This window comes from Dermacentor variabilis, chromosome 1 (assembly GCF_050947875.1).
Source record: "Dermacentor variabilis isolate Ectoservices chromosome 1, ASM5094787v1, whole genome shotgun sequence".
Lineage (NCBI taxonomy): Eukaryota > Metazoa > Arthropoda > Arachnida > Ixodida > Ixodidae > Dermacentor > Dermacentor variabilis.
This window is the reverse complement of record NC_134568.1, coordinates 115,116,807-115,227,665: the sequence shown is the minus strand read 5'-3', so window position 1 is coordinate 115,227,665 and position 110,859 is coordinate 115,116,807. Positions and strand designations below refer to the sequence as shown.

General features: G+C 44.1%; 1 protein-coding gene across 1 annotated transcript; it reads left to right on the top strand.

The window, feature by feature from the left end:
* The first annotated feature begins 30,095 nt into the window (after positions 1-30,095).
* Positions 30,096-92,418, top strand: LOC142582086 (cytochrome P450 4V2-like). Its single transcript, XM_075691515.1, has 12 exons — positions 30,096-30,465; positions 46,500-46,612; positions 49,062-49,147; positions 49,234-49,421; positions 50,484-50,553; positions 50,622-50,748; positions 50,899-51,051; positions 51,196-51,369; positions 54,540-54,606; positions 66,631-66,804; positions 70,771-70,929; positions 92,348-92,418. Exons 1-12 carry the CDS (start codon positions 30,255-30,257, stop codon positions 92,416-92,418), a joined length of 1,593 nt encoding a protein of 530 aa, XP_075547630.1. The 5' UTR covers positions 30,096-30,254.
* The last annotated feature ends 18,441 nt before the right edge of the window (positions 92,419-110,859 follow it).

The following is a 110,859-nucleotide window of genomic DNA, read 5'->3' as shown; positions in this document are numbered from 1 at the left end:
GCCTCCCAACGACAGTCAGTTTTGACTCACCAAAACTGCAGAATTGTTATCGCTTAGATATGTTTGTACAAAGAAATCAAGTACATCCTTCTGAATAAAATATATAATGAAGTCAATCCTTGTTAAAAAATAATAACAAGTAATTTTGGGTGGCTCTCTCGGCTGTGGTTAATGTCTCTTAAATAAATGAAAATGTGAATGTACCTGCGTCATTGAAAAAAGTAGATCTTTAGTAGGCTTATAAAGGTGTGTATGGGGGAGGTGAAAGGGAGGGGGGAGCTCATGGTAGATTTGGCACTACTAAAGGGATCACGGATTGGAAAAAATTGACAAACATTGTATAGAGTGTACGGTTTCTGTGCTTGATGTATATATATCTTGGACCAATCACGGGAACCGCGAAAATTCTCTCGGAGTGCCTATATGATTTCTATCGTACTAAAGGTTAGGTTAGACCGACCGCTTGCAACTAATTACTCTACAACTGCGTGACTCAGCAGTAGAAAACAACGCCAAAGTTTGGTAAACTACATGTACCGGGACATAATAAGCGGACCATATTGATGTATTATACACTTTTATGTTATGTGAGGCTAGTTTCTGAGAATGACGTTTGCAAAACTCGCGTGAAAATGCAATCAAATAAACGTAGGCTGAACAATGACACAATATATTCGACCCCTTTAGGCAATCTAACACGCACACTTTTGATAATTGTGCTGTCTGTTTCAGGTAAGGAGCTACTGAGTCAAAGAACTTGTACATCAGTTTGTGTAACTCAACAATTTTCGGCAATTTTGCAAAAATATTTCAGCCTCTAAATCAAAATTATGCTCCCAACCATCGGTAGGCTGAAGCTTTTATTGTTATCTTAAATGCATCAACTTTTATTCCATTCGGTTGAGGTCGAATGGGAGAATTTGTGAGTTTACTATGTGTTTGAATAAGGCAGTTGCAGTTGATCCCAAACTAGACTTCCTCTTACACATTCTGCCGCTTTTCGTGGGAGACCCGACATCACTTTGAGGGCCAGTTACACGTCTTCTGATTACATGTGTGTTCGTCTCTCGGCCCTACAAGTAGCGGGCTCCGCATTTGAAATGTTCCTCAATATTGAAGGCCTCCGTTATGGTGATAAGTCTTTTTTGGGCACAAATTCATATTGTCAACAAATAGCGGCAAACTTAAGGTACTTTGTCGCCTATTCAATCACAAAAGTTGCTTGCCTCATATGATATGGCATTTGCACGTTGTGCAAACCACGTATTTGTATCAGTATAGTGTGCAGAATCTTACGAGTATATGCAGAATTCCGAGTTACGCCAATTGTAAAAGATGCATTTAGGAAAGTTTTAAAACGCAGCTGCCTACTGGCCGATATACGTGCACTGCTTGGGCACAAACAAGGAAAAAAAAAGGAAGTCCGAGTAGATACGATCCGTTACACGCTCCAAATGTCGGAAAAGAGATGTATTACAATCGTCCTTTTTATATGCACCATCCCCTGTACCTCGAACAAGAGCCTTCTTTTTTTCTGCTTTTCCTCATTATTCTCAACATGATTTATAACTGCTGCTTCGAGACACTTAGAAACTTAGGTATGCAAAATGGCAGGAGCCTGAAAGGCAGTATATATGTGTAAAGCGTCACTGTGGCGCCATCTGTCTTTTGTTACTGTAACTCTCTCTTTTATCTCGCCATCAGTACAAATGCAAATGCTGCACAGAGAATTATCCCGGAGTAACAATTATGATTGGTTTATTCGGAATGAGATTTCGCAATTTGTGTTCGGTAGATGTATCTCGGAAAAAGCATGAGTCCTAAAATATTGGTCAGAAGCTGTCATTGGTGCGTTTAGTATGCAACTCATCTAATTTTGCCGATCGTATTTGTTGGAGGGTAGGGGGCAGAAAGGCGCTCCATGACTGTTCTTTAGCAACACAAAAGCGGCATGGCTGCAGCAAAATAAAAAAAAAGAACTTCCAGAGAAAAATACTATTTTTTGTTAACACATGTTATAGCAATACCTATATTTTGATACTACAACCAACTTGCATTGTATCTTATCTCCTTCTCATTTTCCGTATCTTTCTAGATACTTAAGCCTTACACAGTAATATTTCCAAAAACTTCTGTTGCTCATTTTTTGGTGTTTGCACGCCAAACTGCCGCGCGACTGGCCGCTCGAGGCACTTTGCGTGTATTTGCGGGCTACTTTCACGCTCTGAAAACACTTTTATGTAGCACGTATTGAGCAACAAAAAGCTGTATCAGGAGTTTTTCATGTTGCTCTACAATTTTCTCATTGACACTTTTGATGTAATTATAATACTTGAGAAGTTGAATAATTAATTACGACTAATTATGTAATTAGGTAGAATAAAAAAATAATCTGAGTATCTCCAAGCGATGACAAACAACATGACCTTGGTTCTGGCCAGCTACTTGGCATTCCCGTATTTTTAAACTCTGGTTACGGTTCTCTGGGACACCCTGTATATTTCCATGTTTATTGGTATAAACAGCCGTTAATATGTCTGCATGTCATGTATGCATAGTTTCTTGTGTAATTCGCTTAAAAGTTTACTTGTAAAACACTTTATTTCCTAGGACTACCATCGAGAGGCCACGTACCATTAAAAAAAAAAACGGTGGCTGCGCAACTGTACTCTACTCGGTTAAGCGACCTGCGGGGTTGGGGGGTATTCTGTAAGAGTCCACCTAGTGGACTGTCCATTTCGGCCGCTGCTGATTGGCTAGGGCCGCTCGTCTCCTCCTCGCTCGTACAGCTGCATCCAATCAGCAGCGGCCGAATTCCACCAGGCGGACTCTTACATAATCCTCCCCACCCCCTCATGGTGAGGCACTACTTCCGTCAGGCACGTGTGTGCCTGACTGCGCATGACAAGACTTGCATCACCCTAATGAATAGGTCAAACAGTATATCTTCATCTCCTTCAGACTAAAGTTAGCAAAGCTAGCACTCCCAAGATATTGTCACCTGTAAGCCGCTACGTGACTGCGCAGGAAAAAAAAAGAATTGGCGCTTTCGGTTTAAGTGTGACGGTCGTCATAAAGTGCGGCTTTGGTCACACATTACCTTCCTCTTGTTGTGCCTGCCATCATGAAAGGGTGCAGTCCTCAAGTTGACTCACTGGTTCACAGAGCCCATGAAATATTTCCAACAACGTGCAGAAGTAGTGCTACAGGCGTTTGTTAAATTCTCTGTTCTACGGTCACCCTCGTCGCCACTGACAAAGAGTGCTTACGAGGGGCACAAAAGACACGTTGCCGCGTTGCGATTACAAAACAGCGCGCCTTGCTCAAAATTTGCATGACTCGCTGTGCAGACAACCTTGAACTTGTTTTTGCCGAAGGTCAGCAGACTGTTGCCCGCACGACCGCACCGATCTCTCCACCGCGCTCACAGGCAAATGCTATTACTGGAAACCACTCTACGCAAGAGGAGACCGAGTCGTGATGCCCCATCTTATTTGTTGTTCATGTGAAAGAGGAACGATTGGAATTCAACCACCTGGAAGTTTCACTGGTAACCGTGCGACGCCAAGAAATAAAACAAGACAATCGCGGTACCTGGAAGCGCAAGGTTATCGCGCTACAACACCGGCCCTCTCCATTTTCGCATCTTAAGCCACTCACCCGTGCATGGCCACCTCATTTTTGTTTTCTATTCTTAGCTTTCATCTCTGGATGAGAGGTTACACTTTTTGGTGCGCATGCTTTCTGGTGCATCGGCACGAATGGTGGCGTCGAACTGCTGCAATAGTGTTGCTCCATCATTTGTTTAATCTGCATTCACGGCCTGTCCGGCTCGGTCAAGTTCTTGTTTAGCTAGCAAAGCGCCACAGGAAAAGGAACCAGTTTCCCGCTTCGAAAGCTTTGGCAGAATTTGACCCTGGCGAGCATCGTTAGACGGGCACTGTCTGCGACACAGGCGGCGCGAAACCCAGCCCAGGTTTTTCATTTCATCCAACACAGTCTAGTTCCGTTTAGCGCAATCGCTAAGCAGCACAAGTGTTGGCTTTAAATATCTCCCTCGTATGCGCCATTTGCATTAGGTCAGCTTATGCAGTTACTTTTGAGAAGTGTGACATGAAACGATCGCACGTGCTTGCTTGTGTCTTTTGAGCGCTAGCACTGAGGGATTTTTTGCGATGGAGAACTACTACAGCCTTTCTAAAGTAGACCGCGCCTTCAAACCCATAGCATCTTTTCAAATAATCGCTGTAGTTGCGACAGTGGGCTTGGCAATCGTAATATTGAGATGTCTTAGAGTTCTATACCAGTTGATTCGGATGTACTGGTACCTCCGAAAGCTTCCGAGGCCAAAGCGAGTTTGCCAGGGACCATGGTATATGCCGGAAGCTATCGTGTGCAGATACTGGATGGATTCACATCTCAGCATAACAGCAAGTAAGTATTTTATGTGTTTAAACGCTACGGGCGAATACTATAACATAATTACCTCAAGACTTGCAGGATTTTTGCACCAGTGATTACCACGGTATTTCGTAGGAACAAAACAATAATTCTTCTTACCGATTCCCTGCCAAGCTGCTGCCGATCTCATTATGTTTTTCTGCTACCCTATTTAGTTATGCAGTACAGTAGTGTAATTAATTACCGTTATTAGAATTTACAGGACTATCCCAGCAGTGTATTCGAAGCACGTGAAATCGATTCTCTTTGGCGTTTACTACCTCAGCACTAGTTTTCTTCAAGTACTGTCCAGCGTATTACAGTCTATAATTGTAAACAGGTACGTCTATACACACAGCACTGCTTGGTTGACATCTTAGTTGGAAAAAGGAAACACCTTCGCACTTGGGACTGCTAGTCCCACCTGTGCGCCGACTAGTACTTGTAAAATTGCTGCCTACTTGTGTTACCGTCTTATTCGATGTTTCATATGTGACAATAAGAAGACGACTTCTTGAGCTGCAGCGAAGTGAATTGAATAAACTTACTTTTCGGGATGAAGCAATACACGGGCAGTACGAGATTTATTAAACAAACGACGGATGTTTTATTGATGATGGCTGGATAATCTCAAATCAACTGGCATGTCAGCACTGAATGATGTCACTTGTCTACAGAATTGTGGTTGGCATTACTATATTAGTTTTGTTAGTTTTTGCTTCACAAATAATAATGAACCGAATAATGAACCCGAATATCGTCAGTTTAAGCCACCTCAATGGAGGAACCTTTCTTATAAGCACCACCAGCTATATTAATTCGCACGGCAAGCCACCCCCCTAAACAAAGATATTCTACAATTTGCCAAACGTCGAAGGCCAGCACGGTATTCTCTTGCTTATAGGTACTCAAGTGGCATTTGAGAAGATGATGTACATTGAGAAAATTCATTCCTTACTCATTTCAGGGCTCTTTAACTTCTTCAAAGACTCTGTGGCGACATACCTCAACGAAGATTTGACAGTGTATTTTTATGGGCCGCAAGCAATAGTACTCGTGAATACGCCTACGACAATGAAGGTGAGATATATCAATGATAGATATGTTCTCTTAACGTGGCTAAATTGGCAAACGTCTATAAATGCATAGCGTTCCACAAGCAGAGTCCAGGCCACGACGTAAGAAAAACAGGAGCGCCGAACCGGGCACCTGGCCAAGTATTTTCTTTCGGACCTACAGAAGGAAATCTGATATCACGCACGTAGCCTTCAATCTGTTGGTTCTCTTCTGAGTCTCCTCCACACCTTCCTGCAACGTTCGAGGTTTTGCCAGCGCTTCCATTTCGCTCACACTACTCCCGACAATTGGAACATCTCTGGAGGGCCATTTCTCCACACTGACGAAAAGTGCTCGAACAGCGATGCTGACGCAGAGACACTTAAGACGAGAGACATGAGCGTTGACTCTTCGCACATCCTTTATCACGAAAAAAAAGAAGAAAATGGAGAGAGTGAGAGAAAAAGGGGGGTCGGCAGCGGTGCACTGCCGCAGGAATCTGGTGTCGGATCCATTATGCAAACATGATCGCCATTCCTCCAGCAAGCAGCATCATACGTTGCCTTCGTCCATGTGATGTCGCTGTGTAGTCGTCTCACACACGGTGCATCCGCCTGATTTGGTGGTTGCGATTTGGCATGGCTTATGATGGGTGCTGCGCATAAATATAAGATTCGCACATAGAATAAAGTTGTGACCTTCGTCGTGGATAAACATGCACCTCGCACGAGGTTGCACACTGCATACGGGGATGAAAAGCACAATTGTACCCATCACCATTACTTGTAAAAAATGTAATACACACCATTTGATTAAAGCTTCGCTTAACATAGATCACAACATGTGCGTTCGATCTGCGTATTTTTAATTTTTTTTAGTTTTCTGTCTCGCTAAAAAGCATGTGTTGTTTCGCGGTTTCGATACGAGCTTGACTTTAATCATTCAGCTACCGAAGGGGACGTAGCCATTCCTTGTTCTTCCACAAAGGTGCATGGATGGAGCCACATTGCAATTACCTTTGCCATGCGACTCCAGCAATATGATGTGCTTTAAGCGGTGTTGCACTTCGTGAACTTATCTTCTGGCGTTTGCACGCGGCAACCATTACTTCATAGATGTCCAAGACGATCAGGCCTACTTGGTAGCTCTTAGCACGAAAAGGCTTGTTCAAACAGTAATGTTACGTTCAATCCAAGTGATGTGGTGTTCTACAGCTATACAACAGAGATATCACCTCTCGTGAAAAAGGCTCATTCATCAATGCCGGCCAAAAAATTGTGATGTTCCTGCGAAGTATGATCGAAAACGAAGTTATATACGGTAAGGCAAGTATCGTTAAACTTGTTAGAACAAAACACAAGTCACTCCTCACGCAGTTGTTATACGGGTGTTCGTAAACTGGGAAAACTGTTTACAGCAAAGGCGAATAAATCTGGCGTGGCGCAAACTCTTGTTGAAGCTCACACGATCTGCTGCGCTGTGGTGAGCCGGGAACGCACGCAAAGAGTGCGCCATTCTCTCGTTGGCTTATGAACAAAATGTTGGTCAGCTGAGCAAGCGCTCCTGTTGGTCTTACTTACATGTTCCTGGCACAACAAATTATAAATGTGAAACAGCCTCCAATATCTAACTGATGCCGCTTGTTTCTGTGACAATAGGCAATTGTCCGCTGCGAAAGCAACCTTACTAAGCCATTTGTGTATGGCTTGTTGAAAACACTGATGGGGACCAGCTTATTAACATGGTAAGTATGAAAAATCCCCGCTGTAGTTTCTGCTTAGATATTTGTGTTGTCTTAATTGTACTTAATTTTGTGCGTCTAAACAGAATGCATGATTAGGAGTACTGATGTACAAGTTTGCGTAAGGAACTTAAATACACCCTTTCTCGTGCTATTTTAAACGCTTAGGTAGCCTCTGCTCTGGTACGAGTTCTTATGCTTAGAAATTAGGGGCATTATATCAAATTTTGCCTATCTCCACCACCATGCAGTGCACAGTGACCTTAACATTCAATGTTCTTGAGATGACGCAGGCAGTTACATTTTCACCGCATAGGCTGATCAGTGAATTCATCAATATCACCACAAAAAAAAATTGACTTGCACGTGCGCCCGAGTCAAAACCGCGAGCTCAAGATCACTTTCACAGAGAGTTTCATCTCTAGCTGTTCAATCTCCACGGTCATGGCACATTTCATGAACGGGCGCCTCAACTTATTAGCCTAGTTACAGGTATACTTTTGTGTTTTCTTTTATTGATAAGATTTTAGCGCAAGCAGTCAAGAACAAGAGTAGACGCAGACCCCACGGTGAGCTAACCTCAACAATTTATTCTCGGAACCTTCAGACACTTATACATCATGCGCCACCGCTCCACTCCTGGTGAAATTGTCATACCGATTCATCGAAAAAGGCCTTCTCTTTATCAAGCAGGACAAGAGACGCAGCGCTAGCGGACGTTTCACCATTCCGCCTGGTAGCATGTGCTTCTATAATTCCACGAACGTCCTGATCTCTGCGTCTAGCAAGAACAGCGCAATCATTAACAAACCGTCAGGTCGGCATCTCCCTTCTGGTCATTGTTTGCTTCCGCTAAAATGTTATCCAAGTTTACATACCAACACGCCCAACATACATCAGTGCTACGATTTATTTTTTCTCAGACAAGGGAAAACGACAAGTGTGAAAAAAGAAAAACATTAGGCATCTTCGAGACCGACTGCCACAGTGAGCTGAGAGGAGACCATTTAAACATTGTAAACCCTGAGACATTCCAATCGGTAACATATAGTTTCTGAGCAAATCGGTTTTCTGTGTGAGAAAAATGCCTTGAAATCTACGTTATTTCCATAGAACCGCCTTATTCATATTTTAAATACAATTTCGAGAATAGTACCCCTCCTGCCTGACACCCCAACTACGCGAGTAGAACGTATTTCCACCAAACTTACAGGTACTATTTGCGCAGTGTTGTATGTTTGCCATTTATTTTTAAATAAAAATGTTCGTTTGCCTAGATATATTATCCTGTAAATGCTCATGTGTGTACGAACCTTATAGGCTTCCTCAGTATGCCTGTTACAGCATTTCTCGCCTGTGGGGTACGCAACAATCTGTTTGCAAATGAACGAACGAACAAACGAACGTGTTATTTACGTGAAAAGGTGCTAGCTCCAGTAGAAACCCCGCTTGTTGCCAGCTCACTGGAAGCAAGCGTGGTTGTCTCTATTTCTTGACGTTGTTCATTTAAAACCTTAATCGGTGACACGTGTTGTGCAACTGGCAGCAAGTGTCGTTTATAGTATTGGACTCCGTTTTCGCATGCAGCTTAGGCGTGTATAGTTGCTTTATCTACTGCTAATTGTATTGTGTTGCACTTTATGGCAGCTTTTTCATTTAATTTCGCAAGATGTTTCCATAATTACTTTCTTATTGCAGGAGAAGACATGTAGTGTAAACATTTTGTTTTCTCCTTTTCATTACAATACAGTCACAAAGGCATCTGGCGGCAACGCAGGCGTACTCTTAATCCTGCGTTCAGCACTCGGAATGTGTGGTCATTCGTCCCTGTTATCAGCCGGAGATCAGAATCGCTTGTGTTGGAAATTCAGAAAAACAAAGCCGTTTACTGTGATGATTACTTTGATGTTCTGGGCCTACTGACGTCGATAACATGTGGCGTATTGCTAGGTGAGTTGGCTTGCTTTGCCCATTCGATCCTGTGAAGTATATAGTGGCCTAGTTGCACAGGATCTGCTTTAATTTAGACTGGTACAAAGGGGTAACATTACCGTAGCAGTTGAAAACATAAAACTGAGATCGAGAGGCAAAGAAAGAGAGGACAAGCAGGAAAGTTAAGCAGACGCACGTCCGGTTCGCTACCCTGCTCTGGAAGCAGGTGAAACGGGTTAAAAAGTAAGGAAAGAAGAAAGAGAGAGCACCACTTTCGCGCACTCTCGAAGGAGCACACCAAGTCTACAACCGCTATAGCAGAGACCTGTCGACTACAGATAATGTGACAACGCCTTTGTAGCTCTCTGCGCAAGCGACGTGCATGGCCATGGTACTAGAATCTTGGCTTCTGAAAATGGTATTGAGTCTGGTCGTTTCAATGGCATTTCGGAGAGGGCGGCGCTGGGCGTCATAACGAGAACGAAAGCACAAGCGGTTTTCAATATTTTCTCCGATACCGCAGGAGTCACACTTAGGTGCGCTTCCAATGCGAAACGAACATGCTTTTGTGAATAATCTAACCCCGATACAGACTCGGCATAACACGTAGCATTGGAGCAGGACGTTCTTGATGGAAGTTGTAGCTTTAACGAGGGATCAAGCTTATGTAGGCGACACTTCAAGGGCAAGGATACGACCGAAAATTCGGCAGAGACACTTAATACTGCTTACGTGGGAGAATGCGAAAGCGTTATAGTTGCTTTGGTGAAATGTTTCCTTTTTTTTTCTGCGCGTTCCTTGTCCGTACAAGCCGTACATGTTCTGGCTTGCGTTTCAAGTGCAACTCGGTAAGCTAGGCCATATGAAAACCCTCCAAACATCTCAACGCGCCCGCTTGCCCGCGAGGACTTCATATCTCGAAGGAGCGCTCAGCGGCATTGAATTGGACATAAATGCTCTTTATTTTATACACTCGCTTTATACACTCATGACGTGGCACCACCTTCTACCCATTGGCATCGGCGTCACGTGCCCAACGACTCTCGCACTAAGCCACACGTTTAGTCAGTCAGATGGCTGCGATCTGACGTGACCAATGACGCACCCACTAGGCACACGTTTAGTCAATCAGAGCCATGGAGTCGCCGTTGGGTCGGGGAAGCGTGCTCGTCTCGCACCCCAGAGGCCCGGATTCGATTCCCAGCCAGACCGAAATTAATCTAATTTTCTTTTCAAATGCATTAATTTAGTTCGTTTGCAGGAACCTCCCTGAGAAATTTGACGTGAACTCGAGTATTTCTTTATGTTTTCTTACTCTTTTCCATTGGTCATTTTTAGCACCATCATTCGGTCACGCCGCCGACTACAATGCCAGATTTTCGCGTAATGGGGCTCATAATGCTTTCCCATTAATGAGCGCACGTGACAGTCAGAGCCAGGAAGTAAAACGTCCTTGCAGCGTCCGCTCATGATAGTGGGCTCGGACCCCCATGTGTTCCCTCATGGGCTAACCGAGCAGTCTCATCTGCGAAGTCATTACCAGTAATACCGGTATCCTCCCCCTCCCCTCGGCAGCCACTGAAATACTATATCGTGTCCTTTCTCACGAGCTTCATGGGGTTATTACCTTTTGTACCCGTTGCTCATGACTGCGAACTCTGAAGCAAACTGAAAAACGCTGCCTTTCAGTCGCAAAATATCAGTCGCAAGTCAGATGACGCTCGAGACACTTGAAGCAAGTGGAAGATCTTGCTGTTGGTGTATACCCTTATGAAATATTGTCTTGGTGAATAGCAACAACTTCGGAACAAGTCGCTCAAGGGATTTGTAAGGGCAAGAGGGCCAAGTGGTGATCGTTAATGCAAGAAACATGTAGAATATGCGCCCTGAGACAATAAATAGTGATATATGTTGTGATTGGATTGTGTCTGGCAAGCCCGAATGTTTCAGAAGTTGAAGCCCTTCGAGGTAGTCCCAGACAGGTGCGCTGTGCCTGGTCATGTAAGCTCTCCAATGAGCGAACATTGGACTCGCACACATCGGACATCACTGGCAAGCTGCGACAAAATAATCCTAGCAATAAAGGCGCGTATAACTGTAGCATGGAACGTACAGATGTAGCCCATGATTTCCCACGCAGCGGGGCTCAGTGAAATGCTCATATCGATTATAATGACTAAAAGTTAATGAGTCCCTTCATAAATGGCAGTCTGTTCGTTAATCTATAGACCAAATGTCGCCTCATGAGTGAGCGTAAATGCAATCAGTGCACTGTTCTCGGTGGATATCGCCAAGCCTTGTGTTTGAAATTAGGCTGATGCCATGGTTGCTACACAATGAAGTCGCGCACGCACTTGAATACGAGCAACTACTAATCTCCAAAGGCAAATGTAACCTGCATATATTGACAGGCACACATACTTTGATAAACTTCAGGGAAATCAATGAGGGTAACATTGAACAAAATGGGGCTCTATACTCCTCCCTGAGGCGCGCCGCAGTACGTGTAATGTTCAGCTGTCGGGCCCTATTTGGTTTGCACGTAAAAAGACGGGCGGGTTATATAGTCCTTTATCCATCCAACCATTCGGTCGCGAATTCCGATTGTCTCCAGAGAGTTGAGGATGGCGTCATGGGCAGCATTGTGAAAGGTACCCGTTACATTGAGAAAGATCACAACTGCTACTCGCTTGTAACTTTTCTCGTATTGAACAAACGTTGCAGGATCGATACCACTGTCGATAGAGGAACGGCCCCGACGAAAGCCTGCCATAGAGTCAGGGTAGGCATTGTATCGTTCGAGGTACCATTCCAAGTGTTTGAGAACCATGATTTCCCTCACTTTTCCGATGAAGCTTGCCATAAAAGGGCGATATGCCCTAAAGTACAGCGGAGATTTACTCGTAAAAGCAGTTGGGTGCATGCTCTAAGCACAAATATATATACATGCCGGAGAATTGGGGAATTTAGCAGCCCGTTTCCTAAAACTGTCGACTAATGGTGAGTGCAGAAATTTACATCGACCCTATCGATGCTCTGTAAAAGCTGAATTATACGATTACTCTCTACCTGATCCAGGTTTTACATCGAAAAAAGCGCGTTGAAGGAATGCATGTGGGAACAATACAAAATGGAGATTATGTAAAAGACAATGGTTCGTCTAATTGATAGTAACTTTGCAGCCATTGATGCGCCACGGCAAGCGCACATGAATAGCGTCACTATGGAAGTTCCTTAGTCACAAGGGTAATTGTGCCATATATATTAAGATCGGGCCACAGGTGAAAAGCCTGTGCCTGAAGAGCCATGTGTGGCTTTATCGAAATTCAAATCAGTCGGGGGCTGACTTGAGAAACATTTTGGTTCGTAAGTGTTGTCCGCTATTGGCCAGCCACCTTCGGTAATAACATTGGATTGGCTGGCGTCCTCTTTTACTTTATTTTAAGTATCATGGGCCCAGAATTACTTGTACATTTTATAATTGTTTTACCGTTGTACTGGATTCGATATTCAGTGCACAATGTGTACCAGCAGATCTTTTGATACTCTATTTCACCGTTTAGGGTAGCTACAATCTTTATCATCACTGTATATGCACCCAACCGGATCAAAAAACTTAAATCTGCCACCACATGTTTCTGCTTCACGCGTGCTTGAATCTGGCATGTCAACAGCTCACCGGTCATCGCTGTTTTCTCGCTTCAAATACATCTTATGCTATGGACTCGAGCTTCCATTACTCCACCTCTTCGGAAACCCAATTGACAAAACAGTTCGTGCGCAAAAGCGCCTTGTAAAAACAACATTGGCCAATAATAATAGCTCACGCATTATTAGTGAATGGGGTACGCCAATCAGAAACCAGTTCTTAGGAACGAAAATTGCGCGAATCCGGCCTCTGGTGCTCCTCGCCAGGCAAGTGACGTAAAATAAACGCAATGAGTTCTTCTCTGTTCCTTACCCTGAATAATGTCGCTGTCTGTGCGTTTTCTACAATCATGAGGCATTTCCTTGCAGCGCTGTGAGACATATATAGGCTCCTTGTTGCGCCATTTATGATCCACTTTATCTGCAGAGATCTTACAGTGTGAGGCTGCTTGCACTGGCATTATCATCACTGCGAGCACGCGCCTCCTTGAGTTGAGTTGAGTGGTTGTAGGCTACTGGTGGGATTAGTCTTGCAGTTGCGGCCGGCAATGGCTCCACCGTAGCGACACTTAAAATACATAAATCACATTAATCAGACACAGACCTCACAACTACAAATAGTTATTCCTAAGGTCACCATGCGCCTCCTCTCACGAACAATCTGCGCTTTCCATTAAAGCCTGCTGCGAGCCGCCTCGTTGTGGTTTGGTGCAACTGCTGAGCGCCTATAGAATATTATCATGGAGTCTTAGGCGAGTGCAAGATTCTTTTATCAGCAAATTACTGCTGCACATCGAAACTTGAACGCTGGAACGCGATCTCCTGTGAAACTTCTCTTTCCCCATCTGACAATATGACCGGCGACCCTTGAACAAACCGAACGTTGCCATGGAACACCGTAGTAAGGGCCAGTATTCACTAAAACGCCCTCATGCGCTAAGTCAGTTTGTAAGAACACATACTAGCTAATAGGGCCAGTGAGCATATTAGAGAGGCCAACCGGCCAGTAAAAAAAGCTTTTACGAAAGTAAACCTTTGTAAATATGGCACAAGTTTGCTAAACCGGAATCACTTCGCAGGCTCAACAACTAGTTTGTTTTCTCGGTTAGGGTGGGGCAATAAGTGCGTTTCTTGATGAACAGGAGCCCATATCGACAGGAGGACAAACGGTATACGAACGGTATAGACAGGCCAATCACTCTCTCTCCTTTTTTTTATAGACTAAAGTTTTTTTTCGCCCACCGCTCATGTAATATCCCTCCGGGATCTTTGAAGTATGAATAAATAAATAAATAATATCTATGTATGTCAGGTTTGCTGCGTTGCACTGGCGGAGGCAGGAAGAAAATGCATCATTTTAAAGGGAAGTGGCATTCACAGTGAGAGCAGCATTCCGGGCAAGTTGGTAATCCATTGCTTAAATGATATTGCGCGACATAAAAACGACACGGTGTGTCGTCTTCTTTCAAGTCCGTGTCGTTTTTATGTCGCGCAATATCATTTAAGCAAGGCATTCACAGAACGAGGGAAAACACGGGCAAAGCGGGAGATGGAAATTCAAGACGATGGGCAAAACGAGAACAAGATTCTAGCGGGAGCCAACGTCTCGTCAAGTGGACTGGTCTTTTTCAAGGCCTTGAAAAAGGCAAGTCCACTTGTCGAAACGTTGGCTCCCGCTTTTACCTTGTTCTCGTTTTGCTCATTCACATAATGAGGCACTCGCACGTCCGCATTCTTATGCCACGAAAGAGCAAGGCAATACATAATTATTATTATATTTATATTTTTTTATGCTTGCAGAAACTGTTCTGGGAGTAAGGGTAGACGACCTGAATGTCCAACAAACGGGACTAATGGAAGCACTGAAAGGGTAGCAATCTTCTTTTAACATATTCAGTATAGTTACCCTTGCTTTACATTGCATATGAGTGTTCCAAGTATCATGAACAGCTATATGATGTCTTTTTGTGCGAAAGGTTCTGCGAAGGATTCATGTCTCGGCTGGTCAACGCGCTTTATTGGTGGGACTCCATATATGAGCTCACTACGGAAGGCAAATATTACAGAAGATGTTGCGACATGCTACGAGTCTATAGCAGGCAGGTAAGTATTGCTTTAGTCATTTCCTTCTCCCCATGTTATTCATTAGCTTCAGTGAAATAAATCTATTGCGTGTACATCAACGTATTTATTTATTTATTTCAAAATTATAAATGTCGGTTACAAATAACTTACCAGTCACTCCAGTAAGTTTTATTGTTGAATGAAGTAAAGCATGTGTTGAAGTGAAATGAATCCTCATAGAAATTGAGCCGTTCACAACTGCAAGCGGAGCATTTATTTGTATAAAAGAGAGAGCATAACGGTGCAAAGAAAACAGAGTGCATCATAATTTTGTGCTTATATATACGGCTAAAATAGCTCATGCAAAAAGCAACTAGCTTGTATTAGAGTAAATAAAGGCGGAAAAAATAAATGCTGCAAGTATGACTCCTTCAGTAGAGATGTAAACGATGGGGGGAAAAAAAGAGGCTTTTTGTTCCGTACTTTTTTCAGCAAAGTAAAAACAGGAAAATGACATTCAAAGCTCTTGAAACAATTTTAAAGTAATATAGGCAGGTAGTGTCGAAATTTCATGATCTCAGCAACTGTTCGTTCACAGTGATGGGAGCCAAGGCCGCATTACACTAAAGACATGAAACAAAAATGCACGGCTCTTATGGCGTGCCAACTGCTCATAGTAAGAACGTGGCTCGGGAACCATTGTGCAGGAATTGCTATAAAATGCTATACCGCCACCGTGAGTCTCTGCATGTGTAACAGTTGCACATGACCTCCGTAATCGAGGTGTTCGACCTTTACTACAGCGCCGCGAACCGCAATCTGAGACACTAGATTTTTTTTTTCAGTTAAGTGGTTGCCATGTTATCAGAAAAGCTGAACGCGACGCGCACTAGCCTGAATACCCGGCAATATCTGAGTACGTTCTACTGCAATAAATTCAGAGCGTGAGAGTTTGGAGTCGTAAAGGGCTAACTCCAAGACACCAGCTCATTTTAGGGTCGCTACAAGCTTAAGGGCAATGGTGAGGGACAACGGGTGTGGACACAACTGGTGGCGGAACATTCGGTGTTTTTTGATCTCCACGAATTCCTGTATTAATTTGCGTCCCACATTTCCAGTCCGGGACCAAATTCAGTGTCACTTGGCTCAAGATTGACATTTGGGATTTGACAAAGCATGTAATATGTCGCCCTACTTGCAAGGCCCTTCGATCAAGTGGCGAGGCCAATCAAGTGCTCGCGCCTATGGCATGTCGGCTGCTGCCAAAACCACCATCGTCTGCCAGCTGCAAACAAAATTGTTCTCAATTCAGAAATCTTCATTGAGAAATTCACAGTAGGCTCTGCTGTGAAAGAGACCATCAAACCATGCAATGCCGCTAATTCAATGCATTACAACCTAAATGTCGAGAATTTCCACTAATAGATAGAGTGCCGCATTCAGCGACCGTTACTCCTGATACAGAGCGAATTCTTTCTCAGTTCTCGCACTTAATATGATTTCTACAAGAACAAGTACGTTCCACCATAACAGAACATTTATCTTTTTTTTTATTGCGATAAAGACTTGCCCTTAAGTCTTTATCGCAATAAAAAAAAGATAAATGTTCTGTTATGGTGGTGCATATAATCATGGTTAATATTGTCCCCATTGATCAAATACCTGCATCCAGGCCGATATGATGTAAGGATTCCTTTCGCTGGGTTTTATTTTAATGTTACCATCCACCTTTCACAGCCAGGCGATCCGGGGGATAACTTGAGCGGAGCACCGCTCAAACTAGTGACTAAACGCGAGAAGGAACACCATTGGAGTAGTTTCGCTACATTAATCCGGCCAAATTTCTAACACTGTTTAAATATTTCACAAGATGTTTATTCTTTTTATCCGAAAATTATGTTTCTCAGAAATGCCCCCCCCCCCCCAATCTCCCACTTCTCATGTCAAGTTTCAATAAATCTGAAATCTGTGAAACTGTCAATCAAATACTAATTCTGCTTGAGCGAAAAGCGCTCAACAATTTATAGTAACACTTCTACTAAGGGAACACGAAAGAGGCAAAAAAATATTTCACGACGCCGCAGGAAAGGAGGAATCTTCGAAGGATCCGTCTCTCTATAGCTAGAGCTCTAGTCCTTGTTCTAGGGAGACTAAGATTGTATGGAGATTTGTTGAACAGTCAACTTACGCAATACTAGATTTAGCGGGCAAACTATGAAATGACAGACATTCTAGATTTTCTTTTCTGCTTCAGTTTGCGTGACGGCAATTAAAGAATATATATTGGCTGCATTTTGCGGAGAATGCGACAGAAAGACAACGCAAGTGTTGGGACAAATACAATTTTACACCTTCCGGCTGCACAAGCACTAAATTAATCGCACAATGGAAACACAAAACACATTAAAAAGAAAACAGTAAGCCCTAAAATCATGGTGGTGTCATAAAATCATTTATATAATGAAGGGGGTCCGGAAATATAGGCTATCGAAGGGCATATTTCTCGCAAGAAGAAAAAAATAATCAGGAGTGGACCCACTCAACGGGAATCTAGATGCATAATTTCTGCAGTGTGCAAAGCAACAGAATGGTGACTTGCACAAGAGGGCCGGCGTTTACAAAAACCACTAAACTAAAATAGTTCGTAAGAGAAAATTCCAGTCAAGCCTGGCCTTGGACATGATATTAGCGAATGCGACTGGCCGATGGCAACGATCACTGAAAACATAAAAGCTTTGCGAAATGGACCCGATGTTCCCGCTCTTATGGCAGGCTGCGCTCACTATTAGCTGTGTTGGACCATTGTATGTAAATTGTGTTGCGATAATTTCTCGTGCTTGATCCTTTGTCGCGTTGTGTTTATGAAATAGCGCTGCTAATTGATAACAATACATGCAGTCAAGTGAAAGTCGCAAGCTACTTATAGTATAACCATACGAGTGTGTGTTATGCCCTTTTTTTTTCCTGTCATAAGTGCGTATATGTGACCTGCCCTTATGTTTTAGTCTTCTTTACGTGACATTTTTATTCCTGTTACCTTTCCTTTGTCCAGTGCCTCCTTGTTCTTGTACTTTTATGCGTTTTAATTCTACGTGAAAATCAGCTGGCGGCACTACATAAAGGCACCAACATCTTCTAAATATCTTACATTGAAAAACAAAGCCGCAAGCGCGCTACGAAATCCTGGAATATCGATTTTACAGGCCTCACAGACTGTAATTGAGCATGCAGGAATAAAAAGACGTACAGCGTTCTTGTTGCTGACGCATAAATGAGACCTTTGTCTAAGATAAGCCACGTGACACGCATGACTTCGCTGTTGTTACAGATAATGCGGAAAAGAAAGGAGGCACTGAAGGCCAAAGGCGCCGAGAAGGACTACACAGGGTCTTTCTTGGATATCCTTCTTCAAATGCATTTGGAGGACGGATCAATCACGGAGGAGGAAGTCCTCGATGAAACAGTCACAATATTTGCCGCGGTAAGTAGCCTTCCATTTAATAGTGAAAGGTTTGTAATGCCATTTTTCACACGCCTGCGCGACTTCTGGACATCACCTTTAATCTGCTGAAGTCGTTGACAGACAGTTGAGCTTAAAATGAACAAAACATTCAAATCGCATATCTGGACATGTACTAAGAATGTCCTATACGTACGAACTTCGTGTCAGTGTATTATACGCTGAGATTATACGTATTATACGTATTATACGCTGAAGAAGTCAACAAAACCTGTATATTTTTTAATAATATCAAATAAATAAAACAAATCGAACAAAACGATTGACTCTGTGTTCACAGCTAAATTGGACTTCATGGCCTACTAGCACAAGCTTAATCAAATAACGAAAATGAGCAGTACACTGAAAGCTATTTCACTGTCAAGTGCAAAACCATCACCACAAGCAAATGTGCTTTAATTTTCAACGATCGTTCAATAATCTCCAACACATAAAGTAAAGCAGGCACCGAGATCGTTCTTTAGCCCATTTACTTATAAAGCACCAAGTAATCACCTATCAAAAACATTTTCGAAACTTATACGTATATCCATTTAGACGTGGGCGAAATCAATCAGTCTAAATTATGTATAAGCAATATATACTTAATATACTTAATGTATACTTAAGCAATATATATATGCCTAAGCACGCTTATAAGAATGGTTATTGAGGTCTGGTTATACGATTATATGTGTTGAGGCATTACTATCCCTGGTTTACCGATCTTCTGGTTTCACTGTGCAATCGGTGAGCGGTCACGAATGATGCGTAAATTCTAACTAATCAACAGGAAACATTCGTGCAACAGCCGCCTTCACCTCATTTTCTCTCTTTCCTTCCTTTTCCTGTTTCAGTACTGGAAAAGAGGACTCTCGTTTTTTCACGGCCTGGTGGTAGAGGAGCAAGACGGTCTCCATGCGGAAAACCTTATATTGCCCAAATTGGTCGTCGTATCAACGCTAGTATTAAAGACCGCGTTAACTAATTAGTTAAGAGACACACCGAGTCTCTATTTAGCCAACAACAGTCGAATCTTCTAAAGTGAACATCTGTCTTTCGCGCTTTCTCCCGATCTAGTGGTCGGTGGTTGGAATTTCCCGGTCGATACACGTTCGCCGTAGCACAGGCCACGTGCTGCCGGGCAACAGGCCGGCGTCAGTCGCCCCGAGCGCCATCAGCAAACACAACAAATTTGAAAAAAAAAATCGCAAACGTGAACGTAGTTCTCCCCACCATGCGCGTTCGCGATGTGGTATTTGAAATGGCAAAATCAATATTTTGTCAAGTTTCATTAAACATTCAGGGCCGCTGCGGAGACTGGGAAGAGGGCTAATCATGCGGCAATGTGAAAGTAGAACTAAGCTCCGTAGTAGAAAGGCCTTCATAACAAGGCCGTCTAAGTTGTGGGTGTAAACGAACAGCCACGTGCCGTCGTGCCGGAGTTTTGGGTCGTCTAAATGCTTTGGTGGAGAGCACTCCATAAGGACAGCGCTCCTCTATCGCGACCCTCTGCCCCTGCGGCTGCTGCGGCACCGCTACAGGTGTGCTGGCTAAGAGTTAATGGCGAAATGTCCACACTGCGAGAAACATAAGCCTTTAATCGCGTCAGTCCTTTAATGAAGCGAACGAATTTCTAATGAAGCGTTATAGCTATTTGCTTACATTGACAATCATCGTCGATAGTGCCTGCGCAATTATTCCTTAAATATAAAGAAGCACACGGGTCAACTCTCGCGCAAAGTTATACAAGCCTACTGCACAGAAATGCGAGCGACAGTATTTGTAATCGATGCGTCTATCGCAACAGCGAGACGTGAGCTGGCGTTCCTAGATATTTTTTTTTAACGACAGCAGTTCACGCGCATATCTGCTTAACCACAAGTGTTCGTTTGCATATCTGCCACTTCAGTTCTTATTTATCACTTTTGGTTCACTGCGGTTCTTTGCCTATATCTTTAGCAATAACCCCCCCTCCCCTTTCACATTATATGATCCCGTCTTCCTAATAAGCATTCAGTTAAAAAGTAAAGTTACAGTGCTAGGCTATGAATCTTTTCTTAGTGTTTTCGGGCTCTAACACCAAGAACGCTTTCCAACTCCCTTAGTCCATGATTATTAGACGACCTTATAACCACACACGCATACACACACACACACACACACATATATATATATATATATATATATATATATATATATATATATATATATATATATATATATACCGGGTGTTTAAGCGAACATTCAAAATTTTTTAAAGGTTGCCTGTGGCAGATAGCTGAATTCTAGTTTATGAGCTGGTGTACTCGAAGCGGCGGACACTACTTGAAGAAAAAATTCAAACCCAAAATTCACTAATGAACAAGAATTCACTAATTAACTATTCAGCTAATTATCTTATAACTCATATTGCAATTTACAAATTCTAGCACTGGAATTCGCAAGGCGGATCCACTTCGAACGAATTTTCAAGATGACACCAGTTTCGAGATATAAATTCCCGAACTTTGCGGAGAAATGCATTGGTGTTCCAGTTACATGTGTGCTTCAGTGCATGAAACGACGTTTTGTTAACAAATTAACTGGAACGCAAACGCATTTCTCCGCAAAGTTCGGGAATTTATATCTCGAAACTGGTGTCATCTTGAAAATTCGTTTCATGTGAATCCCCCTTGCGAACTTCACGGCTATAACTTGTAAATTGCAATATGGGCCATAATGTGATTAGCTATAAACTTAATTAGTGTTTCTTTATTAATTAGTCGATTTTGTGCCTCAATTTTTTGTGCAAGTACTGTCCGCCGCTTCGAGTAGACCAGCTCATGAACTAGAATTGTGATATATTCCGCAGGCAACATTTAAAGATTTTTGAAATTGTTTGCTGAAACACCCTTCCCCCGACGAGGGAAGCGTTCCCTCGTCGTCGTGTCGTCTTGTCACCGTGTGCTCGCCCCTTTTAGCGCTACCATCAGTTTTAAAGAATGCATCACCAACTAGCCCAGCACCAAGTTTTACTGGACCCTGTATATATGTGCGTGTGTGTCTTTCAAGTGACATCTGTATTATTCTTATATGCTTTTTTACGCAATTAGTTTATATACATTAAAATATTATCTGTATGACATATTATATTGTGTTATTTATTCTTGCAGCGTTTATTACTTTGTTACCTAATGCTATGTTTATGCTCAAGTTTTACACTGATATGATGCACATCGATGTTTGGCACCCTGTGTGCCATGATGTCATGGCCTCCTTCGTGTCTGACTTCCGGGCCTCTGCACTAGTTGCAGACCCCAACTTTTAGCTCCAAAACCGCTACTATGCTTGTAATAAAAAATATTTGAATACTTTTCCATTGATTCATTTATAAGTACATTTGAAGTATCAGTTATTTCTGTCCAACTGCGTCGACTGTAGGCAAATGCAGAGGATACTATGCTTGTACCACAAAGCATTAAGCAGCGCTGCAGGTATTTCAGCGATAGCTCAGCGGTTGTCAGCGGTGAATTGCCAACGGGCTGTCAGCTCTGTTTAGCCTTTGTGGCCTCGGTTCTATACCAGCTGCTTTTCCTAAGCAATGCTATGCTTGTCGAGAGGGCTTGTCCTCTGGATTAGAGGAAGCAATCAAGTCTGCAATGCTACACGCCGCGCGCACGGTCACGGTTTCGTCGAAGCACACGGAATTGGATATAGAGTTGGAGCGACTTCGCGCACTCCGTCGTCGTGCGGAGCGGCGTTACCGGCGTACAAAATCCATCGAAGACCTTAGGACAGCCAGACGACTACAAAAGAAACTTCAACGTCGCATGGATAGATTGGCATCTCGACGTTGGGCAAGATTTTGCCAGTCACTAGACCCCCGAAAACCACTTTCCCACATCTGGAGAACCATACGTGCTCTACGTTCCTTCCCTGAACAACGCTTCCCATTCAAAGCGCTGGCGCTCTTCCAGGGGCGGCTAGAGGCTGATGTTGCAGAAGACTTTTGTGCAAGGATCGCTGGCCAAGCAACCGGTCCAGGCTTTCGAGCCCCCAGTCGCATCCCTCTTTCACGTGACGGCCGCATGGATCTTCCTTTCATAATGGAGGAACTAGAAGCGGCTCTTGCTCTATGCAGGCGTTCTTCATCCGCGGGACCAGATGGAATATCCTACCGCGCCTTGAACAACCTGAGTGATGGCGCACGGAGAGAACTGTTACATCTCTACAACTTATCTTGGCAGGATGGCATGGTTCCCGAAGAATGGAAGATAAGCCGCTTGGTCCCTCTCCTGAAGCAAGGCAAGTCCCCACTTGAACCCACCTCATACCGCCCAATAGCGCTGGCCAGCTGTGTGGGAAAGATAATGGAAAAGATGATCCTTGCCCGCTTGGATTGGTACTTGGAGCACTACAACATGTTACCGAATTGCATGGCTGGTTTTCGTCGAGATCGCTCTTCAGTAGACAGTGTTGTCGATCTCGCTACGTACGTCCAGCTTCAAAAGTCACGCAAAAGATTATGTGCAGCTTTGTTCTTGGATGTCAAGGGGGCATACGATAACGTATCTCACGAGGCTATCCTCGATGCTCTTGAGATGGTTGGTCTAGGTGGTCGAGTTTTCCAATGGATCTCTCATTACCTTTTTATGAGATCGTTCTTTGTCTGTACCGGTGATGGTAAAACCGCACTACACTACACGTACCGAGGTGTTCCTCAAGGCGGTGTACTAAGCCCTACCCTATTCAACCTCACACTCATTGGTCTCGTTGATCATCTGCCAGCAGCGATCAAGATATCAATGTACGCCGACGACATATGTATATGGACCTCAGGTGTGACACGTCCTCAGATACGTGCAAGACTTCAAAAAGCTGCTACCCTAATAGCTATATACCTCCGCAACCAAGGTCTTGAAATCTCGTCAGACAAATGTGCACTGATGGCGTTCACTCGCAAACCAATGACACCCTACGCCATATCAATAAATGGCCAGATAATTTCTTATGAGAAGACTCACAAATTTCTTGGCATAATCATTGATAGAGATCTCTCATGGAGCCCGCACGTGACCTACTTGAAAAAGCGTCTGACAGCAATCTCCCAACTTTTCAAGTTTCTGGGAGGAAAGACTTGGGGAATGTCAGTGCATGCAATGTTGGAATTGTACAGGGCTCTTTTTCTGGGCTTCTTGAGATACAGTTTGCCCGTACTGACCAACACCTGCCAGACAAATCTTCGTGCTCTACAGGCTATTCAAGCTCGGGCTCTCAGGGTTTGTCTTGGTTTGCCAAAATGCACATCGATAGCAGCGACTATTGCGCTTGCTCGGGACCAACCTATACAAACACACATTGCGGTAGAAGTGTTGAGAGTGCACATTAGGCACGTTGCCCGTGCCTGTTCCCACCATCTGGCAACACTACCGTCAGAAAGGCCGCAGGCAGCATTTTGTACTACGCTTTCGGAGTATTACACCTGCCTCCCGTCAGGCTTCACCCCCGCAACTAAGCCATCGATTCCTCCATGGTGTTTGGCTCGACCCGCAGTGCACCTCACCGTACCAGGAATCAGGAAAAAATCTGAGCTGTCATCACCTGCTCTTCAACAACTAACTCTGCTCCTTTTACACGAGAGGTACGCCGAACACGTACATATTTATACTGATGGATCGGCAACTCTCCACTGTTCCTCTGGAGCCGTGGTCTTCCCAGCGAAAGCCACCACCATCAGTTTCAAGACATGTCACCCAACGACACCGATGGCCGCGGAACTTGCAGCCCTTCGCGCTGCACTTCGTCTCGTCAGCCAAGAGCAACCTCGAAGATGGTCAATATTCAGTGACTCGAAGGCTGCACTGCAATCTTTGCTATCGGCCCTGCGGCGCGGACCAAACGAACAACTGGTATTTGAGATTAGAGAACTCATTCATACCTTAACTGAGAAAGGACACCACGTGACATTTCAGTGGCTTCCAAGTCACTGCGGAGTCATAGGGAACGAACACGCTGACAACGCTGCTCGGTCGGCTCTTCAAGGGGACAAAGAGGAGCCGATACCGTTATCAAGGACAGATGCCGCTCGAAAACTTCGAATTATCAGCCGTGACATCACGTTCTCCTTGTGGAACGCTGGAAGTTTTCACGACTACCGACGCCAGAATCTTGACTACCCTCTACGCCTTTGTATTCCAGCTGGACTCTGCCGTCGCGAAGCTACCCTGCTTTGTCGACTATGGCTAGGGGTGGCTTTCACCAAGTCTTTCGCTTACCGAATTGGATGGGCCGACGACGCCAAGTGTGAGGACTGTGGTAACGAGGAGACTTTTCAACACCTTCTTTGTGACTGTCCTCGATATAATTTGCAGAGACAATCACTCGCAACCGCGATAGCGCACTTTGACCAAAGACCTCTCACAGAGGAACTTATTTTAAAATACCGCCATCACAAGCCATCGCAGCAGAGGGCGACGAGGGCACTGTTGCGGTTTTTGAGGGCGACAGAATTGGACAGGCGGCTGTAGCCTGAACAGATGTTGATAGTGCGGCAAGTGTCACTGTGCTGTGCGATGACAGTATTCGGTGCCAGTGACCGATTGTGATTGTGTGTCTACGCTCCTTCCTTTCCTTATCTCTACTTTGTTACCACTTTACCTCCCCCTCCCCTCTCTCCCCAGTGTAGGGTAGCCAACCGGATCTTTTTCTCTGGTTAACCTCCTTGCCTTCCCCTTTCCTCTCTCTCTCTATAACTTCGATGTTTTCTTCGGTGGAAAGTATTTTCGTAATAGCAAGAACAAAATAAGTTTTTCCGGTTCGGCTGAAACTGCAATTTATTCACTTTCAAGCGACTATCATTCAATGGCCGGGCATTTGAAACCTCGGTGACAACGAATGACCTTCGTTGAATATCGGTGGATAGGTGAATTGCCCCTGCAGAGCCGCTAGTCAATCAGCGAGCCGAAGAATCAGCGTGAATTTCTTGCTTAAAATTGTTTGACTAAGTTTACATAAAGTTCTTGTCTTTCCTCTTTCTTTAACAGGGCTATGATACCACCGCTGCACTAGCCTCTTACTGCCTTTACCTGCTGGGAAATTATCGAGATGTTCAAGTTGCGTTACACGATGAGATCGACAGAATTTTCGGAGAAGACGTACACCGGCCTGTAACTACCGACGATTTGAGGAGTATGAGGTATCTGAGCTGCATCATAAAGGTATGGAAGCTGCGCTCTTAGCTTGCACTTGTTTTGTTTGTTTTGTTCGTGTTATTTCGTATCCATAAAACACTTCATGGTTTGCAAGAACATGTTCTCTCGATGATAATTTCCAGAACCCTCGAGATTCAAGTGCGCCTCTTAATATCGATTTCTTTCATTTCTAACAAATGAAGGTGGTTAATGAAGGACCATTTCTTTTCCTTTTCTTCCAGGAAACATTGCGGCTTTATCCATCGGTCCCTATCATGGGACGTTACATAGAAGAGGATATGAAAATTGGTAAGAACTAATACAGTCACGTGAGAGTCACGTCAGACTGCCGCATGCACATTTCACTACATTTTGTTCCAAATACGAGACGAGATACGCGTGGTGAATACTGCTGCGGTGTTACTCAGTTGAGCCCTGGCTACAGAGAGAGCGCAGCTCCATTACAGCTTTAGCGATGTGCTTAAGGGACGATGCATGTTTAACGTTATTGCGGGAATGCACTTCTTTTCAGTTCTCACCTTTTCGCCGTTGTCAAACAAGAGTCGAGCCACTCACTTTAGCTTTTTTTATACACCTCGTATAGTCCCTGACATTAAATGTTGGCTATGTAATCTTTATTACGGCTCATAAGACAGTGACGCGGGGCAATATGTTTAATAAACTTAAATACAGATGCAGATATAGATTTATTTATTTCCCTTGAAGGTACGGAGCCCCAGTATCAGAAAAGGCAGGCGCTGAGGAAAGAGCCTACTTTCTGCACAATGAAAACCACCCTGTGCCCGTGGCTCGCATGTCATCTTAGGACAAGTGCATTGTGCACGCAAATGATAATATGGCAGCAGTGACGTTTGGTTGAACACAGTGGTTGAAGTTCATCGGATGAAGCTTACTTTTACAGGTATAAAAATAAGCAGCGATAGGGTAGTTGGAGGTCTACTTGAAGACCATTGAGAAAGTTGGATAGGTATAAGAGTGTCCCATTCTGGAAGCGTCGCATGTCAAGCTGTTTTATACGTAAATTTGTGTTAGTAAATGCAAAAATCAAGGACCGATATCGATAAATCATGCACACTGATGCCATGCATCTCTAAGATCAGCTCATTATTGGCCGCTGTATTTCTTTGCATTGAGAAGTCGATATTTTAAAGGAAAGTAGCGTGCGCGTTCACATATATATGCGCATATGCATAGCTGAGAGCGTATACGTAGGCCTACAACAATATTGGGGTTGGGGGAAAGAAAAAGTAATCAACGTAATCTGCAGTCGGAAAAAAAGAATCACAAATATGCAAAGAAAAAAGTGTGGTTTAGAAAGAATTACTACAAACACATTGGCCGCTATCTTACAATATGTATGCTTAGGAATATTCACTGAGTCCACACTGGGGAAACTTTGAACGTGCCTTCGTGAGTGGCGCGACCGTGGCACCTGAAATTTTGCACATATTAAATTGCGGTGCAGTGACAGCACACAATGTAGAGAACGACGACAAACCCTGTTGGCTGAGTAAATACAGCAGCGCGGTTTATTCTTTTTTTCCGCATTCGACGAGGCACCTGCACTTGGAACCACCCCGTCAGCGCCTTGCAGCATGCATCAACACAATCAATAAAAGAAAATGGTTTCCTAGTTTGATTAGCCTGGTTAAAATATCGAGGTCCAGTAATGTTAGCCGTTTCCCTGTGAAGTTCCAGGTATGTGTTATTTCCCAGAACTCTAGGCTCACGTGAGAAATATCAGAACGTTGCTGTTGTTCTTAATTCATTGTAAGGAGATGATGGCACCAAAGGCGCCTGCTACTCTTCTCTACTCTGGCTGTAAATTGAAAACCATAACCAGTCAACAAAGATCAACGCCAGAGTGGCATGCAGAAAATATTTGAGAAATAGTTCATGAGCTAAAGTAACAAGCCTTTACGTGATGGTCATAAAGTGCCCTTCGACATAGTTCCCACACTGGAGCACACACCTTGTAATCAGCGCGACAAAATAAGAACAGAAAAACAGTGTACGAGCCGATCAGGTGAGATGCCTACAAAACGAAAAAATTTTTTTTTCGATGTTTGTCAACCAGGTTTGTTTCTGTCCGCGGTGCGATTTCCAAAAGGAATCACACTCTGAGCAGCAAACTTACCTGTTTGGAGTCTATTGATTTCATAATTACAGGTCCACGTTATCGGCAACGGCCGGCTGTTAACGCATATGTTTTTTGTGTTATTATTTTTTTTGACAGGGAGTTACGTTTTACTGGTACTGCGCAAGCATAAAAAAACTACTGTCGAAGCAAGTAGCTATAGTCGGGTACATCGTTTTCACCCAGAACTTTGCATTACCCTTTCACAGGAACCCAACTGATACCGAAGGGAACAATGGCCTTGGTTCTCATCTATTTCTTGCACCGCCACCCCCGTTTCCACAAGAATCCAAGCTGTTTCACACCCGAGAGGTTCCTAAGTGACGTTTCACGTCCTCCACAGTACGCCTACATGCCTTTCTTTGGTGGACCAAGGAACTGCATAGGTATTAGCGCTCTTTTTCATCTCGCGGCCTTGGAAACTAACAATGGTTTGAGAAGACTACGCCGTACTTCCAACCAAAGCGCTGACAGCAAGAAAAGAAAAAGAGACAATCACCGCGAGAGCAATTTGAACCCCCTTTACTAAAAAAAAAGCCTTGAGTATAAAATTTAATTGAGAAACTTTATTCTAAAATGGAAAGGATTGGGAAAGCAGGTGGGTGGGGCCCCTAGTTCCGGGCTCCACTGGCCTCAGCAGCTCACCGTGCTTGGTAGAGGAGCGCCAGTTGGGCCTCCTTTTCCCCGGTGGCTTTGTCGCTCTGCCCCCTCTGTCCGCTCTGTCCTCTCTGTCGGGACACATCACAGCCACGGCGTTAAGTGTTGTGATTATGGACCATTAGTAGCTACACGTCATTAGGCTCTTTATCTTGACTCATAAAAACGTATTGAAAGCTTGCTCTGTTATTTTAGATATGAAACAATAAGGCTAAGGAAAGGCTTTTTTTTTTCTCTAGAACGGCGTTATTTTGCGCACGCTATGGCTCTTATCAGCTACTGAAGGGGCTTAGGAGGGGAGTCACTGGCACAAGCTCTCGTTTATCCAATGCTGCATTTAGAGCGAGACGTAGAATAGAAAAAATCAGCAGCTGAGCATGAAACAAATTGAAGTCACGCTGTCGACTTATTTCATCGATGGACTAAAAATATATGTCGGGCAACACCGGCTACTCAGCATGATATTCAAATGCTGGAGAGGTCTTTTTTTATATATAAAATAAAAAACATGTACATGTTACTTTTCTTATTCGTAATTACCTATAAGCCGATGATTTAGCTTCGTTTATACTGCCACGCGAAGATGGCTGACTAATTTGCGCTCCATGTCCCACCGGAATCGCTATGTGCTGATTGCGTCAAACTATTTCCAGGTCAGCGTTTTGCCGTGCAAGAAGCGAAGGTTGTCGTCGCTCAACTTATGCGTCATTTCGAGGTTCACTCGAAGCTTCGCGAAGAGGAGTTACAACTGGAACTTGGCATAGTTCTCAGACCATCCCAGGGACTTGAAATAAAGCTCACCCCAAGAAAACCTCAATATTCGCAAGAACACGCTCAGTGACAGTTTGCGGTGACTTCCTGTCAACCAATAAAATTAGAATAAGTGTGGCAGCCTCCTTATTTCTTTACATTTCTCTACACCGATAATAGGAATGTCAGAAACGTGAGGCAACTGTAGCCACAAAATAATAGCCCCTTTGAAAGTGGTGTCTGTCAGTGCAAGACATGCAGGAAAGATTGCAGGGACACACATCCTATATATACTCGAGACAAATAACCATTATTGTTAGCGTAAAAGAACAGGTAACAAACACACACAAAGAAAAATAATAATCAGGACGCACAATTGATATTCCTCTCTTTTTATCTTGTTTTATTCCAGAGGTAAATTTTTGTTCAATCTCTTCTAATTGTGATAAAGCGAAGTCTTAGCACTACACTTTGATGATACAACCTCAAATGTCTTCGCGATGGGTAAAGCTATTCACGTGTGAAAGAATGTTAGACCGTGATATCATGGTATAAGAGGGGAGGGGGTGAATTCTTCCCTCATCGCAATGCAACCGCCGCAACAGGGATTCGAACGCGTGACCTCGTGTTCCCCGCAGACCTCCGTATCCACTCAAACACTGCGATTGGTAGTCGACGCTATCATCTTAGTCGTCACTTTCCACTAAACACAAGACAAGCGAGCAAACTAAGCGTCTTCAACAAGTTGCCTTGGTCTACCGGCGGAAGAAACTCGGAAAATCCCAAAAGCGGCGGTCATGACGGCGAGGCGGAAGCTGGGGTGGGGGGGGGGGTGCAGCGCTGTGACGCAGATATGGGACATTCACGGACGAATGAACACTCGAGCGGGATCAATTGTGTGGCAAATGAGAGAGGCGCTGGCTTCCAATCCAATATGCGGCGACAAGGAAACCGTCCTTGCATCATACGTTCCGTTCTCCGCAGTGCACCCGGCTGTCCGCTAGCGGAATTTGCGGGCCTCTGAGGAAGCCATCCATTGCTCAGGTGGGCTTCAAAGAGCGTCCAAGCCGTTACTTTTCAGACTCCTCTCTGACAGAATTGTGAACCACTTATAAGGAGTGGGCCTGCCTGCTCAGCATGCAATACTTTCTCGCTATCGGAAAAATCGCAGCCACCATTGCATTAGTGATAATCTTGTTCTTGTGCGGAAGACTTGCGCTGCAATGGATTCGTATGTATTACTACCTGCGAAAAGTGCCACACGTGGAGGAAAGATGGCCTTTCTCTCTGCTGCTCGATACTTGGATCGCGTTGCGCCAAATGGACAGGAATCTTCCCATCACAGCGAGTGAGTATCTTGTCATTCAAGTGCGAAGAAATTCCAAAAGGATCCATTACGAAAGGTTTTTAAGATGATAGGTTAGCATGGCGTCTGTACCCAAAGAGTGGTGGGCAAATAAGAAACACCAATTCCGGTACTGTATACGGGCTATAGTTTATGCTAAGTTCTTTTTCTGCCACAAGGGGCTTTCTGAGTGTGTGTGTGTGTGTGTGTGTGTGTGTGTGTGTGTGTGTGTGTGTGTGTGTGTGTGTGTGTGTGTGTGTGTGTGTGTGTGTGTGTGTGTGTGTGTGTGTGTGTGTGTGTGTGTGTGTGTGTGTGTGTGTGTGTGTGTGTGTGTGTGTGTGTGTGTGTGTGTGTGTGTGTGTGTGTGTGTGTGTGTGTGTGTGTGTGTGTGTGTGTGTGTGTGTGTGTGTGTGTGTGTGTGTGTGTGTGTGTGTGTGTGTGTGTGTGTGTGTGTGTTTCGCCTATATTTACATTACCAGTTGATGATTATCTTTCTGTACTCGAATTCAATAGACGAACCAGTAAATCTCCAATATCTGTCTTTTTCTCTGTTCACATTGCCCGATTTCTTTGTTTGGACATCTGTGGTCTACTGCTGTAGCGTTTCTCAGTGATGTTGCGAATTTTGTTCTTTTGTAGGTGTCGAGCAATATGGTGACGAAAGGGGCACTTAATTTTTACAGCGAAGCTGTATACCTCTACCGTTCAAGGAAATTTTCGTGTCGTACGAAAAAAACTCCCCAAACATGAGCCGATCACTGAGATGGAGCAATACCGGCCCGACCCGCGGCGGAGGTAAAGCAGGCTTAAGCACTCCCCATACGGGGGCCGATCCCGAATATAGTACAATGCCGGGCCGACCCGCGACGGAGGTGCAGTTCGCCATTAAGGGGCCCACATGTTTAATCTAGGACTTTCGTTATTCTGCTCGTGTCACCGCCAACAGTTTGCACGTGCCTATTGTAGCGCGTGCAATTACCAAAATAGAAGCTTGGCCAGGTGCAAATGCCTCTAGTAATATCAGTTTCATTAAGCTGCTTGCTAAATATTCTTTTTCTATTCGATGATAGTGCACCATTGGGCGTCAAAGAATGATCGTTTTCTTCTCAACTATTGAAACGTTGACACTAAATTTTGAAGTTGTGCGCTACCGCCTCATGATTCACGCGTAAAATAATATTCGTGGACACAAAAAATATTTGTTGATAACTTTAGGTTCAACCGCGGGAAATGCGGAACACAATGACAGAGAACGAAACACGGAGGCTTCTTTTCTGTCTTGGTTTTCCGTGTTTCGCGCTATGCCATTTAAGATTCAGTTACACTTAAGGTCACTGCAGTTTTCTTTTTATCCGCGTGTTAATCAGATCAAGCAGCAACAGATATCTAGGTATTAAGAGAGGAAGCTTAACGCTAACTGGAGAGGTCAGCCTTAGTTGCAGTAATAGCATGCATTACCGGGTACGATATATGATAAGGGATGAAAAAACAGCCACATGAAACTCTCTAGCGCTATAACTCGAAAAAATTTAGTCTCATCCAGGCCTGGGCATCCTGGAGGACTATAGGCCTCAGTAAAGCTCCCAGCATTCATGGGTGCGTGTAATACTATCGCTAAGGTCTCTTCTCCGCCCCGACGCGCTAGTTCAGTCTTGCTTCTAGGAAGGCGTTGGGATCTGGCAGGCACGTTTATAGCTTGTGCTAGCATACTCCGCACACTTTCAAGACAATCACAACCTTCTTTGAAAATAGTCCTCGTAGCTTTACTACCGGCCCCTACTTCGCAAAGCCGCCAGCACATGTGTAACACAACAGCCCATGGCAGCCGGCATTCACAGCAGATTTCCTTTACCGCATCGAAGAGTTCGCTCGTGCGCAGTATAAGGCCCCGTGCATAGTGGGGCGTCCCATTAAGCGAGCCATGTCACAGAAAGGATCATTTAGTGCGAGAGCAGTCAAAAGCACGAAACTGGGTTTCCTGACTGCATCCGTCCGTCCTTTCCGATAGTCCCGTTCTCAGGCCACCTCCTCAATCTCCATCGGCCCATATAGCTAAGATAAGCAAAACTCATCCCCCAGCGGCAATGTGCGGTTGGGAGCCACGTTTAGCGCAACATTCGCTCTCGATGCTGTAAGTTCTCTCGCTCTTTCTTTTTTCTTTTTGCCGCATGTATATTCCGAGAGTGGTTTGTCAATTTATTTCGGAGGGCGCAACAAACAGCTATGTGGCTGATGAGGACGCCCTTGTGACCATCAAAAAGGAGAAGTTGATTTTGTGAAAATAGAGCCATCATTTGAGGAGCAGGCTGGCAATCAAGCAAGCATACATGCTAGAAGGCGGTGAGCGCTGTGAGAGCCTCTGTCGCAGTAAACGTGTTCCTAGCCGCAGGAAATGCTGAAGTCTATTGACATTTTTTTAGAAGGCTTTGCTATGAAACGCCTCCTCCCATTGACTTTTCAGTTGAACTAGTTTATGTACAAAGGCGCGTCATCGCAGTTTAATCGAGTGCGCCGTATTGAGACAACAAACGCCAACAAACGCCAACAAACGCCAACTGAGTCCAGTGACATCTGCACGAAAAAAGAAAGAGAAAACCTGGCTGCGTTTTTGCACCAACAAAAAAAAACTGTATATTTGTTATATAAGCAGCGTCGTTGTTCTCCCGTGTATTGAATTTCTTGGTGCATCACTGTACCCGCACGTAATCATTTTTCTAGATTTGTGTGAAAACAGGCCCAGTTTAAGCGTTCTTACCGCGTACAGCGCCACTTCTGTATATATCGATCCAAAGAACTCGCGAAAACATAGCAGCATGCATATCTCACAAATCAAATAAAAGGTATTTGTACTTCTATACAGAGGCTGCCCAGAGGATACGCGAGCATTCAAAGAATGGCGTACTTCGAGAAACTGAGTCTGGGTGCAACCACAAAGACCTACAAGTCAGTCAAGGAATGTACATATAAAGCATTTCAGCACCGACAACGTTACATTTTACGCTCGCCAGAGCAATTCGAGGCCCATTAAAAGACAACAAGAAAGGATGCCGGCGCGCCCACATGGAAAGCGTTTGTTTCTACACACGGAATGTACATGCGCGAAAGTTTCTCAGAAGCGTCGCTAAGCAGTACTGGTTGTATTCGCAGACTTTTGCTCCCGCGTTTAAGCTAACCAGGCTCACGTTTGCACAACTGCACAAAAACAAGCGATGTATAGATGAAGTAAAAGTTTCTGTAATTGAACCACTTCTTTAAGTTCACTTGCCGCCAAGTTATTGCATAATCAGTTGAAACATGGCTTCACGCTGTATGCGTCATTATCATCTTCCCGTTGTCGCCGCACGGCTGTGGCTTGTGCGGCTTGTTCGTTTAGTGCCTTCACTTACCTACTTATTACTGACGCCATTGTTATTAACCATACAGAACACAAAGAAAGGACAGGAACAAATGAGCGCAGATTTCCAACTCAGTTTATTTTGTAGCGATAAGAGTTATTTCTATGAACTACCAAGTCTTTCAATAGTGATGTCTATTTTCGCCGGTGACTGTTTGCTGCTGGTACCTAATTCGGGCACAGCCGCCCTTTCTCGAGCTTGAATTCACGCTGGTCATAGAATCTTGCCTATTGTGGTCTTCGTAAGTCTCTGTATGACTTTGTTGTGTCCTTATGGCACAACACCAGTGCCCCACTTGCCCCATGAAATCCATATCAGTACTGCAGGATCGATTAATGAACGATCGATGCGTCGATACGCATCTTCTAGTCTTGCCAATCTTCAAACGAGACTGAGCAACATGCCCGCATCATCAGGCGTTTTCTCATCAGCTGTTGTTGTTCCACGAAAGACAAACAGTCGTTAAACGTGCGAGTATTATTTGTATTTGTATCTTCAACCCCTCGTTTCAAAGGCCTCAATGCTGGGCTTCAAGGGGGGTGTAACGCGACAACCAGGATTTATATTAATCGACTGAGATGTTGTATACAGTGGATTCTCCAGTGTGTATATCAAAGGCTAGCTCTCATTATTATAGTTGCTTGAGTCTCAAAGTGCAGCTTGAACGCTATCTGGCGGGGTTTTGTAGCACTTCTAGAGCGCTCAAAAATACATTCAGTCGAAGTATTTATGAGTTTTCGTGCCTCAGTGAAGTGTACTTTCTTCAATGAGGAACATTCTTGAGGCATCAAGCATCCTCGACGCCGTCAAGGTTACTTCTCCGCTTGCATAAAGGTGCAGAGTCACTCGCTTTTATTTGATTGTCTTATATTCCCCATATGCCTCGCTGCAAATCCTCTCGAAATAAAGAAAATTCACCGATTACGATACTCCCTAATGCGAAATTTGAGCGCAGCTGTATACGTGTTTTTATTTCGCGATATATTGGGCTGGCGCCGACTATCTGTCTCGTGCGGCACGTTGCAAACAGAGCGAGGTATGGCGCGACTGCCTCGCTAATCTGGAGATCGCCAGACGCAGCGCGTGCCTGACGCGTGGACGCGATTCACAGCAGCCGCCGCTGACAGACCACCCAGACGACGCCATGTGGCGCCATCTCCTAGCCATCGTCGCCGCACTACGTTTTTCTTCTCACGCTTTCACTATGCCCTCCTACCTCCGTTTTCCGCCTTATGGTTGCGCTGCACATTTCTCCTCCGCTTTCCTCCTCGCGCCTTTCATCCCTCGCTGCGTTCTATATTCACTTTTCTTCCTTCGCTGTGTTCGTTCACTCGGCCCGGTGCCCAAGCTCGCTGCGTGAACGGGCGTGCAACAGCTGCAGTGTAAAAATAAATCGATAAAGGTGCAGCGATCAGCAGTTGGTGATTTTTAAGTGGCTATAGTGTGTCCCATGCAGCGTCAGTAGGCATCACCAGGCCACGTCACACTAGTCTTGCTGTCTGTCATACAAGCAAGTTATATGACACAAGTGTCCGACAAAATTTATTTTGTATTTGAATCAATAGAGCGGGGCGCCAGGATTTCCTTCTTTTTTTATTGTTTTTTAGGGGTAGGGGGGCAAGGGGAAGCATATGATTAAGATTATAACTGCTTGATCAAATTTAACTTAGAACGATCTTACCTGCTCTCCAACAGTAATTTAGAGCGACGTATTTCTTTTTCACTTGCCTATAGAAACGGAGTGAAAATTCTTCCGGACCTCAATAAAGTTTAATACCTACCTACCTACTTGGTTGTTGATGCTCATTGCTTCCCTTTCCAGTGCTTCTATTCAACTCAAAAAAGCAAAGTGAGAGTCGTAGCGCTTCGTCTTCCCAGGATAATGAACATTCATGGCTGCTATGACCGTTATAACCTCTTGGCCCATTCCACAATGAGTGAAGTAGCAGAAAAAAAAGTAATATAAAGTAGTACATGCATGTTCTTTATCCCGAAACATCAGATATGTTCGCGTCGTTTACTAACGGCTGAAAAGACGAAAGGGGAGTAACCGGCCAGAAACGATAGACTCTATCGAAAATGAATTTCATTCTCGCTGCTCAGCACCGGCCGTTAACTAATCAGATTTATGTTAGCAAGGTTTTGTGATAGTACGGAAATATTTGCAAATATCTTCGTGTTTGTGATCTGTCTGTAATAAATCCATAAAGAACATGCCCGTGCAAGACAAGTGTCGGTGTTCAAGACTGTGCCCTCCTTCGTTATTCTCTAGCAAGGTGCGTATCGTTTAAGAAATAGCGTGCCTAGGATATTGCGCAAAGACTAACTGCGTCATTCCCCACTGACAGCCAGGAGTCCTTGGAAAGCAGCGTATATCCCTATTTTCTGAGTCTGAATAAAAACAGTGACTGATTCTATTTCCGTTTCCAAACCTTTTCCAAATTGTTCTTTTGAACATCTGTCATTCATTAGGCACTCGTAGAAAAGGAGGCACCATAAATTTTACAGCGACAGCTAGATATACGCACGTGATATGCTTGTAGCAATCGGCACCGGCGGTCGTATCACGAATCGACTAGTGCGATCCTAGCACTAGTGAAGAAACGGTATTCTTTGAAGCGCGTGTTTTATACTGCGAGGAAAATTTGGCACTGCAAGTATTGAGCCACTGTGGCAAATTAATGTTTTGACAATTTGGCATGGATTCGTTGAGAAAGCATACTGCAGCTTCTAATGCTGTTTATTTTAATGACTTAGTAGCGTTACGGTCCGGCCTCATAGCGCTTAGTATTTCTTTTCGAAGCAGTTAAATATTTACGTTCAATATTAATCAAATTCGTCGCATAATTTTTACCATATGGATAAACAAAACATCATTTAGCATGCTTACTGCTAAATGTATAGGCTATGTATTGTAAGCAAAATCCATCACCCTGTTCCAAGCCAAGACGTTTGAAGTTTAAGAAACTGCATGTATTGCCCAACCCTTTCGATGCTAGCTGAGCAGTCATGATGCTGGGGGCGCACGCGGACACTAGCGCCAGATTTCGTTCAATATTCGCATTATGACACTCTACGGTACGTGGGTGTTATGGGCGCTGGGAAGTAGATTCATTTTATGAATCTACAAATATCGAATTTTTTTACAGAATTTTTACAGAATGTACAGATCTATAGATTTTATTAATCTACAAACCTACATCGTCACACATGTCGCTGCATCGGGGTGTTAGCTGACAAAACCATGGACGCACCAAACAAAATCTTCCGACTTCGAGGACTGTCCAACAAGCTCGGCGTGGGAGGTGCTAGCGCGCTACGATGCACTGTGCCGGGTGCTAAACGCCCACATGCGATGTCCTGCTGCAAACCGCAATGCGGTGATCGCTGTGTAAGAAGAGCGGCGTGAGCTCCCTCGCGTGCCACAGACGCGCGTGCACATTGGAAAGGATGGCGAGTTGACGCAGCGGCGAGCCCAAATGAGTTCACGCACGCATACGCAAGGAACGAAAAAAGTCTTGGTTAGGACGAAGCGTAAACAAGCTGTAGCTGCTTGGATACGCCACACTGACTGGACTTCTGCAGGCCACACCCGGCTACTTCTTTTCATCGTCTTCTTTTAAATCGTCTAGGAACGCATACATAATGTCATCGCAGTGGAGATCTCTGTAATATTTTTTTTTGTTTATCTCTCTTTCTGTACGTAAAGGAGCGTACCGTGTATGCTCGAGAAATGCCTCATTGTATCTGGACGATTTCATCGCGTGCCAACCTTCTTTATTCACTCAGCACCCCGTTGCATTGAAAAGGCCAGACACACTAAGTGCCAATAATTTCCTCCAATTTCATCTAAATAAACCAAGAGGCTCTTGCGGTGTGTCAGAAATGCGCATGAACGGAACCCAAACCTCGGCCTCAGGTTTCGGTTCACGTTCAACTTCACAGCTTGTTGGCCTAGTTAGTGCTTGCTGAAAGACATGTTTTTTTGTCTCAAGTTTTTACCACCCGCATTTTCTTCCGTGTCTTCCTATTGTGTGTATTTGAACTTGTGGCAAAAAAAACGTGACTTTTAGCGTTCAACTTCACTGGGTCACCGCTTGTGACTGGCTGAACGATGAACTCCTCTGCATGTGTGTACGTGCAGGCCCTGACTTTTGCTTCCCTCCTTCTTTTTCTTTCCTCCTCTTCTCCTTGCCAAGTGCATGGCAGTCAGGGAAACTTGGGCTGATTAACCTCCCTATCTTTTCATTTCCAATCTTTTTTTTTCTTTCATGAAAGAGGTTATTAAAAATCAGTAGACCTAATAATAAGAATGAGGTGCAAATAATTCATGTGGCTCTGAATTATAAGAAGCCAACAAACACTGACACCAAGGACAACGTACTTGTGCTTAATATATGAAATAAAGAATGATAAATTAATGGAAATGAAAGTGGATGGAAAAACAATTTGCCGTAGGTGGGGAACGATCCCATAACCTTCGCATTTCGCGTGTGATGCTCTACCAATTGCGCTACCGCGGCGCCGTTTCCCCATCCACTTCCTTGGGTATTTAAGTTACCTAGTAGAACCCTGGGAGTGTTAACCAGCGCCACCACTCACAGACCTTGGCGGCGGATGTGGAACATCCTTTCTGCAGCAGGCATCACGAGAACGTGATCTTTTTGGGTGAAGGCAGCCGGTCAATAAACCCACACATGCTATCTGAGGGCATCAATGTTACCGGATTCGAGACCCTCGTCATGTAATAAACGAGAAGAGAGGGGGTTAACCGAGGGGCCCGATATTTATTAGTCATATCATGAGAAGCCAACCAACACTGACACCAAGGACAACATAGGGAAAAATTACTTGAGCGCAAGTAATTTCCCCTATGTTGTCCTTGGTGTCAGTGTTTATGATATGACTAATAAATATCGGGCCCCTCGGTTAACCCCTTTCTTCTCGTTTATGTGGCTCTGAACTAATTTACTGCGACAGCAGCAACAGCAGGGTCTCACACCAGGACACTTTTACTGCGCGATTTTGTTCTCAAGCCATGGCCCATATTTCATGGGGAGATTGGCCTGACACAAAAATGACCTACAAGAGTAAAAGGATCCGACGCTCTCTGCGTCACGTGAGCGGAACGAGTTTTAGTAGAAGGTTTAGCTGTCGCTCTTTGCGCCGTGCACTCGCAGTGCTTCGACGAGCGAAAAAAGTATGCTTTAACAAAAAGTAATCTAAAGCACAGCAAAATAATTGTTCTTTCAATGCGTGTTTCATCACTAACAAGTATGAGAACTACGGTACAGTGTTTATAATCAATTTTGTCACGTTAAGCTCCAAATTCAATCGTCTCGCCGACCTAGCAACGAGACGGGCCTCTGCCTTGCAACTAGATGCGTTTGTGTTAGCTCTGGCGCCCTACAAGTTTGGCTATCGATCTAAGAAATAGCAATAATTTCCCGCTGAACCCCTTTTTTTATTGCGATAGCAATTATATGGACACTCACGGTGCATTTCTGCCGTCGCCGTCGTCGTGATGTTCTGTATAAGGTCCAAAGGCGATAACATTGTCGCCGCGCGTCGTATGCATTATGCGCGAGTGAAAGTGTGCGCGGGTGAGCCGACGATGGAGGCTGAAACTTGCGCGCGCAATGCAGGAAACCGGAAAGGAAGCGCACCTCTTCCATCGTGCGTAAGGCACCGGGGAAGTGGAGGAAGGGGGAGGGGGTCGTTCTTCTTCCACGGCTGCTGAGTATGGCACGATCGCGCAGGTCCTAACTTGAAAGCGATCTGCGATAGGGACAGGGTACTCCGAGGGCTGATAGCTTAGGGTGCGCTGTGTTTTCGTCGCTTATTTATTTATTTATTTATTTATTTATTTATTTATTTGTGATACTCTCTAGGTACATGATTGTACATTTCAGAGGGTAGGGGCGAGACTACATTCCAATAGTAAGAAATACAGGATTATTTCAAATAATTCACATTGCAGGGAACAGAAGCGATATGAAAAAACTAGTAATGCGTTCATAACAACCACAACAGAGATTTTCTGTATGAAAATACAGAAAGAGTGCACTTTAGCAAGCAGACAATACAGAGGTTTAGCAGTGCCGTATTACGGTACGGTAAGTGCTGTATACGGTACGGTATTGCCGTTCCGTACTAACATACCGCGATGACCGAATATGTTTTAGCTGCGTGTGCCGCTCGATTCGTACGGTAATGTGATAATGATGATAGCGGCTAACATTGGCGCTTTGCAGACTACAATGACTATGTGCTGATCGCGAAATATTAATTTTGGCTAATATCAGAAAGCTTTAGCTTGTCCACGCAGGTATTATACTTTACAGAAGTACCCGGCTACGACTAACCTAGACGCCACTCACAAGCCCGGTAGCGACATCTTGTGACACTTTTCAAGTTCAAGTTCAAGTTTATTCATCATCAACGATGTCAGTTTTACAAGAATTGTATGCAAAATTAGCACTACACAGGGAGTCCCAAAGTTACAAACTGTCAGGGGGACTCCCATACATGAACAAAATGAAAAAAAAACGATACAAATCAAGCATTGGTTACGGTGGCATCACAGACAATTTGAAAAAATGAGAAACAGTGCGAAAAAGCAAGAATATAAAACTGTTTAGTAAGACAAAAAATGCGAAGAAGACTTCAGTAGTGAACAAGCAATGCAAATGTACAATACAATAAAAATAGGAGTAATATAACATGTAGTATAATAGCTAAGTCAATTAGGATTACAATCGCGAAAGCAGTGGTTAGGATTAAGAGAGTTGCTGCATAAAGTATTCCTTAACTTGATTCTTGAATATATGCTCTGTGGGGGATGATTGAATGGTATGTGGAATAGAATTCCATAGCTTTATTCCCACAAATGTGGTAGTGGAACTTACCATAGTTTGGGCGCACTTTAGGCAAAAGACGATTATCGAGTTCAGAGAACCTAGTAGTGTTAGTATTTACAAAAGTTTCAATAACAAAGCCATCTATGTGTGCAATATTACGAAATAACTTTTAGATCACGATCGCTAACTTTAATTGAAAGAGCTGATAAAGAGGATTAACGTTTAAACTGCAATAAAGTGGCGTTGCATTCGATAGGAAATGGCTGAAAGTCATGAGGCGAATCGCCTGATTCTGCAGGCGTTGAAGTTGGCTGAGGTGAGCGAGGTATGTGTTTCCCCAGGCTGATATGCAGTAAGATAAATGGCTGTGAATGTGGGCATGATAAAGGGAATGGATAATGTGTGGCTGAAAATATGAGCGGGTTTTGATTATGGCTCGTATTCTAAACGATATCTTACGCACAAGTGACTGCGCATGAAGATTGAATTTCAGATGCCTGTCTAAAACTACGCCAAGAAACTTAGTGCTATCAGATATTGGTATTAAGTTGTTTTCAAGACACTCCGATATAGACTTCGAAATTAGTGTCGGGAAGGAATGAAAAACCATAAAGACCGTTTTTAGCGGATTGATGCGCAACATGTTCTTTTGACACCAGGAAGTTATGTTATGCAGATCAACGTTAACATTTCGCTGTAGCTCGTCGACATTGTTAGCCCAAGTAAAAATAGTCGTGCCATCTGCATATAATTGGTCAGAACATTAGGTAGGTCGTTAATAAATAGCAGAAATAGCAGCGGGCCAAGAATCGAGCCCTGAGGAACGCCTTGATATATGCTCTTAGCAGACTTTGTCCTGGAACACGTGCAACCTTTTTTGTTACATAGGTGTTCCTATCTAATCAATACATAAAATAGGGTTTGTCTGCTGTAAATTGCACCACTGCCGACACTTTACACCAGCAGATAAGCAGAATATAGTTAGACACTACAATAAAAACTCTGCGTCCCCTCTAAGTAAACTCCGCATCACTAGATGGCGCCACCTATCTGAAGTGTTTTTTTTTAATGTTACTTTTTACTATCTGTTATTCTTTCGGACGATTTCTTCTTCTTTTAATATTTCTTTCTCATTCAGCCAGAGTACATTAATCGCCTGTTACGAAGCGTACGTACGGCCACAAGTTCAGTTCAGTTAAGCCCAAGTTTACATTCCGGTTAGATGGGCTGTCATACTTGCTGTCGCTTCGTCGCGCCGCAGAAGGTGAATTGAAGTGAACTCTTGCCTTGGTTCTATCATGGTGAAAAAGCAAGCGAGACGGGGCCATGCACAACACCAGTTTCTCACTGTTTTGGCTAGCTGCGGCTCGGCTCGCAAAGCACGGTGCGAGCCGAGCCTTACCGCCTCCTTACCGTCCAGCATGCCGTACGGAAAGTCTTTCCGTACGGTAAAGTGTGCGCATGCGCAGTCCTCGACCGGTACGGTATTGCCGCAGTTACCGTACGGTAGCATGGCACTGCTAAATGTCCCTAATGTTCACGAAAAATACGTGATTATGCCATTTGCCACCATACATTATTTTATGTTGATTAGTGCATTCTTAAAAAGAGTGGGGTCACTTATGCTTACTAATGATGTAGGTAGATTATTCCAGTCGACCGAAGTCCTACGAAGGAATGATTGTGAGCCCGCAATGGTGTTATGACGGGGTACGTTAACTTTATGTACCTGACGTAGGCGCAGGGTGGATCCAAAGAGAGCGAAGAGATGCGTTGTGGTAGTAGATTTTATGAAAAAGGGAAAGTTCGCGTTGGGGCGAGAGGTAGTACGAAGGTCAATTCGCTCGCTGCTGCTGCCGCGCTTCCTCACTCCAGCGTTTTGACAGCGAGTTTCGGCGATCATTGAGTGAGATGTGTTCATGTTTGCTTGTGCTTGCGTGACACCATGCTTGTTCATTTAGTTGGTAAGCAAATTTTACAAGTTTATACGGCCGATAAAGCTACTATCCTTACTTCGTATAGCTTTCTACTAATTTGCTAGCGCAATCGATACTTCGCCTTTTTAGCGAAACAGTTCCTTTTTTTACAGTGAAGCTGTTAGCTTCTAGTTGATCAGGATTTTTCGTCGTCTGGTGCTCATCCAAAAACAGTACCACCACCTGGCGGCCGCGGTCACTCAGACAGACTTGAAACGGCAGGTGAGAAATGGATTTGTCTTTGAGTTCCCGTGTAACATAGTTATGTTCTCTCTTATATTCGAATTGCAATCTGAAGCTATCATGTCTGCAACTTGTAAGTCGTTCTTTAGCAATTTTTTGACGCAATTCATTTTCAAAATATTCAGTTAGTTCAATGAGGCACTAGCGCTAGGGGTGGGGCCTAGAATAATGAGGACGTATGCTGCACTTCCGCACACGTGCGTGCGCGGCAGACGTACGTGTGCATGCAATGTATCTTTCCTTGATGTGTGGGCGCTCTGTCCATTGCATCTGTTGCAAAGCGTCTACTGCGACCGTAGTCGACATTATGGCAAACACTGTCCAAAAACAGTACCGCCACCTAGCGGCCACGGCCTCTGACATAGCTACCTCAAACGGCAGCTGGAAAAGGGGGCATATGAGCTAACGCCACTATACAGAGCGCACCTGCAGTTGGCGGCGTGTGGATTGACGTCAATCGGCGCAACCCAATGGCAGATGGCGGGGAGCCTTTTCAAGGAGAAGTAGCCTAGCAACGGATTTCAGTGTCGTTGCGGCTGCGCTGTGGATAGGCCACGTATACGTAGGTCTGCCGAGGAGCAACGTGAGCACCAACAATGGCAGAGGGAAAAGAAACGGCAATACGACCATAAGCGGCGTGCGGCCAAACTCTCGGCACTTCTTACGCAAGGGGTCCAGCTTCAACGACACAACGCAACAAACAACGCAGCGCAGATCGTGCCTGTATTTGGTCTTGGCTGCAAACATGTCCAATGTGGTCGGCGAACCCATCGCCGTGCATCACAGGGACCACAAGGCCATTGTTATAACTATAACGAAATAAATGTATTACATCGGCAGCTCGTGGTTGTCTAACGTTATCTAACGTCAGTTGGGGCGGTGGTATTTGTCTAATGTCGGCAATAGCTTCGCTGTACATCCACTTTCATAGGGTAGAATGGAGACGGATTTTTACGTGAAATGACTGAAAGCGAAAGCCTATGACATCGTTCATTGCTTTTGATGAATGCATGTTGACGAGGAGTGGGGTCGAATGTGAAACGAGGCGAGAGCCATCGCTTCGATGGATGCCGTCCGGTTCGTTGACGCAAAACGCTTGCATAAAATTTGGGTCAGTGCGATATTTCCGTGAAATAGCGACGCCGACGCAAAAGCTAGACTTTCATTGCGTCGCGAGCATGCCCAGTGACGCTGACGCTATTCCTTTGGGTCCGCAAAGCCTTTGGGCCTCGCATCCTAAAGCTATCTATGATGAGTATAGAACGGGATTTTGTAGTGCAAGCAGAGCGTGCCGCTATTGGCACTCCCAGCAGTGCAACATTCCGGACGCATGGATGAACTTTCGAAGAGTGTAGGGAACAGAAGCGGCGGCAGGAACGCCGGGAATGATCGATTCATTTCAAGCATAACTTCTTAACGTTGCTTTCGTCCACTACAGTATTGCCTGCACTGCGTCTGAAAATACAAGCGCAGGCGGCATCGCTGTCAATGTCTGTGTCGATCGCAATATCACTCACAAATTGTCAAACGACAGTGTATAAGAAGTGTGTAAGCTGAGCAGGAATTTTCGCCGAACTGGATGCACTCGTTGGACGCATGTGTGTACTTATAGAAGTCTTGACTGAGTCTGTAGCCATGTGCTATAATATTGTCAGTTTTGTGTTCCATGCATGAAAAGGGGAAAAGCTGCGTGATAGCGTTATGGTTTTAGCATTCTGGCCTGCAACCGCACATTGCCGCAGCAGCACGAGCTCGAACCTCAGTGATAGTGGTGAACTTTTTTTTTTGTTGTTGTTGTTGTTGTTTGATGAGCGCAGCTCTTAGGTATCCATTCCTGCGTTGAGCGTCGGCGTGCCTCGGCGTCTTTCCTTGGCGTAACCGAGTGAACGAGCACAGCGACAGATCAAAGTGAACGTGGAACGCAGCGGGAGATGAAAGAAGAGAGCGCGAGAAGGAAAGTGGAATTAGGAGGCTACAGTGGAAGCCTGAGGCTGGAAGCGGAGGAAAAGAGTATGGCTTGAGGGTGAGGAGAAAAGCAGAGTACCGCACGAGACTACGAGATTGCGCCATAGTATTTGTAATCTGTTTGTATACGCGACGCGAATTGTGTAGTACTTTTTGGAAGCCACGTGCGCACCAGCGATTACACTAGAACCTTCGACGACTCATGTATAAAAGTCGACGCGCTTGAACCACAGATCAGATTTTCGACGATCGCCGACTATGCTCACCGCTATCGTTGTGCTTGGGTGTTCCTTGGTTTGCAACGCTTCGCTCCGTTTGCAACGTGCCACACGAGACAGATTGTCTACGCCAGTCAATACATCGCGAATTGAAACCACGTATAGAGCTGGGCTCAAATTTCATTATTGGGTATCGTAATCGTTGGTGAATTATTTTGTCATATCTTTACGCGTATAACAATATGGCGAGGGTGAAGCTGAGCATGAGTAGGTGGCTTGACGACGACGGTGTAGTAGAAAGCGCGGGAACAGTCAACTCAATTTCGTATTTTAACCGCTGTCGGAATAGAAACGTGTACCTCCACACTGGATAAAGGCGGGAAATATCGCGGGCCTGTTGAAGTGACAGTAGCTTGCGTCTTAAAGAATATATCGCCACTAAGTGTGTGCAGTGGAGGAACACTAAGGAACTTGCGCGCCGTGGAGGCTTGCTTACCCAAGGGGTGCGTCGAGGGAGCGTTTGTTGTCAAAAGGGCATGGACAAGATATGAACAAGTACTCAAAGGGTGTGATTGTCATCAACTGCGGAGGGCGTTGGAGGACGAAGGTGGCACAGTAGTCGTGTAAGATATACAGGGTGTCCCAGCTAACTTTAGCCAGAGTTAAAAAATATGTGAATGCCACGCAGCTGGACAAAACCAAGGTAATGTTGTTTGCCGTTGCTTGCAGATACTATAATTATTGTTTCTCATTCCGCCTAATTAGATAACTAGTCCTACATAATTAATCAATTTCTCAAATATTATAATTCGATGGAAAGTGCCGATGAGAAAATTGTAGAGCGACATCAAAAACTCCCGACACGGCTTTCTGTTGCTCAATACGTGTTACATAAAAGTGTTTTTCCGAGTGTGAAAGAAGCCCGCAAATACACGCAAAATTGCCGCGCGACTGGCCGCTCGAGGCACTTTGCGTGTATTCGGGGCCGTGAGCTCACTCTGTTTTCCGTTCCCTTTCATTACCCCTACCTCCTTCCTTTTTTGCTCTTTCTGAGCTGCGCAACAAGCCTAAAAAATTCATGACATACCATCTCGCCCAAACTGCCACGCTTTCGACCCTGTATACACATGCTTGAGCTGCTTGTTTAAAATCAGTTCTTTGGCGCACTATTTGACACGGGTTTGTCACTCTTTTCCCTTTGTTACTGAATAATAACTTCAGTAATTTCTAAGCATTATGAGTGGCATTTGCGGCCACCAAACTATTACGACGTTAATGCAAGATACGTCAAATTCCCAAAATAAGTGATATATGGAACATCCTACATTTGAAACGATACATTACGGTGCAGCCACCTATTGTTCCTTTTTCCTCTTACAGAATTTTTCAACTATATTGGAGATGTCATTTCCAAGATACACGAGGAAGAAGTAACTATTGCATATTACGGTCCTCAGCCATTTCTCCTCGGTATTTCTCCGACAGTGTTCGAGGTGAGTAGAAACGTTCTCGCGGAATGGAGCTATAGGGCCAGTGTTCACGAAAGTTTCTTTTCCGTTGGCACCGTGCGGCCATCACCGCAGCTATCGTATCATTACATTAGGTAAAAACAAGTTTTGCAAATATGATTTCAAATTCTTAATACCGGCTTGTTCTTTATTTCAAAATACATTGCACAAAAGTAGCTGTGAATGACTTATGGCTCGTCATATAGGCTGAGATTACACTAATACAACTGAGCGCAGGTCAGACGAAAAGTACAGTCTCGGGCTGGCTGGCATCACATTCTTGATAATTATCGTAAGGGGATGCACAACTGAGAAAGCTACTCGTTACCGTTGCCATAAAGTGGTCAAAGGAACAAATAATGTAATAAAGAAACGACAGATCATGAAATTCATAACGCCCGATATCACGTGTAATTGCAATGAACTGTTGAGACTGATATACAAGCGGAAAATAAGTGGCGTTTCATGTTATAACACTAGAAAAAATGCGGCAGCACTAAAAAAGGCGGGTACATAATGATAAAATAAACAAACCATGACAAAAACATAACAAGACAAAACCGGTAAATTTGATTACTAACTTTTTTTTAAATAATTGGGTTTTACATGCCAAAAAATGGTCTCATTATGAGGCACGCTGTAGTGGGGGACTCCGAATTAATTTTGACTATCTGGGCTTCTTTAACGTGCGCCAAAGTTGAACTAAAAGGGTGTTTTTGCATTTCGCCCCCATCGAAATGCGCCCGCCATGGCCGGTAATTCACCTCGTGACCTCGTTTTAGTAGCGCAACACCAAATCCACAACTACGGTGGGTGATTAGTAATTTCGAGCATCCCTATTGCAAAACCCAGTTCCCTGTGGCCAATTCCATGCCGGATTATGGGCCCCGTGTCACGCGTTCGATGCTTGAGCGCTGGATGCATACATAAACGGAGCAGCTCACGCACCGTTAATCCAAGCTGCGACACGCTACAGACATTTATGACTTCAAACTCTAGCGTTGTTTAGGACAGGAGCCGAGTATCTCCCGATAAAATTGTATCAAGCATTTCATATTCAACAGCGCCTATACTCCTGACATACGGGAACCAGTGCGGCACAAACGCAACCAGCGAACAACTGACGCAGGGCTTGCCGACACAGAGCCGCATTAAATCACCGTAAAGCCTAGGCGACACTACGGAATCATCCGCTCGTCAAATCAACCCTTCTGTACCCGCTGTGGTGTCGTTATCTTTTACGTGTCCTGTGTGTGTGTTTTTTTTTTCTTAATGGGAGGGGGCATGGGGCTCTCAGAAAACTGCGCAAAGTTTAAGAAATGACGTAACTGTGCTTTGCATTGTCTAGGGAGCCTACATGTAAGTCTTATCAATAGAGTTTGGAAATAACGAAGTCCAACATGCATATCGAAAAAAAGGAAAACACCCCGGCCACTGTGTCCAGGTACATGAGCATCATTCGCTATGAAGATCGACATCCGCGATGGTTCCAAATGATAAGAGATAGGCAAGCGCTGAACGCGAATGCAAACACACTCGCGGTGTTTTTTTTTCTCGTTTTTATTATTTCTTTTTCAACGACATGCGTGCGGACTTCGCTTTATTTTTTAACACAATTGAGAGTGGTGCCATCCAGATGTGCAAAAGCGCTGTTTTTTTTTTCGTATTACTTTTTAGACATGCAAATAAGACTCACATGTATGCTCTCTAGACACCTAAATACGCACATACGTCTTTTTTTCTTTTTCATAGATCGTGCGCTTTCATAAGAGCCAGAAAGAAAGACTACGTAAAAGATCCGACTACGTAAAAGACTACGTAACGACTTGGAAACAACTTCGTTGGGCATTCTGAGCACGCTCTACAACTTTTCAAATACGTGAGCTATAAAACAGATATTTAATATTTGCGTAATCAACGTTAACCTTTTGACTGACTGTAGTCGCACGTCAAACAATAGTATGAGTAACTCAAGACAGCTGCGAACAATATGCCGTTGGTCTCTTTCGTCTAAGGTGTTCCACTCTATCTTTAAGGTTTGGTTGGCTCCACTTACCTGAAACGCCCGGCACAAGGAATTCGGAAATGATTTTCCGAAGCACTCTGCATAATGAGCAGATCAGAGGAACGGGCATTTATCAGAGTATCAGAGTGGACGCCAAGGGTACATAAACGCTGTTGATGGCGGCACAGAATATGGTCACACGATGTTACTTTCACTGCGCTAGCTCGGCCTCACCGAATCCCTTTCTATTTCTACGTGCTCTTCGCCTTTTATCAGCCAGATAAATAAGAAAAACCTGTCAAACAGATTGGAATAGTCTTACTTTACAGGCCCCCTGCCTGACACTCTTGTGCGTGTGTGTTTGCAGAAGCCCGAATGCGGAAAAGCTTCTTTGTAGTAATTTCGCTACAAATGCAATCTTTCTTCCAGGCAATTCTGTCAAGCAATGTGAACCTTAATAAGTCCTTCATATATCGCATGATGAAACCATGGATGGGAAATGGCATCCTGACAAGGTGAATAAGTACATCTGTCGTAAATAATAGGAGTTCTGATATCAACATTGTGTGTTCTGCCTACAGACGGTTCTTTTTCATTACAGTAACAAGGAAATTTGGAGTACACGTAGGAAAATACTTACGCCCGCTTTTCATTTCAAGATATTGGACAATTACGTGCACATAATGAACCGACGAACGAGAGAGCTCGTTGACAACCTGATGCAACTGGGGATGAAGCCTTTCGACATACTTCCTGTCTTGCGGCTTGCGGCTTTTGGGATGTTCTATGGTTAGTAAAAAATTAGATAGGACTTCCACCAGCAGTGTGCATGACTGCGCCCACACAAGTTTTCTAACTACTACAAAGACGGATATACAGTAAACCAAACATGTCAACGTATTGTCAGATTTTTCTTGATCACAGGTAATTGGTGGTTATTTGAGCTGCATCGCAAAAATGTATCTGGATATGGGAGACTATCACCCGCGTTCTACATCTTGTTTGTTTATCAATATAACAAGCTTTCGAGTGTAATATTGGCACAGAAATGGTACCCAGAAATTACACCCAAGGCCAGTAGACAACTTGTAGTGTGACGGTTACGTCTGACGTCGTCTCCTAACGCTGCTGATAAAGTTGTGCCCGATGTAGCCATCACACCCGCGCTGATTCGCTTTCTTAGCAAAGGAGAAAAACCATGTACGCCTTTTCACTCCGTCTTTCCTTTTCCCTCCTTTTGCTGCTTTTTTCTTTCCTTTCCTTTTGGTGGGGAGGCGAGTAACGCTTACTTTCATATTACTTTTCCTTTTTTACTTATTATTCGCTTAGCAACACGCTTTTGTGGAAGAGACTGCAAAACAGGGCACTAAGATAGCAGGTATGTTTCGTATTGCGCGAGCTGTTCCACATGTATCTGCCAACTGCGGCGACTCGAAATTGTCGTCGTGATGGTGGAACGTTTCTGGTTAGCAAGTCTAGCTCAACCTCCTGAAGTTCCACTTAACGGTATATCTAACCCTTACAGAACAACATCGTAAATTGATTCCATAACCATATCAGAACTGTGCTTCTTTTTCAGAGGTTTAGTTCCATTCTATGCAGTGCAAGAAAAAAAATACATTTTTGGTGCATAGCATTTTCCAATGACGCCTCCGAAGCAGTTTTTTTTTCCTCTAAAAGATTGTTGTCTTTTTTTCTTTGTGCTCATTTCTCTACAACATATCTATCTAGTCATTCATGACATTCTCGATGCTGTTTATATTGCTAATGCAATATATGTTGCCTCTGAATAACAATGAGACGAATCATTGTCTTGTCTTTCGTGCCCTCTGTCGTGTTTATATTGGGCAGAAACTGCAATGGGCGTCAATATCAACGAAGAAGAAGGCACAAACAAGAAACTACTTCAAACAACTGACGAGTAAGTTTTCGTTTACACAGTTAAAGGACCCTACATATATTACAATCATGTTGTTACCGATTCTCTAGCCTGGCAGCCAGCATCATATCCCGTGTTCTCAAGGTTTTTTACTGGCCTGATACGGTGTACTATATGAGCAAAGAAGGAAGGATATTCTTGAAGAAGGTGCGCTATATTCGAGACTACAACAAGACGGTACGTAAACTGACTTTTCTAACATGTTTAATGTAGTACATGCATGTGAAGATCATTCGCATGCATAAACATGTGCATTAGTTGTCCCCACTGCGGCATAATAGAAAACTAGATATAAGAAGCACGTTTTACTTCCTCTTGTTCTTGTAGATTATTCAAAAGCGGAAAGCACAATACATTTCAGGAGAAGCCGGCTGTGCACCGAGAAAAAGCTTCCTGGATATTCTACTTCATATGCATGTCGATGAAGGAGCCTTAACAGAGCACGAAGTCGCCGAGGAAGTTGCCACATTTTTCATCGGAGTAAGCAGCAATATTTCCCTAGAAAAACTTTCCATTTCATCGTTTACGGCGAGTGCCGAAACCTAAACTTCCTTGTGAAATCATAAAGCTCTTATGAGAAAGGGTGAAAGGGTGAATGTGGAATGTTCTTTCCATGGTTTTCAGGGCTTTGATACTACGGCCACAGCGGCATCGTATACCTTGTATTTGCTGGGACATCATTCAGACATACAAGACAAAGTTCACGCTGAAATCGATGCTGTTTTCGCTGACGACAAGCAGAGGAGCGTAACGATTGAGGACATTAAGAAACTGAAATATTTAGACTGCGTAATAAAGGCAAGTATGTTGTTCTGGTGAGTCCACTGAGGACGTTTTGCTTTCTGTAAGGACCTTCGCACTGAATTACAGACAAGTTCAAATCAAACGAAGCATGTAACGAATACGTAGGGACTAGACGTCACATACCACAGTGAAATTATAGAAGCACAAGTTGACTGATTATTGAGGCGGCCATTACACCATTCAGAATCCAGGAGTCGAATACGCGAAGCTTATCCTTCGTAAGTGCTCTTTGTCGTTAGCCGGTCGTCTTCACTATTAATATGTCGAGCATCAGGATTGGCTGCAATTTGCTCTTACGAACTCTTCTAGCGTAAGAGTTTTTGTGAATACGGGCCCAGACTTTGAAATTTTATAAGAACGCTCGTCCTAATGCCTCAAAGCTTTGGAGCTTCGACAAGTGCTGGCAGCCTCTCCATGTGTCTCAGCTGTAACTATACATAGCCACAAGTGCTACAACCTGTGTATCAGGATAGCCTGCTCCTTTGCGACGCGCATTTCCACAAAAGAAACTAAGCTGTTTCGAACATACGCCAGCAAACAATCTTAGGAAGTACGAGTAGTTTTCCTGTCAAATGCGCAGCAGTTCGTAAAGTACGTGTTATTCTGGTGACACTGTACATTGCGCAATCTGTTCAGCTGTTCTACGTTGCAATGATCGCTAACATTTGGGTACCTTCATATGTTTTCAATATCATAATACTGGGAAGTCAGAGCCAAATTTTCGCCCTATTATAATTTTCGCACTATATTTCGTCAACGTCAATGAAAAAGGAACTAACACTATATACAAAGTTAATTTTTCTTTTATTGGCATAATGAAATTTGCCATTTCGATGGGCAAGCAGCCCCATTTCTGAGTACTCGAAAATTGCTGCACCGTTTTTAGAGGTAAAGCGGAGGCCGGCGCAAACCGTTGCAAGAACACTTTTAGAGCAGGTAAAGCGCCCTCGCTTGCGTATAGGAACCCGCATTAAAAACAAGCTGTAGCATGTCTTTCTGCGAAACAAAGATATTGCTCTTAATCTTACGTCACTTTCAGCCCTGATTTGTGTGCCTGATTCAATACGGCCCCAAATATTATAAAACTTCAACATGGCTAGGCTCTTTAAAAGGTGTATTTTGCAAATTATTCCCAGACTGAGTGACGACACACCCAGGTTAACCAACTTGCTCATGTATTGCTACATATACTACCGAAAAAATAAGGAGATCCTAGTCGCCCGATATTTTGTTAGTCACAACTACGAATATGACACACAATAAATGTGCTCTTTCTCCCACAAAACTATATGAAAAATTACACGACGATGTACATGTTACTGTAACCCCTGTTCAAGAGCCAAGAAGTCACCGGCGCGGTATTTTTGCGCTAGCAACTCATTCTATCATGTCAGGAAAGAAACAGCCAGAGAAAGTATAGAGGAAGTTCATTGTTATGTTGAATGGAAATGTAGAAATAATAGGGTAGAGGGAAATTAAAGTGGACAGAAGGACAACCTGCCGCAGGTGGGAACCAAACCTAGATCCTCCAAATTACGTGTGTAGTGTTTTACCAATTATGAATTAGGCTACCGCTGCAGCCATCTGATAAAACTCTTGCCAAAGTCTAACAGGCACAGGCACCTTCGCACATTACATTTCGTCGTCCTAACTACATTGCATAGCGGCTAGCACAGCGCAACATGTTAGCAGTGAAATTGGTTTGCTTTTACGCAGTTCAAGAATTTTCTCCGCTATAGTGGCAGTAATAGTTTCGTGTCTGTTTTGTTTTTCTTTTTTGGCCCAGCAGCAACCTTGACCTATAACTCGAAAAACACGTATTCTTCACCTCAACCACACTTTGGCACGAACGGTGTCCATGTATCTCGTAACATATGATTGTGCCTTCAAGACTATAGTAATTTAAGCGGTCCTTGGGAAGTTCCACGCAACTCATATTGAAAAACTGCTTCTACGATTGAAAAAAAAAGGGAAACGTAGAAACACTTGCGCAAGAAGAACGTTACTCTTTGCGTGGTCAGCAGATCTCCGATGAAGCATAAGAAAATTTTCGTTTTCGGCCTGCATTCGAAGTTCACGTAAAAAAAAAGAAGATGAATAGACGGAAACCGCGTTGCTGGGGAATTATTTTAGGCTACTCACGCGTGACAGCCTTGAGGTTAGGCAGCGATCGGCACATATTTCCTATATTTTTCTCTTCGCTCGCTGCTTGCCCCTTAAGAGTTGAGAAACCGGAGGGAAGACATGCGTGCATGCGATGGGGCACTTCACAAAGGAAGCAACAGTTTATCTTTTCGTGTGAGGACAGAGTTCTCGGCCAGGCGGCCGAGACGGTGAGGCCACACGCAAAAGTGACGCGCCAGGCGGCCTTACGCACCACTGAAGTGTGACGCGCCTACCACACGGCTGCACATGCAAATGGCACGAACCTTTGGAGAGACAAAGGGAAATAAGAACAAAAGAAAACAGACTTGGAGACGTGGCAGTTAGGCATCGGTGACAACGTATTGTAGAGAGGGAAGACGTGTCAAAGGTACCGAAGAAAAAGCTACATTTACAGGAAGCACGCGATAGGAGAAATAGCAAGACCCTCTAACGTCAGGCTTAAATACAACCGCAGCAGGGGTCCAGGTCTGAAACCTTCCGCTGCGACGGACGTGCGCTTTGGCCCGGCGGATGCAAGTGCTTGCGTCAGAACCTTGCTTGTAGCGCAGAAATTGTGACAGCACGCAGTTCAGGGCCAGGTGACAGCTATTGCGAAACAGTGTGACACGAACCTTCCTTAAGGCGAATAGAAGGCCGCCAACACGATGCTGTATTTGCGTGAAAAGAGCTCTTCAAGCTGAAAAGAGCGTGTTAGCGCGCCTACTTAAGATAAAGCTTGCAACATCAATGCGATTCGTTTAGGCAGCGCAATAAGGATGGTTCGTGGTCAGCTTGCGTTTAGGCAAGTTGAAGTTCATGGAGACCATGTCCAGGGGATTTCAATCTGCAAGACACCCCGCTGTCTCCACCACGTCGCCTTGTTTTCTTTCAAATTGTTTGACACAGTCACAAAGAAAACCAAGTATCATAGAATGAGGTGCAGCCATGTTTCATTATGTAATGGGTTTAGTGTTTATTTGGTTAACCTAGTAGCTGTTTTCTTTTATTCGCTTCTGCAGGAGTCCCTACGCCTGTACCCACCAGTTCCTCTCATCGCTCGGAACATAGATGAAGACGTGCACATCGGTGAGCAATAGTGGAGGACACCTAAGCAATTAATATTTTTCTCAGTGTGTGTGTGTGTGTGTGTGTGTGTGTGTGTGTGTGTGTGTGTGTGTGTGTGTGTGTGTGTGTGTGTGTGTGTGTGTGTGTGTGTGTGTGTGTGTGTGTGTGTGTGTGTGTGTGTGTGTGCGTGCGTGCGTGCGTGCGTGCGTGCGTGCGTGTGTTTCCATTTGTGTGACACCAACCACTGACACCCATTTGCAGGTGAAGCGTGCAGTTATAGTACACTACACGCAATAGCTTGCACGAATGTTATGTTTACACAGGTAACTCCCACATAAAATATTACGCGATAGAGCTAAATGCAGTAACAAAACAGGACACAGCATTAGGGAGAAGAATGGCAAACTGAGTGCTCTTTGTTCGTCTTCTTTTCGGCATGCACTGCTACACTATTATTAGAGCGTAAGCTGTTATCGGCTAATTCAATAGCCGTTTCTGCTGGCGATAGCCGTTTCTATTTTAGTTTCTGTCTGCAGCCGCCGCCGCTGCCGGTGTCCAACGTAGCTATCGCCAGGAATTAGAAAAAAAAATGGTCCATTCCTGCTGGGATCGAACGCGTGCAGTGGGCGGGGCAGTAAGCTATTTTGCCACTGCGTCACGCCAGCGCAAGCTAGCCGCTGCGGGAACATGCCCTTGCACGCGTAAGAGCACGCAAGAAGTCACGCGATTAACATGCCATTAAAGCCCCTTAATAATTTGAAAGTAGCGACACTCTCCTCCACTCCCGCGCTTTCCTCCTCGATTCTCCTCGCCCGTGATCGCACCTAACTTCGGGATTTTTTTCTCGCTCTATTATTAAACGAAAGCACTAGATAGGGATGCCATGTGCTTGACTCTACCATGACCCACATTTATCATCTTCTCGTTTGAGCAATGAAAGCGCTAAACGTGCGCGTTTGCGGCATGAATTAACAATCGCAGCGTATTGTATATAGCCCACATTGGCTTTGATATTTTTATACTGGTCACTTCAACAGGGCAGAGCTTTAATTAGCGCAGTATTTAATTTAAATTTGTACATTCTTTAATATTTTTCGACACAGTGACGCTCCGTTAAATGCAATTTCAACTAGTGCTGCATTTTCGCGGAAGTACTTTTTATGACACTATATTTTTGCAGTCGAGCCAGGCAGAGATTGCGGTAATTTAGTTGGACGTCATTGCGTGCGTGAAGCTTCAGAAGCAGGACAGTGGCCGCAAAAATGATGCGAAATTTGCTATAACGTGATTATGGATTTTTTTTTTGGGGGGGGGAGGGGCAGGGTGGGAGGGGTTCAGTTCTAAAAGGCTTGGGGCCTCGGTGTAATGCATATGCCGCGCATTTAATACCTGGGCTATAGAAATTTCATTCCTGCTTGAAAGAGAACAATTTTTTTCTAGTTTTTCGTGCTCTCAAGAGAGATATATTTTTATTGACTACTGTAGAAGTGAGCGTAGCCAAGGGTTGGCTTGAAATTTATGAATGATTGCTGACGGCAACGGACGACTAGATTAAGAGATGGGAAGGGGATGCTGTCTCTGTGACTTATTCAGTGTAGCCCATCGAATGCATTCAATTAGTGCCTCAGACGCCCGTGGTGATGCAATATTCAGCGCTGTAAAGGACGATAAGATAGGATTTAGCCCTTCTGTGACTGGGTCGGTTTCAAGGAAACAATTCGTACTATTTTAGAAACACAGAGCTTAAGAATCTGACGTTATTTTGATAGCATAACTAAATATAAATTGTAAAGATTTCACCTATGGCGAATGAAAGTCAGCCTTAAAAGGCATCTCTGCTGACTCGCTCCTCACGTGCCGCTAGACCTCGGAATCGCGGTAGACTTTCACAGTCGCGGCGGTCACACAAAGGCCTTCATCGCTCTAAAGATCCATAGCAGGCAAGAAGATGCTCAAAGCTTATTTGCGCGAAGTTTTGGTCCTCCTTTGCACATTATTCTTCCAATCTGTGGCATTAATGACTCTCCCAGATGTCATTCCTTTTGCAATTTGCCAATAAAGCTGTTTCGTAAGAGCTGGAAAAGCTGCCAGCCGCAGCCATTACCATAGATCTGAGAGGGCGGCATGCAGGGTTTTGCCAGTTTTTTCAGCTACTTACTGAAAACTTCGTGCCACCCCAACACAAATTTCAGACGCAGAGTACAGGTCTGGAGCATAGAATACACAGCCACTGTGACACACCAGCACATATCTGGCCAGGTGCAATTTTTATTGCAGGTGACTCCTGAAACGTTACACGGAAAACACACAAAACATCCAGGATGGCACACACTTCGGAAAATAAAAATATTTATATAAACCGCCGGTTAGAAGTAGCATAAGCTCGAACCCAGTAACATGAAACATTGCATGGTGTTATTCTCCAGACGATATGCGTCCGATGTTGTGAATCCACTTTATTCTGCGGCTGATGTCGTTCTTCCCTCGAGGAATCGTGAAAAGCATGAAGCTATTTTTTCACGCCGGCTTGTGCACTGAAATGCGCAGCAACCCGGCATAAAGCGGTGCGAAATGCAGAGTTCGAATTAGCTGAATAAAGGAACACGGCCTGCCCATGGCGCCGAAGAAAAACAACAACACAAGCAAAGCGACGCTTTCGCGCGCGTTTCCAAGGCGACGGCTGGGGCCGGCCGGAGCGGCCAATCATCGGTCAGAAAAGCGCCGAGTGGAGAGGCGGGCGAGGAGGATGTGCGAGGGTTGGCGGCGCGGCGGCAAAGTTCACAGAATGGCGCTACTTTCAGTATCAAGGGGCTTTACATGCCATGAGAGACGCGCGCCACATAGCGTCAATACGTGCACACTTTCCATTGTAGCTGCATGTTATTGCACCAGGTGGCACGCCATGTAGCGGTTGCATAGGTAGCGGTACAAGGAAGATAGAGAAGTTTTGAGGGAGCAAAAGAAGATTAAGGAGATGTATACAAACATACTATAGAATTAAGTATCTGTAAAGCATTCCTAATAAAGTTAAGCAGGCTAAGTAACCATTTGTCGCCACCCATTTTCATAAGGAATGCCAGTAAATCATCATCATCAGCAGCAGCATCGTATTCATAGAGTTACTATACTGACTCTAGAGGACAAGCTACCCATAGGGCCCATGCATTGAAATCGGGAACCGCAAGAGCGCCGCCATGTTGCTACGCGCCGAGGTTGCCAGCTCCTGAGACGCTTGCTAGACTTGGTGACAGTAGTCAGTTTTAATCCGGCAACAGTAGCAGCGTAGCAGCATGGCGTCTCGCTTGTACTGTCGTGATGTGTGCGCACGTGCAGCCGTGTGTTTGGGCTTTATAAGTTGGTTCTTTATTCTATGTTGCGGGACGGTGCGGGTGTGGTCCATGTTGGCCGTACAGGTGGCAGTTATGCAACCGAGGGATGATCCTGTTGAAGTTTCCGGTGGTATGCGGTTTTCAGCGGTCACGCCTGTTGCAGGAGTGTCACTCGACGATGTTACGAGCTCGAAGCTGTGGTCAGATTCCTCGTTGGCGTTCCGTAATTCTCTTCGCACGGGCGCGGTATGTTGCAAAAGCCGCTTTCGCGATCTATTGTTGCGACGATAGATCGGGCTTTTTTATTATTATAAGCACTGATCCAGTTGGGGTAGGGTACATGTAACCTACAAACGGAAGTCTCAGGAGAGCACCTGAGATTATAATAAAGCAGGCGGCGCAGGAACTCCAGGGCACCCAAGGGACAGTGGGGGGATCAAAGCTCGAAGCAGAACGGTACGTAGGTTGGGGCCGCCGAGGCAGGTGTGTGCCAGGGAGTGTTCGCACGGACAGCTCCCCTGGTACGCGCAGCAGAGCCTCGCAAGGTCGAGATACCTTAAAGGCACTTGCGCCCATGATCTTTCTTTTTCCTCGGTGCAGTGTGCACGATTAAAGAGCATAATATGGAGGGCATCCGGTGCAGTCGCGAATGCGTCATGACAAATGTAGCTCGCGTCGCCTGGCGTGTGCAGTAATATCAGAGTTGGTTGTATGAACTTTATGCATAATACGCTTTGTTACGTTACCTTAACGGAATGGGTCTAGAGGACGGTGTTCGTACATTTTTTCGTACCGCCCTAATCCTATACCCCCTACTACAAACACACACACATACCCCCCTCTTTTTATGTATACATACAATTCCTTGCCATGACGGATCCATAGCCTCCTTTATCTTTGAAAAATAGAGGAGGCTATGGACCGATTGACCAGTTCAAGTTGTCAACTTGTCAGTAACTGTCATAGGAATCACTGTATTAAACACAATTCCACGATCGGATTGTTTACTTTCATTTTTTGTTGTAACACTGAGGACTACATAGAACTGTATTTTGTATATGTGAGAGAAGTATGTGGATATCACGAGCTTAAGCCAATGTGCGATACACAGACAAAGCAGCTGCTACAACATGAACTGCATTGAGGGCCACACAACACATACGTAATTAAAGGTGCAAAATATAGGGGGAAGCTTCAAAATACGCTCTGTAGCACTGCAAAGTGTAACATATATTGTATGTGTACAATAAATGTTCAAAAATACAATGCATCAATGTCCCATTTGCCTTCAAGTTTATTATCAAGTTCAAGTTTACTGAAGATTATTATGAGCATATGTGCAACAGGAATCTACTGACACACCCGCAGTCAAGGTGGCTGTTCGAGGTGTGCTGGCTGCCTCAGTGTAAGAAAAAGAAATTGGGTGAATGTCGACACCAGTGCCACTGCTTCTTGCCTCTGACCTGCACGTGCCTCCACGGCATCTTTGTGCATAAGTGTGCTGGCGTGGCGAGGCGTAGGAGTCATCCGAGAGAAAGAGTATCGTTTACATGGAGAAGTGGCTGTTCACATTGCCTGCCGCTTTCCCTCAAATGTTTCCTTGGCGACTAGGCTGACACACCCGCAGTCAAGGTGGCTGTTCGAGGTGTGCTGGCTGCCTAAACGAAAGAAAAAGAAAGAAATTAGATGAATGTCGATACCAGTGCTATTGCTTCTTGCCTCTTAACTGCATTTGCCTCCACGGCCTCTTGGCTTGCGGAGTCTAGGCGTAGGCAGAGTCTAGCGGAGTCTTGCTGTGACTAGGCGTAGGCATTGTCTAAGCAAAAAGAAAAGGCCATTCAAATGGGGAATTATGGAAATAAATGCAGTTGTTATGTCTGCTTCTTGCACTCTTCTTGCCCAAAAATTTTCAAACATAGTGTCCAGTACACACCAGCACTTTGACTGCTTCTGCTTTTTACCTGCAGGTGTTGCTGCGAGATCCTTAGTATGGCTGCGTGCAGCATTGTAACACTTGGTGGAGGCATTTGAAGTGGTAGCCAAAAATATAAAGAATCATCCTTGTCTGCCCGAATGCTTTCAATTTCTAAATGCAGTGGTAACTATCCCTATTAGTGCAAAGCCCCCCACATCTATGCGGCAAGTGCCATAGCTCGAAACTGAATTTTTCCTTTAGTGTTTCACAAGGCGTCTGATATGTCCACATTAGATGTGATGTGTTTGTTTTTATTTTTCCCAGTGTGGAGAGAGCATCATTAAATTGTTTTTTAATTTTTGCTTGTCTTGTTTTTTGGTTTATTTCTGAATTGATCAAGCAGCAGTCTCATGATGCTAAAATGACTTATGTAATGGCAATCAGCTTTTGTTTTGCAGAAAAACAACGAATTTCCTGACCCATTGTTTGACATCCCCTCACTCGCGTAATTTTGCAGAGTATTCTACCTATATTGACTTGCTTGACCTCCACTAAAGAGTCTTGCATTTTCAAATACGACTCTTTCCTTAAAATCCTTCGACACTTCTCATAATTTCTGTACCTTCGGCTTCTGATACTCTGCATTCACCATTTTTGCTTGTTTCTGACTAAAAATGTCTTTTTTAATTTAGAGCTTAAATTTTACCTTTGGAACACACGGAAGGGCTTGCCATTGCATATCTGCATAAAAGGGAAACATGTTTCATTAAACATTTGCAAAATCCAATTGAAGATTGATAAATGCAGCTTGCAGTGTGATATGACTGAATGAGCCATAAAAGTAACTCATCTCACTTGGTAAATTAAAGCTCATATTAGTGTAATGTACAAGATACATTACACTAACATGGTGGGTTCTCTTGCTTATACAGCAAAATAATCGGTGCGCGAGAAAAAAAATTATTTTTGCATACCCCTTGTACACACTGATTTAAGGAGAATGAGTTGGAGCCGTCCACATGATCTACTTATTTTACCTGCGAGTATGGTCAACAAAAATGTGTCCCAGCTGCTTAGTGGTATTTGAGATTATGTCAGTATTGCATATGGTGCCTTTTGTCTAAAATAATTGAATATTGAAAATGCTCGCAGGGATCTGATGTGCATATCTGCAGTTTATGGATACATGTGAAAGACTCAGCATCAAGTGCAAGTGAACGGTCCCACAGGCCCGGAGTCGATCATGCAAATAGATTCGCTGCACAAATTTGTGACCAGAAAAGATATTCCACATGAAATGGCATGCAAGGAAGTGTTGAAAACATTGCACAGTTAATAAAACGCCTACGCTATTAATATGTGGGTTGATGCACTCGTTATGCAAAACGGAGGTGAGGCGTGCAGCCAGGACACAAGAGTAGAGTATTTACAAGCAAACAACACGAGCACCGCCCACTTCTCTACTCTAGTGTCCTGTCTGCACGCATCACCTCTGTTTTGCATAATGAATCCTTACCAACTAGCTCAGCTTTCTGTCGTTCTAAGTCTCGATGCACTCGATTTCGTCCGCATTAGGCTCTCGCCTCTTGATTACTTCGTGGCACAGAAATACTCGGCATCAGGCTGTTTTTCTGTTGTGGCCTTTGTAGAAGCATGATTGTTCAAAGTGGAACAATTAAACAGATTCTTTGAGTTGCTTGCGGCTTCGCCAGTACAATACCGGTGCGCTGGTCCGCCTGTCCAGCAATTTCCTACTGAAGGGAAACCTGCAAATAAAAACACCGCTTCGCATGCCGCAAAATGCTCTACTGTGACGCTTCTCAAACGATTGTGATGCACCACAAGAGCTGCCTACTCGCATGATATTCTCAACAAGGAGATACATTCGTTTACTTACATGTGAAGGTATATGCCAGAGCACTTCGGGGCTTCGGTGGCACACAAGGCACGAGTGTGCCATAGCGTCCGATGTCGACGCGCGATCGCATGTCAAGCCTAAACTGTACGAAACTACTACGCATCCAAAAAACAGATTCGAAACCGAAATTCACGTCATCCTTTATTGCATGAATGCGTACATCGTGATTTACATAAGTCGCGGACTTAGCGATCGCTTTCTGTAAACTTGATATTAACGTACCACCTTCATAAAGTCATCAGGTATGCGTTTTTAGATGAGAAAGCATAAGGTGACCTGTACTTGCTTTCAGCTCTTTCAATAGTAATTGCGCTGGCCACATTGACCAGTAGCAACAGGGCGGCGTCCTAGAGGTTCCTACTTTTCCGGCCCAGCTTTTCCTCTAGAGTTGTTCTACTAACTCTATGATCGTATCGTGCCACTTGTCACGCAATGTGAAATGCGTGCCGCGTAGCGTCGATAACTGCAAACTTTCCACTGCAGTTGTGTTGAATTCTACCAGGTGTCATGACATGCAGCAGTTTATTTATTTATTTATTTATTTATTTATTTATTTATTTATTTATTTATTTATTTATTTATTTGTGATACCCTCAAGGTACATAATTGTACATTGCACAGGGGAGGGGCGAGAATACTTTCGAAGAGTAAAAAATGCAGGATTAGTTCAAGGAATTTCCAGGGAACAAAAGCAATATGAAAAAACTAGTAATGCATTCATAACAAATAACAGACTTACATAACATGAAAAATACAGAAAGAATACACTTTAGCAAGCAGGCAATGTTCAGGAATAAGTACATAATTATGCCATTTGCCACCATACATTATTTTATGTTGATTAGTGCATTCTTAAAAAGAGTGGGGTCACTGATGCTTACTAATGATGTAGGTAGATTATTCTAGTCGACTGCAGTCCTAGGAAGGAATGATTGTGAGCACGCGACGGTATTATGACGGTGTACGTTAACTTTATGTACGTGATCACGACGAGCCGAATAATAAGGCGCAGGTTGGATCCAAAGAGGGTGAAGAGATGCGTTGTGGTAGTAGATTTTACGAAAAAGGGAAATGCGCGATTCTTTTCTGCGAAGAGATAATAATGGAATTTGAAGGGTACTCTTCATTAATGTAACACTAGCAGTGCGATAGTAGTTAGCTAAGATGAAAGGAACCGAGCGATTTTGCACTGATTCAATTTCGTTAATTGATGTGATCTGATGAGGATCCCAAACGGATGAGGCATACTCTAATTGGGGGCGGACGTATGTCGTGTACAACAGCCGTTTTAATAACACTGGCGCAAGCGAAAAATTTCTCTTCAAATATACTAAGGAGCGGTTAGCTTTAGATATTACATACTGTACATGCTGCTTCCAAGAAAGATCGCTAGTTATATGAATGCCAAGATAACGGTAGCATGTAACGGATTGAAGGGGGCAGTCACTAAGGGCGTAGGTAGGGCAAGTTGTGTTAGAACGAGAGCTTGCGCCTCGTCGTTGCATCGCCGTGGTGCCACGTGTCAAAGGATGTGACGTGTGCGGTGCGTAGTCTCGATACTTGTGTTTGCTGTACTCTTCCGTACACGTTATGGCGCTTCCTCGTAAGGTACGAGCGGCTGCTGAAGAAGCGAATCGCAGAGCTACGCGCGCTGCTACAACCAGGCAACGTCGGGCCCAGCAGACCACTGTGCAGAGAGCACCACAAGCCGCAGCTCGCCGTCGATGCCGGGCGTACAGTTCAGTTCGTTCTCGTGAAAACGACGCAACGAGACTTCGCCGCAAAGACCCTTTACTGCGTTCTGCCGAAAATGGGGCCTCTATGGAGCGGCTCCTTCAGCTTACGCTGTGACTGTGCTGTGTGTGCCGCCCAGGCCTGTGACTTTTTTTCGAAGCACTTTGGCTCATTTCTTACACTTTGCGGTAGCTAAGTTCCTTCCTCGCCTCGTTTCCGACTTCTTCAATAAAAGGCGTGCGTGGCCGACGGTGGAATCGAACGTCTGCCTTCTAGCACAGCAGCCCGGTGCTCTATTAGGCCGAGGTGCTTTCTCTTTTTTTTTCATTGTTTAATCACGCGCATACCTCTGTAGGGCCAAAGTCGACTGGTTCTTTGAGAAGTTTGGCTGTGGTCGTCATGTGTCAGTTTTTCGCATTCTTCTGTATCGTGGCAGCTAGCGCTTTGCGCCATTGTGTTAGACTACACCACCTCTGGGATCGGCCTACATTCCCCAATCCTTTCCTCGTTCCAACTAGAACCGGTAGAGTACGCAGAAGCTGTGCGACATTGTACAGCCTTCGTTATCGGCACAGGTCAAACATGATTTAACGTTTTGTCAGATGTGTGAAAATTACAGCATTGTTTTAACATAGGGAACATGAGAGACCTAGGTATGTACGACTGTATAACACGGAGTCACTGATCACGTCACAATTCGTATTTCTTTAGCTTGTGCCTCGTCCAGTACCTATGCAGAACCCAACAATCGGCTTGTCTTAAACACGGCGCCGGATAGCCGTAGTATAAATCATGCCTTTGCCGTCACAATCGTCTTGCTGCTTTCGTCAAACACACGCTCACGTTACACGCATAACTGCAAGCCTTACACGAACGCGTTGGTGCACCTGGTAACGCTTTTCGTAAGCCAAAGGGATGCTGGGCAGCCAGCTACTTGCGAAATGCTTAGCATAACATTGATTTCAACAGGACGTGTGGGTTCAGCATAATTTATTTAGCTTCAACATGTACTAACCGGCTGAAGTGAGAAGTCGTTTGCCATTCAATCGCTAGTCGGTGCTAACAAGGCCTACGAAAGGCTCTCAAAAGCGGAAAGCAGGCGTATTTTATAAAGTCTGCGCTCCTTCGGCCTGGTTTTATGGCTCCAGACTCCAGTGAGCAGTGCTATTACTCTACAAACAACAAAGAAATAAGAAAGGAGGAAGGGACACTATCAGTTTGAAAACACACAACTTTGGATGAGCGCCCGTCAGAAGCACGCCAGCCTTGCTGCATCCGCTGCAACCTATATGCAGCACTCAGTGTGTGTTGTATAGCATGCGTAAAGCCGACCTTGTACTTTCAATGTAATGCTTCTAATGTGCTCACTGGGCAACAGAGAGCTAGAAGTTTGCATTGAAACCTACGCACTTCTTTCTCCCTCTTTCCTTAAGCACGGTTTTCGGGCAAATAAGAGTGCCTCAGTTTGATTCACGCTATTTCTTGCTGGTTGGCAACGACCGAGATATTTGTGTTTGTATTAGCATTGTCGGATACTTCACACACTTTTATGGGTTATGTATGTTGTATCCAACTGTTTTCCTGTGAACCTGGGTCACTGGGTGGTCCATGGTCAAATGGATAGCGCATCGGGCTGCTATGCTGAGGGAACAGGTTTTGAAACCAACCTTTGGACCAATTTGGGTCATTGAGTAGAAGGCGATGTGTACATATGTGCCGCTCGTCAACGAAGCTCTTTCCCGCTGGCAAGGGTCACTGTAGATGCGGGGCTGGGTAGCTTCCGCTGTACAATGAAACTCTTTGACGCGGACTTGGACTACTGGGTTTCTGCTACTCGGTCTGTGCTGGTCTTCAATGATTTTCTTTGATGCTAACTTGGGTAACTGGGTATGGTCCAGTAGGCGTGTGCCGCTGCCCTTTTATGAACTTCTTTGACGCCAACTTGGGTAACTGGGTAGGTGCCGCTGGGAATTTGCCGCTGCATTATGGCGAAAAAGATCCATTAAAAACTTATCCGATGGTGAATGGAATCTGACCCACGTCACAGGGGTTCCTCAAAGACAGCAACCCGACGCATTAGCAGCCAGCGCCACAAATGCCCCGGGTATATTCCGCTTTCAATGAAACTCTCGTCAGGTTGGGTTACATAGTATTTGCCACTGAGGGTGCCGCAAGCGAAGGAACAATTGTCAGCGTTCGCAGGCACCGGCGCTTCACCCTTCTTTTCTCGGAGGCCACCTGCGGACTTCTCAGCAGTGCCTCGAGATGGCGCAGCATGTCCAGAAAGAAGCGCGAGAGAGAAGCCCGGTTCTTTCTCAGCCTTTTCACGCACCGGCGCGCCATGCATTTAGGATGTCACGCGCAGGCTTCGCCGCGGCGACGCTAGATGACATCAAGAGTTCTTATAAAAGCATGAAAGAGAAGTTCTGCTGCAGTACATGCCTCATACATTACTAGTTTCGACGGTGGCACTACCCTGTGTCAATATATTCATTCGATGCCAAACACATTGCCGTCGATTGTCATCGTGAGAAGGGTTCTGCCGATTTTTAAAGGTACATTACCATTCTGCTCTATAGACGCTCTCTATAATTACTAAGCACATTACCATGGCTTCGAAATATGCTTCACCGATGCTTTCGCGCCACATCCCAATTGAACAAGCTATGATGGGTTCAATGGAAAATTGCTACCATTGTCTTATACCCCGATTTACTTACTGCGGGGGCATTTTGTTAAGACCCTATTTTATTTTTCACTGTTTTCGCTCTTCTTCGACTGCTAGGACAGAGTTGTGCCATCCCGATTACCGCCAAGGGATCATATGACAAGCGGAATAGAAAATGAAATTGGTTGTTACAAATGGCTCTCAGGGTTGCATCTTTACAAATGGGTATAGTCCTAATTATTTTTTGGTGTCTTTACTGTCAAAATGGTGGTTTACCTTACTGAGCGCGAAGTCAACGTTTCAGCTTGTTGATTTGTCATCTTCAGGGTATGCCTGAGGCAAATGTCTTTGTCGAAACGGATATTTTTCTTGTTGGCCCCCTGTAGATTAGTTTGTGCCTACATCTTTCTCTGAACCATTTTCCTGATTATAGTCGAATATAGTTTCGAACATGTGTTTTTACCATCACTCTTTATTGCAGGAAAACACACTATTCCAAAAGGAACGGTTGCAGTATGTGCCATTTATTTTTTGCATCGACACCCTAATGTCTACAAGGAACCGAACGCATTCATGCCGGAAAGGTTCATGGAGACTGAGAACGTCAGCCCCTTCGCTTACGTCCCCTTCTCCGCTGGATCCAGGAATTGTATTGGTATGACGAGGTTTTTTTCTCAGTACACGACAATTTTGTGAAACAGAGAGGCAGACCCACAGCAATGAGAGGCAGACCCACAGAGAGGCAGACAGACCCACCAAATTTTCGCAATGCACTGGAGGCGTTTCTCTTTTGCGGTACTGAGTCTAAAACAACTATTTCATTCTGGTTCTTCGGAGTTGCTAAAAGTATGTTATGCGAACTCACATGCTCAGCGCTTAAGAGTGCTTCAATGGCAAGAATCGTATTAAACAGCACAAAAAACTGAAACGATGCCCTTGGTGCCTTTATGTATGACGACGAATGGTTGCGGTGACGCACAGAAGGTAGAGAGGAACAGCGTGAGCTGTTTTAGGCCATTGAAAGAAGTGTAGTACGTTTTCGTAATTTGGTCGTATTTGAAGCTGCGCTAGGGGTCTTCGCCATTGTCCTTGTAGGTGTTTCCTACATGTTCATGTCCGGGAAGTTTGCAGCTACAAGGCTAACCTGACATCTCACAATCGATGTCAGTTCTTCGACGCAATGATAACTAATAGCAATATTTTCCGGTCAACAGGAAAATAAAGCTTCGTACAGGTTCACAGGACCTCTATACACGGATTGGGCAGACCCGTGCTTCTGCTGTAGTGCACTTTGTTGAGGGAAAGCGCACCAAGTGCTCGTGCCTGGAAGCTCTATTACGTGCGCTCAGACACGAGCATGTTAAATAGTACAGTCATGCTGTGTAGTATGTAGCCCACAAACAGGTGCCTAGTAAACTTGGAGCAAACTTCGTTCAGACGCACTCCATCTCAGTTCAGATATGTCAGGGATAATATGTATAAAGTTCCAAGTTTAGTCCTGGTTGCAGTGACAGCTTTGTCAAGAAAACCCGCCAGATATTATAACAACGAGAAATCTGCGGTAGGTAACTGGACGGAACGTCGTTCCTTCAGCAATTCTGGGATACCGTAACATTGATTTTTGGGTAAACACAGGTACAGCAAGCTTCGCTGTGTAGAGCTGCCCGCCTTGATTTGATTACTTCGATTTGATTGCATATAACCGCAAGTGAAGCCTTGTACACATTTGCGGACGTGTCATTCAGAATCCCCGGATGCACATGTCATCGGCATAAGTGTTGACAAGTGCAGTATCAGGCAACTTGTCTACAAGGCCCATCATTGTAACATTAAACAACGCCATGCTAAGGACTCCACCTAGGGGAACACGCTGGCGAATGCCATGTCGGCCAGTATCTCCTTCTACTGTGGACATGAAAATCCTGACGCTACTGAGTTATCTTGAAAGCCACGCACATATCCGGCCACCAACACCCAGATGCTCAAGCACCTAAAAAATGCTATAACACGTTATCATGGGCACCTTTTATATACAGGAATAGAGCACACACCAGACGGCGGCATCTTCAGCCGCGTTGAACTAGAGATCAGGTTGATAATATCCTCAATCCACAATCGGCGTCTTCGGAATCCGTTGATAAAATTGTGAGAGCCGCCAGTTTCCAGAAGCAATCATTCCAGTCCATTCACTACCATTCTTACAACTTTGCCAAAGCAGCTTGCCAAGGATAACAGCCAATAAGAGAAAAATTGCATGAGTATGTCCCGGATCTCAGCAGAGCCACGAGACGGCTGCCCTTTCAGTTGTCAGACACGGTCGTCGACTTCAATGTGGAATCGAAGAGCGACAGGAGAACTTCCTGATCTTCCCCATCAATACGGCAAATTGTGGAGTAAGTGATGTCATGTGGTCCTAAAGTGGTAACCGGCTGGAAGCAGATATTACAACGTCAAACTCGTGCATGATGAAATACCTATCAATAAGGCCATTACTAGATGGTAGAAAGGCCTATCATGATGTCAGTAGCAACGAGGCGGAGGCACTCACCACTAACTTGCAGGCATCTTCAGCGACCAGAACTTCACACCATCGTTGCCGTGCGGCCCCAGAGCTGAACGAGTGCAACTCTTGCAGAGGGGACCGAATGCTTCCCACAACTTGCAAAATTCCAGAAAGAGGCTTTCTCGGGTCCAAAGATACAGAGAATGTCATCAAGCATTGTTTGTTTGGCTTGTCATGGTGCCGTAGGACATGTCAATGAGCCCGGCGAGAGGCCCAAAAGTCGAATGGGGATCTGGCCCTCCTATATTTATATTCTGCTCGACGCCGTACGGCATGAAGTCGCTCCTACTGGCCATCAATATGTAACCGAGGTGTAAGTGCACTATGTCTTTTTCTCGTAAATTTGGCGCGAATACTATTCTATGTTTAATGCTGATGCAATTGTCCGACAGGCGACATTCACACCCTTTAAATGATTGCAAATGAATGCAAAGCACAGTACCCGAAGCTGGAGGATGTAACGAATTCAGCTGAATATATGTCGTCAGATGGTCGCTTCCATGGGTGTCCACGCACTGCACCAACGCAGCAGACAGCAATCGCTTTGAGACAAGTACAACGTCAATACAACCATTGTAATACTTCCCACAAATATATTCAGAACATCCACCACTGATCACCATCATGTCTCGGCTATTCATCAAGTCTGCCAGATCTTTGCCGCTGGCCATCATTGAAGCAGAGTACCACAAAGGATGGTTGTCATTAAAGTAGTCGATGACTACGAGGGTAGCTTGGATGATGTACAACAGAAACAGTCAATCCTCTATGTTTCTGGTGTATAGCCACCAGTGACGGTAAAGTTCGCTGATTATGCTTCATAGCAAACTTAACCATTGGAAGCACGCGGCGCAACGGGATGACGTAGATACCTTAAATTGCGGTGAACAAAAGTCAGCACTCCGCTTAGAGTGTATTCATCCTGGAACAACAGCTGCACGTATCCAGATATATAGTTATCCTGGTGTATAGTAGACTATAATGAGACGGTAGACAAGTCGTAGCAGTGGCGACGTACTTTCATCTGCATTTCTGCAGACACTGCTTTACTACGTAATTTTTGCATCTTTTAATAACCATTTTGCCAAGTCACACCCACGAAAAAATTCAGTTTAGGCAAGAGCATCCATTATGTTACATTGTGCAGAAATACCAGCACGTAGCTTTCGGACTTATATGGCTTTCGGCTTATGTGGTAAGAAAAAAAGCACGTAATGGCGATTAGCTCGTCAGTTGGGCTATCTGGTTGGTTTACGCTTGAGCATATTAAACTACACAGAGAGAGAGGTAACTTACCTTATAGACAAGAATAGCTTACTGTCCTAAGGAAGGGCAAGGGTAAGTTGTGAGAATTAGAAAATAAACACAGAGAAGAAATATCGTGACGACTAGCGAGTATCCCAAGATCACGAAGGGTCAGTGAAATTTTGCTGGGAAAGAAAAAAAGAAGCACGTAATGAAAAGTAGCTTTGCGTCTCTACATCTATTAATGGAACTATTTCTATTTCTATGTCGATGCTGCCAACCTTTTCTTCACTATGAACAAACAGAACTAAGACTCAGAGTGGTGTGGCAACAAAGTAACAAGGAAACGAACAGTAGTGCGCTTGTCATATTTACTCGTAATCTACTAACGAAGGTTCAATTTATATAGGAAATATACACCTCAGAATTAATTCACCAAAAGTTCGGACACGGTTTTTGGGGAGGAAAGACAGACAACTATCACGTGTAACAGTGCACAGCGAGCAGGTACTTTTACATGCTCAGAAATATAGAGAACAAAATAACCGAATCAGTTTATTGTTCTCTGGCTGCATAAAGGCTTCACACAGTTAAGTTCCTTCTGGTTTTCTTCAACAGTGCCAGATGTTATTCCAGTGGCCTTTCTGCACTCAAAACATTAGGAACGAAAATAAAAAGCGCTTTTTTATGCAATTATAATTCCATAATAATCACATTTCTTCAGGTCGCACTAATCCGATGCTATAATGACAGGAACACATACTGCAAGCAATAATGTCCCTGTAATTTCCGTTCCATTTCTTTATTCCTTAGGCCAAAGGTTTGCCCAACTGGAGGAGAAAATTATGTTGGCCCACATCCTGAGAAACTTCAGTGTGGAATCCCTGGTACCCATGGAGGAGCTTCAGCTGCAACTAGAAATAGTACTAAGGCCTTTGCAGGGAATACAACTGAAGCTGACACCTCGCCAATGTAGGTCTCACCATTAAATTTTCGTTAAGAGATTTGCGAGGTCAGTTCCAGGACAAAGGTTATTTCCTGTGTTTCCCGCCTCAGTAATAAGGTCGAATAAACGTCACCCGCCATCGCCAGTGGCCGGTACAAATTTCTACAATCATTTCTATGACGAGATTTATACGGCGAGCATAAGAGGGAAAGAAAGCTTTGCTTTAATGCATGAAGTCTTCATTCCTGTCGCATCGCAGTGGATCGTTCATTCTGAGTGAGCGGCCAAGAATGAACCTGTTGCGAACCGAGAGGTCGCACTGGAGCGCCAGGACCAGAGGATCAGCGTAGCAGGCTCTTAGAACGGACTAGCGCGTGCTGCGCTTGCGCCGCGAGCACACGCCGCCCAACTTTATTTTCCTCATATTTTGCCATGCCGACCGAAGGCACCAACCTTCAGCGTCCACGCGTAGTGGCGTTGGTGGGCGCTGCAGGACCTGCGAAATGTACTCGTCGACGAAGTGGAGACGGTGCTGTCTTCGTCACATGCAGATCCGCAGACATGCCGACGACATCGGTGGGGAGCTCCGTGAGAGGCGTCTCGAGGTAGGCCGGTTTGAGGCCGTCTAATCAGACTACCTCTTCAAGACCATTTCATGGGGTGGTGGCCGAAGTCGGTGTCTTGTGGCGGACACGGTACGGCCCATCGTAGGAGGGTGTAAGAGGCGCCTTTACAGCGTCTCGTCTGAGAAAAATGTGGGGAAAAGACGCAAGGTTTGGATGCACTAAGACGCTGTGGTCCGAAGATCGAGACGGGGCGCGGCGAAGTTTCTGAATGCAGTCCTGTAGGCATTGAAGGTACTGCAACGGCTGGGGCGAGAGGTCCGAAGGAACGAAAAACTCTCCAGGAAGCTGCAGCGGTGCACCATAAGCGAGTTTGGCTGGAAAACAGCGAATGTCGCGAAGAAGGACAGAGCATAGGGCGAGAAGCACCATAGGAAGGTGGTCGACCCAGTGCTCCCTATGTAGGGTCGCAGTGAGGGCAGCCTTGAGCTGGTGGTGGAGCCGTTCAACCATGCCGTTGGCACAGGGTGGATACGCAGTGGTACGGCAGTGTTTAGCGCCAAGCAGGCGCCTGAGGGAAGTGAAGAGGGTACAGTCAAATTGCGGGCTGCCAAGAGACAAGGATGCATAGAAGGGTAGGGAGGTTAACCAGAGGTAGTTCCGGTTGGCTACCCGGCACGAGAGGAAGGGCTAAGAGGGATAAAAAGAGAAAGATAGTGGAAAGGGGAGATGGAGAGAAAGAGAAACGAGCACGAACAAACCGCGTACAGTATAGAGCGGCAGGAGGCGGCGATCTAAAAGTCTATCGTGAAGACCCGTGGACCGCAAGAGCCTTAATAACGCGAGTAAAGCCTTCAGCTCAGATGTTCTTTAGGAGCAGTGACGTAAAGCTTCGAGTTCTGAGAGTGGACGATTATCGAACTGCACATCACTTGTCTCTGGGAACTATATAGCAGGCAGACACAGATAATACGTGTGAGCGTCTCATCACTGTTGCATGTGTCGGGCTGTTGGCCATTCCAATAAGGAAAGCATATGAGTTCGTAAATGCAACGCCGAGCCACAAACGGTACGACATTGTCTGTTCACATCGTGGTAACCCAGGCGGTAGGTGCATCTGTATGTCCGGAGACAACAAACGCAAACGACAGATGGTGAAAACGTTCGAGCCCCACAGGGGCAAAGTGCATTCACGGGACATCAATCGCAGCCCTGTTGCAGCGTCTTTTCGCGAAAGCGCAACCAATGCACGTTGACCCTTTTCACGTTCAGATAGGGCGGCTTCGTCGGCGATCAGTGGTCACGATGCTGGGGAAGCCGAAGCGGGAAACCCATGCGGAAACGAAGGCTTTGGCGACCATTTCCGCAGCTATGTCGGGAATGGGCACGGCTTCGGGTCACCGGGGGAATCGGTAAATCATTGTTAGAATGTACCGGCACTCGTGAGAAGGAAGAAGTGCTCCAACCGAATCAGATGGACGTGGTCAAAGCGACAGCCAGGTGTCAAGAAAGACTGCGTGGGAGTCTTCGTGTGGCGGGTCACTTTGGCGACCTGGCACGCGAGGCAAGAACGTGCCCACTGGCGAACATCGGTGTCAATGCTTGGCCGGATGTAGCGCTGTGTAACGAGGCACTGCGTGGCTCGGTGCTGGGTGGACTGTGGCAAGCCCTATGAGGGAGAGCTCCTTGAACAGCGTACCGTTTGCGTCGATATTGCTTGAGCCCAGGAGTCGTCGCATGCTGTAGAACAGCTGGGAAGGGCGGCGATCTTCCAGCTCGTCGGAGGTGAGAAGGTGCAGGAGGCGCGCGCTCTCAAACCACATGGTGCGGTTCAAAATACTCTGCTTCAGGCGCTGGTACGGGGCATTCCCCAAAGGGGGCAGCGATGACATCTGCCACATCGTGAACAACCTCAGGAGATAGGCTGGCAAGTAAGTAGCGACACCGAGAAGTCTCTGAAGTGATGTGGTGCAGATCGAAGGAGGCTTCGAGCTGGCCGAAGCAAACCTGTGGGTTCTTGCGCCAGAATGTGGGCAGGCGAAGCTGTAGAGCTGAGACGTCCTGTGGGCGCGAGGTAGCATCAGGCTGCCTGAGAGCGGTAGGTTGCTGGGTTCGGTTATCTCGTAGTCCGGAGTCACCAATGTCGCGAACTGAGAGGTTTCAGTGGAGCACAAGGACCAGAAGACCAGCGTAGCAGGCTCTTAGAACGGACTAGGGCGTGCTGTGTTTGCGCAGTGAGCACGCGCCGCCCAACTTTATTTTCGTCATCTTTTGCCATGCCGATCGAGGGCGCTGACCTTTAGCGTCTACGCGTAGCGGCGTCGGTGGGCGCTACAAACCCATACGCAGTCACACGTACACAATGCCGAATTTGTCATTCAAGGCTGCATACTGCTATTGCCACGATAGTACATACATTGTGTGGTATTGGCCAAGCATGGGCACATACCCGTTAGTGCATACCCAGTGACACATACCCAGCAGCACAAGCCCAGTGGCCTAAGTTGTCTGCTCGTCAAGACAGCAGTCACCACATACTCAGTAGCACACGTTATCTATTATGTACATAAATATATCTGGCGAGAAAACGACCAATGCCAATCCCAAGGGAAGAGCCAAAAAATATTCCCTTTGAAACCTCAGTCAGCAAATTTCCCATAGACGCGGCGCACAATTTAGGAGGACGGAGAAGCAACTGGGAATACTTTAGAGGAGAAAAGGGCCGGGATTGGGTGGAGCAAGCGCTGACGTGACCACTGAAGCAACCTCAATAAGTGGAAAGGGCACGCTCTCAGCAGAGCGAGCGCGCCGGAGTGGACAATGCGAAAGATATAGGATGGTGGCATCGCCGCCGGTGCTGCTTAGAGACATAACCGCAACACTGAGGCAAATACAATGCAACACGCTGTCGAAATACTTGAGGGACGCACCGCATGTATAAAAGTTGTTAGGATTGCAAAGAGTCGCCGTAAAGAGAGCGCTAGAGATGAAGAGAGTGCTTAGCTTTGGAGGCTAAGTGATGGCGTCGACAACAAGAAGCACATGAGCATACGTTGCGTGTGCGTTACCTTTTGCGGAACATCTGGTAAGATACTCTAGGGACATTGCAAGATACGGTCAGGCGTAGCACCTGTCGGCTTCGGTTGTCAGACTAAACCCGCTTGTTGCTACAATCCACCACCAACGCCACCATCACCATGAAGGTAAAGAGTGCGCCAAAACCAGGCACACTTCTTTATACGTCTCATCCAAGTCTCAGATGACGCGCCCTCCAACGTTCTCTTTAAGGCCGCCAATCAATTGCGAACAGTTCTTATGAACGAAAAGCTTTATGAATTCAGGCCCTGGACATTCGGTAGTGCACGGGCTGCATTGCACGTGGTGCGCCCCAGCCTTCACCCCCACTCAGTATAATGACGAAGGAGGGGGGCAACTTCGTTGTCTGCCGGCATATCTAGCCTTTCAAAGGTTGCTGGCACCTGGCTAATGTTCAGTATCTTCGTGGGAACAACTCGTCGTCAAGACCAACGTGTTACGTAAACTCACGCTTATATTATAGCAAAACTTTATGCCCGACCACAAAAACACTTACCCATTCCGTGGGCGGCCGTTAGTTAGCGCGAAGAGTATATATCTACGTGTATTATAGACCAGGCATTTGATTTTGTAGAAATTCGATTACGTTTTTATGCCTTTTGCCGCCATCACCCCGCTGTCATTAGTCGAAAATGAGCGGGCCGCGTCCATTGAATCTGTCAATCACGCGACGTCAGGAACCCGCGAAAACCCGAAACATTAAAGTCACGTTGACACAGTCATTATGCGGAGCATCCCTTACAAAAATGACTTTAGGCTGTCTATAGAAAGTCTATAGACTTCTTATAGACGAGCTTGCCTTTCTATAGATTTGGACTTTTGTTGATACAAAGTCTATAGACTGTCTATAGACGAAAGTCGATAATGTTTCTATTTCTTTTTGTCTATTCGCAGTCTATAGACGGTCTATAGAAAAAAGTCGATATGGCGTTTGTTTCTTTTTTGTCTTCTTCCCCTCTGTAGACTACCTATAGACAAAAGTCTATACAGCCTGTATTTATATTTCTCTCTTATTTGTCTATAGACTTTCTATAGATGAAAGTCGATAAGATTTCTATTTCTTTTTGTCTATACGCAGTCTATAGACAGTCTATAGAAAAAGTCCATAAGGTGTTTCTTCTCTACTTCTCCTCTGTAGACTTCCTATAGACAAACGTCGATACAGGCTCTATTTATTTCTCTCTATTATTTATCTATAGACTTTCTATAGATGAAAGTCGATAAGTTTATTATTTCTTTTTGTGTATTCGCAGTCTATAGACGGCCTATAGAAAAACGTTGATAAGGTGTTTGTTTCTTTTTCGTCTACTTCCTCTCTATAGACTACCTATAGACGAACGATGATACAGCCTCTATTTATTTTTCTCTATTATTTGTCTATAGACTTTCTATAGTCGAAAGTCGATAAGATTTCTATTTCTTTTTGTCTATTCGCAGTCTATAGACGGTCTATCGAAAAAAGTCGATAAAGTGTTTGCTTCTTTTTTGCCTACTTCCCCACAACAGACACCTATAGACGAAAGTCGATACAGCCTCTATTTATTTTTATCTGGTATTTGTCTATAGACTTTCTATAGACGAAAGTCGATAAGATTTCTATTTTTTGTCTATTCGCAGTCTATAGACGGTCCATAGAAAAAAGTCGCTACAGTCTATTTATTGTTGTTAATTCTTCGTTTTTAGACTGTCTATAGACGAGAGTCGATAAGATTGTATATTTCTTGTCTATTGCCCACTCTACCTACTCCTTCACATATTCACGTACACCGCCCCCCCGATATATATATATATATATATATATATATATATATATATATATATATATATATATATATATATATTACTGCGCGACCTGCGGCTCGAGTTACATTGCGTGCAATCGCGGGCTTCTTCACGCTCAAACACTTCTATGGAGCTCGTATTGTGCAATAGAACGCTGTATCGGGAGTTTCTAATGCTGCTCTACAAGTTTATCATTGAGAATATTCATCTAATTAACATAATTGAGAAGTTAATGAACACTAATGATCTAATCAGGGGACTGCAAAAAATATTCTGAGTATCTCCAAGCGATGGCAAACAACATTACCTTGGTTCTCTCCAGCTACGCAGCATTTGCATATGTTAACGTCTGGCTCAAATTAAGTGAAACATCCCGTATACTTATTTGCAATTTCAATTATTCTCCACGGTTTCCTATTTCACCGCCGATGAAGGCAATAGGGTGGGACGTCACCAAAGGTCACGTTAACAAGTGCGAACACCCCGTATGCCGATTGTGGAAAGGCGTGAGATCAAGTAGAAAACAGTTGATACGGTAAAATTCTTATTGCTTCAGGTTTACATGCCGTGTATAGATTGACAATAGACAAAAATCGTTAATCTGGGCCCAACCTATGTACGCTGTAACCAAGCGCAGGTACCGGTGGATAATACGGAGCTGCGTTTGAGATAAGCCACTGAAGTTGCATACTGCTGAGATTGCCGTAGAGCCTATTTGTAGACTTTAGTATACATAAAGTGTATACTTCCGCATTTGTTGACCACGTGATATGATCTGCGTAGTCGCTCTCGGCAATCCCAAGACAGTCTTCACAGTTGTCATAGCATGACTTTTGCGGCAGTGGAATAAATAAAGCAAAAGGCCGATCCAATTGTGATAATAGATGGTATGAACGCCAACTTTAGCTACAAGCGGATTCCAAACAGGCATCAAGCAAGCAGCACTAAGGCTCATAATGTCTGTAGCTGACAACGCGGACTTTGTGAGTGTGCGATGAACCGATGTCGCGAATGTGGTGTGTGCGTTGTGTGTCGTCCGATTCTGTGAGATACTTTTCACATTGTCTTCATACATCGCTGCATCACTAACAACGCGCGGTTTTTCGTTGACTGATATCCTGCACTATAACCTCATCAAAGTTTCTCATTCACTTAAAGTATGTGCCAAATTCTCTGAGCACACCCAGTATTTCGCAGGCGGTATGCCTGCGCGGCCACGCATATGAGTACCTCATATCCGTACGGATTGCTATGACCTGTCATCGGAGCGGAAAATTAGCGCTAACGTACGTGCGGGCATCACATTTGGCGGTACGCTGGAAGATATGCTACAAATGCGCTCTATTACTCATCGTCGCTGGCGATAATGCAAGCACCTGAAGGGCCCTGTAACGACTTTTACAAACAGCGCATTCATCCATGTGGGCGTTCCAGTCCAATACGATAGCTCACAGCATAGAGTTTCTCACTATAACACCTAGAGGGTAATCTGGCGCCACCGTCTATGGGAGTTTCTTAAGGGGGCACCGTGCCGTCATGGGAATGACGGTATATGTGTCTGCGAGGCTCGTGTTGGCTGGTGTTGTAAGAGGCTTCGTCTAAAACGTGGATATGGCTACGCAAATAACGCGTTCTCAAAGTAAAATCTTCATAAAATGTTTCCATTCACGCATATTACATCTTTACTCACCCACGATGCATGACCAAGCGAAGAAAAGCAAGAACAGACGACCAACTGTTTCAAAGCGAGCGCGAACCTTGTCGTCTGTCCTCCAACTTTAGCGGCCCGCTGATACTTTTTACGTAACATGTAGTCGTACACACAATAACAAGTTCTCATAGTTAAACAAAACATTTTTTCGCGTAATAATAAAGCTAAAACAGCTTTTCACGTGCTGTTCTAGAAGAAAATGAATCATTGTGACAGAAGGGACGGTACTTGCCAAGCGCGTCTTCAAGGTGTCCTGCCTCTACGAGAACGATGCCAATCCGAATCCACAATATACCGGCATTCACATGCATACCACAGCGCAGCAGCGCCAGATTTCCCTCTAGGTAATGTAGTGAGAAACTCTATGGCTCACAGCGCTTGTAATACAACTTGTCAGCGCATTTCCTGTTCATGAAAAAAGGATGAAAAATGTAAAAGAAAAGCAACCCGTTCCGGCGCGCATGGCGCGCAGAGAGAGCGAGAGAGAGAGACAAAAAAAAAGGAAAAGGCGCTCACACTCCTCTGAGCGCACACGCCCGGCGCGCAGAGTTCCTGCGCATGCGCGGAGCTCTTGCGCATGCGCGGCGGTGCGCGTCTGTCCGCGTCAGTTTGAATTCTGAACGAGTGCGCCAGGCACGTAAACGCAGGTAAACGCTTGTAGCGGTGTGCGGTGCCTGCCTGAACGTTGGTGTCTGTGTACGCGTGTCTTTTTGTGGCATCACACATCAATTACACTGAACGGTAAGCTTTAGCAAAGATGTTTTGCGTCAATAGATCATGATTAGGTAAGCGAGTTTCGTAGCGCGAACCGGCTGCATGTAGAGCAGGTGACTCGGGTATAGCTTCGGTTTGTCGTTGACATGATTTGATAACGCGCTCTTGTTCTCGCTTCTACGATACGGTATGTTTTACGGCGAGCGATCGCTCGGGCTTGTTGATTTTAGCGTTATAGTTGATGTGCGTAAAAAAGGAAGTACACCATGGTCTAACTTGATACTGAGCTGCCACTAAGCAGAATGTGCGTGTTGGGCAGCCAGTGTGGTAGATCTCATTTCGTGGCGCTCGATGCGGCCGCGATGAATGCTGCGCTGCATGTGTAGTGAAATTTTCGTGACACGCTTTACGTATATATCTCGAAATTGTCTTAGCATGAAGAATTTTCGAACAGACACCTATAGTTGAATAACTGCTAGCGTACTCGGATGAAAGGCCGTGTTTGCGGGGCCTGCATCAGCAGTGTGTGCGCTGCCGTTTTCGTATAGTTTAAAAGTAGCAGTATTTTTAAGGTACCTGGCAAACCAATCTAAATAATTTTGGGATGTTACCGCAAGCAAAACACGAGACCTGAAGAAATATCTAGCTTCTCTAGATTCACCCAATCTATTTATATGCAACCACAAACGCTTTTGGAGCATGAAACCTGCGATAAGTTCAGTTACTCGCAGCTTCGCAACTTAGGCGAAAAAATTATCGAATAATAAATTAGTCGCTCCGAGAAGCACCTTTACACGTTTTAAACTGGAGGCATTGTGTTTGACGGTAGCTAGAAGTTTTTTTGTCTCTTTTATAAACAGTTTAGCAACAGGAGTTATCTTTCGGACTATATGAAAAGCGTTAGACGCCTTTCTATACTTCGGCGTTACGCAGTTTACGTGCTGTTAATCACCAGGCTGCTGCTGGCGCAGATTCGCATTGTGCCAGTCGTGCTTCGTATGAAGCCCTTGTCGTGCGTAATAAGTGTTCCGGTTTTCATTACTGTTGCATGTAGTGCCGTCGTCTTGGATAGACTGTATATTATATGCGCTGTATAAAAGAAAAAAGAGCCAGATTATCCATTTGGTGGTGTTTTCTTAGCAGATAACGCACAGGTTATTCAAATAATTTCGTGGACATTGCACTTGTTCTACCCTTATCAACACACCTAAGAGATCGTAACATGTTTTAGTTGATAAGTAACGTTACCAATACGCCCCCATTCATGTGTATTCTACTGAAAGTGTGGCAAATGTATTCATCTCGAAGTATGAGAAAAGAGAGATTGCAGACTGTTCGAAGCGGAAATAAATTGCAATTCTTAACGTGATTGTTCAAAACTGCAGTCACTATGCTGAGCATGTTCGTTCGGCATGGGCATATTGCATTAACACCTGAAAAATGTGCACAGTCCAGCCGGGTATCTTTGTTTCAACAATTATTATTATTGGAATCGTCTGGGATTCTCGCATTTCTTTTATTTTTATAAGTAAACTGTGTGTCACATGACCCTGTCTTGAAACGAAACGTACGGTTGCTGGCACCGGCGACCATTACGGTTGTCTAACTGCTTAGCATACTGTAATATAACGAGACGTCACAATGGTACTGATTATTATTGTCATGTAGTGTTTAGTCAGAGGTAAACAAAGTTAACTAGAGGCAAAATTGATGAGAGCAAATTATATAGCAAACTACTATTGAACCGTAAAAATAACTCATCGAATAGTTTTCCCTCACCTTGTTGCATTTGCTTTACGTGTGTGTCTCTGTGTCCTTATCTTCCGTGCTGTACTCGTGTGGCCATCAATTAAGAACTTGCCCAACCCCTTGTCAGCTTTATTAAACAAGGGATTCAAGTCAGTTGGATCTAATACTGCATGTCAAGTGACTGACGTGTTATTCGTTTTATCTAAATATTATGGACCGGCAGTACTTGGCAAGCATTAAATCACAATATTTTTTTATTGCACTTAAGCTGCAGGCGTCATAGATTGCCAGAAAATTTTCATGAAAACAGCCAGGGAAGGCTTGGAAAAAGATCGTGAAATTTTAAAATGACCACATAGGTCGCTGTCTTGTTATATTTCATACAAAGTTTCCAGAGAATCTCTCTAGTAAATATATTTTTAAAACGTTCAGGGAAATTTACCCATATATTGAAAAAAAATGAAAGTCAACCATACTGACATGGCATTTATAACTGAATTTATCTTCTTTTTGTTGTTAACTAAAAGTCCTGAACCACGAAATCCTAGAAAACATTTTCATCTTTGAAAGCAGCTTAAATAATTTACTGTAATAGAATTCATTCTAACTATTGTATCAGTTCTGTTTCCTTGGAGGTGCTTGTCTGTCGTGCCATGACAAAGTGGTCGCGTGGTATTTCGGGTACTCATGTGGTAAACCTAACTTGGAATCCTGTAAGCATACTCGAGAGGCCTCATTACATGTAAGAAACTAAGTGACCATATCAATACAATCAATCCATCTGCCGTCTGTTGAAGTTATAGCCCAAGACCCATTCATTTAAGAGTAGGCGAAAGACATTTAAATGTGCATTAAGTAAAATAAATTACAATCTTTGGCATGATGCTGTGAATACTCCAGTCACGTCTTGTGAGTATATCCCTATGTACGGGCATACTTAACTACCAACCAAAAAAATGTACAGACAGTCCAACTGGGTAACGTTTCAGCAATAAATATAGAGATAATTTGGGATAAGTACATTAATGCATCATATATGAACTTGTAATAAAAGGGAACATACTGTTGCTGGCACGAGCAGCAGTTGTGACTGTATAATTGTTCACCATACCATACAATAAAACATTGTATAATGGCACTGATTTGCATTGACAAGCAGCCATTAGTCATAGTTAAACCGCATGAGGTATTGACTCATTTGCTTTGAGCAAATATGTTAAGCTGCTTAATGAACATACGAAGAATACACACTTGTTATTTTTGTCTCATATTGCTCCATCTACTTTTTTACAGCACACCTCTGTATCGCCTTTGGGTCTAATGACACAAAGGTCAAGGCCAGCCTCGCGACAATGCTTGCCAAGGGGAAGTAGTGTAAATATTTAGTCTCTTTCCATAATAGCATAAGACATGTATTTTAAGAAATTCATCTATTATATCGCGCAATAAAAACAGTTAATTCATTGCCGGTACGTTTATTTCTTTTTTTCACTGCATGATTCAGCACTCAATTCTTTCTGTTTATGCAACATATATGAGAGTACAGCTGGTTCAGGAGCACTATTAACCTACCAACATTAATGCATAAGTGAAAATTAAAAGCAACAGGTGCATATGCATTAAAATTTTAAAATTTTATTGCTACCTTATGTAAACACAAATGTAAACTTACTTGTAGATAGCAGATAGCTATGGACTTATGGCCTTATACACTCTTCGTAGACTTGTCTATAAAATGTCTGTGTCTATAGAATAATGAAAATTCATGTTTGTTGACAATGTATGCAGAATATCATAGAAAAAGTGTATAGGATTATATAGTTCTGTTTTTGTAGACTGAAGTCTGTAGAATGTCTATAGACTATCTATAGACATTTTATAGACTTAGTCTACAAAAGTAGAACTGTATAACCCTTTATGCTTTTGTCTATAAACATTCTGCAGACATTTGTATCAAACAAATTTTCATTAATCTATAGACAGTCTATGGACTGGTCTATAGGAAAAGTCTATAGATAGTATATAGACATTCTATAGACTGCAGTCTACGACGGTAGAACGGTAAGCCCATACACTTGTCCATAGACATTCTGCGGACAACCGTCTACAAACGTGAATTTTAATTAATCCATAGACACTCTATAGACAGTCTTTAGACTCAGACTTTTTATAGACTAGTTTATAAAAGTGTATGGCCATAAGTCTATAGACAGTCGATAGACTCAGACTTTTTATAGACTAGTCTATAAAAAGTGTATGGCCATAAGTCCATAGACAGTTTATATACTCAGATTTTTTATAGACTAGTCTATAAAAAGTATAGCCATAAATCTATAGACTGTGTATAGACAGTCTGTAGACTCAGACTTTTTATAGACTAGTCTATAAAAATGTATGGCCATAAGTTTATAAACTGTCTGTAGACAGTCTATAGACTCACTTTTTATAGACTAGTCTATAAAAAGTGTATGGCCATAAGTCTATAGACTAGTCTAACGAAATGTCTATAGACAGTCTATAGACTTCATAGACAAATGTCTATAGACTGTCTATGGACTTTCTATAAAAAAATTTTGTAAGGGATAAGGCATAAAAGGCAGGGTCGTTTCAGAAGGCATAAATAATGGCTAGCCTTCTCATCGCTATGGCGATGGCTTTTCACCATTGTCAACGTAGACACGGAGAGCCAGACGACGCGTTTGACATACCGGATGACCATTTTCGACAGCATATTCGTCTCTTGAAGGAAACGATGCGGCTGTTGTGCGAGGAACTGGGAGGGGGGGGACTAGAAGTCGAGCAAGCGACGGGACTGTCCGTGGAGGGGAAGGTGTGTGCGTTGCGTTTCTTCGGCATCGGGAGCTTTCAAGTGTCTGTAGGGAGCCAGGAGACGATCCGTCTGCCGCAGTCGACCGTGAGCGAGTGCGTGCGAAGCGTGGCAGAGGCTGTCGTAAATGCAGGGGCCAGCAAGAAGTGGGTCCATTTTCCGAAGAAAAGGTAGCCAGGACAGAGGGTTTCCATCGGCGTACCCTTACAAAAATTTTTATAGAAAGTGCATAGACATTTGCCTATGAAGTCTATAGACTGTCTATAGAAATTTCTTTAGACTAGTCTATAGACTTATGGCCATACACTTTTTATAGACTAGTCTATAAAAAGTCTGAGTCTATAGACTTCCTATAAACTGTCTATAGACACTCTATGGACTTATGGCTATACTTTTTATAGACTAGTCTATAAAAAGTCTGAGCCTATAGACTGTCCATAGAATAATGAAAATTCATGTTTGTAGACAATTGTATGCAGAATGTCTACAGAGAAGCGTAGAAGCTTATAGTTCCACATTTGTAGACTAAACTCTATAGAATGTCTATAGACAAATGTCTATAGACTATCTATAGACTATTCCTATAGACCAGTCTATAGATAGTCCATAGACTTACGGTCATAGCCTTTTTATAGACTAGTCTATAAAAATGTGAGTCTATAGACTGTCTAGAGGGGGTCTGTAGATTAATGAAAATTCACGTTTGTAGACAAATGTCCGCAGAATGTTTATGGACAAAGGTGTATAGGGTTATACAGCTCTATATTTGCATACTGAAGTCTATAGCATGTCTATAGACAAATGTCTGTAGACTATCTATAGACATTTTATAGATTTCAGTCTACAAAAGTAGAACTATATATACAGTTCTACTTTTGTAGACTGAAGTCTATAAAATAGCTATAAGCAAATGTCTATAGACTACCTATAGACATTTGTCTATAGTCATTCTATAGACTTCAGTCTACAAAAGCAGAACTATATATTCCTATACACTTTTTTCTCTGATATTCTGCAGACATTTGTCAACAAACATGAATTTTCATTAATCTGTAGACACAGACATTTTATATACTAGTCTACGAAGAGTGTATAAGGCCATAAGTCCATAGCTATCTGCTATCTACAAGTTAGTTTACATATTTCTTTACATATGGTAGCAATAAAATTTTGAATTTTTTATGCATATGCACCTGTTGCTTTTAATTTTCACTTATGCAATAATGTTGGTAGATTAATAGTGCTCCTGAACCAGCTGTACTCTCATGTATGTTGCATAAACAGAAAGATTGAGTGCTGAATCATGCAGTGCAAAAAAGAAAACAAACGCACCGGCAATGAATTAACTGTTTTTATTACGCGATATAATAGATGAATTTTTTTAAAATACATGTCTTATGCTATTATGAAAAGACACTACATATTTATACTACTTCCCCTTGGCAAGCATGGTCGCCAGGCTGGCCTTGACCTTTGTGTCATTAGAACCAAAGGTGATACAGAGGTGTGCTGCAAAAAAGTAGATGCAGCAATATCAGACAAAAATAACAAGTGTGTGTTCCTTGTATGTTCATTAGCTTAACATATTTGCTCAAACCATATAAGTCAATACTTCATGCGGTTTAACTATGACTAATGGCTGCTTGTCAATACAAATCAGTACCATTATACAATGTTTTATTTTATGGTATGGTGAACAACTATACAGTAACAACTGCTGCTCGTGCCAGCAACAGTATGTTCCCTTTTATGGCAAGTTCATATATGATGCATTAATGCACTTATCCCAAATGATCTCTATATTTATTGCTGAAACGTTACCCAGTTGGGCTGTCTGTACATTTTTTTGGCTGGTATTTAAGTATGCCCGTGCACCGAGGAATATTGACACGTGTACTTATCTTTATCGGGCGACCACGTTTCGCCGCCTAACAAATGTAATCGCACAGCGCGGGACACGCCTGCATGTATCCGAAGTGTCTGGAAAGTTATCGACGCTTCTATCCGGCTGTCTGTTGTCGCCGAACCTTTTGTTATCTGATTTCATCACGTGACGCGAATGGTGTAGAACTTTGTGGAAGGCACGCGGGTCCGAACGATTAGTCTGAAACGTTCGACGACTGCTGTATAAAAGCGGACGCGCTTGACCCGCTGATCAGATTTTCGACGATCGCCGACTGTGTTCGCCGCTATCGTTGTGCTTTAAGTGTAGCCTATCTTTGTGGGCACAGGTTCGCCCAATAAAGCTAGTTTTGTCTTTCACAGTATTGCTACTGTGTTCTTTAACGTCACTACCACGTGACAATATCTCAGAAGACGTGACTGGAGTATTCACAGTATCATGCAAAAGATTGTAATTAATTTTGCTTAATACACATTTAAATGTATTTCTCATACTCTTAAATGAATGGGTCATTGGCCATAACTTCAACAGAAGGCAGATGGATTGAATGTATTGATATGGTCACTTAGTTTATTACGGGTAATGAGGCCTCTTTGGTATGCTTACAGGTTTCCAAGTTAAGTATACCAAATGAGCACCCGAAATACCACGCGAGCACTTTGTGTCATGGGACGACAGATATGCACCTCCTAGGAAACAAAACTGATACTATAGTTCGAATGAATGCTATCATAGTAAATTATTTAAGGCGCTCTCAAATATGAAACATTTTTGTAGGGTTCCGAGGTTCAGGACTTTTAGTTAAAGCAAAAAGAACAAAATGAGTAAAAAATTCCATGTCAGTATGCTTGACTTTCATTCTTTTTTTCAATAAATGGGACCAATTTCCCTCAAGTTTTTATGAGGTGAAACGTTTTAAAAGTATATTTAACAGAGAGATTCTCTGGAAACTTTGTATGACATATAACAAGACAGCATACCTATGTGGCCATCCTAAAATTCCCCGATCTCTTGCTGTTTTCATGAAAATTTTCTGGCAATCTATTACATCCGCATGTTAAGTGCAAGAAAAAATTATTGTGCTTTAATGCTTGCCAAGTATTGCCAGTCCATAATATTTATATAAAACGAAGAACACGTTAGTCACTTGACATGTAGCATTAGATTCAACTGAATTGAATCCCTTGTTTAATAAAGCTCACAAGGGCTTGGGCAAGTTCGTAATTGATGGCCACATGAGTACAGCACGAAAGACAAGGACACAGTGACACACACGTAAAGCACATGCAACAGTGGGAGGGAAAACTATTCAATTAGTTATTTTTAGGCTTCAATAGTAGTTTTCTATATAATTTGCTCTCATCACTTGTGCCTCTACTTAACTTTGTTTACCTCTGACTAAAGACTACATGGCAATATGAATCAGTACCATTATGATGTTTCGTTATGTTACAGTATGCTAAGCAACGAGAAGAAAGGGGGTTAACCGAGGGGCCCAATATTTATTAGTCATATCATAAGAAGCCAACAAACACTGACACCAAGTACAACATAGGGGAAATTACTTGTGCTTAATAAATGGAATGAAGAAACGATAAATTAATGGAAATTAAAGTGGATGAAAAAACAACTTGCCGCAGGTGGGAACCGAACCCACAACCTTCGCATGCGAAGGTTGTTGGTTCGGTTAAATGAAATGAAGAAACGATAAATTAATGGAAATTAAAGTGGATGAAAAAAAAACTTGCCGCTGATGGGAACCGAACCCACAACCTTCGCATGCGAAGGTTGTGGGTTCGTTTCATTCATTTTAATTTCCATTAATTTATCGTTTCTTTATTTCATTTGTTAAGCACAAGTAATTTCCCCTATGTTGTCCTTGGGGTCAGAGTATGATAAGCAGTTAGACAACCGTAATGGTCGCCGGTGCCAGCCACGGTACGTTTCGTTTCAAGACAGGTTCATGTGGCACACAGTGTATTTATAAAAATAAAAGAAATGCGAGAATCCCGAACTATTCCTATAATAGTAATTGTTGAAACAAAGATACCCGGCTGGATCGACTGTGGACATTTTTCAGGTGTTAAGGCAATATGCCCGTGTCGAACGAACATGCTAAGCATAGTGACTGCAGTTTTGAACAATCACGTTAAGAATTGCAATTTATTTCCGCTTCGAACAGTCTGCAATCTCTCTTTTGTCATACTTCGAGATGAATACATTTGCCACACTTTCAGTAGAATACACATGAATGGCGGCGTATTGATAACGTTACTTATCAACTAAAACATGTTACGATCTCTTAGGTGTGTTGATAAGGGTAGAACAAATGCAATGTCCACTAAATTATTTGAATAATCTGTGCGTTATCTACTAAGAAAAGACGACCAAATGGATAATCTGGCTCTTTTTTCTTTTATACAGCGCATATAATATACAGTCTGTCCAAGACGACGGCACTACATACAACAGTAATGAAAACCGGAACACTTATTACGCACGACAAGGGCTTCATACGACGCACGACTGGCACAATGCGAATCTGCGCCAGCAGCTGCCTGGTGATTAACAGCACGTAAACTGCGTAACTGCGTATCGGAAGGCGTCTAACGCTTTTCATATAGTCCGAAAAATAACTTCAGTTGCTAAACTGTTTATAAAAGAGACAAAAAAACTTCTAGCTACCGTCAAACACAATGCCTCCAGTTTAAAACGTGTAAAGGTGCTTCCCGGAGCGACTAATTTATTATTCGATAATTTTTTCGCCTAAGTTGCGAAGCTGCGAGTAACTGAACTTATCGCAGGTTTCATGCTCCAAAGGCGTTTGTGGTTGCATATAAATAGATTGGGTCAATTTAGAAAAGCTAGATATTTTTTGAGGTCTCGTGTTTTGCTTGCGGTAACTTCCCAAAATTATTTAGATTGGTTGCCAGGAACCTTAAAAATACTGCTACTTTTAAACTATACGAAAACGGCAGCGCACACACTGCTGATGCAGGCCCCGCAAACGCGGCCTTTCATCCGAGTACGCTAGCAGTTATTCAACCATACGTGCCTGTTCGAAAATTCTTCATACTAACACAATTTCGAGATATATACGTAAAGCGTGTCACGAAAATTTCACTACACATGCAGCGCAGCATTCATCGCGGCCGGATCGAGCGCCACGAAATGAGATCTACCACACTGGCTGCCCAACACACACATTCTGCTTAGTGGCAGCTCAGTATCAAGTTAAAATATGGTGTACTTCCTTTTTTACGCACCTGAACTATAACGCTAAAATCAACAAGCCCGAGCGATCGCTCGCCGTAGAACATTCCGTATAGTAGAAGCGAGAACAAGAGCCCGTTATCAAATCATGTTAACGACAAACCGACACTATACCCGAGTCGCCTGCGCTACATGCAGCCGGTTCGCGCTACGAAATTCGCTCACATAATCAAGAGCTATTGACGCAAAACATCTTTGCTAAAGCTTACCGTTCAGTGTAATTGATGTGCGATGCCACAAAGAAGACACGCATACACAGACACCGACGTGCAGGCAGACACCGCACACCGCTACAAGCGTTTACGTGCCTGGCGCACTCGTTGAGAATTGAAATTGACGTGGAGAGACGGCGCACCGCCGCGCATGCGCACGAGCTCCGCGCGCGGGGAGTGCGCGCGTCGAGGAGTGTGACCTAAATCCCCTTAAACTTCGTAAAGTAGTGCCACGCTTTGAAGAATGCCGCCTCCTCCGCGCGCGCTCTGTCCGAGGCCGACGCGGCGTTGCTATTGGCCTAATAGCATCACGTGGTCCCTCGCGCCTTGCTTCAGCGACATTTTTGCTCGAGAAGCCTCTACGGAGTGCCGAGGAGCGCATGTAGGCGCCGTTGCTGCGCTCGAGCAGTGTAGGTAGCGGAACGGTCGAGGAGGGAGCCTGAAAGAGAGGAGAAACGAGGAGGAGTGAAGGCAGAGGAGGAGAGTGTCACTACTTTACACAGTTTAAGGGGCTTTAGTGTGAGCGCCTTTTCCTTCTTTTTCTGTTTCTCTCTCTGCGCGCCGGAACGGGTTGCTTTTCTTTTCCATTTTTCATCCTTTTTTCATGAACAGGAAATGCGCTGACAAGTTGTTTTACAAGCGCTGTGGGCTATCGTGTGGATGGATGAATGCGCTGTTTGTGAAAACCGTTGCAGGGCCCTTCAGACGCATTATCGCCAGCGACGATGAGTTATACAGCGCATTTGTAGCATATCTTCCAGCATAACGCCAAATGTGATGCCCGCACATAGTACGTTAGGGCTAATTTTCCGCTCCGATGATCGGTAAAAGCAATCAGTACGGCAATGAGGTACTCATATGCGTGGCTGCGCAGGAATACCACCGGCGAAATACTGGGTGGGGTCAGAGAATTTGGCACATATTTTAAGTGAATGAGAAACTTTGATGAGTTTATAGTGCAGGGTATCAGTCAACAAAAACCGCCAGATGTTAGTGATGCAGCCGAGATATGAAGACAACGTGAAAAGTATCTGAGGATCGGACGACACACAACGCGCACACCACATGCGCGACATCGGTTCATCGCACACTCACAAAGCCCGCGTTGTCAGTTACAAACATTACGAGTCTCTGCGCTGTTAGCTTGATACCTGTTTGGAATCCACTCGTAGCTGAAGTTGGCGTTCATACCATCTATTTTCATAACTGGATCGGCGTTTTGCTTTCTTTATTCTACTGCTGCAAAAGTGATGCTATGACAACTGCGAAGACTGTCTTGGGATTGCCGAGAGCGACTACGCAGATCATATCACGTGGTCAACAAATGCGGGAGTATACACTTTATGTATACTAAAGTCTACAAATAGGCTCTACAGCAATATCAGTTGTATACAACTTCAGTGGCTTATACCAAACGCAGCTCCGTATTATCCACAGGTACCTGCAGGCGCTTCGTTATAGCGTACACGGGTTGGGCCCAGATTAACGATTTTTGTCTATTGTCAATCTATAGAGGCCTTGTAAACCTGAAGCAATAAGAATTTTACAGTATCGGCTGTTTTATGCTTCATCTTACGCCTTACCACAATCGGTATACGGGCTGTTCGCACAAGTTCACATCTCCATTGGTGACGTCCCACCCTATGGCCTTCACCGGCGATGATATAGGAAACCGTGGAAAATAATTCAAATTGCAAAGAAGTATACGGGGTGTTTCACTTAATTTGAGCCAGGTTTTAAGATATGCAAATGCTACGTAGCTGGAGAGAACCAAGGTAATGTTGTTTACCATTGCTTGGAGGCACTCAGGTTAATTTTTTGCATTCCCCTGATTAGGTAATTAGTGTTAATTAATTTCTCAATTATTTTCATTAGATGAAAATTCTCAATGGTAAAAAAATCGCAAAGCAAGATTAGAAACTCCCGATAGAGTTTTCTGTTCAACGCGTGCTTCATAGAAGTGTTTTTCCGAGCGCGAAGTCCGCGATTACACGCAATGTGACTCGAGCGGCCGGTCGCGCAGCAATATATATATATATATATATATATATATATATATATATATATATATATATATATATATATATATATATATATATATATATATATATATATGTGTGTGTGTGTGTGTTTGAAAAACTACGTAGAGTGGGAATAGACAAGAAGAAATATACACCTTATCAACTTTTTTCTATAGACTGTTTATAGACAGCGAATAGACAAAGAAATAGAAATCTTATCGAGTTTCGTCTATAGAAAGTCTATAGATAAATAACAGAGAAAAATGAATAGAGGCTGTGTCGACTTTAATTTATAGGTAGTCTATAGAGAGGAAGTAGACAAAAAAGAAACAAACACCTTATGAACTTTTGCTATAGACCGTCTATAGACTGCGAATAGACAAAAGGACACAGAAATCTTATCGACTTCCGTCTGTAGAAAGTCTATAGATAAATAACAGGGAAAATAAATAAAGCCTGTATCGTCTTTTGTCTATAGGTAGTCTACAGAGGGGAAGTAGAGAAAAAAGAAACAAACAATTTATCGACTTTTTTCTATAGACCGTCTATAGACTGCGTATAGACAAAAAGAAATAGGTTTCTTATCGACTTTCGTCTATAGAAAGTCTATAGACAAATAACAGAGAAAAATAGAGGCTGTATGGACTTTCGTCTATATGCAGTGTATAGAGAGCAGGTAGACAAAAAGAAACAAACACAGTATCAACTTTTTTCTATAGACTGTCTATAGACTGCGAATAGACAAAAAGAAATAGAAATCTTATCGACTTTCGTCTACAGAAAGTCTATAGACAAATGATAGAGAAAAATAAATGAGGCAGTATCGACTTTTGTCTATAGGTGTCTGTTGTGGGAAAGTAGACAAAAAGCAACGAACACCATATCGACTTTCTTCTATAGACTGCGAATAGACAAAAAGAAATAGAAACGTTATCGACTTTTGTCTATAGAATTTGTATCAACAAAAGTCCAAATCTATAGAAAGGCAAGGTCGTCTATAAAAAAGTCTATAGACTTTCTATAAACAGTCTAAAGTAATTTTTGTAAGTTTGCGAATAGACAAAAAGAAATAGAAATCTTATCGACTTTCGTTTATAGAAAGTCTATAGATAAATAATAGACAAAAATAAATAGCGACTGTATCGACTTTTGCCTATAGGTAGTCTATAGAGGGGAAGTAGACAAAAAAGAAACGAACACCTTATTGACTTTTTTCTATAGACTGCGAATAGACAAAAAGAAATAGAAACTTTATCGACTTTCGTCTATAGACATTCTATAGACTTTGTATCAACAAAAGTCCGAATCTATAGAAAGGCAAGGTCGTCTATAAAAAGTCTATAGACTTTGTATAGACAGTATAAAGTCATTTTTGTGAGGGTGGTGCTATTCCCGGCGTCATCGGATGAGAGGTTGGCAGCCTCATTGCCATTATCACACCCAAGGGTGAGCGAAAGGCTACATTCATGTACCGCAAGGAATACTACGCCCTAAACTGCATGTTTGTAAGTATACGTCACGTTTTCAAGTGTTGATTCTTTTTTAATCTTATGTTGCACTTGTCAACGGGGACTTTCTTTACATTTTCCCCAGATCTGGAAAGCGGACATGAGGATCCTGGTCGTGGATCATATGCGACCAGGGACGGACCATGGGCGCTATAACGTAAATCTATTCCGAACTTTTCTATTCCATTCTCTGCAATCAGCCCACCGCGATTGGCCAAAAACTTTTTTGAACCAACCCCACTTCACCTGTCTGTCAAGCGACGTCACGAAAACCGCGATAGCTCCCCATCTGATATCACGTGTACACACTGATTATGCATAATTTGACCGAACAAAACAAAGATAGTTATTTCTGATTCGACACCTTTTTGCGATTAGCCCTCGGCTATTGGTCAAAAGTTTTCAGGCTGCACCCTCTTCACCTGCCTTTCATGCGACGTCACGAAAGCGCAAAAACTTACCGCGTCAAAGTGACGCGTACGCGTTGAAGATTCATTAATATGCCGAACAAAACTGACTTTTCTTCTGAATAGCCGCAGGCTGCCCCGTTCCGAAAGGAATAAAAGATGGCTGCCGCCGATTGCTCCAGCACTGGCTACTCACCCCTGCCGGAGAGCATGGGTTTATTTGCACGTAATAAAACATCTTGCGTGACCGTGTAACGTTTTCGAGAACTTTCGGCACGTTTACGACCTCGTTCTGCCAACTCTTCTTTGCTGAGGATCCGTTTTAGCGTCATTCTTAAGCTTCCGTTGCATGCCGCCGAGATTGTCGACGAGCCACCGCAAGCTAAGTAAGAGAAAGCGGACCAATCGCAGACACCGGCACCACCCTCTTCATCCTGTTATTGATATTCAGTGCAGTGGCTCGGCCCCATCGAATCCCTTTCCACTTGAGCATGCTCCTCGCCTCGTGTGAGCCAATTAGATAAGACAAGCCGCTCAGTGCAGGTAATGTTATTCGTTTTTCAAGCAAACAAATGTGACCTCCTATGAAGGAGGGGAGCATTTGATTGGTTTGTTCAGAAAACCCTGTTGGTGGCCGCCCGATGCTTGCGTCGGCGGTTACGCAAATTTGACGTCAGGAGATTGGAATAAAAACATATTGGAATAGTTTTACGTTATACGGCCCCATGACTCGTTCGTCTGGCGAACATGGCTGCGCCGGTGGTTCCAAGCAAGGCGCGTCGCGCATCCCGGGGAATACCACCTCGGTGAGACAAAACATCTTTTGTCGCAATCACGCTTTAGTAGCGACTGGAACGCCATGTTCGCCAAAACACAAACTTTTAAGTAAATTGAGAGCACATAAGTGCCTAGAGTAGAAAAAATGAAAACAATTAGTGCTACCACTGACACTCTTAAAAGTATGAAGTTACAGGCATGCTACCAAGTGCATGTCGGGAGCAGACGAAAGCAACACGTATTAGTGCTGCTACTGTACCCAGTTCCTACGAGAAGCAGAAGAAATGAACACACATCAGTGCTACTACTATGCCATTGGTAGCACCAACAAGTGTTGATTTCTTTAGCTTCTGGCAGGCACTGAGTAGTACGCATGTTATTTGATCAACAGTTTGTGTCGGAGCGAACATGTCCAATTCATGCTTTTTCTTGGGACTCACGGCAGGATTGTCTAGGGTCTGCAACCTCTCATCTCTACCTTTGTTGATGATGCTGTAACTTTCCTCAGTTGTCAACTTGCATGTCGCCAGAGGAGTACTCTCACTATTTCCATCCTCGTGCAGGCAACAGTGGCTACCCCTTCGAGCCGTGACTCCTGACCCCGGTTCCTAGCTATCCTCCCATGCAAACATCTAAGGGGAAGCACAACACAGCACACGCCGCCATGGGTTCCCTGTTGGAGAGGTGTATTGGGCTCTTGAAGAGCCGTTTCCGCTGTCTGCAGAGGTACCGCACCCTCTTCTACGAGCCGGAACGTGCAGCCAACATTGTCGTGGCATGTGCTGTTTTTGTTGCACAACCTTCGGCTTCCTAAGGGCGATGTAAAATCATATGACGGCAGCAGCAGCAGAAGTAATAGTAGCGAGCTCGACAATAACAGTGACCCTATACCACACGGTCTTCCCCAAAACATGGGGTCTAGAATGAGTTATTTGAAAGGGCGTGCTGTCCAAGACAGTGTCATTGGAATGTTTGGCATAACCCGTGCACAGCACATGCGTTACTTCAGGAGTATACGACGGCAGTTGCGGCGTCAACAGCAACGTGAGCATCGCTAGGTGCATATATGTTGCAGTGTCAGCAAGATGGAGTGGTCTAACAAATACTAAATAATTGCATTGTGCATTTAATGCAGTGAATTTGGTGTCACAACATTTTCCACTCTCAATTGTACTTGATGTCTACATAATGCAAAGCATTCATGATTTGTAGAGAAATGTAAAAGTTGTGTAATCAATGGTTATGCAGAGCTACATTTATAATAAGTAAAACAGAATATTTAGGGGTGAGATATAAGATTGTAAAGCAAACTGCAATTGAGTGTGTTTTAAAAGTCTCTTTGCCAAGGTTGAAAGCAAACTATAATTCATCATCATCATCATCATCAGCCTAGTTACGCCCACTGCAGGGCAAAGGCCTCTCCCATACTTCTCCAACTACCCCGGTCATGTACTAATTGTGGCCATGTTGTCCCTGCAAACGTCTTAATTTCATCCGCCCACCTAACTTTCTGCCGCCCCCTGCTACGCTTCCCTTCCCTTGGAATCCAGTCCGTAACCCTTAATGACCATCGGTTATCTTCCCTCCTCATTACATGTCCTGCCCATGCCCATTTCTTTTTCTTGATTTCAACTAAGATGTCATCAACTCGCGCTTGCTCCCTCACCGAATCTGCTCTTTTCTTATCCCTTAACGTTACACCCATCATTCTTCTTTCCATAGCTCGTTGCGTCGTCCTCAATTTCAGCAGAACCCTTTTCGTAAGCCTCCAGGTTTCTGCCCCATATGTGAGTACTGGTAACACACAGCTGTTATACACTTTCCTTTTGAGGGATAGTGGCAACCTGCTGTTCATGATTTGAGAATGCCTGCCAAACGCACCCCAGCCCATTCTTATTCTTCTGGTTATTTCAGTCTCATGATCCGGATCCGTGGTCACTACCTGCCCTAAGTAGATGTATTCCCTTACCACTTCCAGTGCTTCGCTACCTATCGTAAACTGCTGTTCTCTTCCGAGACTGTTAAACAATACTTTAGTTTTCTGCAAATTAATTTTCAGACCTACCCTTCTGCTTTGCCTCTCCAGGTCAGTGAGCATGCATTGCAATTGGTCTCCTGAGTTACTAAGCAAGGCAATATCATCAGCGAATCGCAAGTTGCTAAGGTATTCTCCATCAACTTTTATCCCCAATTCTTCCCACTCCAGGCCTCTGAATACCTCCTGTAAACATGCTGTGAATAGCATTGGAGATATCGTATCTCCCTGTCTGACGCCTTTCTTTATAGGGATTTTGTTACTTTCTTTGTGGAGGACTACGGTGGCTGTGGAGCCGCTATAGATATCTTCCAGTATTTTTACATATGGCTCATCTACACCCTGATTCCGTAATGCCTCCATGACTGCTGAGGTTTCGACTGAATCAAACGCTTTCTCGTAATCAATGAAAGCTATATATAAGGGTTGGTTATATTCTGCACATTTCTCTATCACTTTATTGACAGTGTGAATATGGTCTATTGTTGAGTAGCCTTTACGGAATCCTGCCTGGTCCTTTGGTTGACAGAAGTCTAAGGTGTTCCTGATTCTATTTGCGATTACCTTAGTAAATACCTTGTAGGCAACGGACAGTAAGCTGATCGGTCTATAATTTTTCAAGTCTTTGGCGTCCCCTTTCTTATGGATTAGGATTATGTTAGCGTTCTTCCAAGATTCCGGTACGCTCGAGGTTATGAGGCATTGCGTATACAGGGTGGCCAGTTTCTCTAGAACAATCTATAAAACTATAAAACTATAATTAAGTCTGTTTTAAAAGTGTGTTTGCCATGATTTGCGTCCTCCTGCTGCTGCTACTGCTGCTGCCGCCGCCGCCGTCGTCGGCGTCACCTAGACACACTGTGTGCTTTGGATACAGCCTGCTGTTTTGTTTTTTAGCTTTTCTTCTCACTGGTATCGCTGAGAGTTCTCTGGTCCCCTTGTCCAATGGTGGACATTAGAGTCTGTCTCCTTGCTTTCTACTCGGGCAGAGAAGCTCGCAAAAGCCAAAATGTACAGTGCACATCACACCTTCTCCTCCATCAAACGTGCTGTTACATGCACGCCTTCTAGTTCCTTCACCATTTCGCCTCACAACAACCGCAAAGTTTGTTCCTAGTGACGAAAATGCCGTCCAACTGGTCATCCAACAGGTCAAACGCTGTGGCTCCTGTGAAGTGCGTTCACGCATGAGCAGTTGATAGATTTCAACAAAGTACCTTGACTTGTAGATAGCAGAACTCAGTAACTGAAATGTTACATACTAATATTTTTACGGTACAAAGTAGCTCTGCAAATATAGTAGTGACATGTAAATAAAAGCATTAAAGGAGAACTGCAGCTTTGTGTATTATTTCAACCTTCAATATGTAGACCTTTTTTACAGTAAAACTTCTTTGTGCACACATCATTGCAACAGTATCTATATTAAAGAAGTGTGAGAACCAGTATGAGTACTGCAGTGCTAGAGACATAGGCAACATACCACAGACACGTCACAATAAATATCTTATCACGTTGTGCTTGCATTTAAAAAAATGATGAGTCATTCCACTCTGTGAAGGTGGTTGACTAGCGAAGCTGTTTAGCACATGACACGGAGGTGACATATAATTTGAACAAAGGTACGAACTCATTTATTGTCTCGATGGATGGTCATGGTGATGAATAGTACGCAGACTCATTTATTGTTTGATCGGCGGTCATTATTTCACTCGCAACTGCAATCCCATTCTTTGATAACGTCAAATCAATGCACGTACGCCGCTGGGTGGTCAGTTGGGCCGGATCGGTGTGGAATCGCAAGGGATATGTCTGCAACACCGAACGCGTAAACCGCAGCCTTTTCGGTACCGACACGTCCTTATTGAAATCACCGACGACAGCAGGTGTAGTGTCATCGCAGCTACTGGACGACTTGCAGAATGGTGCGCTTCCTCTTCCGTGCTGCGGCAGTACTACAAAATTTGGTTGGAAAACGACGCATAAGTTTGACTGCGTGTCGGCGAATTAAGTTCGAGTGCTTGCACAGATGAAGTGTTTTTGCTTTGTTTATGTAAATACTAGATACCTTTCAAAATAAAAGCTGCGTGTTTCAGACGAAAGTGTTATCCTAGGGTGGGGGTAGTATTGAGGACGCGACCTACAATAAAATTTGTTAAGACCTTGAGAGTTCGTCCTAAAACCAATAACACAAAGGTACACGTCGACCATGCATGTTTGAGGCAAAATCAGCTGTCTTAAGCAACTTTAGTTGCAACATACCTTTCTTCCTCATGCGCGGTATATTTCTGCAAGTGGCGAAAGTGAGTAGCCATGAACCTTACGGAACTATGAGTTAATGAGTGAGTGAGTGAGTTAAATAACTTTATTCGGCCCAGAGAAGAATCAGGGCCCCGCGCCTCGCCACCCCGCGCCACCCGGCTAGTCACACGTAGGGACCACCAAGCCGATCTTGACGGCCCGATCGCGGGAACTCTGGACGGCCAGGGTTTGGTCGTTGAGTGAAGGCATTTTTTGCTTGCTCATGGGGGTATGAGCCATTGCTTATGGGTGTATGAGCCATCGATGATGACAGTTTTCAACATGCTGTTCTGTTTGTTGTATGCGTGATTAGAAAGATTTTAAGCACTGTTCGCTTCACTTTGCTGAGTGCTTGTAGCCTCTGCCTTACGCGGCTATGAGCCATTGCATTTTTTACTTGCTTGCGGGAGCATGAATGCTCACGGGGATATGAGCCATTGATGATGATAGTTTTTGTTCATGGAGAACAAGAATGCACGGAACCCTAGCCATATACCAGCTTCGCTGTAAAAATCATAGGTAATGGCACGCGCTGTTCAAGAAAGCTATTGTGTACTCCACAGTTACACAGAAATAGCATCTGGTTTAAAGTGTACCAGAAAAAAAGTACAGAAGTATATATCATCATGCACCAACAGAACAATATTTGTCACAGCCAAATGTATGGGTACATCAGTACATGTGAAAGGAACATGTCGTGGAGTTACACACAGAAAAAAATCCATAATATCGTACTTTGATGTTGAAAAAGAGAAACTGCTGCATAAATAATGCACACAAACTGCACCACAAGGGCTAAACATACAATACAGCCCAACCTGTGAAACATCACTGAATGAAAACAAAATGTCTGACGATAACAATGGACATTCAAGCTCTGTAGGCCGTAATAAGAAATGATGAACATTGAAAAAACAAAAAATGCACAATGCAAATGAAATGAATATATATATATTTCATTTGCATTGTGCATTTATATATATATATATATATATATATATATATATATGTGTGTGTGTGTGTGTGTGTGTGTGTGTGTGTGTGTGTGTGTGTGTGTGTGTGTGTGTGTGTGTGTGCATACGTTCATAGACATTATATTGAGTCCAAACTCCCCCGCCACTCAACAAGTGATCGTTGCCAATTGATGAGACAGGATAAAATTGTAGAACAATTGCGATGTTACATCGAGCTTAAATTGTCATGACAACAATCAGGCGCCTCAAAATTTTAGTGCCACAGTCAGAATGATCACACCACCAGGCTTACTGTCACTTGTGCAGGTGAGGTTGATGGTGTGGAACCTCTTGTTGCTCAAGCATCACTTCAAGCAAAAATTCATCCTGCATCTGCTATGCTATGTGTGGTTGTATTAAAGGGTGACATAAGCAATTATTTTTTGCAAACCAGGAATAGTCGGGTTTCATATCATCATTGCTACATCACCAAATTTTAAGTTAATAAAAAACGTCGTGGGAAATTCCTTGCCTATGCTTCCTTCGGTTATCACGAGGGGGCTCGGAGGGGTGAAGGGCTTGGCTGCCACCATGAGCTAGTGCAGCCAGCAGCAGCAGCTCGAGAAACAGCTCGCGCGCGCCGCCGTTGGCGGAAGTGCGTAGCGCCGAAAAAAAAATAACGAAGAGCAAAAAAAATATGAAGGCGGGGCCTGTGACGTATGCGTCACGCGATCCTCGAGGTCCGGTATGGGAGAACGCAGGGAAGGAATTTCGCTTGCGAAGGCTATAGACGGCGAGAGTGGAGAGAGCGTCTTGCTTGGCAGTGGAGCCAGCCTGCTTAAATCATGGGTTCGCGGCACTGAAATATTTCTATCTCGGCTATTAATGAGCCAATCTGAAACATTTTGGCACCAGAACTCTCCCTAGAGGACACGTAACAACTTCCAGCATATAACTAAAATTTGCTACGGGGTCTGGTGAGGGGCCCTTTAAGATGTCTCACACGGCTATACCTTCTTCCTTGAACTTGACGCTACTTCGTTCTTTTAGCCACATAAGTGCCAATATATTGCCAGTTATTATATCATGCAAATGTGTACAAGAAATGATCATCACAGCACTACATGTTTATGCCTGTTTACTGATCGATACAATTAATACAGATGCCATATGCACTGCAATTCCATGCGCAAGAAAATGCATCTGTGCCCTTACACATAACTGCTGGTCTTGTTGAAGCAGCTGCTGGCGGAAACTCGCCTCCTCTTGTGCCCTCGCCTCAGACGACTGCCCCTGACGAACATGCTCGGCAGTTGCCCTGCAGACGGCGTCTTGCAGCTCCTGCTGCTTCGGCTGTCTGCGGGAAGCCTGCGAAGATCGCAGTCCTTGGTGGGGCTGCGGCTGCTGGGGCGCCACCTAAGCAGCTTGTGGGTCTTCATGCAAAACAAAAGCAAATATTGCTCATTTGCTATTATCCGAGCCACAAAGCTTGGTTATCCTAACACTACACTTTGAAACGTCATTGTGGCTGCATAGCTAGAATAATAATACACAAAACAGCCACGTAATTAAAACAAAAAGATGCCATAGAAAGTTGCTGGTAGCAGTAAGCTATAAGAAGCGCAAGGGGTATCTGTTATATAACATAATACATTACGGTCAGGATCTATGAATGAAACTCAAGGATACTGGCAGCTACATCATGCCATTCTAGACTTGCCTATCTGCTCCATAAGTAAGTGCAGTAACTTATTCCAGAAACTAAGGTAAGAACAGGTGCGCAGTGGAATACTTCAGCACACGATCATAGAGCAACTACAAACAATGTTACTGAAATACGTAGTTAACTGCCTTTCGTGCAAAGCCACTTAGCCCAGCAACAGCAGCAGGGCCCCACATCACGAAGACGCTTGTTCCCGGCGTCCCCGTGAGGGAAATGTTGGGTCCTGCTGCTTAATTCCTCCTAGCTCGTGTCCTGCAGTCAACATAGTCTTTAGACATTGTGAGCACTGTGCAAATAGCGTCATTTACACAGGTTACTGCTCAGAGTACATAAACTTTAATATCACTCGCACAAAAATGAATGAAAGGCTGAGAACTTTTTGCAATCTTGTGTTATAGTCTACTATGCAGATGTGTAATTTGTGAGGTCCCAGGTCACACAAACGCTACTTTTTGCATCCCACTGCGCGCACTTCGCTATCAGCGAAGAAATGGAGGGGGGGGGGGGGGGAAGACGAGAACGCCGCCCGTCTTCCCGAGGACGTCAAGGACGCGGCCCTCGATGCCGCCCATTTTCCGCCTCCCGTAGCCCTACAAACACGTGAACACACAACAACCTAAAACGATGTTACTGTCACGATTATTATAGAACTCACCTCTTTTCGCTCACCGCCCTGGCGGCCTCCTTCCTCTCTTTATGGTACATTTTGGCCCACTGATTGCGCCAGTGGCTGGTCGTTTTCCCCTTTGCCCCTGTTCATTCAGAACCCCCGCGATCTCGTCCCACAGCTCGTTTTTTTCGAGCAGCACATATACGTGGCCAGAGCTCTGTAGAAGCTCTCACCATGTATGGATGCCATTGGATAAACCGAAGCAGAATAGCAGCCTGTTCTTTAGACATTCATGGGTCTTTTGCGGACAGTTTGCAGCTTTTCTAAAAACTTCAGCACTTCAGCCAGGCTGCAACACAGTAAAAACGTTAGAGGCACACATTTCTAAGCTGAGCGCCCGCATAAAATGCTCATTTTGATTTTACTACTTTATTTTTTACCTTTCTATGCAGTTAATGTACAAAAAAGTAAAGTCGCTTCTCCCATTTACCGTTGTAGCAGCTTATTTGTCGTGGCGGAACCGTCAGTGCAGGGTCGCCTGATTGAGGAAGGGATACCGTCGCTGCGATCACTTTGACGAAGCTATTGTTCTGTTTTGGCAGTGTCCTATTGAAAGGTGCTCAGTGCCTTGACCGTTCTCAATCGACTATGTTCTAAATTTTGTCCTCCGGTGTTATATAAATAATTCTTCTTGGCTCTTCCTAAACAAGAAGGATCACACATAATACAATACATGTAGAGAAAACCACGCAACAATCCTAGCACTACACGCGCAATATTTACTCACCTCACTCTTGTATCTCACGGCTTCCGGAAGAAGCGTCTGAAATTCTTCGCACACAAAAGTACAGCAGAGTGGGTCGCAATTAGTCGCGCTGCATTACGGACTAGCGTACACGTTCGGGGATCAGCTGCTCAGGTTCAACAGTGGCCGCCACGTTCTCTGCGCTCGAAGGCATGGATTAGATGCAGATTGGAGAAATATGTAGCTAAGGCTTCAAAAGTAAGAGCACTTGCGTCTGCTTTTCTTAGTGCTGCGGCAGTTTTTGCGCTGGAAGGTTAAAAAAACAAATTTGCTCTGAGTAGCACGGAAGTATGCTTTTAGTAAATGTCGTTTTACAAAATAAATTTGCTTTGCAGCCCAGGAAAAAGAGAAGAAAGGACGAAAGAAACATTAGGCCAGCGGAGGGAGCAATTAAAAATAATTTTAACGTGCCAGAATCGCTTTCTGATTATGAGGAACGCCGTAGGGGGGAAATTTGGACTCGGGAAATTTGGATCACCAGGGGTTATTTAACGTGCAACTAAATCTAAGTACACGGGTGTTTTCGCATTTCGCCCCCATCGAAATGCGGCCGGCGTGGCCGCGATTCGATCCCGCCACCTCGTGCTTAGCAGCCCAACACCATATACCACTAAGCAACCACGGCGGGTGTGGGAGCTTTTGATTGGACTATGCAGAAAACGCCGTGCATACGCACATGCTATTTCCAAAAGCGTTGACGTCACGCTCAATGGCATTGGTATGAAAATAGGCATTTCCTACAATACAGTACCTGAGGAGCCGAATTCGCAAAGGGTAATTACATTACTATAGACAATTTTCAGCATTTTGACTGCTTGGTGAGGCCGTAGGGCTGTGGGTGATGTTTCGCCAAAATATGCGGTAATTTCGTAATGGTGTTGCCAGCCGTAGGGTAATTACCATGCTGTAGGTTTTTTTAAGCAATCAATCGTGTGTAAGAATTTGCACGGGAATTTTTTTTCCGGACTCGACCATCGCAAAGAAAGTGCAGATACACGGCACAAAATATGCGACAATAATAATCACAAGGGTCCTGAACCACTTTTGATCGAACTCGAGAAATGCATTTGAAGTTAACTTAGAATATTTCATAGATACTTTCCCGAAAAAATTACTTCAATGCGTTCTGCAGAAGAGGCGTTATTGGCAATCAAACATCGCGTTAGTGGTGCTTCCGTTGCTTCTTTAATGACTTGCACTGCGAGTTAAGGCTACGGCGGAGCGGGGCGTGCCCACAACCTTCGAAACGTCACCGAGGACCTTAGTTCAAATTTGATTTTGGATGCTTACGTAGACGCCACTACTTCCGATTTCGGCACCTACGACGATCCAAACGCGGTTGTCCTAAACAGCAGCGGGGAGAAAGGGCACCCCTGCCTCAGTCCCTTGTTGATATGAACTTTCTCCTCGCTCCTCATCCCTTCCCATTCAACGCGAATGATATTTTCTAGGTAAATCTCTCTCAAAAACTGTAGACAATCGTCACCTAAGCCTTCTCCTTCCAGAATATCCCACAAAATGTTGCGGTCTACGTTGTCATAGACTCCTGTAATGTCTAAAAAGGGCACATATAACGGTCTACTTTCTACATTTAATATTTCAATACACTGAGTAAGAACAAATAAGTTATCATCTAAACGCCTTCCTATTCTGAAGCCATTCTGAAGTTCTCCCAAAATGTCATTATTCTCCGCCCATGCTTGAAGCTTTAATTTGATTGCCTGCATTGCTACCCTGTATATTACCGATGTAATGGTCAACGGTTTATACGAGTGAATTCTATCTTTCTCCCCCTTACCTTTATAAATTAAAGTCATTCGACTTTGTCGCCAACTGTCTGGTATCCGTCTATCTTTTAAAGTTTTTTTCCACTGCTTTCACCAGAGCTTCCTTACTTTTCGGTCCTAGTTCATTAATCAGCCTAACGGGAACCTCGTCTAGCCCCGTGGCTGTGCGCTTAGGAATTTTCTCTTCCGCTTTCTTCCAGGCCCAGCACCGGCGGTGCCACCATCGAAGCCGCGCCGAGCGGAGGAGGAGGGAAGTGGTTGGCGCTACTTTGAGAGATTGAGAGGCTTTCGCCACGCATCACGCAATCAGTGCTAAATTTAGCCTCGCGCGCGGCGTTCAGAGAGGCGTACCTCAGAAGTGCATTTGTCCACCCGAGTAGGAATGGACGCTTTTGGGAGAGCTCAGTGTGGAATGGTAAACATAATTTCTCAAATTGAAACTGATGCTCGTCCGGAGTTAGGCCTAAAAGTGTGCAATTTGTTGAAGTTTTGCGCTTGCTTGGCTATAAACCCCCTGCTTTCGGCACGAGACAATAGGGTCGAGAAATGGCATGAAGAGGCTCGGGCAGCAAGGCAGGGAGATATCCAACCCCTTTGATCACGCCGGAACGTGTCCACCTCTAAGGGAGTGCAAGCGCAGGAGACTGCAGGCAAGCGCAGGAGCCTGAACCATCAACCCACACCCGCCGTGGTTGCTTAGTGGGTATGGTGTTGGGCTGCTAAGCACGAAATCGCGGGATCGATCCCGGCCACGGCAGCCGCATTCCGACGCGAGCAGAATGCGAAAACACCCGTGTATTAATATTTAGGCACATGGTAAAGAACCCCACGTGGTCCAAATTTCCGGAGTCCCGCACTACGGTGTGCCTCATAATCAGATCGTGGTTTTGGCACGTAAAACCCCATAATTTGATTTAAAGCTAAGTGTGCTCCCTTTAGTTTAAATCCGAGGTCAGAGAGAGCCCAATATTTGATGCCGTTTAGTCAAGGGCTGCTTGGACGTGCGGGGAAGCAGGGACGGCATTCCTGGTCTTTCAGTTTCGGAAATTCAATCATTTTCGCGAGATTTCCCCTGCTCGTCAGCCTCTGAACCTCCGTGAAGTTTTATCTCACTCGTGCGCACGCGACTAGCACGTGGATGCGTCGACGTCGACGGGCGACTGCGTTCCGGGTACTGTGTTAAGATATACGGGCTTGGCGTTGTATCAGGAGAATGCTGTAGCCTGTCCATGTCGACGGATCCAGTGCTAGTCACTTGAAATCTTGCGAAAGTTATTGTATCCCGAAATCGAGCTACCTAGAATACCCCACCCACGAAACTCGCAAGCAGCTATTTGATGTCTAAAAGATGTCTTGAACGGCTAATTCAAAAGCCTAGTAGCTGTCTTGATCAAGACATTTTGTAGCCATGGACGTCTAGAAGTACTTCAGTAAGCCCTGCTAACGTTACGCTAAAAGTTGGCTAATGGACAGCTTGACAAGAATAATTGAAGACTCTTATTAGACATTCCCTCAAATTCTTGTGGTAGCTGTTACAGTAACACGACGTTTGCCCGCAGTTACAATTTATTTTAAACGAGGCATGGACATCAGAAAAAAATTTTTATATTGTCGGATAGAGTGATGCACAGGTAGTTTTTCCAGATGTGAACCATGGGAATAGTGTAGTACAGCCTCATTGGTCAATTAGTGCTTTTTAATTACATGAATAAATTGAATGCCGCCTGTCAGAATTATTTTGCAAATAAAACAAGATCTGTGTTGTATGCTGATATCATTCCAATGTTCGTTCATTGACATAAACAAGAACATCTCTCCATGAAACACGTGATTATTGACAAAACTTCGCCCTGCTGGGTCTCCACCAAATTGAAATAGTTTCCAGCAAAGAAAAATTTTTTCAGTGATGCTGCAGTTCAGGTAAAAATTACATCCTGGTTTCAGCTACAGGGTGCACAATAGCCTTACACCAGTATAAGAAACAGAACGCTGTGCTGCAATGAGTTAAGAAATAAAGGATAATACACATCTGGAAAAACACTCTGCGAACCACTCTAACTGGCAATACAAATATATTTTTTCTGATGTCCATGCTTCATTCGAAAGTAAATTGTAACTTACTTTGTGGGTGTGCCTCTTTAAGGTAATGCCACATGCTTGCACAGTATCACGCAGAAATAATGGCCAGTTCATCGGCATACCATCCATTAGTGAATTCCTTGTACGTTGCATGTTACCAGAACTGAAAGATAAATCATAATATGCTATTTTTTTCATAAACTGTACGATTAGCTTTTCATGCATAACAAGATTATTGCAAGCGAAAATGCAGCAAGACATCTACTTCACACCATGTCACATACTCATACTTTATTACCTGATAAATTAGAAGAGATGCAGAAAGTGTAATTAACAAGAGTGACAAATAGCAGCAAAGGTGATCATGGATAAATCTTGAAGATGATTGCCGCCGCTACCAGAGCAGGCCAGCCTTCGTAGTAGAGCACTTGCTGCCCACAAAAGCTTGCTGCCACAGGCCATGCGTCAAGGTTCTTGTGTCTCGACACAACTGTTCTTGTAGACATAGGCAAGCAATACCTGCACAGAAGAGGGGAAATAAAGGCAAGGGAGCAAATGGGAATATTGAAATTGGAACTTCAATTAGCCATATGTGCTAAGAAGTTTGGCTCACATTAAAAATAAATTTAAGCCCACTCCTTTCTCTTAAATTACGGGTATCTTAAAACATGTATGTGATGATGTTTAAAGTGACTAGTATATTTCCTGGCATATAGTCATTAAATTGCATAGCAAAGTCAAAGTCAGCCTTTAAATTAATATATGATGTTTTGTGGCTAAAAAGTCACTTATCAACCTGTCAACAAGTCTGAGAAGCTTCCTGCAAAATATAATCTGTTTAAAACAGTAATCCACTCTGCAGGTAAATGATGCACTACTTTAATTAAAAAGTTAAATAGCGTTTTATATTCTTGAACTAAAAGCAACTTTGGCATTTTGCACTGCCTAGTTGTTGCCTTTCTTTCAAACTTAAACATGACACAGTACAGAGTAAGCAGGTAGCATGCAAAGGAGGACTCGTGATAAAGTAGTGTTCCAAAGCAACACTCCTAGCTGGATCAATCACTTTTGTTGATATATATTCATGTGACCCTAGTTGGCTCAGGGCAATACCTCACACAAATGCAACACCTTGGATGATGCGTCATACAAAATTGAAAGTATCTCATGATGTGATCAAACGATAACATTGCCCACTGTCTTGGAAGTGTTAACATGCTGTTTGCACGAGAAAGTGCAAAGTGATTCGTATAGTAGCAAATTCATCAGTGCATCTACAGCTTCAGGTAATTCTGAGCATCTATGTTGACGCGCAATTGAGAAGCCACTGTACACAAAAAGGTGTATTCAAGTAATGGTCCATGCTGAATAATTGCCCACCTAGTGAAAAGGCAAATGTGGCAGGCTAATGGGCCAGGATAAATAAATTGCTAAATTCTGATAACACTTCCAATGATATTATTGAAATAGGTGACAAAAACAGCATAGGTAAAATTATAGTTATGACAAAATTTTAAAAGCACATCTGCAAACTGCTGGAACCCTCAGCATCATGCCTGTTCTACACGCACATATGTTGCAGCGCAATCTCTCTCAGACGCAGGCGCCTCCACACATCACTGTGTGATTTCCTCACAATGAGGTTAAAAAACAGTCCGGCACAAGCTACCTGATGTGATTCATTTTGCAAAAGCGCCAGCCAAGTGCTGACGGTGGTAGAGCGAAATTGAAGTTTGTCCTTGTATGGAAGCCTCGGCCCATGTTTTATCAATTCTAGCGGCAAACCACACCTTTTACAGCACACATAAATCTTAGACTGTTTGTTGATGCTGTACAGTAAATGCCTGCAAAGAAACTAAATACACAGAAAACATTTAAAGTACCAAACTAATCAAATACTGGCTTGAATACATTTGTGCATTAGGGAAGCAAGGTGTAATGTACACTGTTGTAACAAATTTTTACTCATGTATGGAATACTTGCATGACACAACAAAGTTAATTTTTGAGTTCTTACATAGCAATGACTATCTACAGGTAAGTTTTGTAAGGCTTAGGGAAACGAATTAGTAGTAGAACTGTGTATGTACACTGGCAGTGAGAAATTGGTTATAATAGTGGCAGCTTATAATGGACCAGTGCAAAAAAATGCCCGCTTGCGAGACATCAACTAGCTATTTTACCACGAAGCGCTCCCTGGCCTTAACCTACATAAAAAGCACAGGGAGGACCAGAGAGTATACAGTACGTTGGCTTACACCGTGGCTTACACTGATCATGATGAGGTGCCGTCATCCAGCTAGCGCCAAGGTACAACAAGGATGTCCAGCCGTCTGTAGAGTGAAAGAAACAAAATAAAAGAGCATCACGTCAGTTTAAAGGCAGATTTGCAATTACAAATACGGTGACCCAGTCACAGTCATTCATTAATAAATGCCAAGCTGTCGAGATTTCACTCCCAGATGAAGCACCTACTAGGCTAAAGGTTTTGCTGCTTATTTAGAACAAAACACAAGTAAAATCTGTACATCAGCAGACGATTTAATTGGGAATTGCATAGACGAAGTAAACATTGCAGTTATATTTTTGTTTTGCTATAAAGTGGGAACGCTACAAACTGCATAGTCACCGACACACGCGCGCACGCACAAGAACAAAAGGACACAAAATAGGGCCAGTTCAGCCTGGTTCAGCATTACAGCCAGCGCATCGTCTTCGAATGCACTCCCTTCGGTTGGTTCGTGCTACGTTAACCACAAAGACTAACAAGCAGGGCAAAGTTCTGACTGGTGTTGCGGAAGTCGTGGAGCGCGGTAGTGCTGAACGGCTGAACACAAACAGAACCCTCGTATAAAAGTAAAGACGAAAACTCGCAGGGCAGAAGAGCCCATCCATCAAGAATTGTCGCGGGTAACACCTAAAAATATTTACATTGTTGACGAAAAACGAAGTGCAATGTATTTCACTTACCTGAAAAAGTGTTATCCGAACGTGCGACGTACAAAGACGCACCGAGACACGAAGGCGGCGAACGCTGATCCCGCCATTGTGGTAGTAAGCCATCGGCGAAAACACGCAATACAGCTGATGTCACGAAGCACTGATGCAAAACACACGGCAAACGGCATCAGCAGAGCTAAATGACTCCAGTTAATATCCAGTATAAATGTACAAAACGGCTTAGAATGACGCACAACAGGCATAACGAACCCACGACCGTGACATTGCGGGCGGCAATGGCCGTTTCTTCAAACTTCCTGCCTCCCAGTGTTTCCAGCACGGAATGAGATGTCCGACAAATTTGGAGCGTGCCGCCGAAGTGATCGCAGCGCGGTGGCTCTGTGACGCCGCTGTGCAACGCCAGCGTTTCGCTCCTGCTGCTGTCAGTATGCCTGCTACGTGAGCATAGAATGGCTTCCAGGCGTCGTGTGCGCGCCCCGTATGGAAAACTATAACACGCCCTTCATTGGTGAAGTTCTGGTGAGAAATTATTTAACATTAAAGCCAATTAACTTATGTTGCTTTCAACGAGTTCGATTTGTCTGTGGTGTCTTTTATTCGCTAACGCCGACGGCCGACGGTAACCGCACTTTTAACACGTTGTTTGTCATTTAGTGCACTTTTAGACAAAAAGATCTAGAAAAGTTCTTGAGTGAGACATTCTGAATGTGTTTACCAAAATAGACTCTAGTGACACCAGTAGTGGGTTTAGCCGCAGATAGAATATATACTAGCATATTCAGAGTGCTGAGGTCATGTTTAGAAGGAATTCTATTTTCAGTCTTATCATAGACCAAGACGTCTATAGCCGTTTGTAGCCGTTTCAAGAAGTTTTTAAGAGGTTCTGTGTTTCGTGGGCAGAGATTGCTGTGTAATTCATTCAGATCGAATGGCATATATACCGATTTTGTTCCCCGTGAACGGTGATGCTCATCTGTTGATGTAAGAATCACAGCCATCGATGTGCTTGCAGCGACATGTCTGCACGACTTTGTTGCACAATCTTCATTCTTGAGATGTTCGTACATAACTAACATACGATACGGCTATTACTACTTCTCATCCTACAAGAAGGGATTTCGTGAGATCTGTGACTGTCAGTTATGTCAGGTGAGCCTTTTCAAGAATCATTCGGCATACCGAAAGGCTTGCAAGACCAAGCCAAAGCTCTGCCTAAGCGCTATTCTGACTGCCACGTTGTAACCAAGACGACGCCGTACAAAAGCGCAGGGTCATGAGCTTCTTTATTCTCGCTAGCCGTCCCACTTGTGGACACAGGGATAACTAGACCAAATGAAGTGAATGATGTCGCATGTCACTGTAGTCGGTGCACCTAAACATGGCCCACGACAAAAAGAAAGGTACGAGGCAGCACTTCTCAACCACAGCTTTCTTTTCCAACCCTCCCGGGTTTGGCGTGGCTGCTGCTCCTTCCTGCTGTTAGTGGATATATTTGTGGATTTATATACGAATGTTATATGTTTGTGCGCCCGCCGAATACAACCAACAAACGGGCTTATATAACCCTCGTATGCTGGCCTAGAAAGTTGCGCCAGTCAGTGCACCTACATTCTGCGTAATAAAAAAATATATACAGGTCCAAAGCATAGGTTGGAATCTGTGTGAAGGGAAGCTTTCATGAAGCGGTTAATTAAATGCTATAGAAATAAATGCTGTGCGTACAACTCTATTGTACTCCTATGCAACGTGTAATCCCATGCAATGTTCATGTCTTGGAGTACACCGTGCAGAAGCTATGTCGAAATGCTGACCTTCCCGCGAATTCACACTGCGGGACGTTGACGCAGTGATGTCACGAGGACGGAGGCAATGTTTAATGTTTGTCGAGGGGCGAATGATGGCGAACGCACTGAGAAGTACGACGCGAAAGACAGTGGTAAAGTTGACCGTTATTCGCCCACTTTCTTCCAGCGTCTGTGGCCATAAGGAAACTGCACTACGCGCATGTGCTTTTGCGCGAACGTACTCTCGTGCTTAGAATGACAGAAAGCTGAGCTAGTTGGTAAGGATTCATAATGCAAAAAAGAGGTGAGGCGTGCAGACAGGACACGAGAGTAGAGAAGTGGACAACACGAACGCGTTGTCCACTTCTCTAGTCT

Bases quoted from the DNA above. Each gene is read 5' to 3' on its own strand.
- LOC142582086 (XM_075691515.1), top strand. From the start codon at position 30,255: ATGCAATACTTTCTCGCTATCGGAAAAATCGCAGCCACCATTGCATTA. The intron at 46,613-49,061 runs GTGAGTAGAAAC...TCTTTCTTCCAG, and splicing joins TTTCTCCGACAGTGTTCGAG to GCAATTCTGTCAAGCAATGT. The intron at 70,930-92,347 runs GTAGGTCTCACC...CATTTTCCCCAG, and splicing joins GAAGCTGACACCTCGCCAAT to ATCTGGAAAGCGGACATGAG.